Raw genomic sequence first — 106,962 nt, 5'->3', positions numbered from 1 at the left:
ATATTATGGCTAAGGTTGAGATTTTAGTGCCTTGGAAAACGTTAACAAGAAAACCAGCGGTTTCAATTGCTTCCCACAAACCTGGGTCTAAGGCTGGTTGATTTTAAAAGATGTATTGTAAACTGTGTGCCCACGTTGTCTTCATCTCAAACAGGAATCTCTACGTGTAACTTAAGCAATGCAACTGGGTGGCACCGTGGCACATAAGTGACAGACATGTGGCCATGCTATGCAATAGAGGCTAGTTTTTTTTTTTTAAAAAAACATGCTATTTGTTTGCATCCCAAGCTTCTCTATCTAAGTACCAACACTCCATTTGCTTCATCAAGTAATTTTATTAATTTCATGTTAAAGAAGATAAGTTATCTCATGCCATAAAGATAAATTTGTGAGCTTCACCACCTAAAAAAAAAATAAAAAAAAATAACACAATTATCGAAAAATGTGTAGGAAAAAAACTTATCATATATAACATGAGAATAGTTTTTCTCAATAACATAAATCCATTTACTATAACTAATACTTGTCTTCCATTATCTAAAAAGTTTCAAGGGCAAGAATTTTGAGAGGAGCAGTTTATATACTATTGAGATATATCATGTGAAACAATTATTCTGTTGATACAGCACACACGTGTATTATACTCTTTATGTTAGTTTGTTAGAAATCAGTTCTAACTAACTTAGTTGGGTTTTAGTTCTTAATTGTTGTTAGCTTGAGAATATATATATATATATATATATATATATATATATATATATATATATATATATACAAGTTATAAATTAAAGAATGAATATTCTTTCTCATCAAGACAATCACTCTTCGCATGAGTTCTTTAGATTCTGTTATGGTATCAGAGCTATGATATCGCTGAGATACGATAGATTTTCTTTTCCTTCGTTTTTCTCGAAGTTCTCTGTCTCTCTGAGATGATTTCTTAGCAGTTTTCTTTGCATTTCATCTCTGTTTTTCATTATCGAACCAGAACCCTCTTCCAGATTATCTTTCTAATCCATCAAACTCGTTATACCTTCATCCTAATGAGAATTCGTCCATGGCTCTCGTTGCTCCTCCTCTCACTGGTCGTAACTACCACTCTTGGTTGCGCGCCATGAAAATGGCACACTGCTCTCGAAGAACAAGATGTGCTTCGTAGATGGAAGCTTCATTGCACCAGATGTTCATGATCCTCTCTATCCAGCTTGGGAGAGATGCAACACTATGGTGTTTTCTTGGATTCACCGCTCCATTGATGAGTCAATTTCCAAATCCATTTTATGGATCGAACGAGCTTCTGATGTATGGCGCGATCTTCGTGGGCATTTTTCACAATCTGACGTCTTCATAATTGCAGATCTACAAGAAGATATTCATCAATTGCAACAGGGAGATAGATCCGTGAGTGATTATTTCACGGAGATGAAGACACTATAGGGTGAATTGGATAACTTCAATCCACTTTCGAGTTGCTACTGTGGAGCTCTAGATGAAATAAGGCGAAATAGGGAGCGTGATCAGGTCATTCGTTTTCTGAAAGGTCTCAGTGACCAATACTTTTACATACGATCACAAATCATGCTGATTGAGCCGCGTCCAAACATGAACAAAGCATACTCACTTGTTGCACAGTAGGAACATCAATTGAACTATGAAATCCATAGTGACTTTGCTATAGAGTCAAAGGCATATTCTGCTGATCAGCGTCGTACTCGTAATGGAAGTTTTGGCAGAGGCAGAGGTATAAAGCCTAGAGGTACCAAACTTTGTACCTATTGTGGAAGGACTAACCATACAATGGATACATGCTATGCAAAGCATGGATATCCACCAGGATACAAGCCAAAGCCTAAAAATGTCTCTACTAATGCTGTTTTGAACGATGAAGCAACAATGACAAACAAAAAAGACACAGTGGTCCTTTCACAGCAACAATACAAAAACATGATGGAGATACTTTAGCAAGTAAAGATTCAGAATGGAGTAGAAAGCTCCAATGTTGCTGTCAATATGATTCATACTACATCATCCACTGCCTTTGCTACTCCTGCTGGTTCTCAAATTTCTGGTAAGGAATCTTTTCATTGGAAGCTTGACACAGGTGCAATAGATCACATATCATGTGAATCATCAAACTTTGTTAATTTGCATGAGATCAAACCTATCTCTATCACATTACCTAATGGTTTTAAGGTAATTGCACATCAGTCAGGTTCCATTGAACTGTGTCCAAACTTATTTTTAACTGGTGTGTTATATGTACCAGAATTTTGCGTTAATTTGATATCAGCGATAAAGCTGGTACAATTTCTTGATTGTGAGCTCATCTTCCGTGATTGTACATGTTGTATTAAGCAGATCAAGTCACAACGAGTGATTGGTACAGCTAGATTGTGCAATGGACTTTTCCTTTTGGAGTCATGCAACAGGAAGAATAAAGAGATGAATGGTGTTGCTCGTGACTATGCTTCTGCAAATAATACTGTTACAGATGACTCTATACTATGGCATCTAAGATTATGACATACTTCTGATTCAGTAATCAAAGTAATGTGTACTAAGTTTCCTTTCATTCCTCAAAATAAACAATGTACTCCTTGTGATGTATGCCATATGGCAAAACAAAATAGACTCCCATATAATTTGAGTAATATTGTTTCTTCTAAAGCCTTTGATCTTATTCATGTAGACATTTTGGGGCCACTTTCCACCACTTCTTTTACTGGACATAAGTACTTTCTGACTGTGGTAGATGATTTTTCAAAATTTACTTGGCTGCTTTTGATGAAAAACAAGGGAGAAGCTCGAGGTCACTTGAAAAGTTTTGTGGCACTGATTGAAAATCAATTTGATACACATGTCAAAATAACTAGGAGTGATAATGGGGCTGAATTTTTGATGCCTGAATTTTATTCTCACAAAGGGATCATCCATTAAACCTCTTGTGTAGAATGTCCACAGCAAAATGGTGTAGTATAGAGAAAACACCAGCATCTTCTTAACACAGCCAGGGAATTAATGTTCCAGTCCAATCTACCTCTTCAATTCTGGTCATTTTCAATATTGCATGTTGTCCATCTGATTAATAGGTTGAACAATCCTACCTTAAAGAATAGCTCCTCTTATGAACTGTTGTATAGCACTCCACCCATTCTGATTCACTTAAGGGTGTTTGGTTGCCTTTGTTTTGCTAGCACCCTTGCATCCCACAAGAAAAAATTTAGTCCTCGTGCTAGAAAGTGCACTTTCCTTGGCTACAGAGAAGGAACAAAGGGATATGTATTATATGATTTGACTTCTCGAGAGGTATTCCTATCTCGAAATGTAATTTTTCATGAAAGTGCTTTTCCATTTTCTACACATGTGAATGAATCTGATTTTACCTCATCTATCCCTATGGCTACTAGTCATTTAACTGATGACCCATTTGTCATTATAAACTCCCATCCAAATGTCAGCCCACCTACTTCACCAAACCTATCTTTTCACATTGATGAACCCACTATAACCTCTCCTGTCACACCTAATGGCCATACCCGTGACCTTACAATAGCTCCATTTAGTGACCCACCCTTACCATACCCTACAACATCTCCCTCTACTGATCATCCTTTATTACATCACACACCTGACCAAGCCAATGTACCCAGAAGATCTAACCAAACTAAGCAACCTCCCATTTACCTAAAGGATTTTCACTGCTCTCTCTCTTCACAATCAGCATATCCTTTGTCTTCGGTTTTGAGTTATGACAATTGTTCTCCTCAACACCAGACATTATGTTTCAATCTTTATTCCATAGTTGAACCTCAATTATTCTCAGAAGCAGTAAAAGAGCAATGCTGGCGTGATGCAATGAATACTGCAATTTCAGCTTTGGAACAAAACAATACATTGTCCCTTACTGATTTTCCTCCTGGTAAGCATCCTATAGGATGTAACTGGGTATATAAAGTCAAATACTATGCTGATGGGAGTGTTGAGCGTTACAAAGCCCGCCTAGCTGCAAAGGGTTATACCCAACTTGAAGGGGTGGACTTCCTAGATACATTCTCACCTGTTGCAAAAATCACAACCATTCGTACATTCCTTGGCGTTGCTGCATCAAAGGGGTGGATCTTGGAATAGTTGGATGTTAACAACGCCTTCCTCCATGGTGAGTTGAGTGAGGAAGTTTACATGACTTTGCCACCTGGAATTAGTTGTTCAAAGCCTAACCAGGTCTGTAGACTACAAAAGTCTTTATATGGATTAAAACAAGCTAGTAGACAATGGTACTCCAAGCTCACTTCTGCATTGCTGTCTATTGGCTACAAACAATCTGAAGCAGATCATTCTCTTCTGATTAAGAAAAAGCAAAATTCATTTACAACACATTTGATTTATGTTGATGATGTAGTATTGGCTGGTAATGACATGCAGGAGATCATCTCTGTCAAGCAATTTCTTGATAGTCAATTTCACATCAAGGATTTAGGAGAATTACACTATTTCCTTGGTTTAGAAATCATTCGTTCCAAAGAAGGGTTGGTAATGAATCAAAGAAAATATGCTTTAGAGTTAGTAGCTGATGGTGGTCTTTTGGGAGCTAAGCCTGTTTCAACTCCTATGGATTTAGGGTTAAATTAGAACGAGACAAAGGAGAACCTTGCTTGGATGCTGGAAGCTATAGACGTCTAGTGGGAAGATTGTTGTATTTGACAATAACTAGACCAGATATTTGTTATACAGTCCAACAATTAAGTCAATATGTCAGTTGTCCTACAGAACTCCACATGCAGGCTGCCCTCAGAGTGCTTAAGTATCTTAAAGGAACCCCTGGTCGTGGTCTTTTTTTTGCAGCTGACAGTGAACTCAAACTTAGTAACTTTGCAGACTCCGATTGGGCAACATGTCCAGACACTAGGCTTCCATCACTAGGTATTGTATTTTTCTCGGCTCTTCGTTAGTTGGATGGAGATCCAAGAAGCAAAGCACAGTCTCCAGATCATCCTCATAGGAAGAGTATAGAGCCTTGGCAAGTTTGACGTGTGAATTGCAATGGATGAAATATATGCTCACTGATTTAGATGTTGAAATGACAAAGCCAATGGCAATATTTTGTGATAATCGCTCAGCAATCTATTTGGCACATAATCCTAGTTTCTATGAAAGATCAAAACATATAGAAATAGATTGTCACATTGTTAGAGAAGAGATTAATAGTGATTTGATTCATCGGTTGCCTGTGTCTTCAGCAGAACAATTGGCTAATTCTTTTACTAAAGCATTACCTCCTCATAACTTGAAAGGGCTTGTTGACAAGTTAGGTCTTATGGATATCCATATGCCAACTTGAGAGGGGATATCGAGATATGTCATGTGAATCAATTATTCTGCTTATACAGCACACACGTGTATTTTACTCTTTCTGTTAGTTTGTTAGAAATCAGTTGTAACTAACTTAGTTGGGTTTTAGTTCTTAGTTGTTTTTAGCTTGAGTATATATATATCTATCATATCAGAAGTTACAAATTAATGAATGAGTATTCTTTCTCTTGAAGACAATCACTCTTCGCATGAGTTCTTTGGATTCTGTTATATATAAGAATGAGTTTAGTAACAGAGCTTGGATTGTAGCGGCTAGTGTTGGAGTTGTGGAGGCCTTGAAGGACCAGGGCATCTGCAGATGGAATTCAGCTTTCAAATCAGTTCAACAACATGTGAAAAGCCATGTTAGATCTTTGTCACAGGCAACGAAGCTTTCTTCTTCAACTATGGTTTCTAGTAGATTAAAGGATGAGAAGGGAAAGTTGTCAGAAGGATCCTTAAGGACAGTAATGTATTTAAGCTGCTGGAGTCCCAACTAAAGGAGAAAGACAATGGAGAAAACAATTTTGATCTTTGAGTTTAGGCCACTGAGACCGAGATTTCTCATGTCATATTGGCTTGTATTGATTCTTGTATATTAATAACATGATTAATTATAATGAATAGAAGTTACGAAGTCAGGTTTTTACAAATTACAAATACGTCCATCAGTTGTCTTGTTCATCTACATTTTTATTTTTATTTTGTGAATTTTGTATACGATCAAATGATTTTCAATTCCATAAAGAAAATTGATTAGAATTCAACCTAATCATATGCACACAGAAGATGAAGAATAGTTATCGGATCAAGGAATTATGAAAGTGTTTAGCATGATAAAAAAAAATGTCACCTCTGTCATTATTTTTTTTTTCCAGTACAATCCTCTGTGATTACTTTATTTTAGCTTTATGATGAGTTGAATGCAATACAATATTACAATGTCTCTGCCCTCTTTTTTACTACAAGGTCGTGTTCGAAAAAACAGTTTAAAAAATAACAAAACAAAAAACCCTTATTTCATTGCTTATTCTGTAAAACTAAGTTTTTAAAACAGGATAAAAAAATTAATTTATTGCTTTTTAAATAAAAAATTATAAATTTATGACTGTTTTGAAAATATTTACGCATCTATTGCATAATGTCACGCCTAAATTGGGTGTCACATGTTACGCCTCATTTAGGCGTGACTCCCTAAACATGCCTAATACGGGCGTGATCACTCACGCCCAAAATGGGCATGAGTCATTCAGCCTAATTTTGTTTTTTCTTTCTGTATTATTAAACGGGTGAGTTTTTGGCTCAGTTTCCTTCTGATGTTCTTAACCCATGGTTGTTGATTTAATTTCTTTTAATCTCATTATCTGTACCCATTTTCGTTTTCTTCTCTTGTTCTTAAGAGGGTGTGTGTAAATCTGAAAGAACACGGATGGAAAATTTATTTCAATCGTTAAGAGACAAAATCATAGATCCCAATTGGACACCTATGCTTAAAGGGATATAATTAATTCATGGCACTAAAAATAAACCAATCTCTAATGTTGAGTAGGACTTATGTTATCCTTGACAGAAACTCACTTGATCCTGATTCAAATTCTTCAATTATTAGTGGACAATTGCATCTCTATGGTTTACTTCGGATTCTTCAATTCTTCAAGCGACTATAGTGTCTTCTCATCATGTAAAACACTTTCCTGTTCCCACTGGCTTATGGTAGTGCCTCCGATCGCACAAGGGACCAAACCCACCACACCAAAATCGGGTATTTTTGTCCAAGACCAAATTTGCAAATGCCATCCCTGGCCCAATCCCATTTGTCTTCTTGAGTGGGGAAGACACTATAGTCCGAAGTCGGAACTCATTCTGCAGGTGTGCTCACTCACAAAGCACTTCATTGGGTCAGTAAACTCGTTCTGCAGAACAACTTCATAAGGGTACTTGACCAGCGACAAGTAGTGGAACCAAAAGAAAAAGGAAAAACAGAAAAAGAAAACTATAACAATAAAAAACAGAGATGAAGAGGGGAGGGAGAAACAATCGTTTTTTACATGAAAACAAAGGAGTTTTTTAAGGGGAATAAATGGTCACTAAATCATTATCTCATTCCCATTTTTTCTATCCCTATGTCTCGCCCAACTGAGGCATAATTGCCTTTTGAATCACGCCTAATCTAGGCGTGAGTGATCATTTGCCAAGTTCAAATTAATCACGCCTAACTTAGGCGTGAGTGTCTTGTGGGTTACGCCCAACTTAGGCGTGAGTGGTCACGCCTAATCAGGGCGTGACACACTACAATACAGGTGTAAATAATTTCAAAACAACAATAAATTTGTAATTTTTTATTTAAATTGCAATTAATTAAATTTTTTGCCAAAAGTTCCAAGTTTTGTTCTACTTGAAAAAAATATGGCAAAACAATAAATAACTTCAACAATATTGAAAGTGTTACATAATAATATAAATATAAGTTCGATTATTACCGTTTTCTATTTTTTTTTTGGAATTTTTTAGCACAGGTTGGTAGCCATGTGCATTATCCATTTTTCATGCCCAATAAACTCTAGTGTGATGGAGTGTATTAAAAAAGTATATAAATTATTGATGGGACTTCACTTAACAACTTAAGATTTTAGGTTAAATTAGTTCTTTTTATGGTATCAAAGATTCAATGATCATAAGGTTACAAGTTCGATTTCACTGCCACCTTCTTAGTGGAGTTAAATAATCATAAAGGTAAACAAAAAATTTGATTTGTGCAATATTCACGCTTCAAATCCAAAAAACTCTTGCGTAAAAGAATGTGTTAGAAAATATATAAAGCATTAAAAAGTTAGGCCCCACCTAACAGCTTAAGCTTTGAGGTTGAATTGATTAAAGTTACCTTATACTCCTTCTTTCCCGTTACATCTAATAACCTTCTTCCTTTAGGAGGTATTTGATAGGAGGATTATATTTGGTAATATATTAGAGACAATATTCTCGGAATTACATTTTGTGTGTATTTTCTAAATCAAAATACCATGAAAAATATCATCTATAGGGTGGTATTTTAGGAATCTCAAACGATGAAAAAATATGGATTAATTTTTCAGATAAAAATAACCAAATATAATATCAAAAAAAGTAATTCAATATTTCCGATAATATTTTGGCCTACCAAATAATTTTTTGATAACATTTTGAAAAAATTTATCTTTTTATCATATTTTCAAAAATCGTGATTCTCAAATAAAAAAAATTCATTTACCAAGCAGCGAACGCCCATTATATATATATTTTTTCTAATGCCCTAAATCTTTGCATAACCCTTTTTTTAACGGAATATGCAATCATTAAAGAACCCAATATACTTGTTTAAAAATTTTAAATTATAAAAAATTTAATAAAATTATTTATAGAATGATTTTAGCCTACATATTTGTGTGTGTAAATAAAATTATTTTAATCACATTTATTTGAGGTAGACTTATACGGAGTGAGTATGCAATTAACTTTATTTCGAAATAAATCCACCCAAAAACCATGTCCCCAAAACCATTAGCAATCGCTATCAGCCCTTGGTTTTTTCCAATGTTTGGGTGTTTCTTTTGCCTAGTAATTTGCGCTTCTATAGATTCCCATGTATAATAAGTTAATAACCACCCTCACTGCACCTGCCTCATCAAAATCTCATTTTCCCACTAATTAAGTTAATGATAATAATAGTCTAACGTTATGTTAAAATATTTGACTAGTGAGTGCGACACTTACTGTGATAAAGACACGTGGTCCTAAAACTGAGGATACATTGAACATGATTCCCAAACTCAAATACAACAAAACCATTGGCTTCCCAAAAACCAGTAGCTAGCTATAGCTTTATGCCTGTGGTTTTTCCAAACTTTTGTCCGTTTCCTTAGTTTAGAAACCTTGACACATCAAGCGCTTCCTGCTATATAAGAGCACCTTCCCTTCATTTGCTTCATCAATCCAAAATATTGCTAGAGATTTCTTCTATATTCCCCTCTAAATCACACTACAATTATCAACTACATACTTGGGTTATTTTTTGTGATCTGTAAAGCAAAGCAAAGCAAGTTGTTTCAAAAAGATTATTGCATTATGAGTTCAGCAAGCAAAGCTTGGACTGTGGCAGCAAGTGTTGGAGTTGTGGAGGCCTTGAAGGACCAGGGCTTGTGCAGGTGGAATCATGCTTTAAGATCAGCTCAACATCATGTCAAAAACCATGTGAGATCTTTTTCTCAAACAAAGAAGCTTTCTTCATCCTCTTCTGCTATGGTTTCCAACACAATAAGGGAAGAGGAGGCAAAGCACTCAGAGGAATCCTTGAGGAAAGTCATGTACTTGAGTTGTTGGGGTCCCAACTAGAGCCACCAGGGCAATTGGAAAAAAATTTGTATTTGATTGAACCTTAGTCACAAGGGAAAGCCCATAATGAGATATATGGGGTCATGTTGACCTTTGATGGTGCTTGTTTAGTATCCAAAATTGCTTTTTACACTGTGACATATATTGATGTAAATTTTGACAAATGAAAGATGGAAGTGTTAATCTATGATCCAAATTTTGTATGCGCTCTTTACCATTTTTCACTCTCATATGGCTAATGCTGCCTCTCAGGGTGAAACATCAATTCCTATTATCATTTCTCTGCTTAAACTTACTTGATTTCAGAAGAAAGAGATTCAGGGGAGGATGGCAGCAAGAATTTCCTGTTTTAACAATTTGATTTAAATCGATGCGCATAAAGAAGTTAATAACCATTGAGTCAAGTGGTATGGAATTTGTTTTCAAAGATATGGAGTTTGAGTTCTAAGAATGAAAAACATAATCTATTCCTATAATTGATTTGACAATATTCAAATAGGACTAATCGTGTAATTGATCGAGGCACTTAAAAAATCAATAATTATTAGTTCAAATAATAGGAAATTTGTTTTCAAAGGTTTGGAATTGAACTCTAAGAATGGAAAAAATGATCTTAGATATGACGATGCTCGCCAAGATTAATCGCATAACTGGTGGAAAAATGCATAAAATGGAAGACCAATATAATCACAGTAGTAAGGCTATCGAGAGTATTACAAAAAAAGCGAACTGATACTAGTGTTTATTTTACATGATATATGTTGGAATAGAAGATTCTATATGTTGTTATGATTTGCTGTGATATGTTGTAACCTGTAGTTTGTTAGGATATGTATAACCGAGTCCTATTGTAATTAGGTGTAGTCAAACAATTGATAAAGACATGATAGTATAACTTATCTTATTCTATTCTTCTTATCAGGTGCACCAAACTAGCCTTCAAAGGATCAATTTTCACTAAGCTATTTTGAAGAGTTATCAGTGAATGTTCTAATAATTTTGGTTTATCATGCTCTAAATGTGTTTTTAAATAATATAAGCGTCCATTACAAATTTCTGTAGGCAATTGCTTGGAGTTCCGTTTAAAAAGAGAGTAAATATCATTTTCGGTACTCATTAAATTTTACGATGTCCGCTTTAGTCCTTAGTAAATAAGCAAATAAAAAAATTATTCGTGGTCCTAAAAAATTTAAAATTGACCTATTTTAGTTCTTTTGAGGGATTAATATGGGTCTTTTTTTAATTTATGAGGGACCACGATTTCAACTGAGTCCATTTTGAATTTCTTAGAGACCACAAATAACCTTTTTATTTGCTAAAAACTAAAGAGAGTATAGTGAAATTTGCTCAGAATCAAAAAAAAATATTTACTCTTAAAAAAGATAACGAGGAACCAAAAAAGAAAAAGAAAAAAACGAAAAGCCTGCAGCTGCATTTTCTAACTCATTATTCTTTCTGATTGACAACCTAACTACCTAAAAACGAAGAGTCCAAGACTGGTTTGTTAATCATGTAGAGCAGAACAAATAATCCTCGTCCATTTCATTTTTATAATAAATAATGAATATATCAGGGAATCTGTTTTAAATCTTCTTGTGGTCTTTTTTATTGAAACTGATGCTGTTCCTTAAATTGGTGTTGTTACTGGGTAAATACATTGGTGTTGTTATTGGGCAAATACATTTATTATTCATGTGATTAACTTACTTCACGGTAGGGGTGTTTGCGGTCTGGATTGGATTAGTTTTGGAAGCAAAAACCATCTGATCCAATACTTTCGGTTTGATCATTTAATCATCCATTCGATTTGGATTTTTTTTCAAATCCGATCTGATCCAATCCAATTTTTTTCGGTTTGGATTGGATCGCTTTTCGGTTTTTTGAAAATCTTATATTTTGTTTCATGATTATTGTGCAAATAACATCTTTTGTATATATTGACTTTGTAATTTTCTTTTCTTTTTGAAATACAAAAGCGGTAAACGATAATATAGTTTTTTTTTGGCAATGAGATTGAAGCTCTACACAAATGAAATTTTATTGATGAGATGTGATTAGGCTTTTTCTTGGGTGTAGTTGATGGGTTAACATGTCTTGGGTTTAAAATTTTTTAGGCTATGACTGAGGAAAAGCCCAAGTAGGTAAAGGAAAATTAATATATTGGTTCGGTTTGGATTGGATCGGTTTTCATCAGCCCATCCGAAAACCGATCCAATCCAATTAAAATTTGCGGTTTTTTTTCGGTTTTCGGTTTTTCGATTTTTGGTTTATTCGGTTTTCGATTTTTCGGTTCGGTAACCGCGGTTTGAATCGGTTGATGAACACCCTTACTTCACGGTATACAAAAGTGAACACTTTACCAATTGTACCATGTCCTTTTTCTCCTTAACCATTATAATTAGTATTTTTTAAAATAATAATATTAAAAATAATAATTACGTGTAATAATTAACAAACAATTTAAGAGAAGCTTATGCAGCCACTTAAAAAATATTGTAAAATACATTTTTTAACTTATCATATAATGCATCTTGTTGACCATTGCAATTCTTTATGAATTATGACAGTGTCAAATCTGGCAATCGCAAAAACATTCTACGATTTTTTTTTTCTAAATATCAACTAGGGTTTCAAATTCTAATGAATCCGATTAATTTGATTTTAGATTTGTATTTTTCTTCATGACTTCTTATTGATAGCATTTTGGATTGGAGAGATTAAGGAAACAAGAAAAAATAGAGGTGTTCGTGGTCTGGATTGGATTGGTTTTGGAAGCAAAAATCATCTGATCTAATCCTTTCGGTTTGATCATGTAATTATCTATTCGGTTTGAATTTTTTTTCAAATCCGATCCAATCCAATTTTTTTCAATTTGGATTGTGTTCAGACCTAGAGAACCGTATTGCTATATAGTATGGTATGTGCTCAAAGATACCCCTAGAGATAGGTATCCAGATTGGCTTATAGCCAATACTCCACTCACTGCGCACAAGCAATAGGCTTATAGCCAACACGTGGGTGTGTGCACAGTGTTGGCAGCAATAGTAAATAGGTCAAAAGTGTGTACCTGGGATCTTTAACCTTTTATTTATAAGGGTTATCTCTTGGGCTTGTATACATCTCTGATAAGTCTTCAATTTACTATGTATTAAGTGTCAATATGAGCATGAAATTGATTTAAAAGTAATTAAAAATTATGAGAATTATAATTAAATTGTTATTTTATTCTCAATAATATTCTCATAGAGATTTCTGATATTTTGCAGTAATTTCAGCTCAATAAAGAGATAAATCGGAGATATCAAGTAAAGTTGTTTTGGATTTCTGAATCATTCAAGATCTTATCAAATTTTTGTTGAATATTTTTAAGGAAAATTTTCCATTAAATTAAAAAGAGGAAGATTTGAAGGATTTGGTCAAAGATATGATTAGAAGATTTGAAGGATTTGATCAAATATATGATTAAAGATTATAGTGAAGATTTCATTGAAGATATTATGAAAAATCAAAGATATGGTTTTCATCCCTATAAAAAGGCATCTCTTGGAAACTCAAAAACACAATTCGACAGAGGCAAGCAGATTCAGAGAAACTGAAGACTAAAGATTTCTTCATCTTTTTCTCTTCTTTCTTTGTTATGAATTCTTTTATTTTAATTTGTTTAAGCCAGCTATGTCTGGCTAGTTTGTTTTTGTAGTTGGGATCACGGACCTGATGTGAATCCTTTATATTTTCTGTATTGATATTTTATAAGTTAATTAGTTAGTTTGTTTTATTCTACTTGTGTTAATTTTTCCATTTCCTGTTTAGAATTGTCCACTCTAAATTATAGGGCTTTGAGAGTTAGAATTCACAATAGACATATTGGGGTTTTAATCTGGACAAGGGTAGAATAACAACTTGTGTATGATCTAGACATAGGCTTACATAAATTGCAGACTCATAATTCATTTGTTTAATGCTTAATTCAAGAGGGATTACTAAGACATTAGAATTCTGATTGGGTTAAAGGGTTGAAATCACTAAGACATTAGGGTTCAACTATTTTATAAAGAAATAATGAATTGTCTGACCAAACGAATTAATTAATTATAAAATATAATATAAGAATATAAGAGAGGATCGGAGGTGAAGTGCATCCTGGCTACAGCCTTTTTATAAATTTTTCATCAATATTTTCTCGCGTTCTTGATCTTTTCTTGCATGCGTTGGAAATTAAATGCTTTTAATTTTCTGTTTTAAATTTAATTATTTTTAAATTCTGTTCTGAAATTCCAAAATCAATTACTTTCACAACTCAACCAATTTTATTTTCCAACTTAAGGGGAATAGTTAAACTAGTACTTGGTGCATTAATCCTCGTGGAAACGATACTCTACTTATCACTTTATTACTTGAAACGAATGGTATACTTGCCGATTTTGCAACAAGTTTTTGGCTTGTGTAGATCTCCTAGTTGTAGTAGGATTCAACTTCCTTTCTGTTGGGATAGGGACTCTATCCTTAGCAGCCTTACTGTTTTATATTGTTAGGATCATTGGTAATTATCCTTTAAGGGATCCTTCGGTAGGTGGTTAGGATATGAAAATATTCCATAACATTTGCCCCCAACCCGGCAGTTCGGAAGCTCGAACTGCTGGGGTGCCTAAGTCTGATTGATAGGTTAACCCTACCGAGGCACTATGATCCTGTCTTGGGTTTGATGCGACTACCTCTTCTTGATTTGGCTTTTTATATTGGTTTATTTTCTCTTGAAGTCTATGAGTGGTGAGGCGGTGTTTGCTGTAACACCCCGTATGCATCTGGTTTGTTAACATTACATCATATTAAGCTGCGCTTAATAAAAATTGCGGAATATCTTTTTCTTTTCCAATTATGACATCATATACTTAGCCAAGTTGATTACTTAATCAATTTCATAAAAACATCGCCTGTATGTAAATTGCAATAAGACATCTACTGATATACCCCAATATATAAAATCACGTATCTACAACTCGTAGTCCGGACCATAATCCTGATACATTATTACAACTCCAAATAAAACAAGACATAAACAAGACTATGTGTCATGGACAATCTCCATGCTCACCAAATCAACAGCGTCTCAACAAGATGATATACAATCATAAACTGAAGCTAAAAGCATAAAGCAGCATGCATAACCAGCATCCAACAAGTCAGGATAATATAACAGCAATATCTAACTCAGCTCCGGCCTCTTGCCGCCTGAGGTCTCGACATTACCTGAACCTGAAATAAGCGCCCCAAACGTGGGGTGAGATCTCTAACAGAAATCTCAGTAAGACAAGGGGTTCTCAAGGATCTTCTACCCCAAGCTCACTTACATGTGCAATATAAGTTCAAAAGCAGTTTAACAATATAATTTCCAAAATAGTGCAATGCAGCAGATAATCATGTCATGTGGGTTATAACTATTCTACTGATCAGAGAAATGCAGGAATATGTCTATTACCTACACAGTACCAGCCCATGTTGTATCAGCCTATGTTGTACCCACCCCCAAAGGGCCACCCCATGGTTTCCCTTTAAGGCAAACACCACATAAATATCATACAGCAATTGCACTTAACAGCTCCATAGCATTTCAAACAAATAGTACATGAAGACAACATCATGCATATAACCATACCCCCATGGGACATGGTGGAACCAACAATGGCTAAACCGAGGACACGAAAGCTTACCTCTAAGCTAGCTATCCAAAGCCACAAGTTCAAAGTCCAACACACAGCAGATCACAATCTGACTTAGGACCAGCAAGTATATCAACATTCATAGCTCAAAAGCGTAAACATAAAGACTACGTTTTCATATTACGAATTATGTCTTAAGGCTTCTCACAAGCCATAAGCCCTTAATCACATGATTCAGACTTAGTTCAATTAAAACAGAAGTTCAACTTCATCAATCTAGGGTCCACAAACCCCCAATAGCCTACTGTACACACAGCACAGCTACTGTTCTGCGAAATCCCAGAATATCCAGATATTCCACGGGGACATATCCGGATATCTCACTGTCCATATCCGGATATGCAATATTCGGATATACAGATTCCCATATCCGGATATCCTATGTCCGGATATCCAAATCACTATATCCGGATATCCAATATCCGGGTATTTCACGAGCAGATATCCGGATATTTCACAACAGAATGCAGAAATTGCATTTCATGAAGATATCCTTCCAAGGTTAGGTTTTTACCGATTATAAACAGTTAAACACGCATTTCTAGGTGTGTTTGACCAACCCCAACGTTAAGTTATCATCTTTAAGCCTTTACATGCTTCAAGGTTCCATTTTTAAGCAAAAGAACTCAAGTTAAAGTGTTGAACCACTCACCCAAGCTTCACACAGAAAAGAAGTGCTCTTGGAGCTCACTAGAGGCTCCCAAAAATTGGCTATACACAGAGCACGAAAAAGACACCTCCAAGGTTGGTTCTTTATTACCAAAGGCCATCACTTGGACCTCCAAATGCCATGACTATGGCTCCACCAACCCAAACAAACAAAGTCAGCCCTCAAACTCTCCCCAAACAGCACCCTCTACTCAGCAAGAGCTGAACCTCAACCTCCCAAGGCACTCACCCAAGTGTTTCCCCAACCAAAGAGGAGAAGAAGTGAAGGAAAAAGGTCACAAACCCTCAAAATGGTGAAGAGGCAAGGAGAAATGCACAAGCTGATCAGCCACCCTCAAGGCATCCACGTACAAAAGTGTATGGCCTAGGGTTTTGTGCCTAAAAGCCATATATATAGTCCACTTAAATGAAATCACACAGTATTAACTTTAATTGCTACGCTTAGCATTTTAATCCCAAACTTTGGATTCTTAAACTACTCAATTTTACAAGATTTATCATATTTTCTTATGTATTTCTGAGCACCTTTCCGGTACGCGCTTTTCATAGCCAGTATCATATTCTGGCACCAGTTCTCATTATTTGGACTTGAAACTCGTTTTACAAGTCCTATATATTATTCTAGTAATTATCATGCACTTATTATAATTTTTCGGGATACTTTTTCGGTACGCATTTATACCGACTAGCAGAGCCGGTTCTGCACTTTTCTTCCGAAAAGCGACTTTCAGCATTCTTACTCACTAATTATAATTATTAAAGCCTCATAATAATTATTAGGGTCAATTATGGAATTATTTCCTAATTTCACATAATTAATTAATTAAATCCCTTAATTAACGGTGCAGGTTCTTACATTTGCCTTTTTTTTTACTTTGAGCTCGGCTTCTCTTGTCGAGGCTCTTTAGTTTTGACTAGGCTTATTATTAATCATTTATATAGGCGTTCGCCTAAGTTTTAGGACGACATTTCATGCCTCCTTAATAATTAACCCGACTTTGCACTTCCTGGCTTTAAGTGTACTGGTTCCAGATTTGGCTCGGTTTCGCATACTGAGATCTCTATTAGCATGGATTTGAGCTTTTGCAAAGGTGTATTGTACTTTGGGAGCACGGATTTTCGTAATACGACTTCCCCCTTTTGGATTCGACTTGCTGCCTATATCTTAATTTTGGGAAGGTCTTTCGTGCATGTGCCTTCTTGAATGATTAGTCCGGCTTCGAATACCATGACTTCTCTTGTTTTTGACGGACTTGGCTTCTTTTGCCATAGTCTTGGATTCTTGAAAGAGGAGTTCACCTCCTCGATTTTAAGCCTGAATACGTATACCGTGGCTTTTATTTTGAGCCTCGTTTCATTCGCGATGGATTTTTAATTTGAGGCCAGCCTGTTAGGCCTTTGTGGCCAAAACATTAACGACTTGGCTTTGCTGTTGTAGTCTTAAGTTACTAGGGCAGTTTTCTGCCTTCTTCATTTTGAGCCCAGCTTCACATATCGTGGCTTTCTTTAAATTGACTTGGCTTTTGCCTTGTCTACACTTTTGAAGGCGGTATCTTTGCCTTTCTGATTTTAACCCGGCTTAACGTTCAGTGGCTTTACTGTTGGACTAGACTTTTTGGTCGAGACAGAGCTATTAAACTTGAAGCACTTCGTTGGGCTGAGCTCAAGGGCGGGGGCGAGGCCGAGGCTGAGCTAATAAATTTGAAGCCCTTAGCTGGGCTGAGTTGAAGCTCAAGGCTGATGTCGAGCTTTTAAACTTGAAGCCCTTTGTTGGGCAGAGCTGAAAGCCGAGGCTGAGCTAATAAATTTGAAGCCCTTAGTTGGGCTGAGTTGAAGTTCAAGACTGATGCCGAGCTTTTAAACTTGAAGCCCTTTGTTGGGCTGACCTCAAAGCCAAGGCCGAGCTAATAAATTTGAAGCCCTTAGCTGGGCTGAGTTGAAGATCAAGGCTGATGTCGAGCTTATAAACTCGAAGCCCTACATTGAGCTGAGTTGATAATCATGAAGCCCTTCACTGGGCTGAGTTGAAGCTCAAGACTGAGGCTGAGCTTTAATCTTGGAGCTCTTCACTGGGCTGAATTGGAGCTCAAGGCCGAGGCCGAGCTATTAAACTTGAAGCCCTTCATTGAGTTTAGCTCAAGGCTGAGGCCGAGCTAATAAATTTGAAGCCCTTTGTTGGGCTGAGCTCAAAACCGAGGCCGAGCTAATAAATTTGAAGCCCTTAGCTAGGCTGAGTTGAAGTTCAAGGCTGATGTCGAGCTTTTAAACTTGAAGCCCTTTGCTGGGCTGAGCTCAAGGCCGAGGCCGAGCTAATAATTTTGAAGCCCTTAGCTGGGCTAAGTTGAAGCTCAAGGCTGATGCCGAGCTTTTAAACTTGAAGCCCTTTGTTGGGCTGAGCTCAAAGCCGAGGCCGAGCTAATAAATTTGAAGCCCTTAGTTGGGCTGAGTTGAAGCTCAAGGATGATGCTGAGCTTTTAAATTTGAAGCCCTACGATGGGCTGAGTTGATAATCATGAAGCCCTTCACTGGGCTGAGTTGAAGCTCAAGGCTGAGGCTGAGCTTTAATCTTGGAGCCCTTCACTGGGCTAAATTGGAGCTCAAGGCCGAGGCCAAGCTATTAAACTTGAAGCCCTTCGTTGGACTTAGCTTAAGGCCGAGGCCGAGCTAATAAATTTGAAGCCCTTTGTTGGGCTGAGCTCAAAGCCGAGACCGAGCTAATAGATTTGAAGCCCTTAGCTGGGCTGAGTTGAAGCTTAAGGCTGATGCCGAGCTTTTAAACTTGAAGCCCTTCGCTAGGTTGAGCTCAAGGCCGAGGCCAAGCTAATAAATTTGAAGCCCTTAGCTAGGCTGAGTTGAAGCTCAAGGCTGATGTCGAGCTTTTAAACTTGAAGCCCTTTGCTGGGCTGAGCTCAAGGCTGAGGCCGAGCTAATAAATTTGAAGCCCTTAGCTGGGCTGAGTTGAAGCTCAAGGCTGATGCCGAGCTTTTAAACTTGAAGCCCTACACTAGGCTGAGTTGATAATCATGAAGCCCTTCACAGGGCTGAGTTGAAGCTCAAGGCTGAGTTGAAGCTCAAGGCTGAGGTCGAGCTTTACTCTTGAAGCCCTTCACTTGGCTGAGTTGAAGCTCAAGGCCAAGGCCGAGCTATTAAACTTGAAGCCTTTTGTTCTCCACAAACGGCGCCAATGTTCGGTCTTAGAGAACCGTATTTTTATACCGTATGGTATGCGCTCAGAGATACCCTAGAGATAGGTATCCAGATTGGCTTATAGCCAATACTTCAATCACTGTGCACAATCAATAGGCTTATAACCAAGACGTGGGTGTGTGCATAGTGTTGACAGCAATAGTATATAGGTCAAAAGTGTGTACCTGGGGTCTTTAACCTTTTATTTATAAAGGTTACCTCTTGGACTTGTGTAGATCTCCCAGTTATATTGGGATTCAACTTCCTTTCTGTTGGGATAGAGACTCTATCCTTAGCAGTCTTACTATTTTATATTGTTAGGATAATTGGGTAATTATCCTTTAAGAGATCATTGGGTACGTGGTTAGGATATGGAAATATTTCATAACATATTGGTCTTCGATTTTTTCAAAAGCCTAAAATTTGTTTAGTGATTATTGTGCAAACAACATATCTTTTGTATGTATTGGCTTTGTAAAGTTTTAGTAAATTATAATCTAATTTTTTTTTGGACAATAAGATATGAAGCTCTACATAGACAAAATTTTGTTGATGAGGTGTGACTAGATTTTTTCTTGGATTTAGCCGATGAGTTAATGGGTTTTGAATTTAGAATTTTTTGGACTATAATTGGGGAAAGACTTAAGTAGGTAGAGAAAAATTAATATATTGGATCGGTTTAGATTGGATCAGTTTTCACCAACCAAACCGAAAAAGGATCCAATCCAATTAAAATTTGTGGTTTTTTTCTTTGATTTTTTGGTTTTCGATTATCGATTTTTCGGTTCGGCCACCGCGGTTTCAATTGGTTTGATCGGTTGATGAACAACCATAAGAAAAGAAAAGATAATGTTTTATTTTAAATAAATATTTAATTATTTTGTTTATTTTTTATAAATATTATATAATTTTCTTAATTCAAAATAAAAAATTTACCCTGATTCCCTCTAAAACAAAAAACAAAACCCTTTTATTTTGTTTACTTAATAAACAATTTAAGATATGTTTGATTGTGTTATGCTTTTTTTATTATTAAAATTATTCTTTATTTTTTTTTTTTTGATACACGAAATTGAAAAAGCAAAATACAAAATAAAGAAAACAAAAACCAACGAAAGCATAAAAGCAGAAAATAAATAAAACTATCCCGATCGTCAGCAACATATGCCTAAAGCAACAATTTTAACGAAACAGGAGAAACCACGAACAAGAAGAATTCAGAATAGGGAGATTAGCTAAACAATCAGCACAATTGTTGGCTTCTCTAAAAGCATGTGTAACCAAGACATGCCAATCACGATCTAAAAGTGTCCATATACGAGGCAACAAATGAGACTAACGAGCTGCACCACCATGATTAATGAGCAAAACGACCACCGAAGTAGAGTCGCTCTCAAGAATTAGACAACACCAACCTCTGTGCCACACAATATTAAAACCATACCAAACCCTCATAACTCAACTGGAAATGCATTACAAATACCAATACGAGCAGAATATCCAAGAACCCAATTCCTTTGGTAATTACGAATTAAACCACTACAAGCAGCAACAACACGAACTCCTTTAACAGCACCATCAGTGTCAAGTTTAATAAACTCAAAGAAAGGAAAAGTCCCAACGAACCAAAGCCTCCACTGGATGAGAAATAGAAGAGGAAAAAGACCCCAATACATCAAGAAGGGTACGCTTAATGACACCAACAGAATGAGGCGGCGAAGGAGCTATTAAATGAGAATGAGCAACCTCATTTCTCCAACACCAAATCTGAAAAATAAAATCAAAAAAAAAATAGAATACCAATTACGGATATCTAGCTTTTCTGTAAACCAAAAATCACACAGCCCAGAATGAAGATTTTCCGTGAAGAATTCATCCTGGTGCAGCAGAGGAATAAATTCGCACCATAATTCATGGACAACTGCACAATCCCGAAAAACATGAATAATAGACTCATTATTTGTTAGAATCAGTGTTATTAAAACCGGCTCGGCCGGTCGGACCGGTTGGCCCGGAAACCGGCCCATCAACCGGTCCGGTTTCAGTATTGGACCGTTTAAGCATTCGACCCGGTATCAACCCGGTGACCCGGTCATAAACCGCGGTTGAACCGGTGTAAACCGGTACCGGTTTTTTAAAATAAGTTACAAAATATTCCAATTTTTGCACCAAGTGAGAATCGAACCCAACCCTTTGATGTGAGGAGCGCACCTTTGAACCACTACGCTATCATTACCTGTTAAATATAATGCACCATTTAATATACTTATTATATAACTGTTAAGTTAATAGAATTATTTCAAAAATTGCATCTAATAGGAATCGAACTCCATACATTGAGGATAGACAATATAGTAATTACCACTAGACTACATCAGGTTATTGTTTGAATTACACCATTTAAAATATTTATTATATAATTAAGTATAAAATATAAATTTATATATATACCCGGTTCATGCGGTGACCCACCGGTTGAACCATTGACCCAGTGACCCAGTACCTCGACCGGGTCAATGACCGGTCCGGTTCTAATAACATTGGTTAGAATAGTTAATGAAATGAGTATTTTAAATATTTTTTTATTTGAAAGTTAAAAGTCAAAACACAAAATAGAAACAACGTAAATATATTTTTTTAAATTTGATTCTAAAAACTAAAAAGTACTTATAATTTTTAGAAATATTTTTATAAAATAAGTATTATCAAACATATTTTTTTTTATTTTTTTATAATTAAAAATAATTTTTAAAAACAGTATTCAAACAGGCCATATTATTGCTCATCTTTCTCACGTAAACCTTTCATTCCAACTATGTGCACAAACACAGAGTTCAAATTCAAATATTTAGAAGAGAAAAGTAAGCTTTTAGGGCAATGGGTGTTTGATTATTCCCAAGCAAATTACTGATTAAAGTAATTACCAATACATAATGATATAATATACTGAAAACAAAAGGGATAAAGATGCCCTTATGCAAGAGGACCACAAGAAAGAGGATAAGTGAATTTCTTTTGTTGAGAAATGCTAATAACTTATTTTTTAACATGTTTTATACAAACCTTATATAAATATGAAAAATAATAAATCAAAAAGTGTATTATTCAATTAGTCCTAATTATCACCCACTGGTAATGTTCCACTATCATAGCATATCATGGCATTATGGGATAGACTCTTGAGCTAAAAGAAGCTTTCCTGTATTCTTTTCAAGCACAAGGAGAATCAAACAAAAGAGGGAATAAAAAGGAGGAACGAAATGTCAATTTGGTAAAAGCATCCATCCATGACTTTTTATTTCATATTTACATTTGAAGCCAAGTTGATTGTCTGATGCTGATCTTGTTTTTGTTCTTATCTAAATTGCTTTTTGCTTGGAAGAGCAGAAATCACAACTCATCCTACACCTTTTCTGGTGTTACTGTTTACCACAAATCATGGATTTATGTTTTTATATAAACTAAGAAAAGAAAGGGAAAAAAAAAAAACAGATAAAACGAAACAAATAAATGGAGGCAATCATGTGCACCAATACCTTAATCACCTAGCAGACAATTACATGATAATTTGAGTAATAACTATTCTAGAATATGGTTAGCAAATAAAATTAAAATAATCAACAAAAACAAAGATTCAGATAATTTATTTAAGGAATTAACGTTTCTAAAATTATAAAAGATAATTTTATTTTTTACTGACATATAAAATGTATGAAATTTATATAAAGTCATATAAAATGAAGAGAAAAAAAAATGAAATCATACATTTTTAATATATAAAATATAACAAACAATAATCCCATCTTTTAGGACGTTTAGTATGCAGGATTCTTCGGAATTTCCGACAAATTGAATTTTTTAAATTTTTAATTTTTGAATATTATCATAAACTGAATGCAAAAATCATATTTTTAAAAAACGAGATTTTCAGACAAATAAAAATTTATTCTATATCCCCTGTAAATTCAGAAATTACTACGAGGGATGAAAAGGTGAGATGCCAATCTTATATGTGAAATCTCAAAAAGAAGCAGCAAATGATTACAGAGATGGTAGAATCAAACCAACTGCAAAACCCATAAACAACCGGAACTCAAACACACAAATCAAATACATAAAATTGGAAGCATTGAGATCCGAGTTGTTCATTCCATCACAGTAAAATTCACACCCCAATCCTCTCTTCTACCAAATTGTCTCACTCATAAAGGTGCTAACCAGTAACAACCACCATTTTGGACAAAACAAGAAAAAGTTGTAAATCAAATACAACGTAAGGTCACATTCAACAATCTTGGGGTTTTCTCGGGCTTACTACGTTTGAGTGCTTTCACCAATAGTGACTACCCATATAGGATTTCTGCTATAAGTGCCAAATCTACCTTCTGGTCCTTCACCTAGTGAATAAAAAGCTTAAAACTTTGCAAGCAATTCTGAGACCCAGTTGCCGGAAGTGACCGTTCCCGGTGAGATTCCGGCTAAGAATGGAGGTGGAGAGTGAAAAATCAGGGTCTGATGGGAAGGTTTGGAGTTTTTGTAGAATGCCATTTTGGCAAACACACACTCCTTCATCCTCATCTTCTACAGCTTCTTATATGCACAATGTCCATCAGCAAAACCAGAGTCTTCAATCTCTTGATAGATCCACTCATCAGTCTTCGGCCACGGTTTCATCTGTGGCAAAGTCTCTGCTTCCTACAAGGAGGAGGCTCAGTCTTGATCCTCCCAACAAGCTCCACTTTCCCTGTATGTGTCTCATGAAACTTGTTTGGTCATGGACATTTTTTCTTGGATCATTTTCTGTTTGGATTTCTTGTTAAATTAATGTTTTGTTTTACTTGCTTGGTCTGTAATTGTATCATCTATCCTCTAAAGCCTTGTGAATGAGTTGTTTCATAATTATCATGATTAACTTACACGTTTGTGCATTCTGTTTTCTTCCCTTGCTTTATTATTATCCTACATTTAAGGTAAGTTTTCTTATAATGGATGGAATCTAGAATATGATTTGAGTTTCCAGTAGATGTCAGGTTTATCCCCTGTCTGATTTAATCTAACTTTGTTTTGAAGATGAACCTGGTAAGCAAGTTAAGAGTGCAATCGCAATTAAAAACACTTGCAAGTCTCATGTAGCTTTCAAGGTGTGATTCATGTCTTGATTTATTGTCATTTTTTTCTTGTATACAGATGATATTTGACAGAACATTATCATGTTACTCAACAGTCAACATGATAAATTGGCGACTAACTCTGTCATTGTGTGTTGACAAACGGTTGGGAAACATTTGGCTGTGTTTCAACCTACACAAAATAGAAAGGAAATTAGATATATTAGGTCAGGAAAGTTTCTTACCCAGAATGCTTCAACAAATGTGACAAAACTGGAGAAACTTTTCTTTTGAACGTTGAAATAGTTTTCATCATGGGAGTTTTCCATCAAAATAATTTGAAAATCTTGATAAATTTTGCTATAGTAACTAGATGATAGGAAGTGTAGCATGTTAACCATTTTCTATTTTGTTCCCCAGCATATATTTATAGGATGATATGAACACTTATGTTCTTTTATACTGACTAGATATGTACTAATGGTTTTTTTGTTGCTTCCTTGATTTATCCACTCTTAAGGTTACTACTAAAGGTGATGTTTTGTTTTATTTTAGTTTCAAACAACTGCACCCAAGAGTTGTTATATGCGTCCTCCAGGTGGTATTCTTGCACCTGGTGAAAGTATAATTGCCACTGGTAATTTGTCCTTCTAAACTTGTGTTAAAGCAACCTAGTCAAATGCTTGGAATTTGGTGAAACCTCTTACAATTGTCTCGTATTTGACAGTATTTAAGTTTGTGGAGCCACTAGAGAACAATGAGAGACCAATTGATCAAAAAAGCAAGGTTAAGTTTAAAATCATGAGCCTAAAAGTGAAAGGGGAAATGGACTATGTACCGGAACTGGTAATGTATTTTTGCTCCTTTCCATGACATCTGGCATCATCCTTCATAGTTTTCATTTATATGGTTGCTTGTTTATGTAAGCTTAAGTTGAAATTTTCTTTCTATTGAACTAATTGAAGATTTCATGATTGTGTATATGTCATAAAATCAGATTTTTAGTGGCAAAAGTTAGTTTAACCAAAGTTTTTGATCAAGATCTTAGCTTTTTCCATAAACCCCTAAAATTTAAATAACGGGAAAATTACATTCCACAAGACTATTGTTGAAATCTTTGAGACAGTTTTGGCTTATAAATAGTTCTAGAGATTATTTTTTGTACATGCTTTCTTTCGATTTTGAGGGGAACAAGTTGGAATTTTCAATTTTATCATGTAAGTGTCAGTTATTGGAAGTACAGGAGGCTTTGGTACCTATATGCTTATCCATGACCTGTTTTTACTTTAATGCTAAACTCTTTCTGGAGATTTGAGCGGTAGCTTAATTATTTCCTATATCTACATCTGTAATATATACTTTTGTGAGGCTGTGACATGTATTGTGTCACACTCAAATATATTCCTGAACCTTTCCTAATTCTCTTCTCACAATTATTATTAGAATTGAATTTAGTATGAATTGTATGCTCGTGTATTGTACTCTGCATTTTATTTTAGGTGAGTGTTTAAGATTTTGAAAACTAAATATTTCATGCAACACTTCTAATTCCTAGCTTTACAACTTTTGACTAAATTAAGTACACAACCTGCTTTCATTGCAATTATCAAATAAAGATAAATAATAATGAAAAATATGTTTCAAAATCATTTTTTATAATCCATCTGTTGCAAGTGTGACTTGCAATTCTTAGGTTTATCCATCTAATGATTGATAAACCAAGTCTATTGTATTTCAAATATATTACTTTTAACATTTGGGATGAAGTGGTTTGGTTTCATCAATATGTAGTTGCAGAATGCTTTCAGATGCTGACCAAAGTTGTGTCAAATGGATCTTGCTGCAGTTTGACGAGCAAAAGGATCAAGTAGCAGTAGAGCAAATTCTGCGGGTTATTTTTCTCGACCCCGAACGCCCTAGTCCTGTAAGATTGTATATCTCATATGTGTCATATGACTTCAACAATTTTATGTGGAGTCATAATTTGAAAACTGTTGTTTCTTAAAGGCCTTGGAAAAGCTTAAAAGGCAGTTGGCTGAGGCTGAGGCTGCACAAGAAGCACGAAAGAAACTCCCAGAGGAGACAGGTCCCCGAGTAGCTGGGAAGGGGCTTGTTTTAGATGAATGGGTTAGACACTTTTTTTCAAGACACTATTTTTCTCCCCATTTTGTTCTATATTGGTTTCTGCCCTTCCATTTTTTCATATTATGTTCCCTTGTCCCTTGTGTAGAAAGAAAGAAGAGAAAGATACCTGGCCCAGCAACAGGTTGAAGGTGTTGATTCAGTGTAAACTGTAAAGTATTCCTTTCTTTCTTTTTATTTTTCCCCTTGGGAAAGCCCTTAGTGTTCTCCAACTGTATGTTCTGAAATTGAATTCCTGGGCCACTGATCTCTCAAATGTGGTTGAGTGACCTAGAAAAGTGTTATGAAGAGATATTATGAACTATGAACAAACCCCCCGGCCCCCCCTCTTCTTCTTTTTTTCAATAATGTTTGTGATGTTAAATGAGTGTGAAATAATACTATGATGGGCTGTACTTAATTGTATTTTTACGCCATATCCTGTAACTTGTAGATAGCTTGTTTGTTTTAAATGAAATTGTTGAACTGAATTTTAATTTTCATGTAGTTATTGCTGTGGTTGGATTTGCTTCAGATTGCCTACTGATGTAGCCTCTTTGTTATCCTATTCACCTTGGAACCCCATTTTCAACAATTTTACAATTCCCATGATGGTCAGGGTTCTGCTCATTTAATAATCTTACTGGTCAGTCTAATCATATTTGCAGCATTAAAGGAACACTTCTGATAGATTATATAATTATATTTTCATTACAAGGAAGTAAACTACCAAATTCAAGTTTACTATTATAGTCTTCTTTTTTCATGCTTTAATGCTAGACACAAGTCACATGACAGCTTTGGCTGTTTTATGCAGTTTCTTAAAGCAACAAAAAATGAAAATTTATATCCTTTCTTGTTGGTATTTTCTCTCCCATGTTCAAAAATTTTGGATGCGGATAAGTGGTTGTTAATGTAATACACGTTCTGTCATTGATTTGGTTACAATATGGCAACATCTCAGACATAGGTATGCTTTGCCTTATCTGGTCGAGAAAGTGTTATAAAAGCATGAGCATTTTTACTTAAAAAGGTTTGGTCTTAATCACCGAAACAACAAAGGTATTGCTGGAAAAAGTTAATAAAAATAGGTCTTATATAGTAAGAATTCTTTTTTATTAAGCGATATATAAAGCTTGGTAGCTTGCAGACCGAATGAATTCAGAGATCTTATCCTTCTTTTTGATAAAATTTAAAAATAAAAAATGTGAAGAGGTTAATGGCTAGAAGTAGTAGACAGGGAAATTTATCAAAAGATAATTATTAAGCAGCCACCATCGCCATCTGCAATATGATATTACAATGCTGATTTAACCAAAACTTGTCATGATCTACAAAGTGGGGCAGGTCCACTTAAAAAGTAAGCAAATGGGCATATATATAATATATCCTTTTTAAAAGTGCAATATTTAAGTGCCTATTATGAAGGGGAATCATTATGTTAATCCTGATGTTACAATCATTGATGATTGAGCAGTAGAGATGCCGTGCAAGAAAAAGTGTATTAGAATTTAGATGTGATATGAAATTATAAAATTATTTACGTGTTTCCGTGGTTTAAATTTTTGGAAAAGTTACTTCATGACCTAAAATTCATACTCCAAACTCAAAAGGACTTTTCTGTGTGAGAAATATGGTATGCATATTATTCATGTATACCTAACAACTTCAATTTTAAAAATAAAAGTTCATAACAAATGAAAAAGGTGATACAACTAAAAGAAGAATAGGAAGAGACAATTCATGTCCAATATAATAAATCTACAATGGGGACCAAAGTGGGTGATATGGTGCAAATTGAAATTGTAAAATACTAAAATCTCATATCATCATCTTAGTAATTTTTTTATGGCTCCTTCAAATGAAGACAAATGCATAATAATACGAAATCCTAGTATATGAACACTTGTGAGCAAGCTTTCGTCAGTGAATATTTGGAAGATCCTACATACGTAAGCTTCTCCCTAAATTTCATTGCATATAAAATACCTTCTGAGCATCACATACACGTACGCTACGGTTCTTATTAATTACTATTGCCTTTTTTGTTTTTCAAAAGTAATTTTCGAGATATTATAAAGAGTCAATTCAATTCAAAAGTTTAAATTATTAGATAATGATTTATTTAATAATTTATATTATTCTCGCCCTTTGGGTTTGAAGCATTGATTTATCTTGTACTTATTTAGTTTCACTAGAAAGTAGGAGCGTTAAGAATCAAACTTGTGATCTTCTAACTCAAAAACTTAAATTATTGAGTGAAGATTTTTTTAATAATTTATATTATTTAACCTAAAGGAAGAGGAAGAGCAAGCAAACACTGCTGGTTTTGATTTTAGGGTTTAGGAATGTCGGAATAAGAGGTCGTTTGTATGGACTTTTGAAAAAAGTCTTTTTTATCACTTCCTTATTTTAAAAGTATTTTTTATAAAAGTTACAGCTATTTAGATTTTCTTAAAAATATATGTTTTTTGAAAAAAATATTTGACTTTTGACTTCTGCTTTTCTTAAAAGCTAAAATTTTTAGTTTCCGAGAAAAGTAAGTTTTTAGCTTTTTTTATTACTTCTGCTTTTTTTAAAAGCAAGCATCCAAACAGATTTTTTTCGAGAAGTGCTTTTTTTCCTTAAAAAAATCAGCTTTTGAAGAAAAAAAAAACCCGTCCAAACGTGCTCTAAGGCATGCAATTGATTCGGTGCTCAAAGTGCCCATTCAGTCATGCGCATGCACGTGATGCCCATTCTGAGCCCATGATCAGGGCTCATAGGACAACAGGCCCATTCATCATCCCATGACCACGTCAACGTGTCACGGTACTACATTTCAACGTGTGACTCGATGACTAAGTACATCACCCAACTAAACAAAAGAATAAATAAACAAATAAAAAGTGATAAAGCAGTACCAGATTCAGATCAGGTTTCAGGATTGTCCTGCACTAAAAGGACAAGACTATCCCTACATAAAATAATAATCCCTAACGGGACCTAAAATTCATTATTAATTGATGAGAGAGAATTTGTGGAAAGCCATAAAAGAAAGAGACAAAAATGTCTTGCTTCAACAAAAAAGAGAAACAAAAATGTCAGTACATGAATGGTTGTTGGGTTGCAATCGGTGGACTATGGATGAGTCATAAATTTCCCTTTTGGATAAGCACGACACCTGTTTCCTCGATTCTGCAATCTCACCATATTATTAATCAAAACATGAATTATTTAGGAAAAGTAATTTGGGTTTTATAACTTTCAGTTACATGATAATTAAAATCTCGTGTTGTAGAGACAAAAAATATGCGGGACTTATATCTTAAAAAAATTATATGTAAAATTCATGTCAGCACAAAATTCATAAGGTGTGTAAGAAAATTTCAATTATAAAACTCAAATAATTTATATAGAAAGAGATAAATATAAAGAGATACAAATTTTTTTAAAAAAATATAAGATAAAATAAAAAAGGTGTGAATTTCATTTTATTTTATTTTTGTCTATTTCTTTCTTAGAATAATCTAAAACACATATTTTTTCGAATTACTTTTTTATGTTTATCAAAAACATTTCTATTAAGTAGATGGGAAGAGTAAGAGAGAAAATTTGAGTTTAATTTTTATCAAATATATTTTTCGAAGGCAATAAATTTTTATTTTTTTTTATAACAAGGCAATAAATTTTAATATAACTAATTTTTAACTCAAAATTAATTTCACAACGGATTGAATGTATTAAATCTTATGAAATACCTACCACCACCACCACTTATCTCAATTAGAATGATATAAAAAATACATCTTTTATTAAAGATAAGGGCCCACCACTCGGAAAAACTACATCCCAAGTGGTTCCTTATTTTCTATATAAATAACTACTTCCTCATTTCTTGCAACTTCCTACGACGTTTCTTGAGTTCTGAATTCGGAGGCAAAACATTAAAAACATCGAAAGAAAGATGAGTTACTTGAACCGTGTCTGGATGGCGGCCACCGTGGCGGTGGCGCAGGGCCACACCGACCCTGGCCATAAGTGCAAGACGGCCATCAACTCTATTCACCAAAATCGGAGTCGCCTATTCTCCGCCGGCGTCATGGGATCGGGTGTCGCCGGAGCTGTGACCGGGAACTCCGACGTCGAAGGTAGTCTGAGACAAGCTGACGATTCCCTCCGGAAAGTGATGTACTTGAATTGCTGGGGTCAGGTGTGAGGTTGAATTCGGTGGAGAATCATAGTAGTCGCCGGAAAACTGAACCGGATCTTGTTCTCGGGTCAAGATCGGGTACGGGTTGACCCGGACCAAGTCAGATCGGGTGGAGAGAGAAAGTCGATTGATTTTGGCTTTTGATGTTGTAAATTGTAAATACTGTATAGCAGAGAATGTGTAGTTTCCCATCATCAGATTAAAATCTCTGTTGTGGATGACCAAATACAATAATTAACACACTATTGTCTCATTTCATTTTATGTTTCCACTAAAAATATAAGTATATACCAACAAAGTCGGTAGCTAGCTTCCTTAGGCATCTCGATAGGAGTTCGAGGTTTACTCACTTAATATAATCTTTCGTCTTGAAAGGATTAGTTTTCGGCCCTGGCCGGAGGATACTTTCAAATATCAAAAAGAAAATATAAGTATCCCTAAAAGCATATAAACTCTACTTCTCTTTATTATAATTTTTTTGGCTATAGTTCAAAAAATCTCTTCCAATTAGGGTGATCTTTCGCCAATAAAATTCAATAACACGTTCAGGTTGAGTCCTTCAACTTCTCAAATCATACATATTAAAGGTTTAAAGTTTTTTTTTTTTTTCAAAATAATTTAAGCAAAATTCAAACTTACAACTATATATGAAAGTCGTAGGTCGTTTAAAGGTTCATCAGTTGGCGTAACTATGTTTGGTTAATTCGGAGTCATGCTAATAAATTTCGAAGCGTGACGAACTTTGACACACGATCCATAATTGTAAATTTTAGCCAAAAAATTTAGGTTTACTGAGTTTGGGTTCACTACTGCTCAACCAGCTAAGCGAGTTTCTAACTATGACATTATTTATGATAACATGATTAACAACTTAATGGTGATGGATCAATCGGTATTTGAGTGCAAGCCGCATTTATGACCCAACTCATTGATTGTTCCTTGTTTTTCTCAAAAACAAAATAAAAGAACAATTGATTACCAAAAAAATAAAAAATAGCGAGTACAAATATAAGGACAAGGAGAACACTATGGTAACAATTGAAAGCATGGACAAAAAAAAAATCATTCCCTGTTAAATCCGACTAGTGAGGATGAGATGGAGAAAATTCTTGTACGCAACCTTAACCTTGCATAATTGCAAAGATGCTATTTCCTGGATTCGAACTCATGACCTTTCACTCGTGAAGGAACAATTTTAACACTGCTCCGGTTCGCCCTTTTTAATTGAAGCATGGACAAAAGAAAAAAAAAATTAAATCGTAATATAACAAGTTTATTCTTTATGATTTCACATTTTTTAGTGAAATTCAAATGTATCCCTTCTTAATCTATGTTCAGCTCTCTTATTTTAAAAATAAACTAAACATAAAACAGAACCCGTGTGTTATATTTCATGTTAAAACACAACTATCAAAGGCTACTTATATAACTAATAAATTAAATGAGCATATTTAAACTATAGCACTATACCATGAACTTCTCAGCATGCTTTCTAGGAAGAAATTGATGCAACATCTAAGTTACGATAAGGTACAAGATTTACAGAGGGGATTGGGGTAACAATTTTCTCTGGCAATCAAAAAATTAGAGAGCCAACCGCATAACAAATAGGAAACGAAATGTACATTAAAAAAGAAAATGGATTGGAAGATTCAAAACAAAACACACTACAAGGAACTGTGTTTGATGATACATTGGTGACAACAGCCCTGTAAATTTTTTCACACAAAGCAAGCAAATTCCAAATCATGCAGGTAACGAGATATTTCTCTGGCTTCCAACGTTTGGTTTTATCTCCCATGATAGCACATGATGCTCTTCCTCAGGAAGGATAAAAGGCAAAGAAATCTCTCGGATCATCAAGTCACCACAAAATGGGCATTCACTAGCTATAGCATCATCCAATTGTGATCGGAGCTGCCCATCAATTTGACATGAGCACACAAAGTTATTCAGCATAGTTCAATCCATGAAATACAAGCATTTGACATCACAATGCAATGTTCACCAAAATGCTAACATGGAAAAGTAGTTTCTTTAATGCCTAATGAACTTATAAGTAAGATTAGCTTGCTCAAATAGCAATTCCAGCAGCTAAGTATATGTTAAAATACCGCTATGAATTATCACAAGCTCAATGCAAGGAACGATGAATATTTAGAAATCAAGTTTGCCGTAAGAACAAGAAGTTTTTTAGCAAGAGAATGAACAAAAAGAGGAATAGATCGGCTGAAACTTACTGTAGGGAAAGAAATAAAACAAGACTTGAAGGAGTGGGAAATAAATTGACATACAATATCTCTTAGGATGGAATGGAGGAAAGTTATCAACATTGTGGAGGGATAGCGTTTTTTTTTTATGTTCCAAAAGGTCATTTTTGGTCCTTTTTCCCTATATCTATTTATTTATTTTACAGAATCTTTGCTTCAGTAATTTGATTTAGAATCAGAGCCGGTAAAATTGTCATTGTTCACATTCTATAGTGACACATTCTAAGCATACATTCTGTTATTTTATTTTATTTTTAAATGAATGAACAAACTAGTGCTTGGGGAGCTTCCTATTTGTATAGGATAGAACAATAGAATTGTTGTCCTCTTTGGAAGTCTTATCCTGAAAGAATGCAGGTTTGCGGTCATTTTTAGTCATTTTTTCCTATATCTATTTTTTCTCTCTCTATTTTACTTTTTTCATCTAATTTATTATTATTATTATTATTTTCCTTAATCTTTTCTTGTTTTTTATTTAGGTTTATCGATCCCTAACACCAACTTTGTTTCGAAAAAGATGTTGATTTTATTGAAATTTGTCAACAATCACACAGCACATAATAATAATAATAATAATAATGATAGTTAGAAAAAAAAAAAAGGAATAATGCAAGTAAAAAATAAAACCAGAAACACAATTTCTCCTGTCATCTGATGCATGAAAGAAAGTCCTGAACAAACCTTATCAACAGTGGTCATGCTAGGTATGGACTCCTCTGAAGAAAGGGTACCATTGGATTCTCTCCCTGCTTCACTACCCATCAAAGTAAGTTGCTTCTGCAGATCCAGAATATACTCAGCCTGCAACATTTCCCAAAAGATTCAATTAGAAGAGGGTATTTGGCAAACAGGGTTCTGACAATTATAACTATACTTAAGAATAATGAACACAACTTCCATAAGATACAAAAGCTAAACTATATTGTCAATATATGGCCATATGTTGTAACAAATTGGTAGCATATAATATTTAAAATGATCATAGGTAAGTATAAAAAATTACCAAGAACATTCATAGAGACCAAGTTTTCATTCTTAGAAACCAATGAGGTTGCTGAATACCACAGCTAGACCTTTAGTAGCTAACAACCTAAAGTCGCTAAATAGCTCAGATTATGACTTTATATTCCATATATTTAACCTGCGTGCCCAACCCAAATCTGAGGGTCCAAACAGCATTTTTGTGCTTATTGCAACAATTAAAGAAGGATATTACCTCTCAAAACATATCTAAATATTTTATGTTAACAGCTAGAGATCAGATCATTATGCCCATTCAACTTTGTTATATTGGCACTTGTGTTCAACTCATCTGAAACAATGTGCAGTTCATTGGTCTCTTTATTTTTAATAAAATAAATCATTGGTTTTGATCATTAATTATTCCAGTTATTGCTGAGAACAATAAACTTTCAGGTAGCATACAGGAGAAATAGTCATAATGAAAACTCAAAAAAATAGGAAAAAAAAGGTAGTAAATTTACATGAGCCTCAACAGTACAACGAGTCACATGGGCAATCAAGCATTGTGCATGGAAGGCATGTCCACATGGGAAGACATAAAAAGGAGCCATTTGTCCTACAGATGTATAACCACGACCCATGCCAATCTCCCTGCCAGCAGTTAGAATTTTTCGCCGACATACCTTGGGAGTCAGATTAAAAATCATTTCAAATGTGAGTATAAATTTAGCTAACTAAATCCCCATAAAAACAAAAGCAGATTGATCTTAATATAATTACGGTCCAGCTTTGTTAAACACATATCAGGAAGATCAATACCCCACATTCCTCATCGCGATCAATAACAGTGCATCTTTGAGCAAGTGCACTGATATCATTTCTGATGTTGTCAGCACCATGGGTTGCATCATTCATCTCTTCCTTCAGTTGTTCAATTTGCTTGTTGTAATCCTCCAATGATGAGCAGATAGCCTCCTGTACAAATGCAGATAAATTCCCCAATGGGAGTTCAAGAAAAACCAATTCTACTGATCTAAGGTCGTAAACGTTAAATGACTTGGCATATAACATCTTTTTGTTGATATTAAAAAAGGAAGCCATGTTATTTTATGTACATGTAAAAATGGTCATTAAATATATTGATCAGAGTTGAAAATGGTCAATCAAGATGGCAAAATCAGAGCAAATATAACTGTACTTTGAAGTCATCAATCAAGGCAAAATCTGGAAAGAACGGCAATATATCCTCAATCTTCAGCAAGCCATCAGTTTCTTTAAGAAATGCAATTGCCTTCCTTATGTTTTCCCTTTTAGTTCCTTTTTCTTGTTTAACGACATGCTTGGCAATCATGAGCCAGAGCTTCTTTCTCAAGTCTTCATCATCTTCAACCTTATCAGCTTCAGCCATAGCTAGCTCTGAATCAACCTTGTACAGAAAAGTGAGTTAGCTCAAAACAGTCACTTTCAAAAAGATAAAGAAGAAAAGTAAGATCCCTTCAAAATATTTAAAATTTTAAAGGATTATTTTTTTATTGTTAGGATATAAAAATCTTTAAAATTATAGAACAACTTCGACTACTTTTTCAAATCCTGGCTCTTGGAGAACTCAATATTCTACAAGATTGCAGGATCATTCCAGCCTTTACGATTTATCCACCACTACCATATTCCAGCCACAATGGAGAAGAGGATGATAAAGGGAAGAAAAATCCCCAATGGAAGGCACTTTCGGAACTCATCAAAGAATTTTCCCTTAATTTAAGATTTCTAATGCATAAAAAATAAAATACCAATTTGTTATTATTGATGGCTCTTGCAGCATCCCCGTAAGATACAACTACAAGTGATAAAATATAACGGATGAAGAACATTTGCACAGCAGGTATTTCTAATTAAGCTACATCAATTTTGTATTAATATATTGGGCACTTCGAGCAGATCAATCATTGCATTAGTCTCACCTGTAGGGCAAGAGCAACTGCTTCTTCGTACATAGACATCATGCTGTATATATGAACACATGCACGCATTCTTTTTTCCTTGAGGCAAAGACGTAGTGCATACTTAGGATCATAGAAGAACTCAGGACCATTTTCTGGTCCTTTTCCAAATTTGCATTGTAGGAAACGTAGAAGTGCGCTGTCATCTTCCTGAGTAGACAAAACAGGAAACGACTTAAATATACAAATTGGCACCATGTCAACATCGTACATGTCCAAGAAGTTGCAATTTCCCCCAAATCTAATCAAGAAAAACCAAAATTTCCAAGCACTGGCTGCAAGAAATGACACAATTTTAAGACTCAATTAAACTTCAATTGGTTTCTCCATGTTATATTTTATAAAGAAAAAAGGCACATGTTATGATTTCCATAAAATATTTCCCTGCGAACTCTTGTTCAAGTACGCTCATGTTATATGTAAAGAACTAATTCAACTCAAAAGTTTAAGATGGTGGGTAAGGCTACATTAATGGTTTTATATATCTCTAACACACCCCCTCACACGAGAGCCCACTGGGCTTGAAGGGTGGACAATGCACAGGCCCACCTACATGTGCTAAGAAATTCCACAAGAGAAAGTGGGGGCGGTGAGGATCGAACCCGTGATACCGAGCTCTGATACCATGTAAAGAACCATCTCAACTCAAAACCTTAAGGTAGAAAGTGGGGGGTGGTGAGAATTGAGATAGTTTTATATATCTCTAACATTATATCTCACGTGGGTATTAGGGCAGCAAGAATGAGGTGATAAGGGTTATGACAGGAATTTAAGTTGTAACTACCCTGCGCATGCGGCAGGTAGTTGTAAGGAAGGAAGTGAGGTGTGAAGTCTGTTAAGGGAAATGATAAAAAGGCTGAGAGGGGGAGATGGGGAATTGGGCAATCATTTAGTAAGGAATTGGGGCTTAAGGGCAAGGAGGAAGCAAACCCTCAAAGATCTGCAGGTGTCTCTATCTTTGTTTTCTGTTTCTCAGTGTAATCAAGAGAGATTTTCCCTATTGGAAGGAGTTATAAACCATTATTACTTATCAATAAAATCTGTTCCTATCAGTTTTAATGAATGACAATATACTGTAAAGAATAATATGATCAGTGGAAAAACAGGCAATAGGATTTGATCTTAGAAGGTAAAAAGATTCAAATATTCTTATAGTTGCATTACAAATCTGTCATTTCAGTTTTAATCTAACACACCATATAGTAAAGAATAATTTATCTTTATGTACATGAGAAGTGGAAAAACAGGTAATTTTATGTTAAATAGTTGTTTGGCGCAAGATGCACAGCATGAAATATGAAGAGATAACCAATTCCTCATTAAAATTGCACAAGCATGTATGATTGATAGCATTCATTTGATCACGTGCGAGTACAATCTATTCATCCATAAATAAATAATATGCATGATCCCACAATGCAATAGGAATGTGAAACACCCTTGATCACTGCATCAGAAGTACGTGGATTTATAAAGCAAACCACTCAACCTGCTTTGCATATAAAGAAAGCAGCAGGTTATGAACTCCAGGATCTTCATTATGCAATCTATGAACACAATATTCAAGATATTTAATGACTTCGTGTGTCTCATTCCTGCATGTGAAAACAGTTGATGTAAATAAAATTAAAATTTCAAAACGAAATATCAAGAAATAAATCGGTCAAAAGGGAGATAGATAACAAAAAATGAAAAAAAAAAAATAGATAAATTGATGAATTCATTTCTGACTGAAACATTTAACTGATTGAAAATGCAAATGTGAATATGCAGTACTTCGCATGAGGTTCACTTGAGTAACGCATCATTGCAGGAATCAGTTTCCTTGGGTTCAGGTTCTTTGTAGCCATCCATGACTCCACAGTTTCATATGCATCAAGGGTAATAAGGTCTGGAGCAAACTTATACTGCATAGGACAATGAATATTATTCATTAGATATAATACTTCTCGAAAAACTGATTGAGAGGCTTCAGTCCCAAATAAAAGAAATAGCTGAAAAAGCTCAGTAAGAATGAGATAAAATAAAGAGAAAAAGATTATCACACCCTAATTCCTAGATGTTGAACCATACCTGAAGGTCTACAGGCACAGAAGGTTTCTGAAGCACTTCCAATGCTTTTTTTGTTTCTCCTTGCTGAATCAAAATGCACACAAACAGAAAGAGATACAACCAGTATCAGATAGTATATTTCAATAAAATAACAGAGATCTGGAAATGATAGTCTTTAGTAATGACATGGAACATAAGTGGAACCAGAGCACCTGAATGTAATGGTGAACTACAATCTCATAATGCCCTTTTAGGCTAGCAAAATATACTAATTCTTCAACCCTTCCATAACTGTTGAAAATTGCAAAAGCAGAATTATATAAGATTAAATGAATATATATAACTAACTTTAGCCAAACGTATAAACGACAAGGAAATAAACTGCGAAGTAAATTGGAAAACCACTTCTGTTTGGATTGATATATGAAAAGCAATAAAATTCAATGTTATTTAAAGACAAAATTTACAAATTCTACCTATTGCTAAATAACATTTGACAACTTATATAAATTGATTTAGTGCAAACGAGCTTGGATTAATGAAAAGTTTATTGACCATAATGAACATGAGACAAACTTTCAATCAATTGTGGATTTTGTGAGAAATTTATCCTATAAAAAGTTATTCATCGGTGTAAAAATAATTTTGATCCACATTGTTATCAAGAGATCCTAAGTCATACACATACACATACACATACGCATCATAACAAGAAACTAACACCTTTATTTCCTTTTGTTCATTAAATGTAACACTTTATGCAGAATGAACCAATATTGTTGTACTTCCTTCCTGTGTATTCCCTTGTCAGTAGGTGCGTCAAAACCACTCAACACAACATGACACGAATTTGACACGACACGAATCCATGCAACACGAACACGACATAAATTTTTCTTTGTGTCAGAACCTTTGACATGAACATGACCCGCAAATTTTGCGAGTTGACACAACATGATATGACACGAATTTGACATGACACGAATCCACACAACATAAACACAACATGAATTTTTACGTGTCAAAATCTTGGACACGAACATGACCCGCAAATTTTGCGGGTTGACACAACACGACACAAATAACATGCAAACTATGGGTCAAAATGGTAATTGACAAAAAAATAAAATAAATTACAAAAAAATTAAAAAAAATATGAGTCGAGTTTGTGTTGACACGACATGACACAACACGAGTCAGTGTGTCGTGTCAAGAATTGACACACCTACTTGTCGGTGTTTCCTCACTTTGTAATTCCCAGAAGTATCCAACTTCTAAAGAATCTAATCAACACATCGGTGTGATTGACATAAAATTGAAAAACTGCAGCACCGGCTCAACACAGAAGGCTGGAGTTTCCACCATTGCACCTATATAACTAATAATCCACCTATTAATTCTTAATCTCGTCAGCTTCAATCCTTGTGTAAAAAAAGGGTGTTCTCATTTTAGAAATCTGAAAGTTTCCTCATGAACAATTTATCATGACATTTAAATTTTAAAACTCTAAAAAAACTATAAACTACTCAAATCAAACAAACATGGAACTGGATCCCAAGGCTAACCTTAAAGCACATTCTTTATCTTTCCTAAAGCTCTATTAGAAATGTAATGTAAAACCATTCATGTGTTTTCACCTAACTTAAATTTTTGGAAAAATTGGCTCATGTCACAATATCAGAGCCCCTATAACCCATTGATCTAGAGTTTAATCCTTGTCGTCTTCATTCTTGTAATAAAAAGTTGAATTTCAACACATGGTGAACCTGTGTATAGTCCATGCTCCAAGTCTTATGAGTTCAATCCTTAAGAGTTCTTAAGTGAAGGGACGTGTTAGAGATGTAATATAAAACCATCCATTTATCTTTCCTAACAGCTTAAGCTTTGGGAAGAGTTGGTTCGTGATGGTCTCTTTGTTGCATTGAATTGTCAATGAAATAACTCGGGGATGAGATATGATTCATAAAAACTACCAGAACTCCATAAATAAAATTAAAGAGAACATGTATGCATGTCAAGTATTGCCTTTCTAAAAGTTTCATTGTGGTTGTTTCATCCAATACATCCTTGCTGTCACTGAGAAAAGCACGAAACTCCTTAATAATTGATTGATACTCTGAGTTGCTATTCTCAAAAGCAGAGACATCTTCCAAAAGCAGTCGATTTATCTACGATCAAGATATGAATCCCAAATTAATTTGCATACAAAAAATATCTCATAACACAAGGGACAAAGAATACAACTGATATATTAATTTAATTTCCTAAAGCCATAGAATAAAAAAACCACTCCCCGTTAAACCCGACTAGCGAGTGTGGGGTGGAGGTAATCCTTGTACGCAGCCTTAGCCTTGCATAATTGCAAAGAGTCTGTTTCCTGGATTCGAACCCATGACCTTTCAGTCATGAAGAAACAGCTTTACCACTGCTCCGGTTCGCCCCCTTTTCCTAAAGCCATAGAATAGTTTCAGAAATTGCTCCCCTGCATTATTCATTTTTTAAACAATAAAAAACCAAAGCATAAATCAGTATTATTGATTTATTACCAAGCATTAAGTAACATGACTCGGTATTTTCGCCAGGATGGTGGGGATTTGTTGCTTTTCTTACAAACAAGAAATTTTTATTTATCTTCTATTACATAATTACAGCTGTTAAGAATGGCTTTCCTGTTACATTTTCCCTTCATGCACCACATACAAATAAGGGAAACAATAAGAAGTTAAAAATGCTTCATTAAAAAGATATGGAATTTCAGGACACATTATATAGAAATAAGCACCCTTCTGTTCCAACTTAGGATAATATATAAGGTTTCATCATGCCATTGTTCATAAAAAAAAAGATATAAAGGAATAGAAATGGGAAACTAAATTTTCATTCCAAGTGTCAGGCATGCAACAGAACCTTGTCCAGGTATAATTCAGTTGCCCAGGTGGATATCATTGTTATTTGGCATTTATCGTCCTTTTCTAAATTATCCAGCTTCCGTAATAAGAAAGTTCTCAGTGCATCCTGCAAAATAAGAAGAGAAACCAGTGAATTTGCATATGCATGAGCCAAATTCCAAATCCAGGAAGTCTAAAAACAATTTCAAGAATAAACCAATTCAAATCAGTTTGTATGACATGGGAAAGCAATAACAGCAAAGTTTTGCAAATAAGAAATACCACCATGACTTAATACAAATTTACCATTTATTAAACTTACAAACTGAAAAAATACTGCAGCCATATAATTCTTATTTAAGGAAGAAAAAGGGCTATCTCTTTAGTTTCATATAGCTGAAAAGACCATCAACATGAAAAATACCTGTTCGCCAGCACTTATGAACTTCAAAGTGACCTCCTCGAATGATAAAATATAATTGATCTGCAAATCATATTCCCATCAGACTTATCACCCAAATCATAGAGTTGTGCAGTGTATGTAAAGATGATGCCGTAAAAAAATTCCCAACCTCCAAAGTTCATATTTATAAACAGCTGTTGTATAAGATATCCAGTGGCCTATCTTGAGGATGTGATCTTACATAATTGAAAAAAACATGGCATTTTTAAACTTCCATATATGGATCTCTACCTGTTTGAAGAAGATTCATTGGTAAAAGATGTATTACAATATCTAAACAGTCACATTAGGCCAATTTTCAGTATAATTGGACCATGACTTGGTAGTCTTAAAAGTTTGTTGTAATGAGAGGCAAGTCCGCTGCTAAATATGGTGAAAATCCAAAGAGGCAGCACATTTACTTTTAAGTAACCAATTGTCCCAAAAGCAAAGGCAATTCTTGCATTAATATAACAAACTAAATACACCAAAATAGTTAACTTAAAAAGAGATTTTACTTTGGCATAGAAAGAGGCAGCTCTAAAATAATCTTTAGAGGAAAATGCAGCTTCAGCCTGCACCACAAATTATACCAATCAAACACCAAACTACAATCTTGTGATAAAAAAAATTCCATGAATTTATGTAGCCGGACAAACCATTTCTCAGTCACGGTAAAAGCAAATGAACAGTTTCTCAGTCACGGTAAAAGCAAATGAACAGTACCTGCACTAAATGTACTTGGTCCCTTTGAAAAGGGTCGCGACAATTTGCTAAAGCAGCAGCATATTCTTTCATGTCAAGATATACTTTCCACATATCTCTACCTTCATCATTGACAGACACCTACTAAATTATCAAATACAGCAGCAGAATCGATTACAACCAAACAAGTTAGATCTAAAATACAGAAGGCTGCAGCAGTCAGATAACACAAACCTGAAAGATGGAGTTTTGATCATATGCATAGAATAAACCAGCCGTGGCATCACTACACAATCCAATAATACCCTTTGATGTTGAATCTGAAGTTTGGACAAACTCAAGTTCCTCTATGATGTTCTCGCTAATTCTGTTTACAACCTACAAATGTTCAAATAATTTAGCAAGCATACATAGACAGATAGACTCTTTATTAAAAGAAGGCGAGTCTTGGAGCAATTGGTAAGGTTGCTTCTTTACAAATAGAAGGTCACGTGTTCGAGTTTAGGAAACAATCTTTTTGCAAAAATGTAGAGGTAAGACTGCATACAATCGACTCTCAACTCTACCCTTACAGAGTTAGGGAACCTTTGTACACTAGGGTTTGCCCTGTTTTTACATTGACTCTTAAAACAGAGATTGTGCATGGCATGGGCACTTTGATGCAAACAAAATAATGATAATAACTTAATAAGTACATACACACCTTGACCTTATTCCCTAAAAGCAACAAGAAATGGAATTCAGACAACGCCATCGAACTTGGTTTAACTACTTCAGCTCCTTCAGACAATTTGGAGTAGCCCAAAAGAGCCTTGTTCTCTATAAAATTTTCATTTCCACTTGAAGAGCTGTCAAGTTATTAAAAAAATTGAGAGAAAGGTGAATAAGCATAAATATCCACTGAGCAATATGATAGGATTTCACTGAAAACAACATTACGAACCACACTGAGCAAGCATAAATAGCATGTTTTTAAATAAGATTTGCAGAAACATGAAACACATAATGAGTATATTCTGAATCAATATCCACTGGACCACTGCTGATGAAACAGATAACAAAGTCAAGTCATTCTCTACTCTACCTATGTTGTCCTCCAAAATTTAAGCCACCGTGGTAGATACCAGCTCCAGAAAGCCATGCAAAATGTACAGCTCTTCGTTGCTTAATGAAGAAATGCAACTCACTGAAAGATAACCATGCAATGAAGTCTCATAAGGGACAGGTCAGACACACACGATAAATGTGAAATACTGTAAATAACAAAGGAATTTCAGTCTCTAGATCTCTTAGATTTTATGTTGAATGTTCCAACGACATAAATCTAATAATTAAAAAATAATACTACTTGCCTGTTTAGTATTTCGCCAGGAAGTTCCATGAAATGCACCGTACGATCTAAATAACTTGAAAAAACAGTCTACATTTGTATAATGATCAGCACAAATTAAACTTTGAAATATAATGGAGTGTCTAATGAAAAAGGATTAAGCCCAAGATAAATCTTTAATAATGTAATAGAATAAGACATTATTTGTTAGCACATACACGCAATATAACAATAATCACCTGTTCATAAATATTATATTACATTTTTTTTAATTCTTAAAATGGTAATACAGATGGGTTACTCCAATACTAAAACATAAAGAGAAAAAATAAACCAAAAGTATGGAAATTTATAGTATTTGACTTACTTCCAATGATCCAAAGCCAGTGAAAGAGTAAAGCCTTGTAGGAGTAACAGCCATCACATAATATCTAGTCCCATTAATTATACTAGCCGTTTCCATCTGAGCAGAAAGGACAAGAACCAGAAATTGAATACCATAGTCACATTTGGGACCAAGAAAAAAAAGTCTCTAGCTTGAATTCAGTGAAAAATGGGATGAAACCATAGACAATATCCTGAAATAAAAGTACCTAGAACAGTAAACAGACAGAAGATATACCTGCAAACCCATAAAAGCTTCCGGAAGCTCTGTTAATTCAAAGAGAAACTTGATATACTTCTCCTTCTTGTCCTTCTCATCCACAGCCAGTTCATGAAGTTGACCATTTTCTGTACCAAGAATGACTTCCTTTGTGGAAACTGCAATTAAAAAAGTTTAATCAGAACCTCAAGCAGAAATGAATATGTGAAAGTCTTTTGTTACATAAATCATCAAAAAATAGACATCAGTCAAAAAAGTGATTAACTAACTACCTCCAGTTATCTGCTGCCTGTTCCATGCAACAGCATTCACAACAAGACCTTTCAGCTTGCTCAAAACACGTGGCTTGGTCCATTTCGCATGAGTATAGAAAGTTTCAGCTCCCCCAGGACCAACAACAGTGGCAATACAGTGACTCCCTCCTGGATCAACAAAAACCCTGTGGATTGATTGTTCCCCAGTACGACCCACAGAGAGATCAATCTCTGTACTCCAAACAGACAACAAGGTATTAGACTCTCATCAACCCAATTTAACAAGCATGATATCAAAACACAAGACCAACTCCATATTCCAGAATAAGATCAACCACACCATTATCAACAAAAATAATAATAATGATAAAAATCATTGAAACAACAAGCCCCTACTCTATATCTACATTCAATCACAAATTTAGATACCCAAAAAAGTAAAAATTAATAAACTTGAGATACCCATATGAATAGGGTGCCAAATGTCAATTCCTTTCCACTACCAAGAAAACACAGCAAGCTTAAAAATCAATTAAAAAATGTGTATCCAAGGAGTATTAATACGAAAAATTGAAACTTTACCATGTGGATCGCCAACCCCAAAATCATGCCTGATGACCCATCCTCTGCTGGTTCCAATGGCAATGACATCGTTTCCAGCAGCCACGCATGTGATAACTCCACGCCCTTTACCAGCATATTCTTGCAGAAGGTCCACTGTGAACACCTTCCTCCCTTGATCCATCTATCAATTTCAATTTTTTGATGAAAATAAAAAATTAAAATCATTAATTGGAAATAATTAAGAAAATAAATAAAATTCATATGAGTTTCGAAAAAGAGCTTACTTGACTGTTGAAAGTGTTGAAGGCTTTTTCCCAATGAGAGAGTAACAAATTCAGTGGTTTCGATCACTGCTGACACGAAAATCACAGAGGTTTCTCCGATGCACAACACAGGTTTGAACAATGCACGAGAATCCCGCTCCCTTCATTTTTTCAATGTGATTATTTTTTTGTACAAATCTACCACAGATTTCATATAAATTTTTTCTTTTATAAATATGAAGATGAAGATTAATTATATACGGAATATAAGCAGCGGAAGGATATTCTAACAATGCAATTGTGTTAGTGTCATATTACCAATTAATATTACAAATTAATTTATTCGTTAGATTGATTATGTTGATACAACGGTTATATTTATTTTTATCTTTGTATGGTATGATTTCTTAAATTTAATATTTTAGGAAAGTATTAAATACTAGAAATTATAACCATATAAAGGTGAAAATAAATATAAAATATTAAATTTAAAAAATGTATAAAGATGAAAATAAATATAACTGTTGAATCAACATAATCGATCTAACGGTAAAATTGATTGGAAGTAACATAATAATAACACAACTTGATTGTTACAATATCATTTCTCTGATAATAAATATATTCTCCCTGATATTTTATCTCCCGCGATATTTTATCCCTAAACTAAGATGAAATATAGGGTTTTATAAGAGTTACGGGGTAGGAAAAGTAATTGTGTAATCTTATAAAGATTCGTTATGCGTGCCGTAATTTTTTATTTTTATTTTTTCTTCAAAAAAATATGCGCTACACAGTATTGTGTGTATTGGAAAATTTGTTTAACTTGTTTATCGCAGGAAAGAGTAAAGAACAGCGATACGTTATTCTTTTTATTTACCATTTTTTTTCCCACTGCACAAAGTCGGAAAACCTTAACACTTGAGGGTATTTTTCTTTTTGCTGTTTTTTGTGTTCTGAACACAAACGTTTGATGAATGATGATGTCAGGTGCTGCAACAGCAAGGTGCTTTTCACCGTTACAACTTCCTCTGTCCCGATTTCTCTTCAACTTCCGCTCTTCTTCTGCTTCAATAGCTATTTGGTACGCCTCCAATATCTCTTATTTTTAAATTTTCTTCTTCTAATTCTATGGATAAATGGATTAAATTGCTTAATGCTTTGAATGAAACCATTGTCTTTTTTTTTTTTTGCTATGCCATGATAATTTTGGATTGAACAGTAAGATGAATTGTTTTTATTATTGAAGTTCGAACTTGTTTTGTTCTGAAAAAGCAACTTGTGTGAGAGATACCAAGTATTGAAAATCTTGTTTGATATGTTAAGTAGTGCAAGAACACACAAATGACAAAACTCACTTCACATCCTCAGAAAGTGATGTTCTCTCAGGGTGTATCTACCCTTAAATTAAATCAAGCGTGAACGTATCCTTACTTGTTCACTTTAGAGATAAACTCACTTTACAAGAGTTTTTGTCTTGGCTAAGCTTATCCATGGACTTCATGAGTTTCCTCATATTTGTTCGCTTTGGGGCAGCATCTTGCCCTTGAATGGCCTAAGTGATTTGGAGTTAGATCAAACTGTGACCCTTGGGCTAATGCACGTAAGTAGAAAAAGTTGTGCGTGATTATTAGCTATAGCTTTTTGGCTAGTGGGAAGTACTTGATCTAGCATGATTGGCCTAGCATCAAACATGGTGTCTTGCTTGAGTTTTGGAATAGTGCTGTATAGATTTGCTAATTTTGATTGAGCCTGGCTTATAGGGTGCTAGTGTGCGTAGCTCATTCTTAAATACTTGTTCTTTAAGATAATAGACATGTATAAAAGAATTTTGACTTATGCCATATTTTGAGGTCATGCCTAGTTAGTTCTACTCCAAGGCACCTTATTTGATTTTAGCTTTAGCACCTAAATACTTATCCATATTTAGCTTACTTTATGACCTTATTGTAATGTTAGATTATTTGGTATTTTACACCAAAACATCAGTTGATGTCTTTTGGATAAACAGCCTCTTCGTGTAGTCATCTTGGATTATCATTTATTTAAACTTCTTTATTAAGAATGTCCAAATAATTAACTGAGAAATTGTTTTTTGGTCTAAATTTTGATCAATCTCTTTACAATATTGAACTGTACCATTCCCATCCCAACCAATCTCTTTTGAATGTGGATGTTTTAAAACCACTAAAAGCTATTCATTGGCAGCTTTCAGCTTTTCTCAACAGAGGCATCTCCTGACAAAGAGAGAGTGAGAGATGAAGTCTTGAAGGAATTTCTTGCTATCATTGAAAATGAACCAGCTTCCAGTGTGAAAGTCGATTGTGCATATACTGATAAGATGTGCAAGGCTGGAAATCTTTCAGCTGCTAGTCAAAAGCTACAAATTTTAAATGATAAGAACATTGCCGTTACCCCTGATGTGTATAATCTCATATTAGAGGAGGCAAGTCAAAAGAATGACATTGACCTTTCATGTCAAGTTTTCAAGAAATTACTGTTGTCCTGTACATCCCCAAGTGCAACCTCATGCCTTTATTTTGCCAAGGCTTTCACAAAAGTAAATGATTGTGCAGATATACTGAGATTTATTAAAGAAATATCAGAGATAACTTGTTCAAGTACATCATCATTCATAAACAGGATCATTTTTGCCTTTGCCAAAAGTGGACAGAAGGATAAGGCCTTGGAGATATTTGATCATCTTAGAAGACAGGACTATAGTCTGGACTTGATCACATATAATATTGTTCTAGATATTTTGGGTCGTATAGGCCGTGTGGATGAAATGCTTGATGTGTTTGCATCCATGAAGGAAACTGGTTTTATCCCAGATACTGTTTCTTACAATACTCTAATAAATGGCTTGCGGAAGGCTGGAAGATCAGATATGTGCTGTGTGTATTTTAAGGAAATGAGTGAAAATGGAATTGAACCAGATTTGCTTACATATACTGCATTAATTGAGATTTTTGGCCGATCAGGAAATGCTGAGGAATCACTGAAATGCTTCAGGGAGATGAAACTGAAGGGGATCCTTCCTTCAATACATATATATCGATCACTAATCCATAATTTAAATAAAACAGGGAAGGTTGAGTTGGCAACAGAACTTTTAGAGGAGATGAATTCATCATCAACTTGTCTGGCTGGTCCAAAAGATTTCAAGCGGAAAAGAAGGCAAAGAAACACTTGAGTCAAATTTTTAGTTCAGCTGACTGAGGTCTCCAAGTTCATAAGTTTACATTGGTATGCTATTCTCTGCCATGTCTTAGTTGCAATATGATGCTGGTAGTCATGTGTGTGTGACATGTTGATGTTAGAGATATGCAAGGGAAGAATATAATATTGATCAATTCAATTTCGTCATTAATTATTCCAGGTTATAAGAATGATTAACTAATTTGTTAAGGCATTCCTTGAATTTTACCATCAAATATGACTGTTCAGTGTTCATTGTGTGATTTTTGTCATAAAAGGGTTTCTTGTGTGGAAAATGCATATAATTGGTAATTACTAACGGGGTTCACATCAGACGATGTTAAAATTCATTGTTGGAACTACCTATTTTTCAAGTTCGCTTTGTTTATAAAAAGAGGCGCATTTGATTATCTTTCCATGATGCCAAAACATAAACATTATGGGTATACTTGGTTGAGTATCTGAAAAATGGATAATAGTTGACATGATTTTCGATCAAGACCTTAAAGAGAATATCATTTTTCTTCATACAGAGCAAGTGCAAAGTGATTTTTATTAAGTTTTCCACCTTCCCACTTTTCACCTACTCAACTGAGCACAACCTATATTATTGCTTCGACGAACTCTATTTCTGATGAAAGTAGTACTTGTATTATTTTAGCATCTAGTATAAAAGAGATTAGAGTGACCAATGCTTCTCCTTTGTCAGCTTTTGGTCTGAATCTTTCACAACAAATGCATAAAGCTAGTTATAAAATTTTGATATGACACAGCACGGAAGTAGTTTTAAACTTTATAATATTTTGTATTTACAAAATACAATTTATATAGAATTGCCCATAGATATACTTCTTTGCTTCCAGCGTTAATAATATTAAGAGCTGCAAGAGTTCCAACAGGACAATTGCATAAACATCTGTGTTTGACAGAAAAAAATTTAACGTTTATCTAGGGCCAATGGACCTTGTGTGATTGAAAACTTGTAGAAGTAGCATGACTTCTATATTTTCAACTGCTTTAAGTTTTCACTAGAAATCATAGGGTAAATGGTAATCCATCCAAGTACATTGCTGGAAAATGGTAGATATAAAGGAAGCACGCTTATCCAAGAGATGAGGGAGGAGCAATGAGTTGTACATTCAAAATATCCATAGACTACATAATGGACAATAGGTACAAGAAATACCAGAGAAAAGGTGCACCTCAAAATAATTCAATTGTAGTTTAATTTTGTGGACTTAAATACGACTAGAATCTCTCCCAAATATGAATCTTCTTGTCCAATCTGATATGACCAACACCCTTGTGCGCCAGCTCACTTGCTTGCTGAATGTAAGACAACAATATTAAAGGAGGCATTATATACAGATATTAGTTTCCAATTATGTGAACTAACATGATCATTAGTCATTACCTTGCATATACAGAATACCAAAGCCATTGAGTGCTCTGACCCATAGAAACCCAGTCTCCAGGAAGTTCTGCGGCTGCCTGCTCCCCACCCAGGGGAGCAAATTGCCCAAAATGCTTATACCTTGATGATGATAATTGATAAGCAACCAAAATTTCAGTTATTAGTAGGGACTAAGCAAGTAAATGCCATAAAAAAATATAAACACCACATTCATCATTTTATTCTGTCCTTGATTAAAGCAAAAGCTAATCCATAACGGCTCTCAACATCTTTTCAACAGTAAACATTTTCAATGCTCATAAATATTAGGGTTTAGTTTTGGATCACACCAATTATGAATGATGCCCTAACTTTTTGGTTGCTTTAATCACAAAATGTATATTGAACCCGAGGAAGAATGGCCCAAAATCATTATACTCTTAGTTTTGCTCAATTAAGAGACAGTTCTCTCTGAATTGGTCAAGAATTTATCTATTTTTTTACAGTTCATTAAGCCAAAAAAATCACATTTCTTTTATTTACCAATAGCCAATATGTCTGATTTGAGACAACTGTGACAAAATTTTAAGTCAGTATCTCATCAAAGGAATGTGTAGGGGGAAAAAAAATCTTCTATGTGGATGGTATGGCGTAAAACTTCAATCTAAAACCTTTCTTTATTTTAGCAGTTTCCACAAAATTCACGAAAAATTTAAGTTTTATGAAGATAATATATCATATATATAGTTGACATTATACATATGCTTATTATATACAATATGGTTTACCGGAAAGGACGAAACTTATGATGTCCAGATCCTCCAAATCGTTGAGGACCTTCAGGATGCTCTGCACATTGATCCATGCGATTAAAGCATCTAGCCAGATATGCACCCTGTTGGGAAGCAACCTAAGATACACCAATACATTAAAAACTTACTCCCCATGCATAATATATTTGACAACAATTCTACAAAGGAATCTGCGTGAGCAAGCTTTCAGTTACTGGTGAATTGATGCATACCTGTGCAGTTGCTGGAAGACTCTTCATCTGTGAATCCACTTGACAAAGGGCCAGCTTAAGCCCTTCTATGTCTATTTCTTTTCTATCATTTCCTTGGGAATCTTTCCACAGAACTGTCAAATCAAGCAGATGTTGGCTCTTTATATAGAGTTCGACTTGTGGATATGTTAAGATGATGTCATCCATCACATCCTCGAATTCTTCAACAGTTAAGGTACCAGAGTTGTCTTTGTCTGCAGCTTCAAAAATGGCCGAGATATCATCCTACAGAGGTAAATGAGTTAATTAGGATATAGTTGACTTTTAAAATCATGATTTGTATGCACTGTCTAAAGAAAGTCTCATAAATTCACCACTTCCATCTGTACAAGAAAATTATAGCAGTTTAGTTAGTGCATGTAATATCTTTATGGAATTTATCAGAAAATAATTTAAACACAGGAACAAGAAGCTTAATTTGTTCATCAAACCCAAGATCAAGATTGTCAAATAATTTGGATAAGAATGTAGCAGCATTTTGCTTACAATAAGACCTAAGTCTAGAAAACCTGTTAATGGCTTAAGAGATACCATGATTTTACGTTGATTTATTGAAGAACAATCACCAATAGCATACACAGATTTACATCCCTTCACTCGCAACCATTCATCTGTTGCTAGGACATGCCTTTTAGCCTGCACATAGAGCAATCCTAGGTTATAAAGATTATTTAAGCCAAGAGAACAGAAGCATAACCAAGAGAAAACCAGTAGATAAACATTTGCTCTGACATAGGATTATCCCCCCTTCCCCACCAAAAAGAAATGCACACAAAAGAAGTGAAGGACCAAAGGGGAGAAAACTGTATTTCAAAAGTGCATAGAGTTAAGCAACACCTGACCGATTTGTTCCATGAAGTCCCTCACAACTGGACGAGTTGCAATTCCAGTGGACCAGACAACCAATCCATGGGGTACAGAGCAAAACTCTCCCGTTGATTTCACCTTTACTGTGATTTCCTTGTCACTAACATTGACAACTCGACATCCTGTTTGAACTTCTATACCATCTCTTCCAAACTTTTGCTCGGCAAATGAACTAATTCTTTCATCAAATCTACAAGATTGAAGATGACATTTTATCCAAGTTGACATTTTATAGCCTGTGTAGTAGAAATATATAAGATTTAAAAAGCTAGTTGAACTTGCTCAATGTTTGGTCTTATTTTGCTAAATTAGCAATACCAACAATTAAAGAAAAAATGCAAATGGTGGCTGACCCTCTGTGTGTAAAGATTCCTAACAGTCAGTATAATTCATAAACAACAGAAGAAACCCAAATTGCTGGGAAAAAGGGTAATGACCCTAAGTTATAAGTTTCCACCAATTAGCTAATACAGTCTTTTCATCAAAGCTACTAAAACTGTGTTAAAAGAGGTCCAGGTACATAGTAGTAACAGCTGTGCTCACACCCTTCAGGTTTCAATCACCCAAACTTGGAAAAAAGGTACAGGGAAACTATGACCATATCAGTCCTTTCCGAATAAAAAACACCCATTTGAAAGATAAAATATATTTGTTTGATAAACCTGGGTGATTTATGATGCTATAACATTTCAACACGAGCAAAACAGACCTAAGCTGATCAAAAAGACCCTAGACCCTAATGGCTGCAAATATTAGAATTGTACAACAGAAACCATTATACAAAAATATCCCACTATTTAAGAATGATTTAGTTCGTAACCTAGATTGTCTTTTTTATGGCATTGAAAAGTTCAAAATGCTGTTCTAGGCCTCCATTACTTAGTTACTTTCAGGTGCGGCATGCATAAAGTAACATATATTGCGAAAGATAATGACAGTGGAAGCAGCGCTAGTATGAGTATCCACAGAAAACCAGCTTCAATGTTTATGTTTCAAAGTATTAGAAAACAATTGAGACTGACGTTAATGCTTTCCTTACGTGTTCAAGATGTGATCTCCCGATTGAATCACTGTTATCTTCACCATATCTTTGACAGATGGGTACAATTTGACTAAATCTTCTTGGACATAGTCATGAAGCTCAGCAGCAAATTCCACACCAGTTGGACCTCCTCCCACAACTATAAAATGCAGGTTGGTCCGTCGTTCTTCTTCAGATAGAGATGGAAGAACAGCTTTCTCAAAGCAATCTATCACAGACATTCTGATCTTCTGAGCATCCTCTACCTCCTGCAAGTGATGATAGTACATTTTTTTTTTATTAGTGGTTCTGTAACACCTTCCATAATTAATTTATATACTGTCACATTTCTTATTTTCCTCCTTAAAATATTTTATGCAATAAAAATTATTAAAAGTAGTCTAAGGATTAATTGCTTCACATAACAAGATATAGTCATAAACAACTGTGTCCACAAAGATGACATATATAGGTTGTCAAAAAACTACTGTTAAATCAGTGGCTTGCAGGCCCAAAGTCATCAATACTATATAAAGTAAGAGATTTTTATACTCTTACATCAATATTTACACTCAAAATGACGATGGGAGTAGAAATCTTACAAAAGGTGTCTACAACTACATAGCTAAGTAAACATGTAGAGGCATGGATGTGCCTTTGTGTGGTCTTCGTAGATCAAGATCAGCATCTCCTAACCCGGTCCACACAAATACACCCAATCCATGTATACTAATCTGGAAATGTTAGACAAAAAAAAAATACACATGTGAGAAATATTCTCAGTAATTTTGAGCATTTTTGTACTATAACATTTCCAGATTAGTACACATGGATTGGGTGTATTTGTGTGGACCGGGTTAGGAGATGTTGATCTTGATATACGAAGACCACGTGGAGGGACATCTATGCCTCTAGATGTTTACTTAGCTATATAGTTGTAGATATCTTTTATAGGATTTCTACTCTCATCATGCTTTTGAGTGTAAATATTGATGTAGGAGTATGAAAGTCCTTTACTTTATATAGTACTGATGACTTTGGACTTGTGAGCCACTAATTTAACTGTAATTTTTTGACAACCTATATATGTAATCTTTGTGGCCGCAATTGTTTATGACTATGTCTTGTTATGTGAAGTAATTAATCCTTAGACTACTTTTAATAATTTTTATTGCGTAAAATATATTAAGGAGGAAAATAAGAAATGTGACATACTCTATAAATTAATTATGGAAGGTGTTACAGGTTCTGAAAGCCTAATAATAAGTTTTACTCATTAGAACTTCAAATATTAAATGAATCACCTAATTAACCACAAATCAAAACAAGCCGAAAGTTTTTTAATCATTGGATGATAATACACTACATGTTGTACACAAAACAAAAATATACCTTCAGAAAATGACAATTCTCCGTGACACCAGGGGTGTTAAAAGTATTTACTTGTGCTCCAATTGCTACAACCAAGAAGTCATAGTCCAAAGAAAATTCGCCACTTCCCACTAAGTTGTTGTCAATATTGGACCTACATAAAACCTTTTTGTTTGCATAATCAATCTTCAGGCATTCTGCCTCCCAAAATTTAATTTCTCCTTTTCTCTACAATAAGAATGAAGCAACAGAACTTTATTATTAATTATCTAGGTAAAGTATCCTCGGAAAAGATTAAAAATAAAAGGAGTGATGACAACAATGTCAAGACACAACAAGGTCATGACTCTAGCAATCCTATTTTATAAGTTGACCTCAAAGAAAAAATAATAGCTCCATTAGATTTCTCATCACATTAATTACATCCACATATGTGATGATTGTTATTAAAAAAAAATCACATACACATAGTTATTCTTATAGTTTTTGCTTTGTTTTCTCTACCTTTTTTATGATGTTTCGGACTGGCTCTACAATGCTCCGTGCTTCAACAGTCCCACAAGTGACACTGGGTAATAAGGGAGTGAATGCAAAGTAGTTACGAGGAGAAACAACCTGAACATCATATAGGGAAGCATCCAGATCCTTTAGAAAACTGATACCAGCCCATCCTGTTCCAAGAACCACCATTTTCTTTTTCTTGGGCTCATAAGGATCAATACTAGGAGGTTCAGTATCTGATTGTAATTCTGAGTATGACACCACACCTCCACCACTGCAGGTTTTTTTGCAAAGGTAGACTCAATAAAACAGAAAATTTTGTTACCTTAAAACTATCAAATACAACATAAGCTGCATGCAAGAAGCAAGAAAGACATTTATGGATGTATTACATAGATACCATGATTGTTCCATCTCTGCAATCGCCGTAGTCAGACATAATGTTCTACTAACCTACCTACATTCACTCAAGGGTTTTCTCTCTCTAGATGATTTTCTATCTAATCTTTACAATAATAATTCTTCACATCAACAATTATAATTATATATCCTGCTGCATCTTTATCATCACAAACACTTATGTCATTCTTGGATCGAGCGCTTATCATTAGATCAAAATCTATGACAATTTTTTTGGTATAAAAAATCTATGACAGTTGGTCAGGGAATAACTCTTTCAACTTATCCTTATCAACTAAAGTGTCATGATTCGATCAGACTCTGACTTGCACCGGAATGATGGCCTCTACCTACCAACAATGCCTTTCACTCAAACCCTAAGGCAGATATCATGTAAAGAATTGTACAAAGATTCCCATTTCTTTGGAATCAAGAGCAGATATGGGAAATAAAAGACGAATATAGAAAACAGATATGGATGAAAAAAAATAAAAAATAAACCTGAGAGCGCATAGAAGCACAAGCTTGGAGCATGAAGGGAAGCTGTGGAAAGCCTTGGTGAAGAAGGAAGTAATCTTCATTGATGAGACTGCACAGAATCACAGGTGAAGAGTTGGTAACGGAAGAAGCTTCAACTTCTGAGCTATGAATTTCTGTTATTGCAGCCTCGGGCCCAGTTATCTACCTGACACGTGGACAATTACTCACTATTAATGTGCCAACGATTTTAAATTTGATTTAAAAAAAAAAAATTGTCATATTATATTTTAGTTATTTTTTTTTTATGAAATCATCCCACACTTTTCAGATATCTATAGTCTTTATTGTATAGGTTTTTCTTTTAACTTAAATACCTTATTAATTTTTTATAATAACATGTCAAACAACCGACTCTCTTAAATATTTAAGTTATTAAATGAAAATATACGAATAAATTTATATCACTTAATACTCTTTTTATTTTATTTTATTTTATTTTTATTTTAGAATTAAGTGTGATAATCAGTTAAAATAATAATGACAAAGTATGGTGATTTTTGTATATAATGCTTATTTATGAAATGAAGCATTGTTGTGGCAAGTGGACACACGCATAGTTAAAGATCAAGTTGAGTATCAAATTATGATAATTTGACGTATGAGAGCTGAACATGTAGAGGTAAGAATATATATTTGATCCTCCTAAATATCATTTTTGAGAGGAATTTAAAATTTTAATCATAAACTCGTCCCAAATAAAATTGTCTCCCGAAGAGGATATATGTAGTTTATACCAACAAAAGAAAAAAAAAAAGATCAAATCGAGTTTAATATTGGTTATAGTATCCGAATTCAGTGTGGACAATTGCATGGAAGTATTAGTTTAGGATATAGAAATATATCACTGCGTCAGTTAAGGATATGATTAGGCTTATTAATTTAAGGTTGTAGCATTACGTGGAACTGTAAAAGAGAACGGGATTAAAAAAAAGGAATAACATCTATCCTTTTAAAGGATATAAATTTATATCCTTTTAGATCTTAACCGTTGATTTTCATCCATCAACGGTTATAATTTATTCGATTAAAATTATTAGTTAATTAATAATAAATTTGGCCCATTAAGTTTAGCCCAATAGATTATAACCGTTGATGGACGGAAATCAACAGTTAAAATCTAAAAGGATATAAACTTATATCCTTTAAAAGGATAGATGTTTTTCCCTAAAAATAATGGTTTGTTTTAGTATAAACAAATAAAAAATTTTATTTTTTGTTATAATATTGACTTAGACAAATTCATACATGTCGCAATGAGAATCTATCGTGTCCTAAAAGTAGTTGACACTTTCACATTGGCAAAATATCTTCCTCCCTAAGTTTCAATAGGGTCGATATCGATATGAGACATAACACAATATAACACTCTGACACGTTAATTTTAAAAAATATTATATTTCGACACGTTACGACACGTTTTGATATTAAATAATATTTTTAATTTATGTAGTGTATATTATATTTAATCTTCAATAACTTAACAAAAAAAAATGAAGTTAAACTTATAATAATCATCAATCTTGCAAAGAAACATAAGATAATCCAAATATTTATATTAAACTCAATAAAATAGTAATCATAATCCAATAAATCTAATAGTTAGAGCTAAAAACGCAACGCAACACATCTTTTGAACCGTGTTTTGAGTCTCTACAACACGTTTTGGAGTGTCGGAGAGTGTCGAAAAGTATCGGACACACGTCAATATTTTTGAAATGACGGTAGTTCAAAGATTCCAACAACAACAAAAACGGAAGAATTCCTCAAATCAAATCATATGGACCACCATCTCTATATAGTTACCCACCTTAAATAACAAAAAAAATTCTTCTTTTGTACTATAGTTTCTGAGCGAACCGTGTAATCCCATCGAATAACAAATAACAGGTTTCACCACATAAAAAAGTTACAAAGAAAAACGAAGACTTAATATATTTGATATTTTGACGGATGAAATGGTCGATAAAATAAAAATAAAAACAATGGAAGTAAGAATATAATGATCTTCGTTCCAATCTTTTATTTAATATTTTTAAGAAATTTATTATTCTTATATTACATAAGAAAGAATCTATCTCCTACACATACAAATTCAATGGATCTCACATTTTTTTCTCTCTCCCCCTGAAAGTGAATTCCACTAGCACAAATGAGTGTTGGAGATAATAGTTATTTCCTACTACATCAGAAAATTATTAGCCTATTTTTAAACTCTCTTTTTTTATTTTTTGGGATAATTTTTTTATACTATCTTTAAAACAATTGAATTGTTGTAGATTTAAACCTAAGGATGTATCCCCCAAATCAAAGGGTATAATATGTCAATATGACCGTGCTCAAAGTAGTAGTGGTAGGAACCCAAGCTCAAGGGGAGTAACTGGAGTGCAATGCAAAAGTAGCTACAAAGGAGATTGGTGTGTATCGGCTTAGGTGACTCTAAATCTTAGCAAAGTGTAAGAAATCAAGTCTCTTTAATGAGAGAAGAGGGGTTTATATAAGGGAATAATATTCTCTAATGATGAGAGAGAGGGAAAAAAAATTGAGCCAAACCGTTAGCATTACCTCCTCTATTGTTGTGAGGCGTCTGCTACATCGTGTGTGTACGATGGTGAGCTATGCAGGAAGAGAGAGATTCTCTATAGTGAGGCTTTATGGCTCACTATGGAGTGTCATTTAGAAGGTTCCAATCTTGGACCTTTGGTATTGGGCCCAGCCTGTTGGGCCTGTGGAGGTCGATAAAAACAGAAGTCTCTTAACTTGGTAGCTTGTGAAGTCAGGGTTCCAAGGTGTATAGGAACTTAAGCCGACCATCTGGTAGATAAAGTGTATAGTAGGTGGATACAAAGGAGAACCAGATGGTTTCCTGCCTTTGGTTGTAGTAAGCTTTCTCTGCTCGCTATGACCGATCAATTTATTCGTCTTTAAATTGTATTTTTTGTAATGAACTTTATGCATTAGGATAAAGGGAAAGTTGGTTGGGTTTTTTGAGCTTTTCACTGGAGAAATGGGAATCAGAGTTTATTGATTCCCACATACGGCGCTAATGAACTATTGTAGATTTAGAACCAAGTCTATATCTCCCAAAAGGTATACTATGTCAATATGACAATGCTCAAAGTAACATTTGTATGAACCAAAGCTCAAGGAGAGTCACTGGAGTGCAATGCATAAGTAGCTGCAAAAGGGGAGGTAGTGTGTATCAGCTAAGGTGGCTCTAAATCTCAACAACTCAGTAAGAAATCAAGTGCCTCTTCAATGGGAGAAGATAGGTTTATATATAGGAATGAATATTCCCTAATAATGAGGGGGGAACTTAGTCAAACTGTTAGCCTTGCCTCCACTATTATTGTGAGCCATCTACTCCCATAGTGTGTTTAACATGGTGAGATGTGCAAGTAGAGAGATTCTGTATGGTGAGGCTCTATTGCTCACCATGGAGTGTCATCTAGAAGATTCTAATATTGAACTTTGGTTTTGAGCTCAACTTATTGGGCCTACGGAGGTCGACCAAAACAATAACAATTTATGATTTAAAAACATATTGGAAATTCTTTTATGAAAAATATTTCTCTCATGTGACATGAAACAAAATTGTCTCATACACACCAAAAAAGCAGAAAGGATCCATTTTTTTCTCTCTTTTCTTTAGTGGATCTCATCTTCTTCTTTTTGTTGCATGAAATAAAATTATCTCCTACAACATAATAAATGTATTCCCTTTTATGAGAAATCATATTCTCATATTACATGAGATTACTTTCTCATGTTGTATTCAGTGCAAATAATATGTCCCATTTTATTTGTGTTAGTAGGAGATAGAAATTTTCTCCTAATGAGAAAAGTAATCCTCCTCTTTTATTGATAAATACTCATATCTTCCTTCTTTTATTATTAAAATTATTATTCTTTTAATGACATGCAATGATCTCATGAAAGTATGCGAACAGCCCAGAGTGAAAAACAAACAACCAAGTTATATAGGCTTCGGGTATCCCATAAAAAAACTAGACATTAGAAGATGCCCTAATCAAATAGAAAGCTGCCAAAGGCTGAATCAAGTTCTAGGTTCGCACTGTTTGGACCTCTTGCATTCTCTTGTGTGTAAAACTTGTTCTTCCAACCTGTTTAAATTCTGGGCCTCAGTACCTACATCTGAAATCTACGTAAAATTAGAATACTAAGATTTTGTTACATAATATGGCTCATGTATACATTCTAAGTTACTTACTATTAGAAATTCAAGTTTATTTTTAATAGTATGACTCTCCAATACACGTATCCACTTAACACGTGATACGTGTATAAAGAGCCATAACTCCTTTACTATTCATCTTCTACACTCAGTTCTCCCATAGTATAACTATGCAGAATTCACCTCATAGCCATAGCTCTAGCCCATACAACCCTTAGCACCCTCAACTTGCATGTTTTGATCTACTATTATAATTGCCCCCTCCATCTGCTTTAGATCAACATACTCTACCTCCAACTTGCCTCATCTTCTACACTCAATTCTCCCATAATGTTACTATGCAAAATTCACCTCATAGTCATAGCTCTAGCCCATACAAGTACAACCCTCAGCACCCTCAACTTGCCTGTTTTGATCTATATCATTGCCCCCTCCGTCATCTTTATATCAGCATGTTCTATCCATTAGCGAAACAGTTACAAACCATATACTTCTGATTCAGTTCAATATGTAATGTTATATGTCCACAAACAGATTGCTAAAAGCTGATGGTCTGTCATTCGAGATGCCATGGTAGTCAATATTTCTCATTTTGCATGAGTGTAATTTATAGGATTCAAAATATTTTTATTGGCCTTCTTTCATGTTGTTTCCAAGAGTATATGATCATGAAAATATATTCAGTTCATGACCAAGCACTCGGTACATTACAATAACCATTTATTAAATATGACAAAAATTCATCTATTTACGGTATTCACACCTTTATAATTATTTCCACAATCATCTTATTTTTTCAAATTTGATTAGTGCTTGTAATTATTCTCACTCATCTCATTATAAGGTTTGTGGAACTTAAAATATGCTCGTGTTCTTCATTCAACAATTTAATCCATCACTAGTGGTTTTACTTTTAGGATTATGTCAGGGACTCATAATTTTCAGTAATATAACGAGAAATTCAGTTTATCCAGAATGATATAAAAAAATATTTGATAAATGTAAATATTACTAGAAATATTTAATAATTTTACTGAGCATATATTTAATTAACAGTAAAATATTACTGATAATATATAATGATTTTATAAAAATAAAATTAACTTCAAATATATTACCAGTAATATATTACTGGTAAACCTAGATTTTGATGTGAGTTGGATATTTGTCTCACATTTTCTTTTTGATGCTTTTCCTTGATGTTGGATTCACAAATACCATATAATTTATGGTAATCCAGGAAAATGATTTTGTTAACTTAAACAAAACATGGCAATTTACGTTTATCAATGTATATTAAGAAATATCCTATATCAAACACACCCTTATCAAGTCAAGGTATACAATTAAAATTTCTTTGTTAATGGTATTTATTTATAGGAACACGAGTTTTCTGAGCTATAGCTTCAGGGCAATATTAAGACTACTGCATTCAACCAATGTGAATTGATATTCAGAGTTACATCTTTATCTCAAGCAACTGCACAATAGTAGAAATTTGCAATATACATAAACTATGCCAGGAGCTCGTAATCAAAATCCTAAGATCCGATAGGTCCAATAAAATGTCGTGCTGTTATTTAACTCCAGTCTCGTGGGTTAAACAAGAGATGAAGCTGATAGACAACACACAATTTTCGAGTTTTTTCAGACTCTGATCCAATTAAAAAGGAAAAGAGTATAGTTAAACTCAGTACAAACATAAGATTAAAAACAAATAGTTCATTACCACAATGACTGAATTCAAAAGTGCAGAACACAAATTATAATAGTAAGGAACCTCAGTTCAATCTTTGCTGTCATTGGAAATGTAGCAACACCAAGTAGGTTCATCCTGAAAACAGGGACTTGGGTAAACTACAACCTCAAACAAGTTGGATTGTACCATCATCGGTGGAGAACAACATAATTTCATAAGTAAAATCAAACTTAGATGAAAAAAGATATAAGGTTTTGAGAACAAAAATAATAATAAAACTTCTATGATACAAAAATCAAGAAAGTAAATAGCCACCGCAGACAATGTCAAACAACCAAATTAACATAGTTTATATTATCAGAAGATAAAACATTTTACAATCAAGGAGCGAATAATAAAAGTACATCAAAGATAAGAGGGCTCAGAATATATTACAGCTCTATCAATCATGATTTTTCAGAAGCAGAACTGGCATTAAAGCTGAATGAATATCATCACAGCCAACTATTACACTAAAAACTGAAATAAATCTGAATTGTAAAACCAAAATTAAATTTTAAAAATAAAGAATAACGAATCAAAATTTGGCTCATATCAAGAAATTCAACCAATTTTTATCCTTTGTACTTCATCGAGAAAACTCAGAAGCGCGGATAATATGTAATCATCGCCAATAATTGAGGGTGCAAAACCTTAAAAAAAAAATCAAAACTTTTAAGATTGAAACCATCATATAGCGGATTTTTTTAGAGGCACAAACATTGAAATGTTAACACCCCCACGTGAAAACCGCCGATTAAGTTTGCGCCTCTATGACTAGCTTCATTTTCATGGCATATGTTTGAAAGCAAGCTAAAGGTGTAGTGAGGCAAATTCCACACACGAAAGCGAAAAACACAAACACAATCGAAAAAGAGGTAAAATGGGATTTTGCCGTTGCTTTGACACAGATCAGCCGTGAAGGAAAAAGGGGCTGAACTGCAACACGAACGGCGGCGATCTAGCACGTGCAATGGGGCTTTCGCGTCATAGGTTATCTCAGAGAAGCCCGGGGTGCATCGTGCAGATAATTTAACCTAAATTAAAGCAAAATCTGAAACTAAATTACAAATTTTGGTGATAACAGTGGAAATCAGGAGCGGCCATTGCCAAACCCTGGAAAATGAAGCATGGAGAAACAGATGTTACATACCAATTTATATAGGCGCAACAAAACCCTAGAAATTTCTCTCTCCAACGGCGGTGTGTTGTGTCCCCGTAAAAAGGAAAAAATTATTTTCATTATTTCACGATTCGTTATTATTTTTAATTTTAAATTTACATATTTCTTTGCTATGTATAAAATATCATTTTATTTTTTATTTTGAATAGCTCAAAAAAAAATCTCCTAACTTCTAAGGCATTGAATCACGGGTGGACCGATCAAAGGGACAAGTAATTACCTACGCATTTCGTAAATTTTAATTTTCTTATTATTATATGTATAAAATAATATTTATGATAATAATTGTTATTGAATAGATTTATATCTTAACTGCATATCCCTTCCGGGATTATGACAAGAATAAAAGAATAAGATCTTTATCCCAACAAGTTAAAGGTGGAATCTCACACCAACTAGGAGATCTTGACAGCTCAAGCTCAATAGGTAACATCTATAAATAAAAGGTTAAAGACTTTAGGTACATACCGTTTGACCTATTTACTATTATTGCTAATACTGTGCATACACACGCGTCTTGGCTATAAACTTATTGTTTCTAAGTAGTGATTAGAGTATTGGCTACGAGCCAATAAGAATATCTATCTCTAAGATATTTCTGAGTGCATACCATATTATATAGTTTTATGATTCTTTAAGACCGAACAATAATAATATATTATTAATACTTAGTTACTCCCTCATGGGCTTTTTGATCTTTTTTCCCCTCATTAATTAATTAATGATCATTTTGCCCTTTATTCAAAACTATCTACAAATTTGTCCCTCTTTAGTCGATTAACTTGAATATATAATCGATTAAATAGTCAAAACAGACAAAAATCATAGCTCATATTACATTAAGTGATTAAGTCTATCATGCATATAACCATCCCCCCATGGGACATGGTGGAACAAACAATGGTTAAACTGAGGACACGAAAGCTCACCTTGTAAGCTAGTTATCCAAACCAAGAGTCCACACAGCTCAAGACCCACAAACAGCACAATCATAACCTGCCCATACCATAATTACTCATCAATAATCATAGCTCATATTACATTAAGTGATTAAGTCTTTCATACTCATTTTAACTCATTAAATGTTGTTTCTGCAGGAAGTATTCGAATACTTCACGAGTAGTATTCGAATACTCCAGCTCTCCAGAAAGTATTCGATTACTTTCACTAAAGTATTCGAATACTCAAAAGTATCCGACTACTTTTCCCCCCAGTATCTGAATACCTCAGTATCTGAATACCAAACCTCACTGTATTCGAATACCTTCTAGTATTCGAATACTTCTTCAAAGGTATCCGAATACTTTTCTTCCCAAAAAAGTATTCCAATACTCCTGCAAGGAGTATTCGATTACCGAGGACAAATATTCGAATACTACACGGAAAGTATTCGAATACTTCTCCAACAGAATGCAGAAATTCGAGCCAACTTCTGCATAATGCCAAATTTAAGGATCCAAAAGCGATTAGGAGTCCAATGACTCCCTAAACAGATAACCACCAACATGTTATGAACCCAAAAACACATTCTTTTACTCAAATGGTTAAAGTTCCTCTTTTTAATGGATTAAACAAGCTTAGACGTCAAAAAGGCAAAGGTTAAGCTCATGGTATACCTCAACTCCGAAAATTCAGAAACAAGGCTCCTCCTTGGAGCTTACAACAAGGCTCAAGGATTCAGACACAAAAGAGCCACGAAAATACAAATCAAGCAAGGTCCTTTCTTCACCAAGTTAGCTCCTTGGAGCCAAAAATGCCATGACAATGGCTTCACCCACCCAAACACTCAAAACTCAGCATAAAACCTCCTCACACAGCAGCTGGTATACCCAGAAAAGGTCTCATTTCACACTCAATAAGATCTCTCCCACTCACACAAGGTATCTAGTGAAGAGAAATGGAGGATAAGAGTTCATAATGCACATCAAAAGGATGAGGAAGCAATGGAACAGTGGAATGGAGGATGGCAACAGCACAAGACCTATATATAGCCTCATTAACTCAAACCACACTGTATTAGCAAAAATAGCTACGCTTAGCATTTTAATCCCAAACTTAGGATTCTTAACCTACTCAATTTTACAAGAATTAACATATTTTTCTTATATTTTTCGCAACACTTTTTCGATACGCGCTTTTCATAGCCAGTATCAGTTTCTGGCACCAGTTCTCATTATTTTAACTTGAAACTTGAAATCACAATCCTATATATTATTCTAGGAATATTCATGCACTTATTATAATTTTCTGGGATACTTTGTCGGTACGCATTTATACCGAGTAGCAGAACAGGTATCTGCGCTTTTCGTCCGAAAAACGACTTTCAGCATTATTACCCACTTACTATAATTATTTAAGCCTCATAATAATTATTAGGGTCAATTACGGAATTATTTCTTAATTTCACATGATTAATTAATTAATTTCCTTACTTAACGGTGCAGGTTCTTACATTCACCCCCACCTTTTTAAGGATTTTGTCCTCAAAATGAGAATATACATGTCTTGGAAATCGGGATATTGCCGGAGAAGCTCATCCTCTCGCTCTCAGGTACACTCCTCAGTAGTTCTTCCTGTCCATTGCACCTTGACCATCAGAATGATCTTGCTCCTAAGCTGTTTCTTGCCTCGATCAAGAATTTTGAGTGGTCCGACGGGAGTCTTTAGGTTCTCCCGAACCTCCACATCGTCCGGTTGCACCACGTGCGAATGATCTGCTACGTACTTCCGAAGCTGAGACACGTGGAACACGTCGTGGATGTTGGCCAAGTTCGGAGGCTAGGCAATAGGCAACATGTCCTACTCTACCAAGAATCTAGTATGGCCCAATAAACCGTGGGCTCAGCTTCCTCACTCCGAGTGCCCGACCAACACCGGTGACAGGTGAAAGTCTCACAAACACGTGCTTACCCTCACTGAATTCCAGTGATTGATGCTTAACATCATAATAGCTCTTCTGGCGATTCTGCGCCTTCTTCAGCTTCTCTCTGATCATCTGAATCTGTTGGGAAGTATCTTGGACAAAGTCCAAGCCAGACAACTCTCTATCTCCAACCTCAGACCAACAGGTAGGAGTCCGACACCTCCTACCATACAACGCCTCGTAGGATGCCATGTCCAGGCTAGCATGGAAACTGTTGTTATACGAAAACTCAACCAATGGCAGGTACCTATCTCATGTTGAACCCTGCTCCAAGGTGCAAGCCCTCAACATGTCCTCAAATGTCTGGATGGTCCGCTCAGTCTTTTTATCAGTCTAAGGGTGATAGGCGGTACTCAATCTCAGCTGCGTACCGAAAGCCCCCTGCAGCGCCTCCCAGAACCGAGATGTGAACTTCGGGTCCCTATCACTGATGATACTCTCGGGCACCCCATGAAGCCTCACAATCTCGCGAACATAAAGTTTTGCCAACTGCTCAGTAGTGAAGCTCACCTTCACTGGAAGAAAATGGGCAGACTTCGTCAATCTGTCCACAATGACCCAGATAGAGTCATAACCAGCCTGAGTCTTCGACAATCCCACCACGAAGTCCATGGAAATGCTATCCCATTTCCATTCCGGAATCTCAAGAGGTTGTAGTTTACCAGACGGCTTCTAGTGTTCTATCTTCACCTTCTGGCAAACTAAGCACTTGGACACAAAAACAACTATGTCCTTCTTCATGCCCGACCACCAATAGTTTCTCTTCAAGTCCTGATACATATTGGTAGCACCAGGGTGGACAGTAAACTGACCCTTATGAGCCTCTGTCATCACCTCAACAGTCAACGGACCTCGAGGAACCACAATCCTCTTCTGAAAGGTCAACAACCCATCCTCATTCCAAGACACTCCGTCCTGGTTCTTCACATAATCCAGGCACTTTCTCTGCACTTGCGCCTCCTTGATCTTTTCCATGAGCTCGTTCTCTACTTGCACGGTTTCCATTTCAAGAAGTGCACCCCCAAACAAGGAAGTCACTGTCAAATCTCGAAACTGCTCAATGATGTCATAATCTCCCATGGTCAAACTGGACAGGCTCACGGATTTCCGACTCAAAGCATCAGCTACCACATTGGCCTTGCCAGGATGGTACTTCAACTCAAAGTCGTAGTCCTTCAGATACTCCATCCATCTTCTCTGCCTCATGTTCAGCTCTTTCTGATCAAACAAATACTTTAAGCTCTTGTGATCACTGAACACCGCAAACTTCATCCCAAACAGGTAGTGCCTCCAAATCTTAAAGCAAAAACGATAGCAGCCAACTCCAAATCATGAGTCAGGTAGTTCTCTTCATGAGGCTTCAACTGTCTCGAAGCATAGGCAATCACTTTGCCCAACTGCATCAACACACATCCGAGCCCCTTTCCGGAAGCGTCGATGTACAACTCAACTTCCTCAGCAGGATCAGGAAGGACCAACACAGGTGCAGTAGTCAGTCTCTCCTTCAACTCCTGGAAATATTCTTCACACTCGTGAGTCCACACAAATGGAGTCTCCTTGCGGGTAAGGCGAGTCAATGGCAGAACCAGCATGGAAAATCCCTTGATGAACCTCCGCTAATACCCTGTCAAACCCAGAAAACTCCTCACTTCGGTTACCGTCTTGGGCCTCTCCAAATCTAGCACGACCTCAATCTTGTTCGGGTCAACTGCAACTCCTTCTGTAGAAATCACATGGCCAAGAAACTTTACAGATTTGAGCCAAAACTCACATTTCGAAGGCTTAACATAAAGCCTTTTCTCCTTCAGCACTTGCAACACAATCTTCAAGTGCTTAGCGTGCTCCTTCTCCGTCTTGGAGTAAATCAAAATGACGTCAATGAAGACAATCACAAACTGATCCAGGTACGGCTGGAAAATCCTGTTCATGTAATCCATGAACACTGCGGGTGCATTTGTGAGTTCAAAAGGAATCACCAAATACTCATAGTGACTGTATCTCGAATGAAACGCGGTCTTCGGGACGTTTTTCGACTTCACCCGAATCTGATGGTATCCGGACCGGAGATCGATCTTTGAATACACACAAGCACCCTTCAGTTGATCCAACAGATCATCAATACACGGAAAGGGATACTTGTTCTTGATTGTCACCTTGTTCAGCTGTCTATAATCGGTGCACAATCGCATAGTTCCGTCTTTCTTCTTCACAAAAATGACCGGTGCTCCCCATGGAGACACACTCGGTCGAATGAAGCCCTTCCCTGAAAGGTCCTCAATGTGCTTCTTCAGTTCCGCCAACTCTGGTGGCGACATCCAATATGAGCCAATGAAACGGGCCTCACACCAGGCAATAAGTCAATAGAGAATTCAATCTCCTTCTGCGACGGAAACTCGGGGATGTCCTCAGGAAATACCTCTAGCAACTCCCTCACCACAGGAATGCCGGTGATATCCTCTTGTGTCCCACTCACCAAACCTCCCAACATCACATAGCCAAATGCCCCTGCTCTCAAGGCCCTCCTAGCCTGCAGGACTGAAATGAACGGCGAGGAACTGGTTGTGGACCCACACGAGGACATCACCACTCTCTTGGCACAATAATCAATCAAAGCACAGTTTCCGGACAACCAAACCATGCCCAGAATAATCTCCAGGTTGGCCATCGGCAATCCTATCAGATCCACCGAGAACTCGAGGCCATTCCACTAAAACGCCACATCGCGATGAACAATGGAGGAATCACACCTTTCTCCGGTGGCGGTGGTCACCCGTAACGGTGGAGAAAGAACAGACATGGGCAACTCAAGCCCCACCGCAATCGGGGTAACAATGAAGGAATGCGTAGCCCCGGAGTCAAACAACACATCAACAAAAGATCCACCAATGGAAACAGTACCTCTAACCAGGTTCGGAGCTCTGTCCGACTGCTGACGATCCAAAGTATACACTCACCCTGTGGCAGGTGGCACCTTTGGTGCCGCTGTAGGTGGAAGGGGAACCATCCGCAATGGAACTGCCTGAACTGCTGCAGCTCTCGTCGTCGATGACAGACACTCTCTAGCATAGTGGCCCTCCTTGCCACACTGGAAACAGATAGTCTGACCGGTAGCACACGGCCCTAAATGAACCTTCCCACAACCCGAGCATCTGGGAGTATGAGATCTCGCTGAACTCCCCCGAGTAAAACTCCTCTTGAACTGACTAGGCGCCTTCCTAGCAACCAACTGCTTCCATTTGTCTTTGCCAGCAAACTTCCTGTCCTTCCAGGAAGTGGAACTACCAGCTACCTTCGTCTCAGCCACCTTGGCCCTCTTGGCTTTACTCGAGTTACAGAAGTCCTCGATATCCCGACACTGCTGCACCAGTGTCTCGAAGTCTCTAGAAGCAGACCCCGCAAGGTAACCAGCAATATCCTCACTAAGTCCCATGCGGAACTTAGCAGCCAATAAAACAGGAGTAGGTCTCTCCACCCGGAAGTGTTCAAACTTCACTAACTCATTGAACTTGGCCAGGTACTTGTCAACAGACAGTGAGCCCTGAACCAATCTATCAAATTCCCCTTGCTTCCTCTCCTGCGCATCATAGGGAAAGTATCTGCCCCAAAAGCAGTCCTCAAAGAATGGCCATGTCATAACATGACCCTGCATCTCAAACCCATGAGAGGTGTTCATCCACCACTCATGGGCATCGCCCTCCAACATGTAGGTAGCGAACATCAGCTTCTGCGGGTCGGTACACTGCATGACCCGGAAGATCTTATCCAGTGCCTGTAGCCATCTCGCCGCAGCAATAGGATCATAAGACCCCTCAAAGGAAGGTGGCTTATGCTTACGGAAAGCATTCAGCCGGCGATCAATCACATCTCTATCCTCCGCAGACACCACTAAGGGTTCCATCACCCCAGTAAAGTGACCAGTGTCCTTAGCATGGCTCTAGCTCTCATCCTGTAGATTGGGTGGAGGATGAGGCGGTGGTGGCGGTGGGAACTGACCAACAGAAGGACCAGCTCTCATCTCCTCCAACATGACCCTCATCATAGTCATGTTCGCCAAACGGTTCGCCTCAAGAGCATCCTCTGTGGCCTTCCGGTTCGCTTCCTTAACAGCGTCCATCATTTCCACGTTGGCTAGTCTTGTGGCCTCCTGCATCTCAGCCAATGCAGTCAGGATTGGGTCGGGTTGACCCTCAACAGTCTCTCGTGTTCTCTTGGATCCTACCATGACTCTACACAAGTTACATAATTTATGAGTTGATCAAGCCCACGCAATGTGATCACATAAGCATCATAATAATAAAACCCAACGGAGCAAACACACAAGACAGACACAACCAGACATCTTAAGTTATTGCAATACATACAGGCTTTTCCTTCGAACCATTACTTTGATACCATAAAATGTAACACCCCGTATATATCCGGTTTGTTAACATGTCATCGTATTAAGCCACGCTTAATTAAAATTTGCGGAATATCTTTTTCTTTCATTCAATTACGACGTCATTATACTTAGCCAAGTTGATTACCTAATAATTTCATAAAAACATCGTCTGTATGTAAATTGCAGAAGATATCTAACTGAAATACCTCAATATATAATAACAGTGAGTATCTAAAATCACGGAACTACAACACGTAGTCCGGACATAATCCTGATACATTATTAATTACAACACGAAACTAAAAGCATGAAGTCAAGTCACTATGGCATGGACAATCCCCCTGCTCACTCAAACAAGGCAACACAGCCCAACAGCAGTCTCAACTCAATATCATAATAAAGACAGAAAACTTAAGCAGCATCCAATAACCAGTCATGTCAGCATACCACATAAATAATCAACTAAGCTATGGCCTCCTGCCGCTGGAGGAATCAACCCCGAAATTACCTGAACCTGAAATAAGCGTCCCCAAACATGGGGTGAGATCTCTAAACAAGAAATATTAGTAAGACAAGGGGTCCTCAAGGATCTTCCACCCCAAGCTCACTTACATGTGCAATATAAGTTCAAAAGACAGTTTAACAGTATAAGTTCTCAAAATAGTGCAATGCAACAGATATTCATGCCATGTATGTTATAACAATTCTACTGATCAGAGAAATGCAGGAATACGTCTATTACCCACATGAATACCAGCCCATGCTGTACCCGCCCACAGGAATATCCCATGGCTTCCTGTTTAGACGGAACACCACATACATATCATATAGCATTTGCACTTAACAGTTCAATAACATTTCAGCAAAATAATACATGAAAACACATCATGCATATAATCATCCCCCCATGGGACATGGTGGAATAAACAATGGCTAAACCGAGGACATGAAAGCTTACCTTGTAAACTAGCTATCTAAACCAAGAGTCCACACAGCTCAAGGCCCACAAACAACACAATCACAATCTGCCCATACCATAATTACTCATCAATAATCATAGCTCAGATTACATTAAGTGATTAAGTCTTTCCTACTCATTTTAACTCATTACATGTTGTTTCTGCAGGAAGTATTCAAATACTTCACGAGTAGTATTCGAATACTCCAGCTCTCCAGAAAGTATTCGATTACATTCAGTAAAGTATTCGAATACTAAAAAGTATCCGAATACTTTTTACCCACAGTATCTGAATACCTCAGTATTCGAATACCAAACCTCACTGTATTCGAATACCTTCCAGTATTCGAATACTTCTTCAAAGGTATCCGAATACTTTTCTTCCCAGAAAAGTATTCCAATACTCCTGCAAGGAGTATTCGATTACCAAGGACAAGTATCCGAATACTACACAGAAAATATTTGAATATTTCTCCAACATAATGCAGAGATTTGATCCAACTTCTGCATAATGCCAAATTTAAGGATCCAAAAGAGATTGGGAGTTCAATGACTCCCTAAATAGATAGACACCAACATGTTATGAATCCAAAAACACATTCCTTTACTCAAATGTTTAAAGTTCCTCTTTTTAATGGATTAAACAAGCTTAAACATCAAAAAGGCAAAGGTTAAGCTCATGGTATACCTCAACTCCGAAAATTCAGAAACAAGGCTCCTCCTTGGAGCTTACAACAAGGTTCAAGGATTCACACACAAAAGAGCCACGAAAATACAGATCAAGCAAGGTCCTTTCTTCACCAAGTTAGCTCCTTGGAGCCAAAAATGCCATGACAATGGCTTCACCCACCCAAACACTCAAGACTCAGCATAAAACCTCCTCACACAGCAGCTGGTATACCCAGAAAAGGTCTCCTTTAACACTCACAAGGATCTCTCCCACTCACACAAGGTATCTAGTGAAGAGAAATAGAGGAGAAGAGGTCACAATGCACACCAAAAGGATGAAGAAGCAATGGAATAGTGGAATGAAGGGTGGCAACAACACAAGACCAGAAAACTCACGTAGGCACATCACACATGACCTAGGGTTTTGTGCAAAAGTCCTATATATAGGCTCATTAACTCAAACCACACTGTATTAGTAAAAATAGCTACGCTTAGCATTTTAATCCCAAACTTAGGATTCTTAACCTACTCAATTTTACAAGAATTAACATATTTTTCTTATATTTTTCGCAGCACCTTTCTGGTACCCGCTTTTCATAGCCACTATCAGTTTCTGGCACCAGTTCTCATTATTTTAACTTGAAACTTGAAATCACATTCCTATATATTATTCTAGGAATATTCATGCACTTATTATAATTTTCCGGGATACTTTGTCGGTACGCATTTATACCGAGTAGCAAAACCGGTATCTGCGCTTTTCGTCCGAAAAGCGACTTTCAGCATTATTAGCCACTTACTATAATTATTTAAGCCTCATAATAATTATTAGGGTCAATTACGAAATTATTTCTTAATTTCACATGATTAATTAATTAATTTCCTTAATTAACGGTGCGGGTTCTTACAGATATATATGGGCATTTGGTACAAAGCAAAATTTTAGATTCCTGAGAAATTGTAATTGATAATTTTATTTATTCACGTTTAGTATAGAAATCTTAAAAAAATTCCTATAAAAATTAGATTTTCAGGGGAAAAATTATAGGGCGTTTGATAGAGGAGAAAATCTTTTTTACCTGGAAAACTCAATTATGAGAATACAATTGGAAAATGAGTTTGGTAGGAAAGTTAAAAAAAAGTTGTTTGATAAGTCGAAATATTACCGAAAAAATTGGTATAAGTAAAAAAAAATTCATTGCCACTTTTTGGTTTTCCAGGCAAAATCAGAGGGTGGTATTCTGAAGTGGACAAATTCTTACAATTTACACATTACATCATATTCTTATGCAAATGAGAAGCCCATGCAAATTTTTTACTAACTTCTGCCAAATATGGTCTTCTTTAAATCTCATGTGAACTTTCTCAGGCAAAATTTTAAAACTTCCTTACCAAATACCCCATAAAGCAAAATGTTATCCAAAAATATCACCTATTCTTGGATTCCCATGAAAAAATTCACACGAAAAATTTGACAAAATTAACCCTTTACTAACCCACCGCTCTCCCACCTTTTTCTTCTTCATTCTTGCTTCCATGTAGTTTCATTTCCAAATCAAATTTTGAGCGTGTTTGAATCATTTCCCTCAGCAACTATTCGATTACTTCATGGAGGAACAATGTCATCTCTTACCCACAAAACACGTGAAAAGTCTCCTCCAACTATCTCTAGCAAAACATGCTACGTAATAAAACAGAACGAAATTTAAGTCACAATGGATGCAAAAAAGTTTTATACAAATCCAGTTTCCGTGGTTACTATTGATAGCCTTTTTCAGTAAAACAAAGGGCTTCATTAAAATATTTTATTTCCGCACCCATTCTTCTAATCTAAAGCATATCTTTCATTCTCTTTCTTACAATCTCACTCATAAAAAAGGTGGGAAAAGTTTCATTCTTCAAAGGTCTGAACAGTGAATACACACTGACACACACACACACACACATTACTAAGCTTTTTTGTAATGGAGGAGGAAGAAGACCAGCAGAAGCTTCTGTTGGATTTTGCTCTTTCACTAAAGCCTAATAGGGCCTAGTGTGTAAGAAGAGTCCAAGAAACCTAAAGCTCATTCTGCTTAGGGCTAGGGTTTTTTGGAACCCATATATATTTTACACTTATAGTCATCAGCCTGACTAGTCTTCACTTGGTGGTTGCAGAGGCTGAGGTAATGTCATCTTCCTGAAAGTGAGAAAGTTCCCACACACTTTCCATTCTCCCTTAAGACATAGTCTGGAAGATCTGCCACAGTCCAGCTTCAAAGAGGTTGTTAGTACTGCGGCGCTGAGGAGATCAGTTCGTGAGTTCGTGCTGTGACTAGGGTTGGCAAAAATGACCCAACAAGTCGGGTTGGCTTGCAACCCGTTGTAAATGAGTCGGGTTGGGTTGGCCTAAATGAGTTGCCAAACCGACCCGTTATAACCCAGACCAAAACGAGCCAGCTCGCGGGTTGGGTATTTATTTTTTAATTAAAAAAAATAATATCAAAACTATTGTCGTCACTTTCCTTCGTTCTTTTGTCCAACCTAAGATTTTCCCCCATTTCATCTTCGCTCTCCCTAACGAGCGTCGCCACCTCGAACACCAGCGCCACCACATGCACGCTGCAGGACATCACTAATTCTCATCTCCTCAAGTCATTCATTCTCCTCCTTCGATCTGGATTTTTATTCTCTAATTCGATTTGATGCTGCTGAAAAGGGAATGTTCTAGAGTTGAAAGTTCAAACCTTGAAAGGAACATATATATTTTTTTATGGATTTCACATTATCCTTCTACCCAAAGAGAAGAAAAACCTGTGAATTAAGGAGGCTCTAAGTTTAGTTATAAGGGAAGAACATGTGGGTAGTGGGTTTTTTTTTCGGTTTTTCTTTCATTTGTTGAGGTAGAGAAGACAAATCCCGGTTTCTGTGGGAAATTAAAGAACTCGTTGGCGCAGGTGGTTTTGTTGGAGCAAAAAAGAAACGTGATTTAAGGTTGTAAGAACGAGGATTTCCCTGTTTCAGTTTGGAACTATTCGAGTTGCAAAGGGAGCTTCGATTCAGATCAGTTCAGAGCTACAAAACCATGTGCAAGAGCAAACAACCCGCGAGCCAACCCGTTGGCATTATTTCGAGCTAACCCACGAGCTTTTTTTGAGCCAACCCGTGAGCCAACCCGAACCCGGCTCGGGTCTCACTGGGTTGGGTTTTCTGGCTCGTTTCTCTTTTCGGGCCAACCCTAATCCGACCCGTTTTTTACGGGTTGAATGCGGGTTGGGCCAGGTTGGCCCGTTTTGCCAACCCTAACTGTGACGCAAAGGACTCTAGTTTGTGGAGAATCATCTCAGATTTACGCTACAAGAGGTAATTGTAAACAATGATGATCCTATACATCCAAACCGCAATGGTCTTAACGCTTCCGCATGATCTAATTGTTCCTACAATTGGTATCAGAGCAGGATTGCGTGTCTGAATATGGATCTAGTTTTAATTTACAATTTCATGTAATTAGTTTTGCTTCATGAAATATGACACCTAGGGTTTCTATGTTTATGGTATAAATCTTGCATGTGTATCTTATAATTCTTTTCATTAAAAATCAATTCTTTATCTGATTTTGGTTTTAATCCATGGTAGAAATTTCATTGTATTTTCTTAGGTTGTAACAAGGAGGCTAATCTCATATGATTAGGTTTCCTCCAAATTTTGTTTATTTTCGATGTACTTCAAACAAAATTGTAATGAAAGAAGATCAAGAAGATGCAAAGAGAAATATGTTCGTCTCTTCACGGTGGTCCTTCCTCTGGAGTTTTGTGTTGAGATGAGTTCGAGTGACGGCGTAGTGGACGTGACGACTAGGGTTCCTGAAAGTTGACTTAGGGTTTCTCATCAAAATTTGATTATTTGGGCCTTTGTCCCCATGGTTACCATAAAAGGGCTTGAAACAGAACCTATGGACCATAAGGAAGTAACAAATCAACTGCAATATTTCCTAATTTTGTAATTTTATTTTTTTAGGAAACCATGTATTAAAGTTTTTAATGATTAATTGCTTTATTTTTATGAGTGGATGATTTATATGATTGATAACATGCTTGATGTGATAACATGCCATATAGAATAAATGATGACATATTGTTGCATAACTTGTTAAATTACATGACCGTGATGACTGTTATGTTTGTACGACTAGATTAATAGTCATTATAGCAATTAATTCATATTTCAAATTTTAAATGTAATTGTTATTACATTTATTAGGCTGAATTAATGATCATTATGACATTAATTCTAATTTTTGGAATATGTGCATAACGAATTTAATAATTTAATGATCGTTATGGTAATTATTTTAATTTCAAATTATCCTCATAAATGATAATTATTAAATTGTTGAAATCTAGATTAATAATTAAATCAATTATTTGGATGATTTAAATCTAAAAAAATAATTTTGAAATATTTGCATAGCGAATTTAATAATTTAATGATCGTTATGGAAATTATTTTGATTTCAAATTATACTTATACATGATAATTTTTATGATTGCTGAAATCTAGATTAATAATTAAATTAGTTATTTGGATGATTTAAATCTAGATTAATAATTAATAATTTAATGATCGTTATGGAAATTATTTGGATAATTTATTTTGCGAGTAATTTGTGGGTCTTCTAAAATGATCATGTGTTAAACACACGCTGCATACCACAATCTTGTATCAATTGTGTGAAGCACACGCTGCCTATCATGACCGGATTTTAGCACCTTAATGATTTCAAAATTCAGATAAGCTAAGTGATGCACGTTCATCGGCGCTCTTGCTTACATAGTTTTTGAAATCAAACAAAGGTTACTCTCATTTAAACAAATCTTGGAAATTGGAAAAACTGCTTATGTTGAATGGGAGGAGATTTAAATTAAGAAATTAATTTAACCTTCAAGCGCATTATAGGACCATTAATAAAATATTCATGCGATGTCCCATCGAATAAGCAATATTGGATTTTATTAGATTGGACCTAAATAATTATGGGAGGAGATTTAAATCAAGAAATTAATTTAACCTCCAAACGCATTGTGGGCCTATCAATAAAATAATCATATGAGGCCCCAACGGATAAGCGTGATAGAATTTTATTGAGCCTTAATAATTTCAAAATTTTAATAAAGTATTGTACGGCCTAACGTCAGCAATACTAAGTTATTAAAGATAATTTTGAAATTAAACAATGAATTCGACAAAGCTTATGAAAATTCTCAGATAAAAATATTGAAAGGGTGAAGGTTTTAAAAATTAATTAATTAATTTTAAAATCTACGAGCTCCATTTGTGGGTTTATTAGTGAAATGGTTATCGCTAGAGCCCCATCGGATAAGGATAATTTGATTCCACTAGATTAAATCTTAATAATTTTAAATTTTTAGTAAAGTATTGTACGACCCATCGTCGGCAATGCTTGGACACTAAGGACAAATTTGAAATTAAACAATGGTTAATTACATTCAACTTTGGTAAAATTGTTAACCCTCCCATCGAGGCTCTGGCAATGGCGCTGAAGGCCCAAATAATAATTTTAGTTTTTACAAGTGACTTGCCCATCGTAAGCCTTGTTAAGAAAACTGAAGGATTGTTGACAATAAACATGAGTAGTTATGAGAATATACTTGCACTTCGTTTGTTTATTGCATTATTTGTTTGTAATTGTATGCCTTGTATGTTTTTTCAGAAAAATATCTTAGAAATGATTTTGAGTCAAAAACCTCTAGATAGTACCAATTATGAGTAAGTGAAAAGTAAAATTTTGATATTGTTCTAAAACATGAAAGCTAAAATTTGTCTTGACAATACAAGGGCCACAACAACCTGCAGAAGATGCGTCTAAGGAAACAAAGTCGCAATACTCAGATTGGAATAGGACAAATACGGTAGTTCGCTATTATGTTATTGTCAGTCTTTCCAGACACTTGCATAAGCAAGTGTACATGGTTAAGAGTGGAGTGGAGATGCTTCAGACTCTTAATGACATATTTACTGCGTTTAACAGATCTACTAGAAAAAATACAGTCAGCACAGATTTTGCTAAAAGTCTTGTTAAATCCAAGGGAAAACCTAAGGGTGGTAACAAGAACAAAACAACTTGGTTATCAGTTGTCAAACCAATTGTTATGAAGAAGCCGCAAGACAAGTGCTTCAAGTGCAGACTGAAGGGACACTAAAAGAAAAATTGTCCAGAGGTAATGAAAAGAACCATACATGGGTATATTAAGGTCTGATCAGTGAATGAATCGTTGATTCAGGAACCACTTATTATGTTTTTTACTCTTTACAGTAGTTCAAACATGGCATACTTGTCACCAGTAGACAAAGATATTTTAAGCTTGGAAATGGAAACTTGTGTTTGCATTTGCAGTAAGATAAGTTATTTAAAAGACTATGGTTTTAGGTGACTGTTTATTTGTTCCGAATTTCAAGAGGAATTCAATTATTGTTAGTTGTTTTTGGTTAAAACATGGTTTAAAAATGCAATTGATTCCTCAGTTACATTTCGAAGTTCATCTTCATCTTGTTTGTTCTGGTACATTGTTTAAATAGTCTTTATTACCTATGTCCTATACCCATTGTATTTATTATGTTGAATTGAAAGGATGATGAATAATAATATTCACCAAAGAAATTAAAGTTTCAAATGAAACATATTTTTCGCTTTTATGATCGAGTCAGATTACTTCAAATAGAAAAAATGGTTTAGTTAAAAAAGGGACTGAAAGTTCAAGAATCTTTTAATTAAAGCTACATATTGGTCCTATTTGAAAGGTAAAATAGCCAAGCAATCCTACAAAGTCAAAAGGATTTGCACAACTATTCAACTGGAACTGGTACATACTAATGTATGTGGACCATTAGCATTCAAGCCAGAATAGGTGATGAGTACCTCATTATATGAATGGTTACTTCGAATTTGGACAGATGAACCTAGTGCATCATAAGTCTAAAGCTTTTGAAAAATTCCAAGAGGTTTAAGTCTGAGGCAGAAAAGCATCTAGGTGTTCAAATCAAAATACTTTGGTCTGACTAAAATGTTGGCTACCTATTTGGTAAGTTCAGGTCTTACCTGATTTAAGAGGGGATAGTTTTCGTAACTGCCAACTCTAAGAACGCGTTAGTTAAATGAAGTTGCAGTATGCAAAAATCAAACATTTTTAGACTTGGTAAAGATCATGTTCAGTTATTCATTTTTACCAATGTTGTTCAAGGGAGATGCCTAGGAGAAGAAAATGTACCTTCTTAACTTGGTTCCGTCAAAGTTTGTTGTAAAGACACCTAAATAATTATGGAAAGGGTGCAAGCCCAGATCAAACTATATTCGGATTTAGGGTGCTACGACACACATCCTACAACAATAGTCAAATAAGATGGAATCTTGTACGAAAGAGTGCATATCTTTTGGTTACCCTAATAGAACCAGGGATGAAATCTTATTTAGTCATAAGGACAAAATAATCTAAGTGGATGGTATAAACATTCAAGTGATTTTCTTAAAGAAGGACTAAATGAGAAATTATAAGCTCATAAGTAAAGTTATTCTTGATGAGACTTATCTCAGATCAAGAATTTCCAGAATCTCTAGAAGCTTCATCCATTTTTCCCTTGATTGTTCAAAGAGGGGAAAAATATATCTCTACGTAAACAAACAAGGGAACCATAATTGGAAATTCAACATAATAATATATAAGTGAAACTAGTAGAAATATTAGTATCACATGTGGAAGAACAATATCAAGAATAAATGGATCCTCAAGAAATTGAAGATCCACCATTTGACCCACTCTTTGATCTACCTATAAATACACAAAGTCTAGTGCAGTACATTCATAGTGGGTGAGAACCTTGTTAACTCTCAAGTTGTCTCTTGTTGAGTGACATTGATCCTACTAGATACGATAATGCACTAGAAGATGTTATTGATCAAGTGTTCCTCAAGCTATGATCAATGAGATAGAATACTTGAATTTCAACTCTGTTTGGTCTCTAGTAAAGGAACCAAGAGGGGTAAAACCCACTAGGTGCATGTGGACATAAAAGGCAAAGAGATGATGGACAGGAAGGTGAAAACCTTCAAAGCTAGCTTGGAGGTAATTTTTGCCAGACGCTATGCTTGAGTCTATCCATATTCTCTTAGTTGCTGCTATAAGTCTCAATTATGAGATTTCATTTTTTTATTTGGATATCAGGATGTCTACATACAACAACCAAAAGGGTTTATAGCAAATGGGCAAGAACACATGATATGTAAGTTGTGAAAGCCTATTTCATAGACTTAAGCAAGCATCCAGGTCTTGGAACATCAGGTTTGATCAGGTTATTAAAATTTTGATTTTGAGAGAACTTTGATGAATGATGTGTATTTGTATGTAAAGGATCCAACAGAAGATAATAGCTTTTCTGATACTTTATGTAGATGATATGCTCCTTTTTGGTAACAACATGAAGGTAATATCAAGCATAAAGAGTTGGCTAAGTTAGTGTTTTGGTATGAAAGTACTGAGGAAGCCAATTATATTCTTCGTATAAAACTCTTATGAGACTAGAAGAATAAGTTGTTGGCATCACCTTAGAATACTTACATTGACAAAACTCTTGCCAGAATTCAACATGAGAATTCTAAGAGAAAAATTATAACTCTCAGACGTGGAATTCATCTTCTAAGGAGTAACCAAAGACTCCTGAGAAGGAAGAATGCATGAGTAGGATACCTTATGCATAGGCAATAGGTAGTCTCATGCATACCATGTTAAGTGTTAAAACCAGACATTTGCCACATAATGAGAGTAGTGAGACAGTACTATTATGGACCTAGAAAACACTAGATTATTGTTAAGCATATACTCAAGTATCTTTGGAGAACGATAGATTATATGCTGGTATATTCTAGTGGGAGTCTTGAAAAACTGAGTTTTCACAAATTCAGTTATTTCAAGTGGATATTGACTTAAGAAATCAACCTCGAGCTATGAGTTTTTCACTAAACTCAGATAGCATTAAAGGTGGATCTTGCAGACCCAGTTACTAAGAGTTTGCTTAAACTTGTGTTCGAGAGGCATGTTACTTCTTTGGGTCTTAGGAGGATCCCAGACTTGCATTAAGCGAGTGGGAGATATTGGGTTCATTGTGCTTTTGAAGTAAGACAATGAAACAATGTAATCATTTTTTGAATTTTACAAATGAGATATTATTTTTTATTTTGCCCACTATTTACAAACATCAAGTCCAGATCAATTGTATTTGTGGAGTATATGATCATATGGATACGTTCATGGAGGACATGATCATAGGTTATCACAATTGATGAATAGATTCACAGTTGTTAAATAAAGTTGGGCACTTTATTTAGGCTGCAATATTTTATGAAATGGTTTTGTTCGAATCATTATAAAATATTGGTGTGAATTAACGTTCAGATTGAAAGGATCAAGATGAGATTTGATTAATGTTTTTTTTTTCATAAGGTATCAAATCTCCAGTTGACTATAGTTATGTAATTGCTCTTAATCCTGAGTTTATTATAAATAGGTAATCAAATAGTTTTCATTCTTTGATTTACCAACGGGTGAGGTTCGATCTATTGACAGCCAATAACTCGGTATTTTGGGAATGAGATTATTTGATTATCATTATTTATGAGATAAACAACATGAAATTTGTAGGATATGTCCCCTTGATATGTTTCAGTACTTGGATATTGAAGATACTGGCCAATGCATGTAATCCATTAGAGAAACTATCATAGTCAAGGGAATAAATAATTGATCGAGTTACAAAAAACTTGTCAATCAATTACAGACATTCTACAAAGGGCGCGATGCATATTCGTGTTATAAGTGTTATTAATCTTGGAGTTCAAGTTCGGGCTTTTAGTAGAGTAGCACCGAATTAGATAATTATTCGTTGATTATCAAAAGCCTTGATTAATAACAGATAGTAGGTCCCCAGGCTAGCTCAACATAAGGGATGGGGCAATTTCAGTTGATGACGACTAGTGGGATACATGGACTTGGGCTTTGGGTTCAAGTTTGTACTCAATAGCAAGTGGGAGATTGTTGGATTTTGCTCTTTCACTAAAGCCCAATAGGGCCTAGTGTGTAAGAAGAACCCAAGAAACCTAAAGCCCATTCTGCTTAGGGCTAGGGTTTCTTGAACCCATATATATTCTACACTTATAGTCATCAGCCTGACTAGTCTTCACTTGGTAGTTGCAGAGGCTGAGGTAATGTCATCTCCCTGAAAGTGAGAGAGCACCCACACATTTCCCATTTTCCCTTGAGACATAGTCTGGAAGATCTGCCACAGTCCAGCTTCAAAGAGGTTGATAGTAATGCGGCGTTGAGGAAATCAGTTCGTGAGTTCGTGCTGTGACGCAAAGGACTGTAGTTTGTGGAGCATCATCTCAGATCTGCGCTACAAGAGGTAATTGTAAACAATGATGATCCTATACATCCAAATCACAATGGTCTTAACGTTTCCGCATTATCTAATTGCTCCTACAGCTTCCAGATCTGGTGAAATTACATTTTCGGTTAAATTGTGCCCACGAGGTTAATTTTGTAAAATGACTCACATTTTATCAATATTTTACAATCATCAAATATTAAATCAATAAATTTGAGGCAATATTTCAGGTAATATTTTGGCTTACCAAACAATATTTAGTAATATTTCTGAAAAATTCACTCTCCCATCATATTCCTAAAAATAATTATTCTCAAGAACAAACAAACTTTTCCTTTATCAAATGTCGTTTTAGATTTTCTTGTTATTTTACTTATTAATTAATAATATACTCTTATTTACTATATCATAATGAGTTTTAAATATTTTTTTTATAAAATTTTATATTATATATATAGATGAATTTAATATTTATCATATTGTAGGAGATAAATTTATTTCCTACTCACAAATAAAAAAGTGTGTAGGATCCATGTAACAAGAAGATAGATAAAGAAAAAATATGAGCCCTGCGCGCTTTTATGTATATATAGAAGAAAAATTTATTTCCAATAATATAAGAAACATTAGCATATATATATATATAGGCTTTAATATTTCTAAAGTGAATGTAGATAAGTTATCTACACTCGCTCCCAAAACGACGTCGTTTTGGGTTAAAAATTTAAAAAATTATAATGAAAAAAACTATTAGGGTAAATTACACAAAGCCACCTTGTACTTTGGTGTTGTTTAAAAAAGCCACCTTAAACTTTCATTTGAATCAATTAACTCCCTTAAACTATGATATTAAAACAATTTAACATATTTAATAATATTAAGACAATAATACCCTTATTCTTAACCATAACCATTGCCACCACCAACTAATTGCACCGCCGCCTTGGTTGCCATCTTGTCACCGGCCATAAGAGGAGAAATATAAGACAAATGTAAGACAAATTACTTTTTATACAAAAAAACATAATGTTTAACGATTCATTCACCAATTAGAGTTTTGAGTTTTAAGAAGTTACTACCTTCTTTCATGCCTTTTCAACTGTTCTGTTTTTGCCTTATCAGCTCTTGTCTTGGAGCTGCTAGAGAATGCCCCGTTAGAATGGGCAGGGACAGTCAATCATTGCTTTAATTGCCTAGGTTTTGTTTTGGCACTCTAGTTAGCGACGAAGGGCTTGTTTTCAAGCTGTTAGAATGCGTGTGACAGAAAAGGAAGCAATAATGCAATAGCATTAGCAGTAGGAGTAGGATGAGCACTAGGATAGCTGGTGATAAGGTGACGACCGGAGGGTTGTGGTACAAGATCAGGTTGCGATGATAATGGTTATGAGTGGGTTAAGAATAAGGGCATTATTGTCTTAATTTTATTAAATATGCTAAATTGTTTTAAAATTATAGTTTAAGGGGGTTAATTAATTCAATTGAAAGTTTAAGGTGGTCTTTTAAAATAACACATAAGTACAAGGTGGTATTGTATAATTTATCCAAACTATTATAACCTTGAAATAAATTATAATTACAAAAATACCTTGATTTTTGCCTCAAAACGACGTCGTTTTGTGGCGGAAATCAAAGTATTTTTGTAATTATAATTTATTTCAGGGTTATAATAATATTTTTTATTTTTATTTTTTAATTTTTCAACCCAATACGATGTCGTTTTGGGAGTGAATGTACATAAATTATCTACATTCATTGTAGAAACGTTAAAGCCGTATATATATATATGGAAAAAAAACATTTCTACAACAACTTTAGATAAGGTTATCTACAGCTACCCTAAAAACTACACCGTTTTGATTAATGATGGGTGTTTATGTAATTTTAGGTGAATTAATTAAGGGTGTTTCAGTAAAATGTATATGATAAAAAAATAAATAAAATTACGAAACACCCTTAATTAATTCACCTAAAATTACAGAAACACACTTCATTAATCAAAACGACATAGTTTTTGGGGTAGCTGTAGATAACCTTATCTAAAGTGACTGTAGAAATATTTACCCCTATATATATAAGTATGATGTTGTTTTTTGTTGAAAAATTTAAAAAATATAATAAGAAAGACTATTATAACCATAAAATAAATTATAATTACAAAAATATCTTGTTTTTCGTCACAAAATGAGGTCATTTTGAGCTCAATGTAGATAACTTATTTACATTGATTGTACAAAAAATGAACCCTATATATATATATATAGAGAGAGAGAGGTAAAATCATTTATACAGCTGCTTCACGTACAACAATGGGAGGTGTATGATTATGATTCATCACTTTTAATGCTTTCATATTTTGTATGGTTATGATTCTCCATATTTAATGTTTTCACACATATATATATATAGAGGTAGGATCTTTTGACACCGGTGTCAAATTTGAAGTTTGACACCTCATCTAATAGTCGTTAGATCAAAAAAGATCAACGACTCTGATTTGTAAGCATGTGACACCATTGATCTTTTTTGATCCAACGGTTCTCGGATGAGGTGTCAAATTTCAAATTTGACACCGGTGTCAAACGATCCTACCTCATATATATATATATATATATATATATATATATATATATATATATATATATATATGACAATTATTTGACTGCTGCACGTACAACTACTGCAAAAATACAAACCCCATATAAATATGGGATAAGTTATTATGCATACCTTTCCCTACTCCTTTCAATACCGTTAGATTACAATTTCATCCAATGGTGGAGATTTACAATATAAAATAAACTCTTTTACCCCTTTCTCTCTCCCACTGTCTCTCTCTTTGTCTCTCCCACTGTCTCTCTCTTTCTCTTTGCTCCCCTTTCTTTCTCTTTAATTGCGCTTCAGCATCAAAAAAATGCAAACTTTTTTCTCAATTCATCCAACCCAGCCATAGTTATGAACATTTACATAAAAAATTGAAATAGGGTGTCAAGAAGAAACAAACCCAGATGCCCTGTACTATGGAACCAGGTGGCTTGTTGTTGGGCGTAACATAGATCATTTCCCCAATTCAAGGTGAAAAACAAGATAAGAATAATAAATTATACTTAATACTGAAATTTTTTACAACTTTTACTACTAAATTAATTACCGTTGATTTTCATAAATCTAACAATTATATTTTTCTGAGAATTAATAATTAATTAATAAGTATTACCCAATAAATTATAACCGTTAGATTAATAAAAATCAACGATAATTAATTTAGTAGTAAGAGTTGTAAAATTTATCAGTAATAAATATAACCCACCCATACAAGATAATAAGATCCACTACTTTTTCAAAATAAATAAAAATAAAAATAAATAATGAAGTCTACTATTTTATCTCGTTTGGATGGTAAAATTAATCATTTCCCTTAAAATTTTGTTGTCAATTTGTTTCTCGTTCAATAAAATGAGGAAAACATCTTATATGATAACTTTATCATGTAATAATTTTCAAATATCTTAATAGCAACATTTGCTTGTAGAAGGAGTAAAAACCCTATTGGCAAAGCCAATAGCACCGACTCTGGTCTTCTGTCTCCGGAGATTTCCAGAAAGAGGCGCAATGATTCTATATAAACCCTAAAAATTAAAAACATAAATTAAAAAATAAAATAAATCAGCTCTGTAATAGAAGAAGATGGCACCTCAATTGGGAGTAGCAGCAGGAGCCTGTGTCCACTCTTCTCTTCTACGTTTTCCTTTCAGGTATTTCTGTAATTTCATTATGTTAAAAACATTTTCTATTTCTTTTTTTTATAATAATTGATCTTGTATCTTATGATTCGCAACATGTTTTGATTCACCATTCAACAAAAAACAAGACTTTCGATTCGCGCCGTTTCGAATTTTCTATTTGATAATTATGGGTTGTTATAATTTGTTTTTCCTTGCTTCTCCGCTGTTTTGTGTTTAGAACTCACAGTTTGTTTGTATTTGATTTTTTTAACTAGGAATAGGGATTTGATTCCAGAAAGATGCAACACTTCAATCTCCATGAAAAAAAGTCATGCAGTCATGGCTTTTGCAGGCAATTCTCTGGGTGAGTTGGTATCTATGTGATTTCATGATTTAAGTAACTGCATTTATTTGATTTTAATAAAACGGTCTCTTTCAAAATATTTGCTATAAAAATAATGAGATAAGAGGACATTTGAGATTTGTATAATGATTTTGGTTTATCTCTTGTTGACAGTACTCAAGAGAAGTAATTATTGCAGGTGCCCTATTATCTCATAACATTTTTGTTTATTTCAATAATACAAAGACAATAAGACCTTCATACACTATGTTATATAAATACAACACCCTTTTCAAATTGCTTGTATTGTTTAGTTGCAATGCTTAGAAATTGTTTCTAGTTTTTAATAATTTAATCCCCTTTTTGATTTCAGGAAAATCACCTACACAACTCACTGCTGTTTCATCTCCACTATTTACTGATAATCAGGCTCGCCCCTCACTCAGAGTTCCTATGTCTCAAAGATGCAATTCTAAGATCCGTGCACAAGCATTTATATATCATTCATCTGGCTTCCGACTGCCTGCAAATGCTGAGAAGCCAGAATGGTGGTGGAGGACGTTATGCTGTATTCCCTATCTAGTGGCATTGCAGATGTCTGCAACTGGGTTTTATTTGGAACCTTTACTTCAAAAATTCCCCTTCTTTGAAAATTTGATTTTTTATATACCGGGAGCTGTTAACAGATTACCAAACTGGTTCCCTATATTATATTGCTATTTGGCTATTGTGGGAGTGGTAAAAAATAAGGACTTGCCCATTCTTTTCAGATTCCATGTAATGATGGGAATGCTTTTGGAAATTGCTTTGCAGATACTATGGGTTTCAAGCAATTTCATGCCACTTATACACTTCAAGGGAACGTTTGGGATCTATTACTGGGCTGGTGTGGCGTTGGCATATATTCTCGTAGTGATGCAGTGCATAAAGTGTGCGCTTCTGGGTACGTTTGTGAATATCCCTGTTGTTAGTGAATCAGCTTTCGTTCATTCTCTATTCGGTTTAGGAGGATTCCAGCGGCCTTTTTAGGAAGTGATCGAGAGTATATGTAATTTACATGTGGTTTTGCAGTGAAAGGAGTAATTGTCTCTTTTGTTTGTAGTTGACTTCTTATAATTACCATATAATGAGATAAGGGATATCATGAGTTTCTGATTGAGATTCCAGTTGTTTCATTTGTTTGTTATGGTCTTTCCCTGCCATGCTTAATTTTGAAAGGCTGATATTTATGTGATGTTTGGTGATATTGATTCTAGTTTCCAAGTGTCAGAGAATAATATAAATTATTAAAAAAGTCTTCACTTAACAGTTTAAGTTTTTGGGTTGAAATGGTTCTTTATATGGTATTTGAGCTTCGATTTTACTGCTCCTCATTCAATTAATAATAATTAAATATTGTGGAGTATCTTAGTATAGGTAGGTGGGTTTGTGCACTGTCTATCCTTCAAGCCTAAGAGGCTCTCATGTGAAGGGATATATTAGAGAATAATATGAACCATTAAAAAGGTTTGCACTTAACACCTTAAACTTTTGGGTTGAAATAGATCTTTACACCTATCATTCTATTTACTGAGTTTCCTTCCAGGTCCCTTGCAAGACGAATTACCTCAAAACATGATCTTTTTTCTTGAATTTAATGGAATAGATATCTACTTTAGACAACATATCTTAATCCAAAGATGAGATGAGCAATTGGACTGTTAGATTTGCTTATATTGACACAATATTTTGTGCTTATATCAGATTGATAATTTCTGTAATTGGATTCAGCTGCGTGTAACCTCCCGCATCAAGTAATCTTATCATATGTTGACTATTGTTTTATTTCTGATTTGCTTGAAAACAATATAGAGGATAAAAGACAGTTTTGAATTTATCTAAAAATGTGCTTATCCTTTTTGCCAACTGTGGCGATAATAAATTAGCCGTTTTAATTGAGAGGCTTCATGCATAGCATAAAATACCATTGGTTGAATAGACATGGCTGGTTTGTGATGGAAATCTATTTTGGCTTTGGGGAGGAAAAAACGCCATAGGATATTTTGGCGGAAGAGACTAGAGAAGAAGATTTTGGCTATATTCGTAGTGGACATAATTTTCGATTATTACATAGACTCATTTCGACATTCATGAAATTTCAACTGCTCCAACCCTTCCCAAAAAATGTATAATATTTATTTGTAATGGTTTTAAGTCGTAAGTGGAGGGAAAATGTGATAAAAGTAAAGCTAAGTAGATATCTTGAACTTACATATTTCCTTTAACTATTAAACTTACTTATTTTTTCAAGTATATTTTTTGGGTTTTATAAGAGTTATGTTGTAGGAAAAATGATTGTGTAATGTTATAGAGATTCGTTTTGCGTGCTGTAATTTTTTTCTTTTTCTTTTTTCTTAAAAAAATGTAGACCCCACAAAATGTTATGTGTGTAGGAAACTTTGTTGTGTCATGTTAAATGACAAATGCAAACCCCATATTTTTTAGGTTGTTTGCTTTGAAGATTTATCATGAACATGTATACTTCACTCACATAACTACAGAAAAGATATACATTACACACATTTCATCAGTAAATTATTCTGTTATGGTACAGTAAAATACTAAAATAAAGAAGAGAAATACTATTGCAACCTCTATCTCGAGTTACTTCTCATAAAGGCTTAGTTTGAACTTCGAACCTGTAAACAAACATTTTTTTCAGTGTGAATTTCTGTTCGAATTTAGGTGAGAAAATAGAGAAATAGGTTGCGCGGAATCGTCCTCTCACCCTAAACACCACAATCCTTGATGATCGGGAGAAAAGCAACTGAGCTATAACATTATTATCCTAACATGAAATGTTTTGGTTAAATATTTACACGAGATAATATATTATTTTCTTACTCGGTATATTATTATCATGAAAATCATTTCACTTTCAACAACATACGAAAAGTAAAATAAAATTACACCTTTTAATTCCATTTCAATACTTTACCAAAAAAAGTGTTGACAAGGTTGGGTGATAAGTTCGAACTTACAAATATCTTGTGCCATTGACATGACAAATGTAGATTAAATGCGAACAATAAATTGCCTAGTTGCCCGATATAATTATGTAAGCAATGAAAGCAGCAATGTAAGAAAGGTCTTTTGTATAACAAAATAGATGCCTAAACTTTGGTAGTTTATATATAATGTTTTAGGACTATTCTTTTCCCATACGTTATCTTATATTCTACCTCAAAACAAAACACCATCTTATATATTTCACTTTCGTGAGGGATTGTTGTGGTTCGTCTCTCATTTTATTGCGTTTAAGAAGACAATGCAAATTTGAGAACCGACCATCCTTGATTGGATTGAAATGGATCATCGAAACCTTTAACTTTTTATTTTTATTTTTTGGTAAACGAAACCTTTAACCTTTATTATAAGTTGACATGGCACGATCAGGACCGTTTGTCAACGTCGAAAATGAAAGACCAAAAATAAGAGTGTACCTAGTTTGCACACACAATCAGAGGAAACCACTTCCATAAATCCCAACTGTTTTCTGCGGTGTCTGTCAGAGAAATCACCTCTCTCTCTCTCTCTCTCTCTCTCTCTCTCTCTCTTTTCTGTTTACTGTAGTGACATAAAGCTCTTCGCCGGCGCATGCCCACCAAAGCAAAACCAAATATTTCTCCAAAGTTTGAATCTTTCTACCCCAAATATTTTAATCCGGGAACCCCAGTTCCTGCAGATCTCGGTAATACATCGTGATCTGGAAGCCTTTGTTTTGTCTTTTTCTGCTTTCCCCTGAACATTATTTTTCCCGGAAAACAGTTTCCGGGAAAAGGAGTGAACGGAGGGCGCAATTGGGGTTTGGAGGAAGTTTGGAACATGAGGCGGAGAGCGACGGATTTTCGCAGGCCAGTACGGAGGAGGGTTCCGGATGTGTTCTGGTGGGCATTGTGCTGCGGAGTGGTGCTTCTCTTTATCTATATTCTGAGTAAAGGTAACCAGATTGAGTCCACACAGGCTTTGTCCAAGGTAATGAATGCTTTTTTCTCAATTGGTTTTTGAAGATTTGTGCTCTTGGTTGATGTGTGGGAAAATCAAGCATGATAGACTTTTCTTTTTGAAATTTGGTATATGATTTTGAGCCTTCAAGTTATGTTAAATTGATTGGATATGGGATCTTTGAACAAGTTATTGGTGTGCTTTGTTTTGTTTGTATGATGTTGGAAACTGATTTTGTACTTTTGGAATTGTGTGCTATGTTTACTGGGGAAGGTTATACTTATCACTAACTAAGTTTATCACCTTTTACTACCTCTTTTATAACGGTTAGACTTATGAAAAGAGGAAGGTGAGAGAGGGAGTGATTGAACAGAGAATGAAAATTTGTATCAAATGAAAACCTTTGATTTGATCTTAATGTGACGGTTATAAAAGAGGTAGTAAGAGCTTGTAAACTTAGTTGATGGTAAGTATAACTTCTCCCCATGTTTCTTTAGGAGATCGTATCTGCTGGCTTTTGCACTAGTTTGCTTTAGATTGTTTTTCATCTTTCCCTTTTTTTGGAGTGTGGAATCAAACCCTTTTCATTCCACTATGCGATTAGTATGAAATACAGGATTGAATAAACAAAATTGGAGTATTTACATTCAGTACACAATATACACTTTTTACATCAGTTCAGAACTCGAACGCTTAATAATTTGTAATAGTAGTGCTATGCTAGATTAGATGTTTTAAACTACTGATCTTATTAGGAGATCAACCCTTGCACAATTTATTTCTATGAATTGCTAGTCTAAGATGGCTCAGACAATGATTTTTTAAGTTCATAATACATCTTTCAAACCATCGAAGCCATCAACATATAGTAATGAAGAAAAATTCACATAATCATTTATTTTAATCCATACCATGCTACTACTCTTTGCTCATTTTATTAAATTTGTTTAAAATTACTACAATCACATGGGGAGCTATTGGTAAACCTTGTTTTGCAATGGGCAGAATAGTGATATTTCCAGATGTTGCTATTGTCAGACATTATGTCTCATACATTTCTTTTCCTTACTACAGCGAAAAGCCATTGTTCCTCATAAAGATATTTATTATAATTTTGTTTCTAAATTGGAACTGTAACTGAATAGTCAAACTTTTTCAGAAAGGATAATGTATGGATCATACAAATCAGTATTTGAAATTGATTAAGTTGTTAGATGCAGCTTCCATGGCATGCTTGATTTCATATTACAAAGTCAGAATTTTTTTTTTATTATTATTATTTTGGGGGAGAGAGGGGGCAGGGAGGGAGGAGATTAGGTCCTTGTTGTCCTTTTTTAGCTAATAACTTCTTATATCCTGTTGTGCAGAGAACTTACAAGCATGAGAGAATTATGGAAGGCCTTAATATTACTGAAGAGATGTTAAGCCCTAACTCAGTGACCAGACAACTTAATGATCAGATATCCCTAGCAAAAGCTTTTGTTGTAATTGCAAAAGAAAGTAACAATCTCCAATTTGCTTGGGAATTAAGTGCCCAAATCCGCAATTCACAGATTCTCCTCTCAAATGCTGCCACTAGGCGTGCTCCTTTAACAACCAGGGAATCAGAAAGTGCTATCCATGATATGGCATTATTGTTATACCAGGCCCAGCAGCTCCATTATGACAGTGCAACCATGATCATGAGATTCAAAGCAAAAATTCAAGCTCTTGAAGAACAGATGAATTCGGTAAGTGAAAAGAGTTCAAAATATGGACAAATAGCTGCTGAAGAAGTTCCAAAAAGCCTATACTGTCTTGGTGTCCGGTTGACAACAGAATGGTTCAAAAACCTTAATTTGCAAAAGAAATTGAAGGACAAAAGGCATGTGGAGATGAAACTTAAGGATAACAATCTATACCACTTTTGTGTGTTCTCTGATAACATTCTTGCAACTTCGGTTGTGGTCAATTCAACTGCAATAAATTCCAAAAATCCCAATATGATTGTTTTCCACCTTGTCACTGATGAAATTAATTATGCTTCGATGAAGGCATGGTTTGCCATGAATGATTTCCGTGGGGTGACTGTGGAAGTTCAGAAGTTTGAAGAGTTCAGTTGGTTAAATGCTTCATATGTTCCCGTGCTTAAGCAACTTCAAGACTCAGAAATACAGAACTACTACTTCTCTGGCAACAGTGATGATGGCAGGACACCTATCAAGTTTCGTAACCCTAAATATCTGTCCATGCTTAACCACCTGAGGTTCTATATACCTGAAGTTTTTCCTGCACTAAAGAAGGTGGTGTTCCTGGATGATGATGTTGTGGTTCAGAAAGATCTTTCTGATCTTTTTACCATTGATTTGAATGGAAATGTTAATGGAGCTGTTGAGACATGCATGGAGACATTTCATAGATACCATAAATATTTGAACTACTCCCATCCTCTTATACGTTCACATTTTGATCCCGATGCTTGTGGATGGGCATTTGGGATGAATGTATTTGATTTGGTTGAATGGAGGAAAAAGAATGTAACTGGCATCTACCACTATTGGCAGGAAAAGAATGTAGACCGTACATTGTGGAAACTTGGTACCTTGCCACCAGGACTGTTAACATTTTATGGGTTAACTGAGCCCTTGGATCCGTCGTGGCATGTATTGGGTTTTGGCTACACAAATGTTGATCCTCAGTTGATAGAGAGAGGGGCTGTGTTGCACTTCAATGGGAACTCCAAACCATGGTTGAAGATTGGGATTGAAAAATACAAACCCCTATGGGAAAAATATGTTGAATACTCTCATCCTTTATTGCAGCAGTGCAACTTCCATTGATTTTGAATTGAGTTTTAATTGGAACTTCAAACCTTGGTGGAAGATTCGGATTCCGAAGTAGTAGCCCCTTATTGGTGGGGTGGGGGAGTAGTTCATTGACTATTCTCATCCTCTACTGCAAACAGTGCAACTTTTTTTGACTTGTGGAACTGGAAGGCTTGGTGATCCTTACACAGACAACCGGATTAAGATCTTAATTTTGTACTCAGAAATGCTTGTACAATTTTAAAAGGTCAAGCATATCTGGTGGCTTTAACTTGTGTGTCTTCATTGATTCCGGATCTTCTGTTGTAGTATATAGAGATGTCCATTTGTCAAGTATTAGACAATATCAGTTCATAGTTTTATCTTATGTTTTTAGTCAAGGATGAGATTAGCTGCAAATTTCTTATTTTCCACAACTATTCATTGCAGGACCAGATGCTCTTTCCTGTGGGATTCATTAGCTAAAACTTTCTCTTGCTATTCTTGTTACCTTTTTGTCCAAAAGAAGCTACTCTATGATTGGAGTTTTATAGTTCTTATGTGTCACAACTATTTGCTTTTTATTTCCGAATCTGAGTTTCCAGCTGCATATGTTGCTTTGTGTGGAGAATGTGTTGTTTCTCTCGCTTGTGTTCAAGTCAGTTACTGACATTTTGTTCATATCTCATTAATTCCAATATCAAGTTTTGCAAGCTAATTAGTAGGATATAATATTATTGCTTTAAGGACGCACATTCAGGCTTTTTATATGTGCAAAATGAGAAAAGGAATATAAAGGAAACTAAGGAATTAGATTTTGTCTTTTAACTTGGACATTATACAAATGAAAATAAATTTTGAAGTACGAATTTACTCATAACTTTTTGTTCTCTTGATTTTTTTAATAAAGGACGATCATGTAATATAAAGCCGTGGAGATGTTCTCTAATTTTCTTTCAAACATACATTCAATTTTAAAGTTATGCAATCCAGATAAATTATCTTCGTTGAACTTAAAACGATGTTGTTTTAAGGCGGAAATAAGATATTTTTGTAATTATAATTTATTTCAAAGTTATAATAGTCTTTCTCATTATAATTTTTTAATCTTTCAATTCAAACGATGTCGTTTTGATAGTAAACGTAGATAATTTATCTGCATTTAATGTAAAAGCATTAAAGCCTCAATTTTATTGGGATTAATTTTGGTGAGTCAAAATTACTTTTTCACTATGGTTTCATTTTTCTTGTATTCATGAATCATTCTGGGCTTGGTATTTATCATTTTAAATGACATAAGTTATGTCATTTTAGGAGAGAGATAGACACAGAAAATGAAAATCATGAGAGAGAGAAAGTGAGTGGCTTTTTTTAATTCAAAATTTAAATAAAAAAATTTATTCTGTGTCTATCTCTCTCTTAAAATAACATAACTTTATATCATTTAAAATGAGAAATCGTTTATTAGCCCATTTTATATCTAAGTTTAAAAGACAACTAGAATAAAGGAATAAAATCAATAAATGTTGGCTAGCAAAGTAATAAGTATATTACCTTTAGTTAAACCTCCTTATTATCAAATCATATTGATACTTTTGTGAACTTACACAGAATCAAATGACAGTCCGGTGGCCAGATTCAATCTTGTACATCTTTACATATCACAATTGATTTGTGAAGACTTTGATATTTTATTATTTTATATGGTTTAAAAATAAGAAACAAAATTGTGAATAAAATGGAAGCTTAGATGGTAGTAAAAACTAGCAACCAAGGAGATTGTTGAGATATATAAGCTTTTGGGTTGAATTGGTTCTTTACATGGTTTCAGAGCCTCGGTGTACTGGGTTCGATCCTCACCGCCCTCCATTTTCTTTCTAGTGGAATTTCTTTCTTCGCACAGGTAGGTAGGCCTGTGCATTGTCCACCCTTCAAGTCCAATGAGCTCTCGTGAAGGGGGCGTGTTGAAATTTATAAAATCATTAATGTAAACCTCACCCAACAGCTTAAGCTTTTGAGTTGAATTGGTTCTTTACAGAGCTTACCAAAAAAAAAACTAGCAACTAAGGAACTACAAAATTACTGCTTGGCTTGTTCATTTTTTACATGGTCAAACAGAATGAATTTGCTTGCATGTAGATTTAGCTCAAGCCAAAGAAATAAACGCAAATGCCAAATCAAGATGCCTGTACTATTTCCAACATTTGTCTCTTCCAAGCAGAAGAACTTTTATTGCAAAGAAATAAAACGTAACACGTTACTTAAACATGATAATATTATTCACATAAAGAATTTCTCGTGTGTTTCACAATTTTTTGTGAAGCATTATATAATAATCTGGTTTATTTATTTTTTCAAGTAATATTCTTACAGAGTAAAATTTGTAAATTTCATCTTAGCAACCAACCTAAATGTAGCCATTGTCTCTTCGTGATGTTAAATATCAATATTTGTATCATAATCATGATTCAGATAGGCATCACGACTCAAGTTCACAACTCAGATTCAGGATAAAGAACAAAATCATGACGGTTGGGATCGAAATCAGAACTCAAATCATGACTAAGGTCTATAATAAGATTGTGGTTTATGATTCAAGTTCTAGAAAATTATATTACATGTACACTTGAAATAAAGAACTGGATCTCGATCTGATATACGCTCTCAATTCAATAAAGGTCCAAAAATCACAAATTTAATTATGAAGAACCAAATCCATCCCATGTATGAACTGTGGACATTTTGCGAACTTGGTTGACAAGCCAAAAGTAACTTAATAACTAAGGATACATCATTGCCAAGATCAAGGGCAAACTTGAATAAATGAATGAGAGCACCAGCTCGCTAAAATATATATAAGGGCTAGCCTTCTCGCCGAAGGAATAGCCTATGAAAGCTACATTCTCCACCAATGATATTGATACCGCCATTAGAAAGGCGGCATGAAGCAAGACACCCTACTACTATAAATACAGAGACATTTAACATGTAAGATATCTATCTTTGAATACTGAACTGAATGAAGCGTTGAAGTGTCTTGCAGGTTTTTTTAGTCTCCTCAAATTGCTCAAGACATCAGGCTTTCCAGACTAATCATCCCACCAAGCAGCCAATCATCTCTGCAAGCTTATTTGTCATCAACCCTTTTCTTTTTCAATATCATTTACCTTCAACCTTGTGTGACCAGGCTCAGCCTCATATCTGTTGGACCGATCAGAACTAAAGAGTAAGAAGAAGTTCATCGTTTCATTGTAAGTAGCTTTGGGTTACTTATATAATTTCTTTTAAATGTTGAAGATGAATTGGAGAACCCCTTCTCAATGAGTTTTTTTTTAAAAAAAGAAATTACAATTAGATAAAAAAAATTATGGATGTGATATTGTAACAACCAATTAGTGTTACTACCAATCAATTTCATCATTAGATCGATTATGTTGATCCAACGGTTATATTTATTTTCATATTTGTATTGTTATGATTCCTCATATTTAATACGAATGCATTAAATATGAAAAATCATAATCGTACAAAGGTGAAAATAAATATAAATATCCTTTCCAAAAAATTATAACAAATATTTTATGCAACAAATACGACCAATTGCACATAAACATGATACATTAAGGTGGACATGATTTAACCGGAATCAGTTTTTTTAACCGAATGGAGCCGGATCAAATAGCTTTAAATCAAGGGATTTGTTATTTTTACGTTGGATTCCCTTTTTCTGCAGTTACTGTAGATAAGTTATTTGTAGTAAACCCAATATGACGTTGTTTTAGAGAAAAAATCATGGTGTTTTTGTAATTTTAATTTATTTCAGGGTTATAATAGTCTTTATATTTATAATTTTTTAATATTTCAATACCAAAACAACGTCGTTTTGAAAAATAAATGCAGATAACTTATTTTGATATATTAATATTGAAATGATATATTAGTTCTTGAGAATTATATCAATCCCTTATCAAGCCTAATCCCACCCCTTTAGGTCTGATTAAGTTATACATCATTTTGATGTATTAAGGGGTCTTGCTGTATATGTTTATACTATACAATGGTCACACCAAACAACTAAAGATGTCATAACGTATAGTATGAACTTATACTATCAAACTTTATATATCACACCAAAGAGGCTCTTAAATCAATCATGGTTATATAAACTATTTAAAAACAATATTAATGTCGTAAATTATTATTTAAATTATAATTGTATTTTTTTTTTTTGCTCCTTCCCAATATTTCTGCCATTAATAAGCAAGGTAAGCCGTCCACAGCACTATCCGGTTAGCCTGCTCACATCATACAAAATTATTTATTTTTTAATCTTCAAACTTTGATTCAGTTACAATTTAAATTAAAAACTTAGGCAATCCAACAAAACAGAAAGAACAATAAAAATAAAATATTATAAAAGGCCCCTTCAACTTTCAAGAAGTTAATAACAAGTGGAAGGTACCCATTCTCAGCAATGATTTTCCACTCCCATTCTTGTCTCCAAATGCCAAACTTATACAACTCCTCATTCCTCAACCATCGTTCTCCAACATCGAAAATAATACCTACATTTTACCAATAAAATAATAACACCTCTGCCGAGGTGTATTTTTGAATGAGAGAATTTTTTTTAATATTATATAAGATTGGTGTTTGTAATTTTAAATGACATAAGTTATGTCATTTTAGAAGAGAGATAGATACAGAAAAACGGAAATCATGGGAGAGAGAAAATGGGTGATTTTTTTAATTTAAAATTCAATTTTTTGTGTCTGCATCTCTCTTAAAATGACATAACTTTCTGTCATTCAAAATGACAAACACTTTTTCCATATTATATTTACATATTTTAGAGAATATATAATTTCATTTTAAAGGGAAATGCTGAGGAGGTGTATTGGATTGAAATTTTAATGAATTATTTTTGGATAAATTTTTTTATTGATATTCAATTAAGATTTTATATGATTGAAAAAAGTCATGTGATATTCGATTAAGATTTCAAAAGATTATTTTAGAGTCCATCCAAATCCGATGGTATTCAATCAGGATTTTAAACAAAAGAAAAACAATCTCGTGGTATTAAAAAATGGGAAAAATATTTCTGCAGTTAATGCAGATAAGTTATCTGCATTTATTCTCAAAACAACATCGTTTTGGTATTGAAATCTTAAAAAATCATAAATATAAAGACTATTATAACCCTGAAATAAATTAAAATTACAAAAACACCATAATTTTTGCCCCAAAACGAAGTAGTATTGGACTTATTGCATATAACTTATCTGGCATTAAAAAAAGCGAACCCTTAAAGAATATGACAATTTTAGTGAATTTTCTATTAGTGTGAATTTCGTGAGAATTTTTAGTGAGAAGTATAAATATGATGCTTCTCTCACAATCTTACCCTAATCCTTAGGATTTCTTGAGATTTCTTCATTGTAGTGCTTTTTTTTTTTTCTTTTGGCGGATCTATTCGCTCAAAATCGGGTTTTGCAGAGCTTCATCAAAATTCAAAAATAGCAAATTTGTGAACGATTTTCATCACAACACAATTCAGAAACAACAACTCAACAAGATTCTAATCTAATTCATCTCAAAAGCAGCAAATTTTTCAGCGATTTTTGAGAGCTTTTGAAAGTTTAAACTATCGGAGGAAGGATAAAACTAGTCCCTCGTTCGAGGAAGGAGGCACATCCTCTGACTCCTATTTTTTTTTTTGAAGAATTTGGTTGAGGAAGAGTTTGGATTTTTTAAATGTTAATCCAATACAATGTTTTCCTCAAACAACACTAGCTGAATGGCAGTTAAGTAATTTCATCCATTGCCGGCGCAAATATCATTAATATTTTGCCGCGCCATCTCCAAGTGTTAACTGTTTGTGACATGCAACAGTAACATAGACACCACGCCCTGCAGTGCCAACATCTTCCTCTGTCTTTGACTTTGTCTGTCTCCGATGAAGACGCTCGACGCCTCTCCGGTTTCTAGTCAATCTCCGAAACCTCGTCAACACAGAAACCGCGAAGTGAGTTCACGGTTTCTCCCTTCTTCGCCGCCTCCGAGCTCAATTATCACTACCTCCATGGAATCCGGCGAATGCCATTCCCCTGTTCAACGCAAACCTACGAGTCCCGCCGCCGACAGCCGGAGGCACAAGATAACGGAAGAACCGGGTTTCATGCGCCACCAACTATGGCCTTCTTCCGCGGCGGCGATGAAGAAAAACTCCGGCACTCTCGCCGATCACATCAGCGAGGACAGGATCATAGAGCAACTCGACGAGAAAACTACCAAGATCACAAGTTCCATTAGCTCCAAGGAAAACGATAGACCAATAATCATTGGTGGTTCAATGAGGTATTTGGGAACACCACCATCATCATCATCTTCATCTTCTTCTTCTGTTAAGAAACACGGTTCTAAGAGTTCCACCATTTTTCCGGGAAGATTGTCCGTGGACGAGAATGCTAAATCCTTGTCTTCACTAAGAAAATCTTATTCTTTGACGAACTCTGTTGATTTAGAATCTGAATATGGTGCCAGAAAATTGGGAGTGGAGGTTCCATCGAGGTACATGAATGATGTAACGACAAGAAGGGGTAGAAGAGGAACTTCAGATTCCAACATTCTGAATGTGACTGTGAATATGAATATGAACAGTGATTCCCCTGTGTTGAAGAGATTCACATTGAAAACAGCGATAAAGAGGGCTAATTCGCTTACTGGGTACAAGAGTTCTAAGTCTCAATGGGCTTTGTCACCTGGAAGGTCAGATTCACCGGTTATGTCTGTAGAAAGCATGGATAAACCCATGTCTTTTTCGAGCTTGAAGCACCCAACAACTCCTACTAAGGAGGTTAAAGGAGTGGAAAAATTCCTCAACATGGGTTTTGATATCTTCAAGAGTAAGAAACCTTTGGTTAATTCGCCTCCCATTGGTTTTGGAAACTCAAACTCAGAGGCTGTTCATCAGCTTCGTATGCTTGATAACCGTTTCATTCTATGGCGATTAGCAAATGCTAGAGCTCAAGCTGTGAATGAAAACATGTCTCATCTGGCCCAGGTATAATACATTATATGTGTCTCACACTTTCTTATAATTTCCATCTCTATGATCTTATAAGTTATAACAAATGAGAAATGATGTATTGATGTTTTCTGGATTTTGTGAATGTGTTTAGAGCAATTTGATATATGCTTGGGATGGTATCACAAAGTTGCATCATTCGGTTCTAAAAAAGAATATACAGTTTGCCAGAGAAAAACTTCAAATGAAGATCACTTTTATACTATATTCTCAAGTCAGTACTAAACCTCAATTATGATTTTCTTTCAGTGATTTCATTATCTCAACTGATATGTTGTGTTTTGGCAGATGAAGCTATTGGAAGCTTGGGGAGGTATGGAAAGGCAGCATGTATCTGCAATTACTGCTACCAAAGAGGGTTTGCATTCTGTTGTCTGCAGAGTTCCTCTTTTGGAAGGTGCTAAGGTAAATAACTAGGTCCAATAAAAACATTTACAGTCTCAGTGATAGAAAAAATGCATTGACAGAATTTTTATGCTTACAGGTGAACATACAATCAACATCCATTGCTCTGAGGCAGACATGTGATCTCACAGCTTCCATCAAATCCATGTTAACTAGTTTTTCACCTTCAGTATGTTTGTTAATATTCTGCTAGTTCTGTTATTATACAACGAGGACTTAAATTGAAATCGAAAAAAAAATTGCTTTATCAGCAGGTTGATAAGACTGCTGCAATGCTATCAGAATTAGCAAAAGTTGTTGCACAAGAGAGGCAGCTCTTACAGGAGTTCTATGATCTTTTCCCCACCATATCTGTCTTTGAGGTAACTAAATATTACTTCGTCCGGACTTTCATTATTTCTTTTTAGAGAAAATATACTCTTATGTTGTATGAGAGAATTTTTCTCTCCTACACATACATCGATTTCCGTGTTACTTTTTTATCTCTTTTTTCTTTTTCTATAATAGGTGGGTCCCACACATGATTATCTCTATTGCATGAGAGAGTTCTCTCCAGTTGCATGAGATTAATAAAGCCCTTCTTTTTATATGGCTAACCGGAGAAAATAGAGTTAAGATAGTTCCATATAAGTCAATTGAGAAGAAGAATTGTGTTTAAATGTTGTAAAACTAGAAGTCTAGAGCAAATTACAGGTTGTGTCCACAGTTAAACTAAAATAAAATCTGTACTCATTGCTTAGACATGAAATCCTTTTAGTTACTTATGGTTAATTTTATAACAATGAATGTTGGCAGTTTCAAGAAAGAAGTGCAAAGTGCAAACTCATTCAACTTGAAGGTTGGCAACGGATGAATTATCAACTGTAACAGCTACTACCAGAGATCACTACATAGATAATAGATCAGGAAAACTGGGAGATAGCTACATATAAACTACTAGTGGAAGTTCAGAGAAATAGAAGCATTGATTTACAAATGTTGCTAATATTGCAACTGTTTACATGGTCCTCAAATCTACAATGGTTGTTCTTTGGACAAACATGTAGGATTAGTTTACATACTGTACTATGCATTACTTCATGGTATCACTCACCAGGTTAATAATGCTTTCTTTCTCTCTACGTCTCTGCTATTTGTTATGCTCAAGTCAAAGCCCAATTTTGTTCAAATATAGTGCTTGCATAGGAAATTGCTTTTTTTCACTTAAAAAATTTAGTTGAGTAATCTTCAGTTAATTTCCAAGATGACTAGAAATCATATGTTGGGATTTTCCTAAAGCAACTACGTTTAATCAATTTATTTATTTTATTTGAAAAAACATAAATCGTTCCTCACAGAAAACCAATTGTGCACTTCACTTGCCTACTGTGACATCTTTAGCAAAGGCAGAGAAATAAAGTGGCAAATTATTAAAGTAAGAAAATTCATGAATTTAACATCCGTTTTCCATGAAATATAATTTTGTAAAGGCAGAAAATAAACTTTAATTTCAGCTATTAAGAAGTTAAATAAATTGGTAGGGAAATGTTATACTTACAAATTTATTATGATCGTGGAATAAAAAAAATCTTTAAGGGGAGCGTTTAATAGAGGAAATTTTTTATTTATTTGGGAAACTCAATTATTAGGAATATAATGAAAAAGTGAGTTTGTTAGGAAAATTAAAAAAAAATTATTTGGTAGGCCAAAATATTACCAAAAAAATTGATGTAAGTTTTTTGAATTTATATTTGATTGAATGTAAAATATTATTGAAAAATGGGATGAATTTACGAAAATATGTTAGACTCTCCCCGGCTTTCTTTTGGCACTTTAAATCATGTGTCCTAAATTGAAAAATGTTACTTTTTCGTTTGCTGGTGTAATTATTTAGTAGATTGCTATGCAATCTAATGGTCAAATTTTGCCAATATTACACATAATAGTAGATTGCTATGCAAATGAGATTGATAGGGAAATTATTTAAAGTATGCTACCAAATGTTGTATTTTTGGATACTCATCTCCATTTTTCCAGTCATCCTAAGGGACGTTTGATAGAGGAGATATATTTTTTTATCGGAAAAAAAGATTTTCGAGGATATAGTGGGATTTTTTTTTTCCGGGTAAGTTACGAAAAGGTGTTTGATAGGTCCAAAATTTTTCCATGAATGTTGGGTTAATTATAAAAATACAATGTATCAGATGATATTTTTGTTTGAGATTCTGTAGTTAAAACTGAAATGATGGAAAAAAAAGTTTTCCGAGAATATTTTCAATTTTCTCATATCGAACGTTGGAAAATATTTTGCCCCACCCCATTTTCCCAAAATTTCTAAAACAATCTTCATACCAAACAACCCCTAAAAAAAACCTTTTCCCCTTCAACTTAAGAAAATTAGATTATTTGTATTTGATTTTACATACACAAATAGTTGAAGGGAATTCTCTAAACCTGTGCTCGAGCAATAACTATCTATATACTGAGAAAGGATGTATGAATTCTCGAAAAGAGAAGAGCCGCGGTGGTCCCCCGGACCGCCCGGATCCCACGAGTGAATAGAAAGTTAGACACTCGAAATTTTGGCATTTGGACGTGAATTTGAAGAGGTAGCAGATCTGAATCCATTGGGCCTAATCAGGTTGGGCTTGTTTACAATATCATTGGTATGCAAGCTCTTAAATTGCACAAAAACGAATATTTCTTTTCTTTTCTTTTCTTTTTTTGTAACATAAACGAATATTTCTTTGTTTTCCGATGTGTGAGACTCGAGTTTCTTTTGTTTCGTTCATAGACTTCCACGAAAACAGGTATTTTTTTTTTTTTTTATTGTAATTGTCCTTGTCTTTTTATTTTATTTTCTTTACCTTTTTTCTCCCCCTTTCACTATACATCACGAAAGAGCATAGTGATGAGAAGGTTGTGAATTCTTATGGATAAGATTGAACCTTGTATGTTTATGAATCAAGAATTTTTGTTGTGGTTGGTTGTGGAAGACATGGTCGATTATTGTCTCATCCATTTCAAGCAACTAGTTAATGGTGTTCGAAACACTAAATTCCCATTAATTACTTTCTGGGTGTGGTCTTGTAATTCTAATTTGTCTTTGCATAACCAAAATTTCCTATTTTTGAAGGGTCTTCTCATCTTTCTAAAAAAGTAAAAAAAAAAAAAAAATCATGAATAATATTTGAGATGAGGTTTTGTTGTTGGGATTGTGGTCTAAAATGGATTATGGCCACAGCTTTTGTGGTGACTCATTCTATTGTCTCAATCCACATTCTTGTGCAGTTGTCTGTGAAAGGTGCTGATTTCAAAGAAAAAAATGTTGAAGTCCATTCTAGGTTGCTGCAAGGTATATATATCAGAAAGCAGAAACAGGAGTGCATTGGAATCTATTGAACGAGCTGCCAAGCTTTTTCCCCTGGCTCCCATAATTAACAAGTTTGAAGATGTGGCCTACAATAGAATTGGTTACACCCTTGTCTCTGAGTTGGGTTCAGTGCCTTCTTCAGAGCCATGTCACTTGACAAATTGTGTGCTGGCAATGGTGAAGGCTGCATTTGACACCATTGACTTTGAGTTGCACACTGGAACTCATCCTCGACTTGGTGTTGTCGACCACATATGTTTTCACCCCATGGCTGATGCTTCCTTGGATCAAGCAGCTAGGATTGCTAGGTGTTTAGCTATGGACATGGGTTCTAGTCTGCAAGGTTAGTAGTAGCATGGCTTGGGGGTCACATTATAGGATATTTTATTGGAAATGGATCATCTCTTGTCTTGTTAACTATGATCGTTCATTTGTTAATGAATGACTGAGATTTTTCACATTACATGGGCATGTTAAAACAGGACATAGGATAATTTATTTCCTAATTTAGTATAAGTTGAAGGAGAATGTTATTTCTTGGGAAGGGGTCACACTCTTAGAATTTTATTTTATTTTTTTTTAATTTCAAAAAAAGAAGTAGCATGTAGATGCTTATCAGGATGATGTTAGAAGTTGAACGATTTACTTAATTCAGAGTTCATCTTTTATATCAGTATAGTTGGAAAATAGCCTCCTCAATTTTGTGAAGATATAAACTTCATGAACCCCATTTTGTTTGATTGTTGGTTGAGAATTATGTCTTCATAGTAAACTCTTCTTAGTGCCCCAGTTAGAATTTGTAGGATATTTCCTTGTTCGTATATGACTAATTTCATAATTACTACTTTATACACTAGTAAAGTAATTATAGAACTATCTTTAGTATGTCAATCATCTTTCTAAATTTATATTTTTGCATTTCAATGATCATTAAAATTACCTGCAGTTCCTACTTTTCTATATGGAGCAGCACATGAAGAGGGGAGGACACTTGATTCAATCAGAAGAGTATTTGGTTATTTTAAACCAAATTCTAGTGAAAACCAGTGGATTGGGGGGTTAAAATCAGACTCTATGTCAATGAAGCCTGATAGTGGTCCATCTCAAGTTACTCCATCAAAAGGTGTTTTGGTCATTGGAGCAACCAATTGGGTTGATAACTATAATGTCCCTCTAATATCTTCTGATATTAGTGCTATTCGTAGAATTGCAAAACGGGTTAGTGGAAGAGGTGGTGGACTTCCATCTGTACAGGCAATGGCCCTTGCACATGGTGAAGGTGTCATTGAGGTAGCCTGTAATTTGTTGGATCCAAATAAAGTTGGTGGTGAAAGAGTACAACAAGAAGTTGAGAGCCTTGCAAGGGAAGAAGGTATTTCTGTGGGGAGGGGATACTTCACAGATTTTTCACAGGAAGAAATAATTAAAAGTTACCTGAAGCTGATTGAAGAGAGAAATTGATGTCAATATAAGATTTGCCAAGTAATTCTCATGAGGGAAAATTACTTCCTCATGGACTTGGAAGGTTTTTGCCATTTGGTGAATTTTGATTCCAGAGTCAATTTGGCATTTCCTTGAAATTAAGATAGAACAGTTATGGATGAATTTTTCATATGAAGCTCATCCTTAAATTTTTAACTTCATTTTCAAGAGATCATTAAACTGACCCTAAAAGATTCTTCATATAGAACATAACAAGATAGATGATGAACCTGACCTTATTGATACCTCTCAGTTAGTTGGCAAGTTTGGTAATGGAAAAATTACTCATCATTATAATTAAGGGAAATATTTTTCTCATGTTGCATGAGACAAATTGTCTCATGCAACACACACACAAAAGTGGATGAGATCCATTTTTTCCTTTCTCTCTCCTCTTTTTTTTTTTTTTTTTTTTGAAAACTGATCCTAATTATCTCTTTGAGGCGAATCAGAATCCCCCAGTATTCCCACGGGTTCGACTCTTTGAGCCGCCTATGGGACTAATCCAGAGTTCGGGTGCGAGTCCAAGGATTACGGTACTTATGTCCCTCCCCAGATGATATTGGTGGGATTCGAACCGAGGTCCTCTCCCACCACTCACTCCCTATGCTACTAACTGAGCCACCACACTTGGGTTTCTCTCTCCTCTTCTTAGTGAATTTCACCCACTCTTTTATGTGTTGCACATGCAACATGAGAAAAACATTTTCCTTATATTAATTTGGGAATTCACATACAAGTATCTGGAAGTTTTCTTCAATAGGATATAGGATGAGAAACAAAGGGTTGAGAGTGGGGGCCATGGTGGATTTGAGATGACATTGTTAATAAAAGATTCTCGGGTAAATGATTTATCTATTCTTTCCGAATTAAAAAGAAATATGGATATTGATCGAGTACAGTTCAATTCATATCTCTTCTGAACACACACACAAAAGTTCTAATAGGGCTATCCTATTTTTTTTAAATAACAATAATAAAAAGAGAAATATGGATATACTTTGTGTTGATAGCGACCATGTAAAATATAAAACATACGATAATGGAATACTTTAATGTGCCTCTGCGATCCGATAATGGAATACTTTTATTTTCCCCCTTTTGGCCACTCTCTTACCAATAATATAAATAGAATGCATTAAAATCAAAATGCAATGGACATACATGTAACAACAAATTAAATTAAGGCAAAGTTTATCAATGTGCTTCTTTCTTTCTTTTTCATTTTAATTACATGCTTTTTTAAAAAAAAAAGGTTAATTTAGAATAATATATTAGCAGTAGCTAAGGGTGGATATGAGATGACCCGAACTGAATTATTTTTATTTTTTCAGAACATGTTCATAACCGGTTCAGGTATGCAAATTCGTTCTGAACTGGTTCCAAATTGGTTTTTGAATCAATTCTTTTGATTTGGTTTAATTTTTAATTTGATTTATAAAACCAATTCGGTTTTTGGAGACTGATTCAGAAAAATGCAAGTTTGGTTTAGTTGTTTTACACAGGGAGCAAACTCCTCATGACCTCCAAATCTTCTAAGGGATGAAAGCAGTGGCCATTATTTATATTTTAATAACATCACATCTCAACTTCAAATTTTCTGAGCCTTTCAATTATTTGTGGACGAGGAAGTAGATAACAAAAATGCTTAATCAGCTAAAGAGCATCCAATTCAGTGGAATTTTCCTTTTAAATCTATGGGCTTTCCGTGCTAAAGTAAATAATATAAAACAAATGAAAAAGACGCGAAAGGTACCGTGGACACGAATAAATTTTTGGTGCTACTGTTGTACCAAGATTCAGTGCATCTTACTAATGAGAGCATTACACATCATAGGAGAAAGAAAAAAATTGTCAGAAAAAATAAAACTTTAGCTAACATGTAATATTTTTATTGGTGGGATATACTGATTCTTTGGTGCTAC

At 34.9% G+C, this 106,962-nt stretch overlaps 10 protein-coding genes and 5 non-coding genes across 20 annotated transcripts; 8 read left to right on the top strand and 7 right to left on the bottom strand.

Moving 5' to 3' along the window:
* The first annotated feature begins 5,558 nt into the window (after positions 1-5,558).
* Positions 5,559-5,849, top strand: LOC133292356 (uncharacterized). The gene has a single exon (XM_061490764.1). It carries the CDS (start codon positions 5,559-5,561, stop codon positions 5,847-5,849), a length of 291 nt encoding a protein of 96 aa, XP_061346748.1.
* Positions 5,850-9,450: 3,601 nt separating this feature from the next.
* Positions 9,451-9,717, top strand: LOC133292375 (uncharacterized). Its single transcript, XM_061490782.1, has one exon. The coding sequence runs from the start codon at positions 9,451-9,453 to the stop codon at positions 9,715-9,717; it is 267 nt and encodes an 88-aa protein (XP_061346766.1).
* Positions 9,718-23,409: 13,692 nt separating this feature from the next.
* On the top strand, positions 23,410-27,000 carry LOC133292325 (vesicle-associated protein 4-2-like). Its single transcript, XM_061490726.1, has 7 exons — positions 23,410-24,035; positions 24,360-24,430; positions 24,953-25,034; positions 25,125-25,243; positions 26,244-26,321; positions 26,405-26,524; positions 26,628-27,000. The coding sequence occupies exons 1-7, from the start codon at positions 23,774-23,776 to the stop codon at positions 26,685-26,687; spliced, it is 792 nt and encodes a 263-aa protein (XP_061346710.1). The 5' UTR covers positions 23,410-23,773; the 3' UTR covers positions 26,688-27,000.
* Positions 27,001-32,216: 5,216 nt separating this feature from the next.
* Positions 32,217-45,229, bottom strand: LOC133292332 (vacuolar sorting protein 18). 2 transcript variants are annotated; one of them, XM_061490738.1, is made up of 24 exons: positions 45,067-45,229; positions 44,801-44,963; positions 44,237-44,449; positions 43,983-44,122; positions 43,728-43,823; positions 43,379-43,450; positions 43,115-43,212; positions 42,734-42,878; positions 42,265-42,408; positions 42,052-42,171; positions 41,844-41,900; positions 41,308-41,367; positions 40,903-41,010; positions 40,021-40,163; positions 38,208-38,286; positions 38,017-38,079; positions 37,720-37,850; positions 37,433-37,538; positions 35,905-36,093; positions 35,142-35,369; positions 34,763-34,918; positions 34,465-34,626; positions 33,662-33,781; positions 32,217-32,627 (listed from the first exon to the last, which is right to left on the bottom strand). In XM_061490738.1, the coding sequence occupies exons 2-24, from the start codon at positions 44,961-44,963 to the stop codon at positions 32,457-32,459; spliced, it is 2,964 nt and encodes a 987-aa protein (XP_061346722.1). In that variant the 5' UTR covers positions 45,067-45,229; the 3' UTR covers positions 32,217-32,456. The 2 variants fall into 2 exon arrangements, with proteins under 2 accessions (XP_061346722.1, XP_061346723.1); XM_061490739.1 differs by having other exon boundaries at positions 43,115-43,216; positions 43,383-43,450.
* A 722-nt stretch (positions 45,230-45,951) lies between these two features.
* LOC133292322 (pentatricopeptide repeat-containing protein At1g11900) lies at positions 45,952-52,770 on the top strand. 4 transcript variants are annotated; one of them, XR_009748901.1, is made up of 3 exons: positions 45,952-46,129; positions 47,254-48,294; positions 52,667-52,770. XR_009748901.1 is itself a non-coding variant. In XM_061490724.1 (2 exons), the coding sequence occupies exons 1-2, from the start codon at positions 46,019-46,021 to the stop codon at positions 48,239-48,241; spliced, it is 1,092 nt and encodes a 363-aa protein (XP_061346708.1). In that variant the 5' UTR covers positions 45,952-46,018; the 3' UTR covers positions 48,242-48,423. The 4 variants fall into 4 exon arrangements, 2 of the variants coding, with proteins under 2 accessions (XP_061346708.1, XP_061346707.1); XR_009748900.1 differs by lacking the exon at positions 52,667-52,770 and adding an exon at positions 50,456-50,595; XM_061490724.1 differs by lacking the exon at positions 52,667-52,770 and having other exon boundaries at positions 47,261-48,423.
* On the bottom strand, positions 49,425-55,460 carry LOC133292321 (external alternative NAD(P)H-ubiquinone oxidoreductase B1, mitochondrial-like). The gene is made up of 10 exons (XM_061490722.1): positions 55,363-55,460; positions 54,466-54,736; positions 53,983-54,189; positions 52,609-52,859; positions 51,540-51,759; positions 51,234-51,338; positions 50,664-50,927; positions 50,428-50,549; positions 49,661-49,780; positions 49,425-49,572 (listed from the first exon to the last, which is right to left on the bottom strand). Exons 1-10 carry the CDS (start codon positions 55,440-55,442, stop codon positions 49,485-49,487), a joined length of 1,728 nt encoding a protein of 575 aa, XP_061346706.1. The 5' UTR covers positions 55,443-55,460; the 3' UTR covers positions 49,425-49,484.
* Positions 55,461-61,156: 5,696 nt separating this feature from the next.
* Positions 61,157-61,265, bottom strand: LOC133292384 (small nucleolar RNA snoR97). Its single transcript, XR_009748906.1, has one exon. It is a non-coding gene; the product is annotated as a small nucleolar RNA snoR97 (small nucleolar RNA).
* A 106-nt stretch (positions 61,266-61,371) lies between these two features.
* LOC133292383 (small nucleolar RNA Z278) lies at positions 61,372-61,488 on the bottom strand. Its single transcript, XR_009748905.1, has one exon. It is a non-coding gene; the product is annotated as a small nucleolar RNA Z278 (small nucleolar RNA).
* Positions 61,489-61,706: 218 nt separating this feature from the next.
* Positions 61,707-61,798, bottom strand: LOC133292391 (small nucleolar RNA Z223). The gene has a single exon (XR_009748912.1). It is a non-coding gene; the product is annotated as a small nucleolar RNA Z223 (small nucleolar RNA).
* A 79-nt stretch (positions 61,799-61,877) lies between these two features.
* LOC133292385 (small nucleolar RNA U36a) lies at positions 61,878-61,965 on the bottom strand. Its single transcript, XR_009748907.1, has one exon. It is a non-coding gene; the product is annotated as a small nucleolar RNA U36a (small nucleolar RNA).
* Positions 61,966-62,217: 252 nt separating this feature from the next.
* Positions 62,218-62,358, bottom strand: LOC133292386 (small nucleolar RNA snoR134). Its single transcript, XR_009748908.1, has one exon. It is a non-coding gene; the product is annotated as a small nucleolar RNA snoR134 (small nucleolar RNA).
* A 23,043-nt stretch (positions 62,359-85,401) lies between these two features.
* LOC133292370 (protein TIC 20-IV, chloroplastic) lies at positions 85,402-87,149 on the top strand. The gene is made up of 3 exons (XM_061490776.1): positions 85,402-85,628; positions 85,874-85,962; positions 86,315-87,149. Exons 1-3 carry the CDS (start codon positions 85,561-85,563, stop codon positions 86,968-86,970), a joined length of 813 nt encoding a protein of 270 aa, XP_061346760.1. The 5' UTR covers positions 85,402-85,560; the 3' UTR covers positions 86,971-87,149.
* A 2,324-nt stretch (positions 87,150-89,473) lies between these two features.
* LOC133292331 (probable galacturonosyltransferase 10) lies at positions 89,474-93,235 on the top strand. The gene is made up of 2 exons (XM_061490737.1): positions 89,474-89,955; positions 91,293-93,235. The coding sequence occupies exons 1-2, from the start codon at positions 89,806-89,808 to the stop codon at positions 92,742-92,744; spliced, it is 1,602 nt and encodes a 533-aa protein (XP_061346721.1). The 5' UTR covers positions 89,474-89,805; the 3' UTR covers positions 92,745-93,235.
* Positions 93,236-98,667: 5,432 nt separating this feature from the next.
* Positions 98,668-100,036, top strand: LOC133292355 (QWRF motif-containing protein 3-like). The gene is made up of 2 exons (XM_061490762.1): positions 98,668-99,774; positions 99,893-100,036. The coding sequence occupies exons 1-2, from the start codon at positions 98,668-98,670 to the stop codon at positions 100,034-100,036; spliced, it is 1,251 nt and encodes a 416-aa protein (XP_061346746.1).
* A 90-nt stretch (positions 100,037-100,126) lies between these two features.
* Positions 100,127-105,188, top strand: LOC133292369 (uncharacterized). Of its 2 annotated transcripts, XM_061490774.1 has the most exons (6): positions 100,127-100,195; positions 100,283-100,372; positions 100,458-100,565; positions 100,999-101,066; positions 103,507-103,898; positions 104,502-105,188. In XM_061490774.1, exons 1-6 carry the CDS (start codon positions 100,127-100,129, stop codon positions 105,014-105,016), a joined length of 1,242 nt encoding a protein of 413 aa, XP_061346758.1. In that variant the 3' UTR covers positions 105,017-105,188. The 2 variants fall into 2 exon arrangements, with proteins under 2 accessions (XP_061346758.1, XP_061346759.1); XM_061490775.1 differs by lacking the exons at positions 100,127-100,195; positions 100,283-100,372; positions 100,458-100,565; positions 100,999-101,066 and adding an exon at positions 102,879-102,992 and having other exon boundaries at positions 103,474-103,898; positions 104,502-105,185.
* Positions 105,189-106,962: the final 1,774 nt, after the last annotated feature.

The sequence above is a fragment of the Gastrolobium bilobum genome, unplaced genomic scaffold (assembly GCF_033153095.1).
Source record: "Gastrolobium bilobum isolate Gb01-03AN ecotype WA unplaced genomic scaffold, APGP_CSIRO_Gbil_v1 utg2134, whole genome shotgun sequence".
Lineage (NCBI taxonomy): Eukaryota > Viridiplantae > Streptophyta > Magnoliopsida > Fabales > Fabaceae > Gastrolobium > Gastrolobium bilobum.
This window is presented reverse-complemented; position numbering and strand designations above follow the sequence as displayed.

Coding starts and splice junctions, on each gene's coding strand:
- LOC133292356 (XM_061490764.1), top strand. CDS start 5,559: ATGAGTTCTTTGGATTCTGTTATATATAAGAATGAGTTTAGTAACAGA.
- LOC133292375 (XM_061490782.1), top strand. CDS start 9,451: ATGAGTTCAGCAAGCAAAGCTTGGACTGTGGCAGCAAGTGTTGGAGTT.
- LOC133292325 (XM_061490726.1), top strand. CDS start 23,774: ATGGAGGTGGAGAGTGAAAAATCAGGGTCTGATGGGAAGGTTTGGAGT. Junction 24,036..24,359: donor CAACAAGCTCCACTTTCCCT/GTATGTGTCTCA, acceptor TTTGTTTTGAAG/ATGAACCTGGTAAGCAAGTT. Junction 25,035..25,124: donor TGAAAGTATAATTGCCACTG/GTAATTTGTCCT, acceptor CGTATTTGACAG/TATTTAAGTTTGTGGAGCCA.
- LOC133292332 (XM_061490738.1), bottom strand. CDS start 44,963: ATGGATCAAGGGAGGAAGGTGTTCACAGTGGACCTTCTGCAAGAATAT. Junction 37,851..38,016: donor CTGTGCCTGTAGACCTTCAG/GTATGGTTCAAC, acceptor TGTCCTATGCAG/TATAAGTTTGCTCCAGACCT. Junction 34,627..34,762: donor ATCGCGATGAGGAATGTGGG/GTATTGATCTTC, acceptor CTGACTCCCAAG/GTATGTCGGCGAAAAATTCT.
- LOC133292322 (XM_061490723.1), top strand. CDS start 46,023: ATGATGATGTCAGGTGCTGCAACAGCAAGGTGCTTTTCACCGTTACAA. Junction 46,130..47,253: donor TCTGCTTCAATAGCTATTTG/GTACGCCTCCAA, acceptor ATTCATTGGCAG/CTTTCAGCTTTTCTCAACAG.
- LOC133292321 (XM_061490722.1), bottom strand. CDS start 55,442: ATGAAGATTACTTCCTTCTTCACCAAGGCTTTCCACAGCTTCCCTTCA. Junction 54,190..54,465: donor TCCGAAACATCATAAAAAAG/GTAGAGAAAACA, acceptor TTCTTATTGTAG/AGAAAAGGAGAAATTAAATT. Junction 51,760..52,608: donor GGAGATCACATCTTGAACAC/GTAAGGAAAGCA, acceptor TCAATCTTGTAG/ATTTGATGAAAGAATTAGTT.
- LOC133292370 (XM_061490776.1), top strand. CDS start 85,561: ATGGCACCTCAATTGGGAGTAGCAGCAGGAGCCTGTGTCCACTCTTCT. Junction 85,629..85,873: donor CTTCTACGTTTTCCTTTCAG/GTATTTCTGTAA, acceptor TTTTTTAACTAG/GAATAGGGATTTGATTCCAG. Junction 85,963..86,314: donor TTTTGCAGGCAATTCTCTGG/GTGAGTTGGTAT, acceptor TTTTGATTTCAG/GAAAATCACCTACACAACTC.
- LOC133292331 (XM_061490737.1), top strand. CDS start 89,806: ATGAGGCGGAGAGCGACGGATTTTCGCAGGCCAGTACGGAGGAGGGTT. Junction 89,956..91,292: donor CCACACAGGCTTTGTCCAAG/GTAATGAATGCT, acceptor CCTGTTGTGCAG/AGAACTTACAAGCATGAGAG.
- LOC133292355 (XM_061490762.1), top strand. CDS start 98,668: ATGAAGACGCTCGACGCCTCTCCGGTTTCTAGTCAATCTCCGAAACCT. Junction 99,775..99,892: donor ACATGTCTCATCTGGCCCAG/GTATAATACATT, acceptor GAATGTGTTTAG/AGCAATTTGATATATGCTTG.
- LOC133292369 (XM_061490774.1), top strand. CDS start 100,127: ATGTATCTGCAATTACTGCTACCAAAGAGGGTTTGCATTCTGTTGTCT. Junction 100,196..100,282: donor CAGAGTTCCTCTTTTGGAAG/GTGCTAAGGTAA, acceptor TTATGCTTACAG/GTGAACATACAATCAACATC. Junction 100,373..100,457: donor TAACTAGTTTTTCACCTTCA/GTATGTTTGTTA, acceptor CTTTATCAGCAG/GTTGATAAGACTGCTGCAAT.